At 35.0% G+C, this 144,179-nt stretch overlaps 7 protein-coding genes across 9 annotated transcripts in view; 1 reads left to right on the forward strand and 6 right to left on the reverse strand.

Annotated features, from left to right (window-relative positions):
* Positions 1 to 26,021: 26,021 nt before the first annotated feature.
* LOC137405215 (uncharacterized) lies at positions 26,022 to 33,356 on the reverse strand. The gene is made up of 2 exons (XM_068091443.1): positions 33,135 to 33,356; positions 26,022 to 27,263 (listed from the first exon to the last, which is right to left on the reverse strand). Exons 1-2 carry the CDS (start codon positions 33,354 to 33,356, stop codon positions 26,022 to 26,024), a joined length of 1,464 nt encoding a protein of 487 aa, XP_067947544.1.
* Positions 33,357 to 34,941: 1,585 nt separating this feature from the next.
* Positions 34,942 to 72,671, reverse strand: LOC137405494 (transient receptor potential cation channel subfamily A member 1 homolog). 3 transcript variants are annotated; one of them, XM_068091787.1, is made up of 26 exons: positions 72,597 to 72,671; positions 71,835 to 72,070; positions 70,072 to 70,240; positions 66,810 to 66,970; positions 66,593 to 66,670; positions 64,441 to 64,638; positions 61,077 to 61,295; positions 60,351 to 60,444; positions 59,173 to 59,368; positions 58,461 to 58,644; positions 56,157 to 56,264; positions 52,642 to 52,752; positions 49,872 to 49,996; positions 48,633 to 48,881; positions 48,178 to 48,305; positions 47,098 to 47,259; positions 45,014 to 45,114; positions 43,658 to 43,827; positions 42,710 to 42,899; positions 41,692 to 41,817; positions 40,153 to 40,353; positions 39,362 to 39,538; positions 39,128 to 39,196; positions 37,709 to 37,900; positions 37,048 to 37,158; positions 34,942 to 35,374 (listed from the first exon to the last, which is right to left on the reverse strand). In XM_068091787.1, exons 2-26 carry the CDS (start codon positions 72,027 to 72,029, stop codon positions 35,282 to 35,284), a joined length of 3,807 nt encoding a protein of 1,268 aa, XP_067947888.1. In that variant the 5' UTR covers positions 72,030 to 72,070; positions 72,597 to 72,671; the 3' UTR covers positions 34,942 to 35,281. The 3 variants fall into 3 exon arrangements, with proteins under 3 accessions (XP_067947888.1, XP_067947889.1, XP_067947890.1); XM_068091788.1 differs by lacking the exon at positions 72,597 to 72,671 and having other exon boundaries at positions 71,835 to 72,120; XM_068091789.1 differs by lacking the exons at positions 66,593 to 66,670; positions 66,810 to 66,970; positions 70,072 to 70,240; positions 71,835 to 72,070; positions 72,597 to 72,671 and adding an exon at positions 65,763 to 65,824.
* Positions 72,672 to 72,889: 218 nt separating this feature from the next.
* On the forward strand, positions 72,890 to 89,959 carry LOC137403767 (dehydrodolichyl diphosphate synthase complex subunit DHDDS-like). Its single transcript, XM_068089801.1, has 7 exons — positions 72,890 to 73,008; positions 80,157 to 80,393; positions 81,476 to 81,618; positions 82,814 to 82,930; positions 84,677 to 84,778; positions 86,031 to 86,253; positions 89,525 to 89,959. The coding sequence occupies exons 2-7, from the start codon at positions 80,175 to 80,177 to the stop codon at positions 89,660 to 89,662; spliced, it is 942 nt and encodes a 313-aa protein (XP_067945902.1). The 5' UTR covers positions 72,890 to 73,008; positions 80,157 to 80,174; the 3' UTR covers positions 89,663 to 89,959.
* Positions 89,960 to 90,122: 163 nt separating this feature from the next.
* LOC137403738 (chitinase-3-like protein 2) lies at positions 90,123 to 95,544 on the reverse strand. Its single transcript, XM_068089758.1, has 9 exons — positions 95,410 to 95,544; positions 94,852 to 94,971; positions 94,650 to 94,761; positions 93,520 to 93,779; positions 93,206 to 93,330; positions 92,387 to 92,562; positions 91,513 to 91,631; positions 90,765 to 91,004; positions 90,123 to 90,651 (listed from the first exon to the last, which is right to left on the reverse strand). Exons 1-9 carry the CDS (start codon positions 95,416 to 95,418, stop codon positions 90,322 to 90,324), a joined length of 1,491 nt encoding a protein of 496 aa, XP_067945859.1. The 5' UTR covers positions 95,419 to 95,544; the 3' UTR covers positions 90,123 to 90,321.
* A 12,002-nt stretch (positions 95,545 to 107,546) lies between these two features.
* LOC137404489 (mitochondrial import receptor subunit TOM22 homolog) lies at positions 107,547 to 117,997 on the reverse strand. Its single transcript, XM_068090711.1, has 4 exons — positions 117,772 to 117,997; positions 111,431 to 111,530; positions 110,132 to 110,268; positions 107,547 to 108,050 (listed from the first exon to the last, which is right to left on the reverse strand). Exons 1-4 carry the CDS (start codon positions 117,817 to 117,819, stop codon positions 107,958 to 107,960), a joined length of 378 nt encoding a protein of 125 aa, XP_067946812.1. The 5' UTR covers positions 117,820 to 117,997; the 3' UTR covers positions 107,547 to 107,957.
* An 11,540-nt stretch (positions 117,998 to 129,537) lies between these two features.
* Positions 129,538 to 138,298, reverse strand: LOC137404490 (uncharacterized). Its single transcript, XM_068090712.1, has 6 exons — positions 138,168 to 138,298; positions 137,327 to 137,638; positions 133,991 to 134,083; positions 132,158 to 132,315; positions 131,095 to 131,203; positions 129,538 to 130,181 (listed from the first exon to the last, which is right to left on the reverse strand). Exons 2-6 carry the CDS (start codon positions 137,528 to 137,530, stop codon positions 130,086 to 130,088), a joined length of 660 nt encoding a protein of 219 aa, XP_067946813.1. The 5' UTR covers positions 137,531 to 137,638; positions 138,168 to 138,298; the 3' UTR covers positions 129,538 to 130,085.
* Positions 138,299 to 142,957: 4,659 nt separating this feature from the next.
* Positions 142,958 to 144,179, reverse strand: part of LOC137403915 (protein RER1-like) — a 6,213-nt gene continuing 4,991 nt past the window's right edge. Inside the window, exon 7 of the mRNA XM_068090023.1 lies at positions 142,958 to 143,287. Coding sequence (XP_067946124.1) covers positions 143,213 to 143,287 — 75 coding nt within the window. The 3' untranslated portion in view covers positions 142,958 to 143,212. The remainder of the gene's footprint in view (positions 143,288 to 144,179) is intronic.

The raw sequence follows: 144,179 nt of genomic DNA on the forward strand, positions 1-144,179 counted from the left end.
AATGTTGAAGAAAGAATAATTCTGCTGTGTATAAACGTAGTAGCAGAATTAAAAATATTTATTGATGGAAAGTTTCAAGAGAGGGCAGATATTTCATGGTTAAACTTAGTCATAACAGCATTAAGTAGATCATTTGATTTTAAGCAAGATTTTAACGGATACACTGACTAATAAGAAGTAAGGCTTTAGCTGGTTAAAAGCAGTTTGAAACCAACCAAAATGCCTCAATTTTCTACTGTGCAATCATTGTACTTTTCAGTCAAACATTTGAAGAAAGTGCATATGAGAGAACTTATTCATTACTACTGACAATGGCATGAACCTGACTTCAAGAAAAAGCTAGTAACTAATGAAGTGAAGTTGATGTATACTCACAAGCATTTCCAGTACCAGGGTTGGAGATCCTGAGAGCTGAATTCCGTTGCTTGAGATAGCTGCTACTGAGTCTATGGTTAGCACCTATCCTTATTTTGGCTCCTGTGAAACCCGCACCAAGAGACAATGCGCACGTGGTACCTGCAAAAACAGTAAATAGTTAAAAGCATATCAGACACAAGATATAACTAGTCTAGAAACATATCAGATACAAGATATAACTAGTCGAGAAGCATATCAGATACAAGATAAAACTAGTCTAGAAACATCAGATACAAGATATAACTAGTCTAAAAACATATCAGACACAAGATATAACTGGCCTAGAAACGTATCAGACACAGATATAACTAGTCTAGAAACATATCAGACACAAGATATAACTAGTCGAGAAACATATCAGATACAAGATATAACTAGTCTAGAAACATCAGATACAAGATATAACTAGTCTAAAAACATATCAAACACAAGATATAACTAGCCTAGAAACATATCAGACACAAGATATAACTAATCTAGAAACATATCAGACACAAGATATAACTAGTCGAGAAACATATCAGATACAAGATATAATTAGTCTAGAAATATGTCAGATACAAAATATAACTAGTCTAGAAGCATATCAGACACAAGATATAACTAGTCTAGAAACATATAAGACTCAAAATATAACTAGTCTAGAAACATATCAGATACAAGATATAACTAGTCTAGAAACATATAAGACTCAAAATATAACTAGTCTAGAAACATATCAGATACAAGATATAACTTATCTAGAAACATATCAGACACAAGTTATGACTAGTCTAGAAACATATCAGATACAAGATGTAACTAGTCTAGAAACATATCAGATACAAAATATAACCAGTCTAGAAACATATCAGATACAAGACAAAACTAGTCTATAGAAGCATATCAGATACAAAATAAAACTAGTCGAGAAACATGCCAGACACAAGATACAACCAGTCTAGAAACATATCAGACCTAAGATATAAATATTCTAAAAACATATCAGACCCAAGATATAACTATTCTAGAAACATATCGGATGCAAGATAAAATTTGCCTTCAAACAATGTACCTAAGATATATATTTATTCTAAAAATAGACCAAACACTAATGTTGAACAGCCTTGATAAGTTGAACACAGTTTTCAGCTGTCAAGTTTCTCTTCTACAAATAATTATTGTGTTGTAATTTAAGTACATATCGCAACTTTTATATCTTATTTTCCTTTGTATTTTGAAACTACTACATCAAATAAGTCTTTCTTAGTGGTACTTATGAAGGCAGTCTCAATTTTGTTTAATACGCTGATCTTTCTAGCAAATAATTTCTCAGAAGTGCCCTATTGATCAGTCATCAGTTGGTTACATTCGGAAGTACAACCAATTGTTCTTTGATACTCAATTTTATGTAAACCATTAATATATTTCTCATTGAAAATACAAATAAATGGATGGATTTTGTTGCTTTTATTCAAAAATTTAAATAGTCTTTTCTAGTAATAATCCTGTTCATACAACCAATACTTATAGCAGTAGTTACCTTAGCAACATTAATATGTACATGTAGGCCCTAAGTATTAGGATGTCAACAACTAAATATCAATTTATAGTATGCTAGTAAAATTTTTCCAATGCTCAACGATAAATTCAATCAGTTGATTTGCTTTCTACAATATTACATACCATGTTTCAGCTACTGTATAATATATTGCCTGTACTTACCGATGACTACTGAAGCAAAGAGGACAACGAGGAGTATCTTCATGGCTGTTGCTTTCTATGGTTCTTCAGTTGAGTGACAAGTGAAAAAAGATGCTCGTGTCTGCATTTATATACACAGAAGCAACTCACCGCTGCATATGTCACACACATTATTGGCAGTCAACACCTATAGGTGAGTAACTAGAGATACGTATAACCGGATCATTAGAATGCTTCATTCAAGACTAAATAATTCAATCTTTTTGCTCAAATGTTTAACTTCTGCCAACTTTTTTCACTAATAATTTTTAAAAGTACATGGCCTTTAGCCAAGCAGGATATAAACACAATAAAGATTTTTGAACTAAAAAAATGATGACTGTTATTTTATACACGTGTTGGTCTACTAACTAGGATATGACTTCAATTTTGTTTTCCAGGTATAACTTTCCTTCTATAACCTAAATTGTCTGTATAATCACTTTCTTTGCTTGTGTGTGTTTTTAATGAACTATTAGCAGAGTTTTTATAGTAACAACTACAAAAATAAAATTTTTACCAATATGGTAGGTTCCCAAATGTCATTGCGACAAACCAAATTACCTACGACATATAATAGAAAACAGTGACACAGGAATGACAAGACATGGTAAATGTGAACTCATATAAAATCAGCGACACAAAGAAGTCCGTTTTTAAGCTTCACTCTACTATAAAACTGATGCTATTACACGTTAGTAGAAGTTATACATTAACATGCTTTAACATGCAACTATAGACTGTATAAAGTCATACTTCATACTGAAGACTCTGTCTGTACAGTTATACACTATTTTACTGTATACAATATTAAATACTATCAAGAAGGTATTTACTGTACACTGTAAGCTTATATTATTATCAACTGTTGAAACTAGAACTATCCTTGATGCTTTACTAGTTTACAGTTACCATTGACTCTGTTCACTGCATGTCGTAGTTTACAGATATTAACACTTGTTCACTCCTCTATAATAATCAATTCCTTCGGTGTTCTGCTCAATACCTTTGTTTCTGGTAACAATATTATTAGTAGTTCATTATAAACTCTTAACAGAGTTTTTAGTTTCGTGGTTTATGGCAAGACTTCAAGTAATTCTTTTAGTATTAATTTTATTATTATATTTTTCATAAAGATAAAAACTTGCCAAATGAACATACATGTTGTGAAATTCTATAAAAAGTTAATTACCCATTGTAGATATAATTTTTTGCTATCATTTGGCACTATTGCTCATGTAGCATAACAACAAAAAATTGAAATTACCAATACAACTTGATAAATATATGAATTGCATAAGCTATGATATTTTGCATAAGATCTCAAAGAAAATCAAGTTTAGGTTGCTATAAAATTTTATTGTATTAGAGTCTTTGTTTCTTAAACAATGTTATATAATGCATCATTTTGTGAAAATGAAAATACAATAAAAATTTAGACGCCAACTTATTATATTTGTTTCTATTATCTTTTATTTAATAATGGCTCCTTTCAGCAAATACTAGGAATGATCTCCTGCATGATTGTCAATAAATCAGTTAGTTTTGCCATCTCCAAGGAACATTAATTTTTAAAAGAACAGAGATCAATAAAAGTATTGGCTACGCAACAGCTGATGTGGTGCTTTCTAAAGGGATGTATTTCATCTAGTGTGATGGAGGTTTGCTATGAGTCAAACTAAAAAATCAATCTCTTTCTAACTGTTTTCCATTTTATTGCGACCTGATTTCTACTGTTTTGTGAATAATGAATATGTAAAGATTATATATTGGCACATAAAGATATATGTATTTTACTAATAAAAAGTGGTCCAGTCAGTTTCGAGTTTTGTGACCTAGGTGAGTATGACCAAAGCCTACAGATGTACACGATGTAAACAGTTAAACGTAACTATACTTGGGTGTAGTGTCTTTCTAGAGAATAGGGTAAGTTTTAACGACAGTATCGTTGAGAAGACTGCTTATGACTTACTAAGCTTTACAAGGTTTTATCATAAAATTATCTCACATGTTAAAAATAATTAACAGAAAAGTACACACTCTAGCTGTAGTAAGTCAACATTGTAGTACTTATAGAAAGTAAGAAATTAAAGGATGTTTAGAATGTGCTTTCTGTACTTTTAACTATACATGATGACTTCATAGCTAAGAAGTTAAGAATGTCATCTGTAATATCTTGATGGGTTGATTCAGGGTAAACAACAATGTAATCAGCACGATCTGTAGACAGGGTGTCTCTAGAATATAATATTAGTAATAAAATAGCTAACTAAACAAAAAGACTTTACATAGCAATGTTCAAAACCACATAACAGTGAGCGGATGTCTTGTTCAAGTTTGACGTAGTTCTGTAAAGAGTGTAAGCAATCATTATATGGTATTTGTTGTCTCCACCTCAAATCATTGACCGATTTAATAGCTCCAACTCAATACCAGGATGCTATCTATTGTAAACCTATCTGGCTGAATGGAAGTTAAAGATTAACATCAAGTAAAGAAATGGGGGTGCCTTGAAAATTACTTAAAGCTAGAATCTATGACTGTTTCTCAGGGCTCATGTACCTTTCACAAACACTTACATCCTGTTTGGTATAATATTGACTGTGGACTATGTTTCATCTTACTTTGATTCAAAAAAGTTTGTTCAATAGTTTCTTTGACATGTTATTTCCTTTTAGCAATAATATTGTCTCAAAACTATAATATATTATTGTATTATAACACTATGTTTTGAGAATGGTATTTAGTTTTACTTGTTGATGTACCTGTTACCTTATTCCGTTTAGAAAAGCAATTAAGAAAATATCGCATAATAGTTTTGGGCATAAGAATTACCATAAAGCTTGATGGCTGTCACAATTTACAAATGCTCCTGACAAACAAACAGCAATTATTTTCAAGTAAAAGAAGCGTTATTTAACGGTAAGTACGCAAATATTTTTGTCTCGTTTAAGTTAGTGATGAAACTGGCTTAGTAGCTTGCAACAGTAAGTCAATTACAAAACTGTTTCTGTTTTACTTACTCTAAATTGCTGCCAATAATGGAGCAGCTAACACATTTCTTAATAGTCAACTCTCTCTCTCGTATCATTTCTTGGTAGCACACGCAAACATGCGTACATGTGTGTTCGCATGTACGCGCATTTGTGTGTTTGTGTGTGTGCGCGTGTGTGTACGTAAGTGCGTGTGCGCGTGTGTACATGTGTGAGCGTGGTCAGGTGCATGTGTATGTGCGTGAGCGTGGGCAGGTGCATGTGTATATGTGTGTGCGTGCGTGTGTGTGTGTTCACATGTCTTCATAGACAAGTGGCTACTTCATAGCCACTTGTTTATGAAGTCATTTCCAAATGGCTACTTGATAGCTGCGTGTTGCACCCTTCTCAAAATATCTCTGTAATAACCATCTTTGCAATATTTTGACTATTCTGTTTTACACCAGTCTAGTCTAGTTTTAACTTGTTTGGTCCAGTCTAGTTTAGTTTTAACTGGTTTAGCCCAGTCTGGTCTAGTCAATCCTTCTACTAGCTATTCTCCTACTAATTTACTATAATAAGAGCCATGAAGCCAACTTGTGAATGCTATGTTGCACATAAGGCAATTGTGTCACAACGTAGTCCTTTGCATCGCAAGTAGTGTGGTGAAAGATTGCAGAGACCAGAGACGGATGCCGAGCTAATACTGAAGAAGCAACTGATGCCACGACTGTGATGAACCCTGACTTTGCAAGTGGCATGACCACTAGTAATGATTCCGGTTGGCTAAAGGTTGACTGTTGAGTCGACCATGCCACCGAGGGCAAAGCCAATCAAGAAGCAAAAGTATAAAAGGAATGTCTGAAGGGACGACAACTGGAGCACCTGAAAGTATCATCCTATACCATTCGTTTGTATGCGCACGCGCGACTCTTGAACAATGTTATGTGAAGTCTTTGTGTTTAGCTAGCTATCTTATTACTAGTATCATATTCTAGAGACACCCTGTCTACAGATCATGCTGATTACATTGTTGTTTACACCGAATCGACTCAACAAGACGTTATAGAAGACATTCTCAACTTCTTAGCTATGAGGTCATCATGTATAATTAAAAGTACAGAAAGCTCATTTTAAACTTTCTTTGCCTTCTATAAGTGCTACAATGTTGACTTACCACAAATAGAGTGTGTACTTTTCTGTGAGTTCTCTTTAACATTTGATAATTTTATAATAAAACCCTTGTATTGCTTAGTAAGTCATCAGCCGACCTCTGAATGATGCTGTCGTTAAAACTTAGCCTATTCTCTTGAAATACACTACACCCGAGTCTAGTTACGTTTAACTGTCTACATTGTGTGTCTGTAGGCTTTGGTCATGCTCGACTTTTAGGTCAAAAAACTTGAGGCTGATTGGGCGACTTTTTATTAGTAAATAGAATATACATTCTTTATATATTCGTGATTTACAGTAGAAAATCAGAACGCGATAAATTGGAAAATTGTTAGGAAGAGATTGATTTTTTAAGCTTAACTCATAGCAAACCTCCATCACATTAGCTAAAATATATCCCTTTAAGAAGCACCACATCAGCTGTTGTATAGCCACTACTTTGTATTGATCGCTGTTATTTTGAAAAATAATGTTCCTTGGAGGCAGCAAAACAGACTGATTTATTGACCATCATGCAATGGATCATCCTTAGTACTTACTGATAGAGGCCATTATTAAATAAAATATATTTGAAACAAATATAATAAGTTGGCGTCTAAATTTTTATTGCATTTTCATTTCCGCAAAATGATGCAAACTATATAACATTTTTTAAGAAACAAAAACTCTCATACAATAAAATATTATGATCACCTAAACTTGATTTTCTTTGAGATCTTATGCAAAACATCATAGCTTATGCAATTCATATATTTATCAGGTTGTATTGGTAATTTCAATTTTTTGTTGTTATGCTACATGAGCAATAGTGCCAAATGATAGCAAAAAAGTATATTTACAATGGGTAATTAACTTTTTATAGAATTTCACAACACGCATGTTCATTTGGCAAGTTTTTATCTTTACGAAAAATATAATAACAAAAATTAATACTAAAAGAATTACTTGAAGTCTTGCCATAAACCATGAAACTAAAAACTCTGTTAAGAGTTTATAATAAAGTATTAATATTATTGTTACCAGAAACAGAGGTAGTGAGCAGAACACAGAAGGAACTGATTATTATAGAAGAGTGAACAAGTGTTAGTATCTGTAAACTATGACTTACAGTGAACAAAGTCAATAGTAACTGTAAACTAGTAAAGCACCAAAGATAGTTCTAGTTTCAACAATTGATAATAATATGAAATAACGGTGTACAGTAAATACATTCTTGATTGTATTTAATATTGTATACAGTAAAATAGTGTATATCTGTACAGACAGAGTCTTCAGTATGAAGTATGACTATATATACAGTCTATAGTTCACTTATTTAATGTAACACTTATTTGTGTCGGTGGTTTTATAAGTTCACCTTTACCACGTCCTGTGTCACTGGGCTTTTAATATAGGTCGTAGGTAATTTAGTTTGTTACATCAACGTTTGGGAATGCACCCTAATGGTAAAAAATTCCTGTTGTTAAGTTTTTTTATAGGAAAAATCTGAAAATAAATTCATCAAAAGAAAAACAGAGGAGATATGTATATACAGACAAGTTAGGTATATCAGCTAAGTTATACCTGGTAAGCAAAATGGAATACAGATCATAGTCAGTCAGTCCAAGTGTATAAAATAACATTCACCATATTTTTAGTTTGGAAACCTTTTTTCTGTTCATATCCTTGTTGGCAAAAGACTATGCACTTTTGAAAATTGCTAATGAAAACATTTGGCAGAAGTTAAACATTTGAGCAAAAAGATTGAATTATTGAGTCTTGCATGAAGCATTCTAATGATCTGGTTATGCCTATCTCTAGTTACTCACCTATAATTGTTGACTGCCAATAATGTGTGTGACGTATGCAGTGGTGAGTTGCTTCTGTGTATATAAATGCAGACACGAGCACCTTTCTTCACTTGTCACTCAACAGAAGAACCATAGAAAACAACAGCCATGAAGATACTACTTGTTGTCCTGTTTGCTTCAGTAGTCATCGGTAAGTAAAGACAATATATTATACAATGGTTAAAGCATGGTATGTAATATTTTAGAACGCAAATCAATTGATTAAATTCATCATTGAACATTGCAAAGATTTTACTAGCATTTTATATTTTGATATTTAGTTGTTGACATCCTAATACTTTCAAGTACAAATTCATGTTGCCGAGGTAAATACTGGTATAAGTATTGGGTGTATAGACAGGGCCATTGCTACAATAAATATTTTAAAATTTTGTATAAAAGCAATAAAATCGATTCATTTATTTGTATTTTCAACCAAAATTTAATGATTTACATAAGGTTGAGTATTAAAGAAGACTTGGTTATATTTCCGAATGTAACTAACTGGTGACTGCCCGAGAGGGTTTTTCTGGGAAACTATTTGCTAGAAAGATCGGCGTAATAACAAAATTGACACCGACTTCATAAGTAGCAGTGAAAAAGACTTACCTGATGTAAGAGTTTAATAATAAAAATGAGCAATTAGTTGTTTTATGTACTTAAATTACACAACAATAATTATTTGCAGAAGAGAAACTTGACAGCTGAAAACTGTGTTCACCTTATCAATACTGGTTTAACATTAGTGTTTGGTCTATTTCTAGAATACATATATATCTTAGGTATAATATGTTTCTAGACAAGTTATATCTTAAGTATAATATGTTTCTAGACTAGTTATATCTTGTGTTTGATCTGTTTCTAGACTAGTTATATCTTGTATCTGATATGCTTCTAAACTAGTTATATCTTGTGCCTCATATGTTTCTAGACTAGTTATATCTTGTGTCTGATATATTTCTAGACTAGTTATATCTTGTGCCTCATAAGTTTCTAGACTAGTTATATCTAGTGTCTGATATGTTTCTAGACTAGTTATATCTTGTGTCTGATATGTTTCTAGACTAGTTATATCTTGCGTATGATTTGTTTCTAGACTAGTTATATTTAGGGTCTGATATGTTTCTAGACTAGCTATATTTTGCATCTGATATGTTTTTAGACTAGTTATATCTTGTATCTGATATGTTTCTAAACTAGTTATATCTTGTGTCTGATATGTTTCTAGACTAGTTATATCTTGTGTCTGATATGCTTTTTGACTATTTACTGTTTTTGCAGGTACCACGTGCGCATTGTCTCTTGGAGCGAGTTTCACAGGAGCCAAAATAAGGATAGGTGCAAACCATAGACTCAGTAGCAGCTATCTCAAGCAACGGAATTCAGCTCTCAGGATCTCCAACCCTGGTACTGGAAATGCATGTGAGTATACATCAACTTTACTTCATTAGTTATTAGCTTTTTCTTGAAGTCAAGTTCATGCCATTGTCAGTAGTAACGAATAAGTTCTCTCATATGCACTTTCTTCAAATGATTGACTGAAAAGTATAATGGTTGCACAGTGGGAAAATGAGGCATTTTTTACAGTATAGACAGTAGAAATTCCACTGTTATACAGACCATGACCAAAGTGATAATAAAAAATAAGAAAGGGTACTGTTGATTGTTGAAAAAGTAGTTCTCAGCAGGAATTGACAGCGTATACCTAGGACTGGTAGTGCAAATGAGACTTGCTTGAGATGGTATAAAATAAATGTGAGGGAGCACGACTCTAAAAAGGTGCAACTAATAATTTATTTTGGAGGTAAAGTTGGGTTGAAACCAGGTATATTAGTAATTGATTAATTGTTGATATTACGATATTTGTTATAAGTATACAGTATCTGTTAAAGGTCGCGCAGTCTATTCTCCTCTCTTTTGTGTTGTAAGATTTGGTCATTGATAGCTAATCAATTGATGCACTTCCTAGCGAAGTTGTTAACAAGTAAGTCATTGATGTTTCGAACTTGAGAGAGAGCAACAAACGATATTCCAGCGGTCATTTCGTGGTGGCCTATATCAATGACAGCTTTAGCCGTGGTAAGACCTTGACTCTTGTGTATTGTCAAACCCCATGCTAGATAGAGAGGAATGCCTCGTCATAAAGGGGCATTGCAGTTCGGCCGTAGCTTGTACATAAGTTCTAAAGAATTTCGGCTAACGTTTTCAATAATTCAATGAAACCTTCGGTGATTAGACAAAAAAGCATAGGCTGATAAACTGTGTACCACATTTTCGTACCTGTAAATCGATCTACGCCTCCAACGGTCTACGTTTATTACAGAAACCTTCGAATAAATTCGATTACAAGTAAACAAGGCCATAAACTGTTAAAATTAGCACAGTTTTCTCGTGAATGCGCACTGCTAAATAGTTCTACTATCTGTCACACGGCTTTATTGGCGTATCGCAGGCCGGTCTTAACTTTTATTAAACCGAGCTTTTCAAGCATTTTGTGGCGATTTTCGGCCAAATAAATCTGTCACAGATATGTGTATAATCCGTTCAGATTGGTAAGTTTTAAGAGAATTTCGACAATTTACAAAGACTTGGTAACATATTTAAATAGGCTTAAATGTGTTTTGTATCGTTATTACACTTTAACGACTTTACAAAACGACGGTTAAAATTGTTGATGAGATTTCGGTACAAGGGTTTGCGACGGCCGTTAATGAATAATTTTCGTCAGTTGTGTGCACATGTGCATTTATCATAAATCTCCCAACCAATCGCTCCGCTCGTGTTTGATAGTGGGATAACTAGCCATAACACTTTGTGTTAATATTATAACTAGTCATAACACTTTGTGTTAATTTTATAACTAGACATGACACATTGTATTAATGAGAAGTAGATTGTTCAATTTGTCAAAAAACCTTTCTGCCTTATCAAATAGCGCTAGTCTGACAAGTTAATTTACTAGAACTCTGAAACATATTTTGGTAGTATCTGTAAACATCAAATGACCAATATATGGAAACAAAAATAAAGTTAGGATCAACTAAACTAGGTAGAATTGAATGTTAGTAGAGAGCTCTATCGAGCAGCAAGTTGTACAAAGAACAATACAATAAATTTGAGACAATACAATTGCAGGGAAGTATCGCTTCACTGCATGGACTTCAGGAAGCAGAGTATTCGTGATGATGACAGGTCAAAAAGCCAATAAACAGGTGTTCAAGCCTTCTTTAAACTCAGCTGTGACAATGCAGGTAGGTGCTTGGATATTATATCAGGCGTGTGTCAGTACTAGTAAACATTTCAAGTCTACTCTAAACTTTATGTACTGTTTGCAAATCATTTAATGAAATTAGAGAAAACATTGTTTTAGCATTTGTCAGAAATTGTTTTAAGGTGCCAATAAGATCATAGCCTGTATTATACAGTAACGTATGAGATCATAGCATATGTTATAGTCTATAATGTGCATTATCTAATGAAATAATATTTGTGTTGGGCAGTAACGTATCCAATGAGGGTATAGTCAGTATTTTACATTAACCAATGAGAGCATAGCCTGCTTTGTAGAGTAACCAATGAGAGCTTACTCTGCAATTGGTAAAGACAGTAGTGCACATTTGTTAATGATTCAGGAACACTTTGTGTTTGTGAGAAAAGAATGTGTATTAAAAAGTCATTGCTATTCAGGGTTCCTGTTAAGAATAATATTCATTTTTTGTCATTCTTGGTCAACTTCAACATGAAGACAGTGCAGGACATGTATAATATTGACTAGGAACCTATAGCAATAATAGTTTTTTTAAATAAGATTGCAAATGTCCTATGCGCTAACAAGAACTCTTAACTATTACTGAATGAATGATTCTAAACATGATCCTGAAGTATGTACTTGTATAACATATCAATAATTTCTAGAAGTTGCAATATAACCCAACCTCAGCCCATTGCCCTGTCGCATGCTCTTGTATAACATAATGATAATTTCTAGAATTGGCAATCTAACCCGACCTCAACATATGACTCAAGAGTATTTGAGTGTATCAGTGTTGACCCTTTTGATGCCTGCAACAGAATCACATCTTCATCTCCCAATGCAGTCATACAGCTTGTGAACCCACATGGTAGGTCCTGATTCTTTATTCTGCATATCCGTTGTTGAATAGACAACAACCTTTCAGAGTTATATCTATACAACTGCAGGTCAAGTACACACACTTTTGCCATGTGCAGACCTACACAGTGGGAGCTTTAAAAAAGTAATGGCGACTACAGACTGCCAAAATATCTCCAATAAGCAACACCTAATAATCTCTAATATATTGGCATGCCTCAGTTGTCTGGAAAGTCATTAGAGTTACAGAAGTTGTGTTTTAGTTAATATTCAAGTTACAGTTACTTTACTCAATATTATAGGCATTGGGAAGATGTGCACTCTTTCTGGAAACTCCAAACCCCGCTACAACAACTGCTTCGGAAGTGAGAGTCACTGGTGGGTACACGCATAATTCTACAGCTCCTGTCAAGCTGAAGATTGTGAAAGAAGTAACGATAACGATATAATACGTTTTTGTTGCTTTTAAAGCTTTGTATCATTCAAGAACTGCTTTCTTCAGCAAAGGAATGGAACGGTAAATAACAAAGGGACACGTCTTGCATTATACTCCCTTGATTAAAAGAACATAAATTGGTAACTATTTCTAGATATTTCTCATTTATTATTCACACCCACCGACATCATGCTGATGCTGACTGGCTATTGCTAATAGTCACTGGGTTCTATTTTTCTGTTGCACTCTTCCTTTCAAGTTAAATATATTCTGGTACGCATCTATGAAAGTCACTTTCTAATGACCAGTAAACTGATTCTATACATCTAAGAGAGAAACTTGGTAACTCTATTGCATGAAGAAGACTTTCTGGGAACTCAATAACATCTGCTGTAAGATTAAGGTTTAACGCAAAGATTCTTACAATGTGAATGAATTTTCAATCTATATATTATGTATGAGTGAAACTGTTGATAATTAAATACTATCAAAACTCAATATTCATCAGTCCCACAACTCATGTAAAAGAGAAGCCATTGTGATATCTCAACTAGAGTCAGTGTTAGACACAAATACAGTAGGATTTAGATGATAAGATGAATACAACAGAAATGAATACATCTGCTTTCAATACTTTCCAATAAACCCTTATTATCAGTTGCCGCAGGTAAAATGACCATTTTGTAAAAGTTGAAAGACAAACTGCTATTGAAGAAGGTTACCTCCTCAGCGCATCTTAAACATTTAGGATTCATTTACAATATTTATGGCACTTAGGAATAAGGTGTATACATACAGTGAGTTTAGTATTTAATACTTTATACCACTGTTGGGTAATTGGCCAATTTGGCGGACCAATTAGAATACCAAATACTGGAAAATCTCAGAGCCAAATACCAAATACAATATCAAATACTCACAATTTTGTAAATCAAATACCAAATCAAATAGTACCACTGGGAAAATTGAGAACCAAATACCAAGTGAAATACCAAATACATGTACTGGCAATTGTTCAAACCAAATATCAAATCAAATAGTAATACGTGAAAATCCCAAGACAAAATACCAAATACTGGCAATTCTTGAAACCAAACTCCAAATCAAAATAGTAATACTTGGAAATTTCAAAACGAAATACCAATTAAAATATCAAATACTTGGAAATCTCAGTACCAAATACCAAATCAAATAGGGATAATGGGAAATTTTACATTAAAATACCAAATAAATTACCAAACACTGCAATTTCTCGACATCGAATATCAAATCAAATAGTTATATTGTGAAATTTCCGAATCAAATACCAAATAAAATACCAAATACTGGAAATTTTAGAAACCAAATATCAAATTAAATAACAGTAGGCTACTGGAAAATTTCAGAACCAAATGATGTGCACAGGGTGACAATGATTCAACTTAGCCAGCCAGGCTGCAAAACCATTAGATAAGTATTAGTGGATTCTTTGATGTTTTCTTTGCCTTCATTGTTCATAAGTACTTACTGCTTTTCAGCACTACGGGGTTATAAATCATGAGTAGCCTAACATGCGACTTGGGTGGGTGTTGTTTTACATACTAGCGCAATGCAGACCAAAGACAAAAGGGAGGTTTGATGGTTTCTGTACTGGGTTGCCATTAAATGTGAGCTGTGAAGGAGAAGCTTTCTAAACATCTGTCGAATATCCATATTATTTCTAGCTAGCGGTTTTAAACTTACAATAACCGAAATCAAAATTGATGATCAGAATGCAAAATATTAACGAATATCAAACACCAAATACTAGAAAATATTCATACCCAATAACCAAAATACCAGAAAAAATATTGGCCAATTATAAACCAAATTATGATACCAAAGCAAATGCCAGACACTGGACAATCTCAATTATACCGAACATTACCAAATAAATTAGCAAATATTTATAAATTCAGAACCAAATACCAAATAAAATTCTAAATACTGGGCTATCTCAGAACAAAAATATCAAATAAAATACCAAATACTAAAAATTCTCCAAACCAAATACCAAATCAAATAGTAAATACTAGGAAGTCACAGAACCAAATATCAAATAAAATAGTAATACTGGAAAATCTCAGGACCAAATATCAAATAAAATACCAATTACTAAAAATTCTCGAAACGAAATACCAAATCAAATAGTAATATTAGGAAATTTCGAAATCAAATACAAAATCAATACCAAATGCTGAGAAATCTAAAAACCGAATACCAAATAAAATACCAAATACTAGAAATTCTCAAAACCAAATACCAAATCAAATAAATATAGTAATTGGTACTTGAATTTGCAAATAGATCTATTTGAAATAAAATCAATTACCCAACCCTGCTTTATACTGAACAAAATAAAACGTTAAAATGTAATTTAACTTTTCAGAATTCTGACTGACATAAGCTAAGTTTAAAAATTCTCAAAGTTGTTTGAAGCGCCAGAGCATGAGGGCACACTCAACTAGCAATAGAAAAACCAAATAATTTGGTTGAATTTCAGTAAATATGTTAAAAACAGAAAATATTTAGAATACTCTATGGTGCTAAGGACTATATACTAATTACTTTAGTCTGATCAAACACTAAATAATATATATTTATTATATATTTTACATTAAACACCTTTACAGAACTAAACAACATGAGGAAACAATCTAACCAGCTGTGACAAAGGGCAAAATCTAACCAGCTGTGACAAAGGGCAAGTAAAAGCAGGCTGACGACCATGCTAAGGCCTGACCTAACAAAGTTGTTTGAATATTTGGTGAGATGTAAATAGTGCCTAAATAAACATCAACACGTGCACTTTTGTTTTTATAAACTTATCATGTGTTGCTGTCAAACTTTGGTCAATAAAAACACTGACAATATTATGAGCAAATTTTGCACTTTATTTTAAGTTTTATCAATATCTATAAGAGTACTAGGATGCTGTTCATTCAGCTCAGTCCACAATGCAGTGGTTAGCTAACAACCAATTAGACAGCTCCAAATAAATCGATATAAAAGGAATAAAATTATACATAGTTATTTCTAAACTCATAAATAGATGTTGTTCAGAGAAAGAAAAGAGACCACCTTTCATCTAATATATCACCCATAAGCATATTTCGTGAGCAAATGTAATGGAAAGCAAATTATTTCCATTTTTCTATTAAAACCTTTATTTCTTATCATTTATTGTGCTATTTTTTCCTATCTCGAGGCGACCTCCTGCATACTGCATTGATACAGACTATTATATAAGTGAAATCATGTTAGTTTTTGAACGAGTTGCAGCCTTTTTGTTAGAAAAACTTCTTTAAAAAAGTAATTATGTGAGAATTTATCTGATAGTCATTATTTAGCAATAGTAGTGCGAGTGCCCTTCCAGGTTATCCCCGAATATCAATTGAATCTGCAAGATTTGTTTACTTTGTAAAGTGACTAGTTCATTGATGCGTGCTACACCCTTCTCAAAACTATCTCGGTATAACTATCTTAACAATATTTTGTCCATTCTGGCTTACTCCAGTCTGGTCTAGTTTTAACTGGTCAAGTCCAGTTTAATGTTAGCTGGTCTAGCGTAGTCTGATTTAATCAGATCTAGTCCAGTATCATCCGACCTAGTCCAGTTCAGTTTAATCTAATCTAATATGACTTCATGTAGTTTAGTCGCATCTATTTTGAACTAATCTAGTCTCCTGTTCCCTGTCCTTTTCTCGTCTTGTCAATACCAACTATGACCACTCAGCCTATCTCATTTCGGAACAAGTTTGGTTCAAACTCAACATAAACAAAATTCTTTCATAGAAAAACAGCAAGAACACACTAACAAAAATCTTAGCAAACAAGCTAAATGGAGAGTTACTAAAAACGAATATATTGCTTTGTGGGTAATGCCATTTAATATCTATTAATTAATATTTATTACTATTAATTACTATTTATTACTATTCGTTACTGTTTATTAATTAATTCATATTAGTGGTTGTTGCATGCACACATACACGTGCTCAAACACAAACACATGCACACACGCAAACATGCCCAAACAAACACGCACACACAATGCACACATGTTCTCCCATAAACACATACACAGGCACACGAGTGCACACACGCGTGCACACTCACGCAAAAATACACACGTACACATGCACGCACACACACAAACACACGCATGCACAGATACACCCATGCACACACATACACGCGCGCACGCGCGCGCACACACGCACACGTACACACATACCAACAAACACACACACACACAAATATGCACACACATAGACGCACACGTGTGCACGCATATTAACACGAACACACGCACATATGCACACACGCGCACACAGGCACGTATACACACAGACACACACAAAATTTTCTAATTTTCTTATTTTTTGAGTCAAAGTACAGCTTGCCTGATGGATGTTTTAAGTTTTGTTTTAGTTTAACAAATTGAAGTTATTTATCTATTGTGTAGCTGTAACCAAAATCTGCTGGCAGTAAACAAACCGATGAAAAAAAGCCAAATTTTTGACAAACAAAAGAAGCCAAAAAAACCAAGTTAGAAAACTTTAGAATGAACACGGATGTGAATATTTAACGCACTCCAGATGCAAGCGATTATCTTCTCAGAAAGCTCAAGTAACCAGTTTAATAGCGTAGTCACCTTTACTAAAACTTTACAGAAATTAAGATTTGAGAAACCTAAGATTTGTGTTAGCTAATCTTATATAGGCAGCAATTTGGTGTAAGTGTGACAAAAATTTTTTTATTATTTTGTAATTGTCTTAAAAGACAAGTTAGCTATTCAATTTTGTGGCTTACTTAAACAAGACAAAAATAATTGTGTATTTACTATTAAGTAATGCTTTCTTACTTGAAAATAATTGCTGTTTGATCGTCAGGGGCATTTGTAAATTGTGACAGCCATCAAGTTTTATGGTAATTCTTATGCCCAAAACTATTCTACGATATTTTCTTGATTGCTTTTCTAAACAAAATAAATTAACAGGTACTCCAACAAATAAAACTAAATACCAATCTTAAAACACAGTGTTATAATGCATTAATATATTATAGTTTTGAGACAATATTATTATCAAAAGGAGGTAACATTTGAAAAAAGTCTTGAGCGAGCTTTATTGAGCCAAAGTAAGATGAAACATAGTCAACTGTTGGTGTTATATAAAACAGGATGTAAGTGTTTGTGAAAAGTACATGAGCCATAAGAGACAAACATAGAGTCTATTTACAAGTATTTCTCAAGGCACACCCATTTCTTTACTTGAGTTTAATCTTTAACTTCCATTCAGCCAGATAGGTTTACTATAGATAACATCCTGGTATTGAGTTGAGGCTATTAAATCGGTCATTGATTTGAGGTGGAGACAACAAGTACCATATAATGATTGGCTGCACTCTTTACAGAACTACGTCAAACTTGAACAAAACATCTGCACACTGTTATGTGGTTTTGAACATTGCTATGTAAAGTCTTTGTGTTTAGTTAGCTATTTTATGACTAGTATCATATTCTAGAGACACCCTGTCTACAGATCATGCTGATTACATTGTTATTTACATTGAACCGATTAAACAAGATATTACAGATGACAATCCTAACTTCTTAGCTATGAGGTCATCATGTATAATTAAAAGTACAGAACGCACATTTTAAACTTTCTTTGCCTTCTATAATTACTACAATGTCGCCTTACCACAACTAGAGTGTGTACTTTTCTGTGAGTTCTTTTTAGCATTTGATAATTTTATTATAAAACCTTGTAAAGCTTAGTAAGTCATAAGCAGTCCTCTGAACGATGCTGTCGTTAAAACTTGCCCTATTCTCTAGAAAAGCACTACACCCAACTATAGTTACGTTTAACTGTTTACATTGTGTACATCTGTAGGCTTTGGTCATACTCACCTTCTAGGTCACAAAACTCGAAACTGACTGGACCACTTTTTATTAGTAAAATACATATATCTTTATGTAACAATATATAATCTTTACATATTCGTTATTCACAAAACAGTAGAAATCAGGTCGCAATAAAATAGAAAGTCGTTAGAAAGAGATTGATTTTTTAGTTTGACTCATAGCAAACCTCCATCACACTAGATGAAATACATCCCTTTAGGAAGCATTACATCAGCTGCTGCGTAGCCAACACTTTTATTGATCTCTGCTATTTTCAAAATAAGTGTTACTTGGAGCCGGCAAAACAGACTGGTTTATTGACCATCATGCAGTCAATCATTCCTAGTATTTGCTGATAGAAGCCATTATTAAATAAAATATATTTGAGACAAATATAGTAAGTTAACACTTGAATTATTTTTGCATTTTTTAAGCAAAATGATGCAAATTATATAACCTTTTTAAAAAAAAAGACTCTCATAGGATAAAATATTATGGTAACCTAAAACTTGATGTTCTTTGAGATCTTATGCAAAACATCATAGCTTATGCAATTTAGATCTGTATCAGGTTTTACTGGATGATTTCTATTTTTTACATTTTTTGTTGTTATGCTACATGAAAAATAGTGCCAAATGATAGCAAAAATATATTTACAATGGGCAATTAATTTTTTTATAGAGTTTTATAGCATCTATGTGTACGTTCATTTGGGAAATATTTTATCTTTAAGAAAACAGAACATTGAAAAGAAATATTAAAAGAATGACTTGAAGTCTTGTCATAAACCATGAAAATATAAACTTTGTTCAGAGCTTATCATGAACTACTAATAATATTGTTACCAGAAACAGAGGTAGTGAGCAGAACACAGAAGGAATTTATTATTATAGAAGAGTGAACAAGTGTTAGTATCTGTAAACTACGACATGCAGTGAACAGAGACAATGGTAACTGTAAACTAGTAAAGCACCAAAAATAGTTCTAGTTTCAACAATTGATAATAATATACATTTACACTGTACAGCGAATACATTCTTGATTGTATTTAATATTGTATACAGTAAAATAGTGTATAACTGTACAGACTAAGTTTTCAGTATGAAGTATGACTTTTTACAGTCAATAGCTCACTTATTTAAAGTAACACTTATTTGTGTTGCTGATTTTATATAAATTCACCTTTACCATGTCCTGTGTCACTGGACTTTTAATATATGTTGTCGGTAATTTGGTTTGTCACACCAACGTTTGGGATTGCACCCTATTGGTAAAAATTTCCTTTTAGTAATGTTTTTCATAGGAAAACTCTAAAAATAAATTCATCAAAAGAAAACACAAAGAAGATGTGTTTACAGACAAGTTAGGTTATACCTGGTAAGTTACACCTGGTAAGTTACACCTGGTAAGTTACACCTGGTAAGTTACACCTGTTAAGTTACATCTGGTAAGTTACACCTGGTAAGTTACACCTGGTAAGTTACACCTGGTAAGTTATACCTGGTAAGTTACATCTGGTAAGTTACACCTGGTAAGTTACACCTGGTAAGTTACACCTGGTAAGTTACACCTGGTAAGTTACACCTGGTAAGTTACACCTGGTAAGTTACACCTGGTAAGTTACACCTGGTAAGTTACACCTGGTAAGTTACACCTGGTAAGTTACACCTGGTAAGTTACACCTGGTAAGTTACACCTGGTAAGTTACACCTGGTAAGTTACACCTGGTAAGTTACACCTGGTAAGTTACACCTGGTAAGTTACACCTGGTAAGTTACACCTGGTAAGTTACACCTGGTAAGTTACACCTGGTAAGTTACACCTGGTAAGTTACACCTGGTAAGTTACACCTGGTAAGTTACACCTGGTAAGTTATACCTGGTAAGTTACATCTGGTAAGTTACACCTGGTAAGTTACACCTGGTAAGTTACACCTGGTAAGTTACACCTGGTGAGTTACACCTGGTAAGTTACACCTGGTAAGTTACACCTGGTAAGTTATACCTGGTAAGTTACACCTGGTAAGTTACACCTGGTAAGTTACACCTGGTAAGTTACATCTGGTAAGTTACACCTGGTAAGTTACACCTGGTAAGTTACACCTGGTAAGTTACACCTGCTAAGTTATACCCGGTAAGCAAAATGGAATTCAGATCATAGTCAGTCAGTCCAAGTGTATAAAATAACATTCACCATGTTTTAGTCTGGAAACCTTTTTTGTGTTCATATCTTTCTTGGCAAAATGTCATGTATTTTTAAAAAATGCTGGCGAAAAAAGTTGGCAGAAGTTAAACATTTGAGCAAAAAGATTGAATTATTGAGTCTTGAATGAAGCATTCTAATGATCCTGTTATACATATCTCTAGTTACTCACCTATAATTGATCACTGCCAAGAATGGGCGTGACTATGCAGCAGTGAGTTGCCTCTGTGTATATAAATGCAGACTCGAGCACCTTTCTTCACTTGTCATTCCACTGAAGAACCATAGAAAGCAACAACCATGAAGATACTACTCGTTGTTCTGTTTGCTTCAGTAGTCATCGGTAAGTGCAGACAGTATTATATTATACAGTAGTTGAAACATGGTATGTAATATTTTAGAAAGCAAATCAACTGATTACATTCATCCTTGAACATTGCAAAGATTTTACTAGCATTTAATATGTTGATATTTAGTGGTTGACATCCTGCCGCTTACAAGTACATATTCATGTTGCTAAGGTAAATACTGCTTTAAGTATTGGGTGTATGGACAGGGCCATTACTACAACAAATATTTTAACATTTTGTATAAAAGCAATAAAATCTATTCATTTATTTGTATTTTCAACGAGAAATATTTTTAATGGTTTACCTAAAGTTGAGTGTTAAAGCACAATTGGTTATACTTCCGAATGTAACCAACTGGTGACTGCCCGATAGAGCTTTTCTGAGAAACTATTTGCTAGAAAGATTGGCGTAATAACCAAATTGAGACTGACTTCATAAGTAGCAGTGAGAAAGACTTACCTGTTGTAGCAGTTTTATAATAAAAATGAGCAATTAGTTGTTATATGTACCTAAATTACAAAACAATAATTATTTGCAGAAAAAAATTTGGCAGCTGAAAACTGTGCTCAACTTATCAATACAGTTTAACATTAGTGTTTGGTCTATTTTTAGAATACATGTACATCTTAAGTATAATATGTTTCTAGGCAAGTTGTATTTTGTATCTGATATGTTTCTAGACTACTTATATCTTGTATGTGATATGCTTTTTGACTATTTACTGTTTTTGCAGGTACCACGTGCGCATTGTCTCTTGGAGCGAGTTTCACAGGAGCCAAAATAAGGATAGGTGCTAACCATAAACTCAGCAGCAGCTATCTCAAGCAACGGAATTCAGCTCTCAGGATCTCCAACCCTGGTACTGGAAATGCATGTGAGTATATACATCAACTTTACTTCACTAGTTATTAGCTTTATCTTGAAGTCAGGTTCATGTCATTGTCATTAGTAACGAATAAGTTCTCTCAAATGCACTCTGTTCAAATGTTTGACTGAAAAGTATAATGAGTGAACGGTAGGAAAATGAGGCATTTTGGTTGTTTTCTAACTGCTTTTAACCAGTTAAAGCCTTACTTCTTATTAGTCAGTGTATCTTTTGAAATATTGCTAAAAATCAAATGATCTACTTAATGCTGTTATGACTAAGTTTAACCATGAAATATCTGCCCTCTCTTGAAACTTTCCATCAATAAATATTTGTAATTATGCTACTACGTTTATACACAGCAGAATGATTCTTTCCTCACCGTTATCTAAAAGTAATATAACTAGTCATGACACTTTGTGTTAAAATTATAACTAGATATGACACTTTGTGTTAGTATTATAACTAGATATGACACTTTGTGTTAATACTATAACTAGCCAAGACACTTTGTGTTAATATTATAACGAGCCATAACACTTTGTGTTAATATTACAACTAGACATGACACTTTGTGTTAATGAGATTGTTCAATTTGTCAAAAAACCTCTTTCTGCATTATCAATAGCGCTAGTCTGACAAGTTAATGCACTAGAACTCTGAAACATATTTTTGGTAACATCTGTAAACAACAAATGACCAATATATGGAAACAAAAATAATGTTAATTTAAACTAAACTAGTTAGAACTGAATGTTAGTAGAGAGCTCTATCGATCAGCCAACTGTACAAACAACAATACAATAAAGTTGAGACAATACAATTGCAGGGAAGTATCGCTTCACTGCATGGACATCAGGAAGCAGAGTATTTGTGATGATGACAGGTCAAAAAGCCAATAAACAGGTGTTCAAGCCTTCTTTAAACTCAGCTGTGACAATGCAGGTAGGTGCTTGGATATTATATCAGGCGTGTGCCAGTATTTGTAAGCATTTCAAGTCCACTCTAAACTTTTTGTACTGTTTGCAAATCATTTAATGAAATTAGAGAAAATATTGTTTTAGTATTTGTCAGAAATTGTTTTAAGGTGCCAATAAGATCATAGCCTGTATTATACAGTAACGTATAAGATCATAGCATATGTTAGTCTATAATGCGCATTACCTAATAAAATAATAATTGTGTTGGGCAGTAACAGAACCAATGAGGGCATAGTCAGTACTTTACATTAACCAATCAGAGCATAGCCTGCTTTGTAGAGTAACCCATGATAGCTTACTCTGCAATTGGTAAAGACAGTAGTGCACATTTGTCAATGATTCAGGAACACTTTGTGTTTATGAGAAAAGAAAGTGTATTAAAAAGTCATTGCTATTCAGGGTTCCTGTTAAGAATAATATTCATTTTTTGTCATTCTTGGTCAACTTCAACATGAAGACAGTGCAGGACATGTATAATATTGACTAGGAACCTATAGCAATAATAGTTTTTTTAAATAAGATTGCAAATGTCCTATGCGCTAACAAGAACTCTTAACTATTACTGAATGAATGATTCTAAACATGATCCTGAAGTATGTACTTGTATAACATATCAATAATTTCTAGAAGTTGCAATATAACCCAACCTCAGCCCATTGCCCTGTCGCATGCTCTTGTATAACATAATGATAATTTCTAGAATTGGCAATCTAACCCGACCTCAACATATGACTCAAGAGTATTTGAGTGTATCAGTGTTGACCCTTTTGATGCCTGCAACAGAATTACATCTTCATCTCCTAATGCAGTCATACAACTTGTGAACCCACATGGTAGGTCCTGATTCGTTATTCTGCATATCCGTAGTTAAATGGACAGCAACAAATCAGAGTTGTATTTATACGGCAGCGGGTCAAGTACACACGCTCTTGCTAGGTGCAGACCTACACAGTGGTAGTTTTAAAAATTTAATGGCGAATACAGACTGCCAAAATATCTCCAATAAGCAACACTTAATAATCTCTAATATATTTGCATGCCTCAGTTGTCTGGAAAGTCATTAGAGTTACCGAAGTTGTGTTTTGTTGTTAATATTCAAGTTACCATTACTTTACTCAATATTGTAGGTATTGGGAAGATGTGCACTCTTTCTGGAAACTCTAAACCTCGCTACAATAACTGCTTCGGAAGTGAGAGTCACTGGTGGGTACACGCATAACTCTACAGCTTCGGTCAAGCTGAAGATTGTGAAAGAAGTAACAATAACAATATAATACGTTTTTGTTGCTTTTAAAGCTTTGTATCATCCAAGAACTGCTTTTTTCAGCAAAGGAATAGAACAGCAAATAACAAAGCAAGACGTCTTGCATTATACTCCCTTGGTTAAAAGAACAAAAATTGATAACTATTTCTAGATATTTCTCATTTATTATTCACACCCACCGACATCATGCTGATGCTGACTGACTATAGTTACCAGTCACTGGGTTCTATTTTTCTGTTGCACTCTTTCTTTCATGGTAAATATATTCTGATACGCATCTATGAAAGTCACTTTCTAATGACCAGTAAACTGTTTCTATACATCTAAGAGAGAAACTTGGTAACTCTATTGCATAATGAAGACTTTCTGGGAACTCAATAATATCTGCTGTAAGGTGAAGGTTTCACGCAAAGACTCTTATAATGTGAATGAATTTTCAATCTATATATTATGTATATGAGTGAAACAGCTGATAATTAAATTCTATCAAAACTCAATAATCATCAGTCCCACAACTCATTTAAGGGAAAAGCCATTGTGATATCTCAACTAGAGTCAGTGTTAGACCCAAATACAGTAAGATTTAGATGATAAAATAAATAAAACAGAAACGAATACATCTGCTTTCAATACATTTCAATACTCCCTTATTATCAGTTGCCGCAAGTAAAATCATCATTTTGTAAAAGTTAAAAGGCAAACTACTATTTTAAGAAGGTTACCTGCTCACACGTCTTACACATACATGTAAAAATTAGGGTTCATTTACAACCTTTTGTGGCACTTAGGAATAAGGTGTATACATACAGAGTGTTTAGTATTGAATACTTTAAACTAAACAAAATAAAACGCTAAAATCTAATTTAACTTTTCAGAGTTGTGACTGACATAAGCTAAGTTTAAAAATTATCAAAAATGTTTGAAGCACCAGAGCATGCAGGCACACTCAACTAGCAATAGAAAAACCAAATAGTTTAGTTGAATTTCAGTAAATATGTTAGAAACATGAAACTTTTAGAATACTTTCTGGTGCTGAGGACTATATACTGATTAATTTGGTCTGATCAAACACTAAGGAATATACATTAATTACATGTTTTACATCAAATACCTTTACAGAACTAAACAACATAAAGAACCAATTTAATCAGCTGTGAAAAAGGGCAAGTAAAAGCAAGCTGACAGCCATGCTAAGGCCTGACCTAACAAAGTTGGTTGAATATTTGGTGAGGTGTAAATAGTGCCTAAATAAACATCAAACATGCACTTTTGTTTTTATATACTTATCATGTGTTGCCGTCAAACTTTGGCCAATAAAACACTGACAATATTATGTGCAAGTTTTACACTTTATTTTCAGTTATATCGATATCTATAAAAATATTAGGATGCTGTTCATTCAGCTCAGCCCACAATGCAGTGGTTAGCTAACAAACAAATAGACAATTCCAAGTGAATCAATATAAAAAGAATAAAATCATACATAGTTATTTCCTAAACTCATAAATATATGTTGTTCATGGAAAGAGAAGAGACCGATTTCAAACTTTCATCTAAGTTTACAATCCGTCTACAGCCTTCGACCTGGACACAAGTATTGTATTGTCAGTAGCTGGAGTGACAACGAGAGTTTAGGGAGGTTTTGGACAAGAAAAAATTGTAGCTGCCAGTATCACCTATAAGCATATCTCATGAGCAAATGTCACAGAGAGCAAATTATTTCCATATTTTTATTAAAACCATTTATTACTTCGGTCTCATCTACTTTAAACTAGTCTACATGTAGTCTGCTGTGCCTTGTCCTTGTCTTGTCTTGTCTTGCCTTGCCTTGCCTTGCCTTGCCTTGCCTTGCCTTGCCTTGCCTTGCCTTGCCTTGCCTTGCCTTGCCTTGCCTTGCCTTGCCTTGCCTTGCCTTGCCTTGTCTAGTCTTGTCTTGTCTTGTCTTGTCCTTGTCTTGTCTTGTCTTGTCCTTGTCTTGTCTTGTCTTGTCTTGTCTTGCCTTGCCTTGCCTTGCCTTGCCTTGTCTTGCCTTGTCTTGTCTTGTCTTGTCTTGTGTTGTCTTGTCTTGTCTTGTCTTGTCTTGTCTTGTCTTGTCTTGTCTTGTCTTGTCCTTGTCTTGTCTTGTCTTGTCCTTGTCTTGTATTGTATTGTCTTGTCTTTTATTGCCTTGTCTTGTCTTGTCTTGTCCTTGTCTTGTCCTGTCTTGTCCTTGTCTTGTCTTGTCTTGCCTTGTCTTGTCCTTGTCTTGTCTTGCCTTGCCTTGTCTTGTCTTGTCTTGTCTTGTCTTGTTTTGTCTTGTCTTGTCTTGTCTTGTCTTGTCCTTGTCTTGCCTTGCCTTGCCTTGCCTTGTCTTGTCTTGTCCTTGTCTTGTCTTGTCTTGTCTTGTCTTGTCTTGTCTTGTCTTGTCTTGTCCTTGTCTTGTCTTGTCTTGTCTTGTCCTTGTCTTGTCTTGTCTTGTCTTGTCTTGTCTTGTCCTTGTCTTGTCCTTGTCTTGTCTTGTCTTGCCTTGCCTTGCCTTGCCTTGCCTTGCCTTGCCTTGCCTTGCCTTGCCTTGTCTTGTCTTGTCTTGTCTTGTCCTTGTCTTGTCTTGTCCTTGTCTTGTCTTTTCTTGCCTTGTCTTGTCTTGTCTTGTCTTGTCCTTGTCTTGTCCTGTCTTGTCCTTGTCTTGTCTTGTCTTGCCTTGTCTTGTCCTTGTCTTGCCTTGCCTTGCCTTGTCTTGTCTTGTCTTGTCTTGTCTTGTCTTGTCCTTGTCTTGTCTTGTCTTGTCTTGTCTTGTCTTGCCTTGCCTTGTCTTGTCTTGTCTTGTCTTGTCTTGTCCTTGCCTTGCCTTGCCTTGCCTTGCCTTGCCTTGCCTTGCCTTGCCTTGCCTTGTCTTGTCCTTGTCTTGTCTTGTCTTGTCTTGTCTTGTCTTGTCTTGTCTTGTCTTGTCTTGTCTTGTCTTGTCTTGTCTTGTCTTGTCTTGTCTTGTCTTGTCTTGTCTTGTCTTGTCTTGTCTTGTCTTGTCTTGTCTTGTCTATACTAACCTAGACCGTTCAACCTACCTCATTTCAGTATAAGTTTGGTTCAAATTCAACATAAACAAAATTCTTTCATAGACAAACAAAAAGCACACACTAACAAAAATCTTAGTAAACAAGCTTAGTGGAGGATTACTAAAAGTTAAAATATTGCTTTGTGAGTAATTTACTATCTATTAATTAATATTTATTACTATTAATTACTATTTATTACTATTAGTTACTATCTATTAACTAATTCATATTAGTGGTTGGTGCACGCACACACGCACACACGCACGCACATGCACCAACACACGCAAACACACCCACACATACACAAACACACATGTACACACAAACACACGTACACACGCACACACGAACACACACACAATCGCACACACGCGTGCACACATATGTGAAAGCACACACGTACACATGCACACACATGCACAAACACACTCATGTGCACACACACTCACGCACGCACAAACACACACAAACACACACACACGCAAACACATGCAAACACAGGCAAACACACGCAAACACACGCACACACACGCACACGCACACACACACCCACCCACACACACACAAATGCGCACACTCACATAGACGCATACGTGCACACATATGCACACCTGTGCACACAGCCATGTACACACAGACACACACACGCACACACACATGCATGCATGCTTGCGCACCAACAAAAAAAGGTATTCTTATTTAATTAATCTGAGTTAAAGTACAGCTTGCCTGATGGATGTTTTGAGTTTTGTTATTGTTTAACAAATTTAGTTATTTATTTATCTATTGTGTAACTGTAACCAAATTCTGCTGGCAGTAATCAAACCAATGAAAAAGAGTCAAACTTTAAAATCAAGAAAACTTCTGAATGAACACGGATGGGAATATTTGACGCGCTTAAGATGCAAGCATATATCATTCAGAAAGCTCAAGTAACCAGTTTAATAGTGTAGTCACCTGAACTGAAACTACCCTGAAACAATAGAAGAGAGACTTGCCTATTAAGATTTGTGTTAGCTAGTACAGTATAGGCGGCAATTTGGTGTAAGTGTTACAGAAACAAGTTTATAATTTTGTGATTGACTTAAAATGACAAGTTAGCTATTCAATTTCATCACTTATTTAAACAAGACAAAAATAATTGTGTAGTTACTAATAAGCAGGGTTGGGTAATTGATTTTATTTCAAATAGATCTATTTGCAAATTCAAAAACCAATTACTATATTTATTTGATTTGGTATTTGGTTTTGAGAATTTCCAGTATTTGGTGTTTCATTTGGTATTTGGTTCTTAGATTTCTCAGTATTTGTTATTTGATTTTGTATTTGATTTTTAAATTTCCCAGTATTACTATTTGATTTGGTATTTAGTTTCGAGAATTTTTAGTAATTGGTATTTTATTTGATATTTGGTCCTGAGATGTCCCAGTATTACTATTTTATTTGATATTTGGTTCTGTGACTTCCTAGTATTTACTATTTGATTTAGTATTTGATTTGGAGAATTTTTAGTATTTGGTATTTTATTTGATATTTTTGTTCTGAGATAGCGCAGTATTTAAAATTTTATTTGGTATTTGGTTCTGAATTTATAAATATTTGCTAATTTATTTGGTAATGTTCGGTATAATTGAGATTGTCCAGTATCTGACATTTGCTTTGGTATCATAATTTGGTTTATAATTGGCCAATATTTTTTTTGGTATTTTGGTTAATTATTTGGTATGAATATGCTGATATTTGGTATGAAGATGCTGACAATCCCCCTCCACACAAACAACCACGATTGGAGGGTACTTACACAAAGCTTCTCGGCAGGAGTAAAGCAGCCCGGGCTAAGAAAGATCCTGCGTTGACCATGGTCAAAACATACCTAGAGTCAGCGCCTGAAAGTGAAGCTGTTGACCCTATGGAGTACTGGGATCGATCCAGCTCCAATACTCATCTAGCTACACTCGCCAAAAGTTACTTGTTTGTCCTTGCTAGCTCAGCCCCTGTGAAAAGACTGTTTAGTGCGGCCGGACATTTCCTAAGACCAGAGCGCATGCGTATATGGGAGACGATATGTTTGTAGCACAGCTGCACATCCGCTCAAACTCGTTCTTGCAGTTTTGAAAGAAAGTCTTTGCAGAGTTTCATTTAGTTTTGAAATTTCCAAGTATTACTATTTGATTTGGAATTTGGTTTCAAGTATTGCCAGTATTTGGTATTTTGTCTTGGGATTTTCACGTATTAGTGGTTGATTTGATATTTGGTTCGAACAATTGCCAGTATTTGGTATTTCACTTGGTAGTTGGTTCTCAAATTTCCCAGTGGTACTATTTAATTTGGTATTTGATTTACAAAATTGTGAGTATTTGATATTTTATTTGGTATTTGGCTCTGAGATTTTCAAGTATTTGGTATTTTATTTGGTTATGATATTTTCCAGTATTTGGTATTCTAATTGGTCCGCCAAATTGGCCAATTACCCAACACTGCTAATAAGTAATGATTTCTTACTTGACAATAATTGATGTTTGTTTGTTAGGAGCATTTGTAAATTGTGACAGCCATCAAGTTTTATGGTGATCCTTATGCCCAAAACTATCGTGTGATATTTTCTTAACTGCTTTTCTAAACGGAATAAATTAACAGGTACTCCAACAGATAAAACTAAGTACTAATTTTAAAACACAGTGTTATAATACATTAATATATTATAGTTTTGAGACATATTACTAAAAGGAAGTAACAATTGAAATAAAGTCTTGAGCGAGCTTTATTGAGCCAAAGTAAGATGAAGCATAGTCAACTGTTGGTATTATATAAAACAGGATGTCAGTGTTTGTGAAAAGTACATGAGCCATAAGAAACAGACATAGATTCTATTTACAAGTATTTCTCAAGGCACACCCATTTCTTTACTTGAGTTTAATCTTTAACTTCCATTCAGCCAGATAGGTTTACTATAGATAACATCCTGAGTATTGAGTTAAAGCTATTGAATCGGTCAATGATTTGAGGTGGAGACAACAAATACCATACAATGATTGATTACACTCTTTACAGAACTACGTCAAACTTGAACAAGACTTCTGCACACTGTTATGTGAATTTGATCATTGCTATGTAAAATCTTTGTGTTTAGTTAGCTATTTTATGACTAGTATCATATTTTAGAGACACCCTGTCTACAGATCCTGTTGATTACATTGTTATTTACATTGAATCAACCCAACAAGACGTTATAGATGACATTCTTAACCTCTTAGCTATGAGGTCATCATGTATAATTAAAAGTACAGAAAGCACATTCTAAAATTTTTTTGCCTCCTATAAGTGCTACAATGTCGACTTACCACAACTAGAGTGTGTACTTCTCTGTGAGTTATTTTTAACATATGATAATTTTATAACAAAACCTTGTAAAGCTTAGTAAGTCATAAACGAACCTCTGAACGATACTGTTGTTAAAACTCACCCTATTCTCTAGAAAGACACTACACCCAAGTATAGTTACGTTTAACTGTCTACATTTTGTGCATTTGTAGGCTTTGGTCGTGCTCACCTTCTAGGTCACAAAACTCAAAACTGATTTGACCATTTATTATTAGTAAAAATGTATATCTTTGTGTAACAACATATAATCTTTAGATATTCGTTATTCACAGTAGAAGTCGGGTCGCAAAACAGACTGGTTTATTGACCATCATGCAGTAAATTATTCCTAGTATTTGCTGATAGAAGCCATTATTAAATAAAATATATTTGAGACAAATATCGTAAGTTAACACCTGAATTCTTTTTGCATTTTTTAAGCAAAATGATGTAAATTATATAACCTTTTTAAAAAACAAAGACTCTTATACGATAAAATATTATGGTAACCTAAAACTTGATGTTATTTGAGATCTTATGCAAAACATAATAGCTTATGCAATTCAGATTTGTATCAGGTTTTACTGGATGATTTCCGTGTTTTACATTTTTTGTTGTTATGCTACATTAGCAATGGTGCCAAATGATGGCAAAAAATACATTTACAATGAATAATTAATTTTTTTATAGAATTTTACAGCATCTATGTGTACGTTCATTTGGGAAATATTTTATCTTTAAGAAAACAGAACATTGAAAAGAAATATTAAAAGAATGACTTGAAGTCTGGTCATAAACCATGAAAATATAAACTTTGTTCAGAGCTTATCATGAACTACTAATATTATTGTTACCAGAAACAGAGGTAGTGAGCAGAACACAAAAGGAATTTATTATTATAGAGGAGTGAACAAGTGTAAGTATCTGTAAACTATGACTTACAGTTAACAGAGACAATGGTAACTGTAAAATAGTAAATAGTAAAGTACCAAAAATAGTTCTAGTTTCAACAATTGATAATAATATACATTTACACTGTACAGCGAATACATTCTTGATTGTATTTAATATTGTATACAATAAAATAGTGTATAACTGTACAGACAGAGTCTTCAGTGTGAAGTATGACTTTATACAGTCTATAGCTCACTTATTTAAAGTAACACTGATTTGTGTCGCTGATTTTATATGAGTCCACATTTACCATGTCCTGTGTCACTGTTTTCTGTTATATGCCGTAGGTAATTTGGTTTGTCGCAATGACATGTGGGAACCCACCCTATTGGTAAAATTTTCTTCTTGTAGTTGTTACTATAAAAAAACTCTGCTAATAAGTTCATTAAAAACACACAAAAGCAAAGAAAGTAATTATACAGTTAGGTTATAGAAGGTAAGTTATACCTGGTAAACAAAATGAAAGTCATATCCTAGTCAGTCAGTCAGTACATGTGTATAAAATCACATTTATTATATTTTTAGTTTAGAAACCTTTTTTGCATCCATATCCTTCTTGGCTAAAGGGAATATGCTTTTAAAAATCGCTAGTGAAAAAAGTTGGCAAAAGTTAAACATTTGAGCAAAAAGATTGAATTATTGAGTCATGCATGAAGAATTCTAAAGATCTTTTTGAACAACCTTGCAGCTTTTTTGATAGGACAACTTCTTTAAGAAAGCAGTTTTGTGAAAATTTAATCGTTAGTCCTTATTAGACAATACTAGCGCAGGTGTTCTTTGGCTGTCCCAAATAGCTACTTCATATCTGCATGTTGCACCCTTATATTAATTAATTATATTAGGTATATATTAATATCTGTTTTACATTGAATACTTTTACTGAATTAAACAAGATGAAGAAACAATCTAATCAACTGTGACAAAAAAACATTGAAAGAATGCTGACAGTCATGCTAAGAGCAAAAGGAATAAAGGAAATAAAGGAAAAGAGTAATAACACAAACGAACAGAACAGAAAGCAACAAAAGAATAAAATTATACAAAATTAAACTTAGGCATCCTCTAAACCAGTGGTTCCCAACTACCTTGGAGCCATGGACCCCCTGAGCTCCTTATCTAAAAGCCACGGACCCCTTTATAAACATCATAATATATGGTGTTTATAACAATGCATTGTAAATAGAAATGTTTTATTTTCCATGGATCTTAGTATATCGCTGAAATTGAAGAGGGAGAGAGGGAATTATGTGTTTGCTGGTTAGAGGTTTTGTTTTTTGTACTACTAACCGGAAATCAGGTACTATCCAGCGGTTGACGCACATACGTGATAAAAGTCTTGACTCAAAAAACCTAACAAGACAACGCGACCACCCCGTGGGAATCGCATTAGCCCCAAAACCCAGGCTAGCACAATCCCAACAGAGCTCGATCATTAAACCCCGCCCATATAATAGCCGTGACCTATCCTTTTAGGGTTTTAAATCATTGATCCAATCACTACAAGACAGAAATAGCTGTAAATAACTAGCTTAACAAACCAATACTGGCACCAGCCTGTGGACCCCTTCAAAACTTCGTGTGGACCCATAGGGGTCCATGGACCACCAGTTGGGAACCACTGCTCTAAACTCATAACTAGATGTCAGGCCTGTATTCCGTGGTTGCAAGTTGGGGCGGCTGCAAATGTTAGGCACCTGGGGGTTGGGGTTGGTGTACGCTGCCAACAACATTCGGGGCAGCGCGCCGAAACTCTTGACCATTTAAGCATCAACAACCCTCAAAGTATGCATAAATGCAATCAATTGTAAGCATCAAAATCTACATAAATATGTTGTTTATGGTTCATGGTAGGCAAAACGTTTTCTTTATTCAACGAACAATATAAAACCCATGACACTACAGATTTCTGTAAGAGACATTGACAGAACAAGAGCTATTACATTTTATTGCAATAGCTTTTGTTTTGTTAATCTGTCCGTGGCAGAAATCTTTCACAACTGATTCTGTTTCTATTTCAACATCTTTATATATATGTCATATTAAAAGGTTATTTAGACGAGCCTCCCCGTAGCGCCCCTCATCGATGTTTTGATTCAGTTATGTTATAATAAGAAAAATGCAAGTTCTGGGGTCTTCTTTACACCCCCACTTAAGCATACCCCCACTTAAGCACACCCCCACTTAAGCACACCCCCACTTAAGCAACAAAGTTCAGTTTCCAAGTCTTAACAAAGTCTCACAAGATCACTCAGATCAGTCTCACAAGATATTGGCGAAACCACCACGAAGACAATATAGAACGCTAGTAGCTAGTGAATTATGTAGTTGTTGGAAATTCCAAGTGAATGAGCCTAAACTGCAATTCTTAGTACTTAGCCGCCGAAATCATTAAAAAGTTGGGGTGGCTCAGCCGCCCCAGAGAATACGGGCCTGCTAGATGTTAATCCGGAGAAAAGCAGTTACCACCTCTAAACTTCTACCATATTTTAAAATCTATTCACAGCCTCTGACCTGAACACAAGTACAAGTACTGGTTGTGTGACAATAAATGGCTAGAGATGCTCTGGAAAAGAAAAACTTGTAGCTAGCTGAGTAGTAAATATAATTAGCCTATCTTGTGAACAAATGTCACTATAGAGAAACTCATCTCCATTTATTTATTTATTTATTGTGTTATTGTTATTCCCATCTGGAAACGACCTGCTGCAGACTCCATTGAAACAGATTGTTATCCAAGTAAAATGGCATCAGATTTAAACAACCTTGCAGCTTTTTGATAGAACAACTTCTTTAAGAAAGCAATTGTGGGAAAATTTATTCGCTAGTCATTATTAGACAACAGTAGTGCAGGTGTCCTTTCAAGTTATCCTTGAACATCCATTAAAACAGTAAGATCCATTTGCTTCGCAAAATGACTAGTTCATTGATGTATGCTACACCCGTCTCAAAGCTCTCTCTGTATAACTATCTTGAAAGGATTTTGTCCATTCTGGTTTAGTGTAGTCTAGCCTTGTTTGGTCTAGCGCCATTTAATCTAGTTTTATCTGGTCTAGTTCATTCTTATCTAGCCTAATCTAGTTTTATCCAGTCTAGTACAGTTCAGTTTAATCTGCCTAATTTAGGATGGCATAGTTCAGTCTCATCTATTTTGAACTAGTCTAATCTGCTGTTCCCTGTTCTTGTCTTGTCTATACCAAACCGTTTAGCCTATCTCATTTCAGCACAACTGGTGTTCAGCATAAACAACATTCTTTCATTAACACACGACAAGCCCTCAATGACAAAAATCTTAGTAAACAATCTTAGTAGAGGGTTACTAAAAGTGAAGGTATTGCTTTTTAGGTAATGCCATTTATTATCTATTAATTACTGAAGGTAATAATGAGCAACGCCAGTTCATGTGATTACATCTATGAAGTCTTAAAAAACACGCATCGATTAAGTTTATGTTATCAAATGAACACTAGCTAGAGGTAGTAAAAATAAAGAATATAGTAAAATTATACAAATGAGTATAAATGGTATACATAGTGATATCGTATAAGAAAGAAAACATTTAAATATCTATGGTTAGATAAAAAGGAAATCAAAAATAACAGAAGTTTTTTGATGGATTATTTCGAAAATGTTTAAAGTAAGCTAATACTACAATTAGAAAATGGTTGACGGCAAGGTCATTTGAAGGTCATTTGAACACATTGCCTATGTCGATATCAACTTCTTGTTCTTGGTCAACATCAGTGAAGTCAATATTGTGGTGGTTCAACAGTGCCTGCATCTGTAATAAAAAACAAACGCAAGACATAAATATATGTAATGAGGCTGTCGACTATGGTTTGTTAATCCGTTGCCTTGCAGGTCATAACAGAACATTCGAAGCTGTTTGCTGCAGGCCATTTCAACAATTTTGTGAGCATGACATAAGAGTTTTAGATGATTGTAAAGAAATTTTCATGACTAGCAGGTTGAGATGAAAGTAAACTGTCAATGACCGCCAATGTCTCACCAAACTTAAGAGTGAGCAATGAGCAAAAGCGCTTCAAAAGGTGTCACAACCACAAGACATCAACTATCAAAATAAGCAACATCTAAGGAGCCAGAGCAAAGAGCAGTTCTTCACTTCCATGATGTAAGAGACTGCACATCTTACATAAACTGTACTCATCTACACTTAAGCTAACGAATAACACGTAGATCAGATGAAGTAAGTCCGTGTTTAATTTATTTGCGCTGTTCAACTTTTGAATAGCTTGCTTTCACTTAGCAATGCTATAGATGGCATTCATAAACAACTCGACTTTCCGGGCTCTGATGCCAATGAATATGTTTAGCCCTCAATAAGTATCCTTTCGAATCCACGACAACCTTATTTTGTGGTTCAATTAATCTGAACATGCTTGTTCATAAATTTCTAATTATGTCACTTCAATACTAGGAAAAGTATTGCCTTCATTTTTATCTTCACACCATTTTTTTTTAAATCTATGATTATAAAACTCAAGAAAGATGGTACGAAATGCAGTTTAATATTATTTGGAAACAAACCATGTGAAGGAGAACTTAGTATATATTTACTGACTTACATAATTGCAATGTTTCGATCAACTTCAAATGTTTTATGTTAGCAACTATTTTATGTGTCGACATTAACATTTGTTTAAATATTCAGTCAGTCATACATTGAATCATCTGAAACATACTGATACAGAGTCTTAGACTAAATATAGATATAATGATACAGAGATATCGACTAGATACAGTTTAAAAGTGTTTCAACAATCTGTGACAATCATTGCAGTTGAGCTATACAAATACTAGTTATCCAGAGCTAGTATAGGGTAGCTACTGCGACCAAGGCTATACAAATACTAGTTATCCAGAGCTAGTATAGGGTAGCTACTGCGACCAAGGCTATACAAATACTAGTTATCCAGAGCTAGTATAGGGTAGCTACTGCGACCAAGGCTATACAAATACTAGTTATCCAGAGCTAGTATAGGGTAGCTACTGCGACCAAGGTTATACAAATACTAGTTATCCAGAGCTAGTATAGGGTAGCTACTGCGACCAAGGTTATACAAATACTAGTTATCCAGAGCTAGTATAGGGTAGCTACTGCGACCAAGGCTATACAAATACTAGTTATCCAGAGCTAGTATAGGGTAGCTACTGCGACCAAGGCTATACAAATACTAGTTATCCAGAGCTAGTATAGGGTAGCTACTGCGACCAAGGTTATACAAATACTAGTTATCCAGAGCTAGTATAGGGTAGCTACTGCGACCAAGGTTATACAAATACTAGTTATCCAGAGCTAGTATAGGGTAGCTACTGCGACCAAGGTTACAGCAGTTAATTGATTGTAAATTAAATGTGAACCAACCAGTTGACAATCATCTACAAGTTCTCACTTTTCCTCATCTCACTAGTGTTTATTTTCTTGTTACTTACCATGCTTTCCATCTTTGCATTTTGAGCACGTAGTTCCTTGCTTCGTATGTTCAGCTTGCTAATTTGAGCTTTCATCTTCTCCTGTACTTCCATCACTTTTTCTATATCATCCTACGCAGACAAATAAATAGATTAGCCAACGATTGACAGCGCGTTGTTTAACCAAAACACATCCACCAAAGTACTAGCAGCATCTACAATTTGGAGTCAGCGCAGTGTCCGGGTCAAACGGCGATGGGTTTCCTCCCATTTGTGTATTGAGCATAAAACTGAAAGAGTGGCAGTAATGCCAGTTACGATCACTCAATTTTAGCACATTAGCCTCTGCAGTAATAAACCATCATTATATATATAAATACATATACATATACTATTTTTATAACTATACTGTGATTGCATTATTATTAACAGTATTAGTACTACTGTCATCACAATATTATAAAATATATATAGAACAAATTAAATTTCAGTATTACCATTATTACATTATTGATGTATAATTATTATTCCTCTAAGCGAATCATTCCTTTTACTATAATACTATTCATTTTATACCATTATTATTTACGATTTGCAATTTACGACACAGTGTTTGACCTTTTAAGGGCGAGAGCTTCAATATTTCTTCTGTACACAATGATGATTAAGATAAATCGATTACCAGTTCTGGATTGAGAGCAGCAGCAAGATTTTCTGTGTCCATTCCAGAGAGGACAGCACCTGCCCCACCAGGACAACATGTTTTAATGCAAGCATGCTGAGTCTTGTTTGGTTTAATCTTGAGACACTTCAGAATACGTTTCTTGATGATGAACTCTGGCAGCATGGATTCCACGGTGAGCGCCAACTCCACCTGAGATATGCATGTTATACAATATATAGCTGTTGATATACATGCTATACAATATATAGCTGTTGATATACATGTTATACAATATATAGCTGTTGATATACATGCTATACAATATATAGCTGTTGATATACATGTTATACAATATATAGCTGTTGGTTTGCATGTTATACAATATATAGCTGTTGGTGTGCATGTGATACTATACACAACTGTTGATTTACATGTTATACCATAGATGGCTGTTGATATACAAGTTATACCAAATATAGCTGTTGATATACATAAAGATACTACATGTGGCTGCTGATATACATGTATATTTAGCAACTGTTGTTTCATCAGTTGTGAATGATTATTCATATATAACAAGGTTTTACTAGTAAAATTTTTAACTGAATTTGCATTCTCGCATTCAGAAAACAGAAATTGAATTTAGCTACAAATCCACAAGATGACAAATGCTCTTATTATTATCACAACGTCACCTTTAACATCATATAGTACACACGTTGACAATTTCAGATCATACTACTAACAGTAAAAAAGTTTTCTATTGGCTAATAAAAACACCATTGTTTTATTTTCGTACTTGTTAACCTGACAAAGTTTGAAATTTCCCTATAGAGATATTCGATCAAAGGTTAGCTTCTGATTCTTAGAAGCGCATCTCTGGATAACATAAAGTAGCTCACTACAAAGCTTCACTAGTAAAACGCAAAGCTTTAAGCTATGACTAATGGATAATTATAGTACAAAGGTTTAATAGCAATATCAAGACTCGAGTTGTACTAATACAAGCTAAAGTAACAAGACTGTTTATAGATGCACGATATATACGTAATCTGATTACATGCATATTGGTGAAGAATTTAGGTTTTGCTTTTGGAAATATGCCAGAAAAGAGCTAAGCTTCCAGTTCTGTCAAGACTTTGCTTGAAAAATTATTTGCGAGATATCTTTCATTATCAGTAGACAATGCAAAGTTATAATTTACCTTATTTGACAATCAAAAGAGAGTTCACTTACTCTAAGCATGCTCAATTGTATGCATAAAGAGAAACCTGCTCTATATTAATAACTTTGTCATGGTTGATAGTTCTATAGCTGCACAGCTAGATTATTAAGTAAAAAGATCAGTTGCCAAATCAAACATTCTGCTTGAATTCATTCAAGCAGAGAACGTTCAACTAGAGCTTGAAGGAACAAGTTCATATGTTATAGACTTACCTGCATGGCATATCTTGTGAGGACAGCTTGTTCCTGCACCCCTTTTATGTCATCAACAGCCAAACCAACCTATATACATACCACAGTGAACAGTTAGATGTCTATTTACCAGCAGATATAATTTAATTGCATCAGCTACTATAACTAACGTATATAACAGGATATCACACGCAGATGTGCGATATTGACTCAATAGGAAGTACCACATTGAGTCAATAAGTCTGTGGCACTCACCAGCAAGTTCATGATGAGGATTGACATGACAATTGCAAATATTATAAATATGATGTAGGATGCAACAGGGTAAAATGTCGCGTTGACATCGTCATTGAATATCGTGTCAAATTCAAACTCTCCGATCATCATAATGGCTGTCTTTAGCAGCGAGTTGCCGACAGTGCTGAATGGAGGCTGCAATTAAAAAAGATACTTTTTGTCAACATAATTTAGTAAACTAATTTACAATCGACTGCTACTTGTGTAGTAGTGAAACAGAAATCATTTCCCACACGCTTGACAACAGCCAAGTGGCTATTAGGTGTCACAGGCACTCATGAACCAACATGTCAGCTGACAACCAAAATAAACAGAGTTGTGACATGACCAACTCAGTATTGACATCATTTTAGTATTTGATGTTTTACATTTGGGTTTCTATTAAAAGCTGCTATGATGAAATACACTTGGCAGTAAACAGAAACAATGTATACAGCCTTCACAAGGTTCCTCAACACGAACATAAATCGCGACCATACCATACCAGAAAACAGCCATTCAAAACATAGTAGTTGACAAAGTAAAACCGCGCATGCTGACACGGAGATGGTGAAATCCAACCAATCGGCTGATGAGAATGATTACCACAATGCTAGCCTTTATATACAGTTAATATATATTATACAATACGTTTGTGATATATATATATTGTATATAAATATACATCACAAATCATAATATATATGAATCACAAACATAATATATAATATATATATATAATATATATTATATTTGTGATTCAGTCAAACCTGGTTGGATAGCAGCATGTTGAAGCTGATAGCAAATCCAACAAGGAAGAGGAAGAAGACGATGAAGAACTGCATGAATGTCGAGAGGATGTGGGTAAACATGACCACATAGATGCCAAAGCGCGGAAGTTTCCGAATAATTAGAATGAGTTCCATCCATGCTAGGAAGACGGCCACTGTGCCCGTCTCATACTGCCATTGCTACAATGATAGAACCCCTGGTTATATCAAATCACATTATGAAGATTTAGATAAGAACAACAAGGTCTTAACTTATATGGAACATTTAATCTGCAAATAATATATAACGAAATTCATCGCATTCTCAAATATCCAACTTGATTAAAAAAAGACTAGATCTGTTCTGATGCCCCAAGTACGTTCCATAAAATATATTCCCATTCAGATATATGATAGTATTATTTATTTAACACTTAATAGAACTTATCATTTAAGTTTAATTATGCGCTTTTGGAAACAGTCATTAGTTTAGTACCACAAATATGTTATATATATTATATAATCTATTGACAAAGTTTCTTAAAAATGACAAATACTTAGCTGTGTGTCTAAAACAACAAAAAAGCCTTTTTGGATTAAAATGAAATTAAAGTCTTGGTTGCTTTTAGTATTTGATGTTACAAATATTTTGACACGCAAACTTCTGAATCAAATCTTAATCAAAGATGAACTTGCATTAACTTTCTAGTAAATTTTATAAGAAAGGATCTATATTTTTCTATCATTTGCGATTGTTTTTGATGTTTGAGGTCATCTGATTGCCAGGAAGTTTAAAAACTGAAACGGACAAAACTTGATCATGATAAAAGCACTCAGATCAAGCGAATGTGCGATTATGACATTTATAATTACAAAGAGACCAACAGAAAAGAGACGCGTAACGCTTCAACTTGCCGCAAAAACCGATATCAGCTATCGCAACGACAACAACGAATGATGTCATTTTACACAGATTTTTATTCCGATAGTTTCAATTGCGATAAAATTTTATCAATTTTAATCATGAAACATCTTGGCAATTAGATCACCTCAAACATAAAAAACAATCTCAAATGATAGAAAATACCAATTTTTTGATAAGACCTGCAAAATTTTTGTGTAAGTCCATCTTAGAGGGAATTTTGTAGGTGCCACAATACCACTCAATATCATCTTGCCCTCAACCAGCCTATAACACAATTCCTTAGTCATTGCTGATAATAGCAGAAATTTATTTATGCATTTTAGTTGAATCAGCGCGTCATAAGTAACAGATATAATTACAACTATAAATATTCATAAATTAATATTTTTACAACTACTAATCAGTTTCAATACTTCAAACTAGTGAAATATCATTTCTCCTTTATCACCCAGACTATAGCAAATCTTTAACATATATTGTTCATGAGTGAAACAAGCAGCCACAAATTTATTTAACAATTAAAGTCAAGCTAACTGCACAGAGTTTGAGCTGTACAGTAACGTCATCTAAAAATAACTTTGTAAAAATCTAAGAAGGAAACTAGATTGACTCACCTCCCTGACATGATAACACGAGTCCTTGAAGGGTATAACAAAGAGAAGTGATGTTACGTACAGAATCCATTCTAGAAGATTCTCATAACCAAAATAACTCAGCTTCGCATTGATTAGCTGAAGTACCTATAAACATAAGTGAGTATTATGTAAGCGTGAACTATATTATATTAGCATTACGGAAGTGTGAATTATATTATATGAGTATTATATAAGCGTGAATTATATTATATGAGTATTATGTAAGTGTGAACTATATTATATGAGTATTATGTAAGAGTGAATTATATTATAGGAGTATTATGTAAGTGTGAATTATATTATAGGAGTATTATGTAAGTGTGAATTATATTATATGAGTATTATGTAAGTGTGAATTATATTATATGAGTATTATGTAAGTGTGAATTATATTATATGAGTATTATGTAAGTGTGACTTATATTATATGAGTATTATGTAAGTGTGAATTATATTATATGAGTATTATGTAAGTGTGACTTATATTATATGAGTATTATGTAAGTGTGAATTATATTATATGAGTATTATGTAAGTGTGAATTATATTATATGAGTATTATGTAAGTGTGAATTATATTATATAAGTATTATGTAAGTGTGAATTATATTATATGAGTATTATGTAAGTGTGACTTATATTATATGAGTATTATGTAAGTGTGAATTATATTATATGAGTATTATATAAATGTAAATTATATCATGCTTAAACCAGTTATTTTTAAATAAAAGAGGCACACAAGTAAGGCCTGTAGAGTGATCTTTCCTATTGTTCGTACTTTTAGACAGTTCAGTTAGCCCAAGGCGTCGCAGATGTTTCATCTTGTGAATAATTTTACTGCGCATTAATTTTGTCAGCAAATTCTACTTTTAGTTTTGTTATCTTAGAGGCAGCATACTTCTACGACCTTCCCACGAACAAGAACTCTCTGCCCACAAATATCTGTATAAGTGACATAACATAAAATAGAGGAGTTGTTCACTATAACTCTTACCTCGGAGACGAGCTTCACCGCAATGACAGCGATGCTAACCCAGAATCCAATGTCAACGAAAATGGTACGAGACACTGTTTCAACAGCCGTATGTGTCATAGAATCGTACGCGGCATTTTGAGCAGCGCAGCTGTTGTTCATATTACTTATTTGCTCGACCGATGAATTAGTGGTGTAGCCATTGGTCAGTCTACAATTAATGGGATATATGAAATAACTGCACTGGCCATAAATCCAGCAAATTACACTGATTGACATAACAGCCATAGAGTTATCTTTCTTAGTCTTCCTTACAGATCCAAATCACAATAGAGATAACATGTTAGCTGTATCAACTGAAATGGTCTGATCAAATCCAAAACTTGTCAAAAAAACTGAACTCAAATCATATATAAAACATGGAATTAGATCAATGAAGCAGATCAAAAGGAAGCTGCAAAAATAAAAATAAAAAATCCTGATTTTCTTATTTTTACATTGCTTTGAATTTATGATAAGGGGTTATATTAAAATTAAATTGTGTATTTTACATTGTTATTATTAAATTGTTAATGATGCCTTATTCTTATCCTAAATTGCATTGATGACAAATAACCCTACAGAGAGAAGACAAATCTCCAGATGCTTCGCCGGAAGCTTACATCTTTTTAGGCCAATCAAACTTGAGTCTAATGCTTCTACTACAGGACTAATAATGTACGACACTTATAAATGTAATGTACATATGATATATAGCATTATTCCCTTTAGTAAATTGAAAGCTTTCAGGCTTTTCAATATTAACAAATGGGCATTAGTCCAACAAATACAGATAGACACCAATCAAGGGGGTGGAGGTCAGCTGTATCAACCAGCAATATAAACCAGCTTCTATTAAGCTCGGCAGCATTATTTCTTAATTAGACCTCACACAGACAAAACTTATTCGTTAATAGCCTGAGATCTTACGTATAGATTGGTGCGGGAAGACTGAGAGCAAAGCCGGTAATGAAAATGAGGAAAACGAGGTAGAGGATGAGGTTGAAGTAATAGAAATAGCGGCCGACAGTGTGCCACTTGTGTCTCAGGAGACTCGTGACTAGGGGGTGAGCAAGCAGGTCTTCTCTCGCACTCCGTACCTACAGACAAGGAAATGACACACATACAGAATTCTTCCTCACAGTCCATAGCAAAAGCAATTTATAGCTAACATATAACTAATTGGTAACTAATCAATAAACATGTTAAATGCTAAGTTATATCTAAATGTAATGACTTGTTTTCCAGTTGGGTCGTTATGACTTGATTGTCAGTTGGGTGTTTAGTCTAGTTTGTGAATTAAGTTGTCAGTACTTGTTTGCCATCCGAGTTGTCAGGACTTGCTTGCCATCCGAGTTTTCAGTACTTGTTCGCCATCCGAGCTGTCAGGACTTGTTTGCCATCCGAGCTGTCAGGACTTGTTTGCCATCCGAGTTGTCAGTACTTGTTTGCCATACGAATTTTCAGTACTTGTTTGCCATCCGAGTTGTCAGGACTTGTTTGCCATCCGAGTTGTCAAGACTTGTTTGCCATCCGAGTTGTCAGGACTTGTTTGCCATCTGAGTTGTCAGGACTTGTTTGCCATCCGAGTTGTCAGTACTTGTTTCTCATCCGAGTTGTCAGGACTTGTTTGCCATTCGAGTTGTCAGGATTTGTTTGCCATCCGAGTTGTCAGGACTTGTTTGCCATCCGAGTTGTCAGGACTTGTTTGCCATCCGAGTTGTCAGTACTTGTTTGCCATCCGAGTTGTCAGGACTTGTTTGCCATCCGAGTTGTCAGTACTTGTTTGCCATCCGAGTTGTCAGGACTTGTTTGCCATCCAAGTTGTCAGGACTTGTTTGCCATCCGAGTTGTCAAGACTTGTTTGCCATCCGAGTTGTCAGGACTTGTTTGCCATCCGAGTTGTCAGGACTTGTTTGCCATCCGAGTTGTCAGTACTTGTTTGCCATCCGAGTTGTCAGGACTTGTTTGCCATCCGAGTTGTCAGGACTTGTTTGCCATCCGAGCTGTCAGGACTTGTTTGCCATCCGAGTTGTCAGTACTTGTTTGCCATCCGAGTTGTCAGGACTTGTTTGCCATCTGAGTTGTCAGGACTTGTTTGCCAGTTAGGTTGTTATGACATGTTTGCCAGTTGGGTTCTTATAATTCGCTTGCCAGTTGAGTTGTTATGGCCTGTTTGCCAGTTGGATTGTTACGACTTATTTGACAGTTGGGTTGTAAAAGAAAAAGAGATAAAAGTCTAGTAAATGACTTCATTATACAATTTAAACGAACGAATTTACGAACCATAATAAGCATGGGGTGATTCCTTTTGATCACAGATTTCTTGGTGCTGTATGCCTGGGCTTCCTCCAACACCCGGTCGTCATCGCCATACACCGAACCACCTGAGAGAAAAAATACTTGGCTATAAAAATATTAACTAAATGTATTTATACATTCTGCTAACTTGATTAGAAGAGATTATTCAAGTATCGCCAAGACCTGAGGCAGGCAACTAATCGTATGCATACAGTTACTGACCATACTTAGACAGAACACTCTGGTAAAAGACATTTCTCTCTAATCACCACTGCCATTAAGCCTGGCTAATCTTGGAGTTGTCTATGTTTATTATAAGATTAGAGAATATATTTTCATGAACAGAATGAAAGTGTGTTCACACAATAACATAAACAGCGTGTGGCCTACACAGCATAAAGGCGTAGTAGAAGATTCAATACATTAAAGTCAATCTATCTGTTCTATCTATTCTCATGTCTGGTAACTATTTAGAATACCATCTCTTTCTGATTGATCCTGAAACCATCTATTGCAGTCTCCAAACATTGATATGAAGTTACATTAAAATACCCATTGATAAGTCATGGTATACATGTATATCATACCATAGCTACACACTACTAAGTCCTGATATATAGCATACCATTGCTAAACACTACTAAGTCCTGATATATAGCATACCATTGCTACACACTACAAAGTCCCGATAGATAGCATACCATAGCTACACACTACTAAGTCCTGATATATAGCATACCATAGCTACACACTACTAAGTCCTGATATATAGCATACCATAGCTACACACTACTAAGTCCTGATACATAGCATACCATAGCTACACACTACTAAGTCCTGATATATAGCATACCATTGCTAAACACTAGTAAGTCCTGATATATAGCATACCATAGCTACACACTACTAAGTCCTGATATATAGCATACCATTGCTACACACTACTAAGTCCTGATATATAGCATACCATTGCTAAACACTACAAAGTCCCGATAGATAGCATACCATTGCTACACACTACTAAGTCCTGATATATAGCATACCATTGCTACACACTACTAAGTCCTGATATATAGCATACCATTGCTACACACTACTAAGTCCTGATATATAGCGTACCATAGCTACACACTACAAAGTCCCGATATATAGCGTACCATTGCTACACACTACTAAGTCCTGATATATAGCGTACCATAGCTACACACTACAAAGTCCCGATATATAGCGTACCATTGCTACACACTACTAAGTCCTGATATATAGCATACCATTGCTACACACTACTAAGTCCTGATATATAGCATACCATAGCTAAACACTACTAAGTCCTGATATATAGCATACCATTGCTACACACTACTAAGTCCTGATATATAGCATACCATTGCTACACACTACTAAGTCCTGATATATAGCATACCATTGCTAAACACTACTAAGTCCTGATATATAGCATACCATAGCTACACACTACTAAGTCCTGATATATAGCATACCATTGCTACACACTACTAAGTCCTGATATATAGCATACCATTGCTACACACTACTAAGTCCTGATATATAGCATACCATTGCTACACACTACTAAGTCCTGATATATAGCATACCATTGCTAAACACTACAAAGTCCTGATAGATAGCATACCATTGCTACACACTACAAAGTCCGGATAGATAGCATACCATTGCTACACACTACAAAGTCCCGATATATAGCGTACCATAGCTACACACTACTAAGTCCTGATATATAGCATACCATAGCTACACACTACTAAGTCCTGATATATAGCATACCATTGCTACACACTATTAAGTCCTGATATATAGCATACCATTGCTAAACACTACTAAGTCCTGATATATAGCGTACCATAGCTACACACTACAAAGTCCCGATATATAGCGTGCCATTGCTACACACTACTAAGTCCTGATATATAGCATACCATAGCTACACACTACTAAGTCCCGATAGATAGCGTACCATTGCTACACACTACTAAGTCCCGATATATAGCATACCATAACTACACTCTACTAAGTCCTGATATATAGCATACCATAGATAGAAGATTCACCACTTCGGCTGGAGCCCTCTTCTGACTCCCAGGAGGCATACTGGTCATCGAGCAACTCATAGTTGAAGGTGATGGAATAGCGTGAGTTCTCTGGACTGTGATCACTGGTGGTAGTGCATTTATGGAACACACTCTCTGCCATATCTGTTCAAGCATTATCAAGGTTTATTATCATAACAGTACGAGGCATCCAGATAAGACTTGATCTAAGTAAAAATGTGACCAGACACCAGGGAGGGTGTCCATTGTTGCTTGTTTCTTACAAAAAATATGAGGCACAACAGAATGTGCAACATTAGTGATAATTGTGGAGGAAAACCAAATTAACAGCTTTAAAAAGAATAATATGAAAAACGAAATGCTCGCCGTCCCGGTGACTCTGGCAGCTGTCATTTGAGAGCCTGAAAGTTTATTAAAAATCAGACCTGACTGTGATTGTATGTTAAACAGACAATGTGCAATGCACTACACATTGTCTGTGCATCAGAATGTTGGTGAACCCACTTCGCAGTATTAGTAACTTGCATGCTTCCATCTCATGAATTCTTCAATTTCTTGCATTCAACAATATAAAATTATAATCCGCAAACTACATGTGAGCTAATGGAGTAGCGCTACTACCAGTTTTACACAACATATGAATGAAAACCAAAGACATAAAAAAGGCAGTGAGGTAGTGAGGCAAAAACTGTAATAGTTACAGTTGTTGCCCCGCAATTAATCCGACTGTGAGATTTACTAAATAAACGCATAGGTCCTAACTTCAAAGGTTTTTCTGTAGCATTGCACTACACATGTAGTCAATTATCTCCATCACACTTGCTAATTTATGATAAGGAGTGTTTACAAATTTGTTACACAAATATCAAAAAAAGATCGTTTGTCAAGAAACACTGATTTTCACGAATTTATGAAAAATCAGGTTATATTGGTTACAAAAGTGCCACGTTCTCTAAATGTGTTTCTCAAATAGCACAGATAATTTATATTTGTATCCAAACTATTGTGAAGACATGTACGACTAACACATATAGAAATAATTGAAATTAGACGATGAAATACCTGGCATCTTGCGTATGAGTTTCCTCATGGGTGTCTGCAGCACTCCATCTTCATCATCCATGTCTCTGTAGGCGTGTTTCATCGCCTCAAACCATTTGTCAGAGTTGATGATGGCTTGTACCACATCTCTAAAATTTACATACAAGAAAACTATTGAAATGGTGATCTTATTAAGGTTTGCTCCTGCAATCCTACAAATATTTATTAAAGAAAAACCTACATAGAACCCTGATCAACTTCTCAACAATAAAAACAAATTTATGTTGGTCTGTATATGTATATGTTTTTCTATTAATAGCTTTAGTTTTGGGTTTTCCATCAATGCATCCAACTCAATATTTCCCGATTTCTGTAATTTCATTTTTTTTGTTTTTGACATGTAATGAAAAACATCATTTTGTTGTTGAATACTAAAACCAATAAAAAGTTACGCATACGATAAAATCAGGACATACTTGTTAGCATTATCGATAGCTAGGTCCATGCAGTTGAACCCGTCTGAGTTGGCAATAGTAACATCGGCTCCTTTTTCAATTAACAGACTGACGCACTCGGCATGACCTCTCTTGCACGCAAGGTGTAGCGGGGTTGTCTTCCTTCGATCCGTCGGATCAATGGGTGAGTCATAATCTATTAAACATCTGATCATTTTCATTCTTCCCTGGGCTGCTGCACAATCTATAGGTGTCCAGAGGGTGCAGTTCCTAAACAAGGAGTAGACAACTGACGGATCCATTTGTATCGATTATAACCCAGAAAGCCTCCGTTCAATTTAATCATGATACTCTAACAACCTCTTGCTAAAATATTTTTGTATTCCGATCCCAAGTCTTTGTTGCATTTTGTCAAACTTTCCAAGTTTTTGTAATATCTCAATCCCAAACCTTCGTCATACTACGTACAGAAGAAAGCTTTGAGCTAGAGATACAGTACCAAATGGTTTTGGCAATAGAACCGACAACATTCACGCAGTTACTCTACTCATCAATAAGTGCTATATGCTAGCACCATTTGGATGTCTATGCAAAGTTTAACAGATTCTTATATCAAGGGTTTGTGTCAGCTCAGCGAAGTTTTAATAAGAACTCTCAAGCTGTTAAGCTCTACGGCTATAACACAACGACACTAGACAGACAACAGACAGCTAACAAAAAGCGGTGACAAGCAACTATCTGTACCCTCTCGGTAAATTGAGAAGCTTCTAAGATATGTTATACCACACATAAGAAACTTAGTACGATTTGCCCAATGATCAGTTATATGCTATTAATAAAGAAATTATGATAACCGTCTAGCTGGCCATTCCAGTTTGGAAAAACCTGCCCACATCTGCCATGGCTACGTTACGTAATTAAATTGTTTTAGGTCGATGAGAAGCCATATTTCAAGTGGAGACAAAGCCAAAATATTTTGAATAACATTATGCTGTTACAATCAGTAGAACTATGGTTGCATCATCATATTAAATCTTTTGTGAAGTCAGTTATCTAATTGAACTAAAAAACTATTATCAGATTGTCAAAAACTGCATACGCCATTCACTCTGTATAAATGAATGAGTTGGTTACTTTTAACGAATGAAAAATAGAATTTTATGCAAAGAAACATTTAATCTTTCATTACTCTTTGCTCAAGTACAATGACTACATAGCTTTTCTTTACACATAGATGATTATATCCAAAGAGATAACTACCTTGCAGCGATATCTGCTCCCCGCTCAAGGAGTACTGAAGCTACCTTTGTATGACCTTCAAGAGCAGCGAGGTGGAGGGGAGTGTTTGAGTTTTCATCATAATCATTGATGGTAGTTTTGTCCACCTGCCGAGCATGTCAGTTGTCAAGCATCAGTTATTCAGAGATGGAGCTACAGACCTTACAGATCTATGGTAACTTTGTGTTTGATGAGTGATTGACAGATGCAGTAATACCTTTTTTGTAGCTGCTAATCAGAACCGGCGCCCCGCACCAGTCTAAGAACAGAAACTAATCAACTTATATCTAATGAAGCCACTTTTCATTAACCGTAAACATTCTCCTCTTTTCTGAGGTTCGTTAGATAATTTCAAGGGTCAAGGGCATTTATTAGGCATAATGAAGGGTGTCACAAGCACTTTGCACTTTCACACTTTACAAAACAGGAAAACAGGGAACTGCTACAAGTACAGCCATAACAAAGCTCACAGAAGGATTTCACTAAGGAAAACTATGAGAGAGATTTATAGATTTGATGAAGTTGAATTGTTTTTATTTTTGATTTATTCGCTTCAATTTATAATTTTTAATGAATACTTTTTACCCCGCAAAGTGCGAAAGCTGAAGCAAAAAGTAGCGAGGCACTACTCTAGCTGCATGCAACTGAGATGAGATACGACCGAGATGAGATACGACTGAGATGAGATAAGACTGAGATGAGATACGACTGAGATGAGATACGACTGAGATGAGATGCGACTGAGATGAGATACGACTGAGATGAGATACGACTGAGATGAGATACGACTGAGATGAGATACAACTAAGATGAGATACAACTGAGATACAACTGAGATACAACTGAGATGAGATACAACTGAGATACAACTGAGATACAACTGAGATGAGATACAACTGAGATGAGATACAACTGAGATGAGATGCAATTGAGATGAGATACAACTGGGATGAGATACGAATGAGATGAGATACAACTGAGATGAGATACGACTGAAATGAGATACAACTGAGATGAGATACGACTGAACTGAGATGAGATACGACTGAGATGAGATACGACTGAGATGAGATACGACTGAGATGAGATGCGACTGTGATGAGATACGACTGAGATGAGATGCGACTGAGATGAGATACAACTGAGATGAGATACGACTGAGATGAGATACAACTGAGATGAGATGCAACTGAGATGAGATACAACTGAGATGAGATACGAATGGGATACAACTGAGATGAGATACAACTGAGATGAGATACGACTGAGATGAGATACGACTGAAATGAGATACAACTGAGATGAGATACAACTGAGATGAGATGCAATTGAGATGAGATACAACTGGGATGAGATACGAATGAGATGAGATACAACTGAGATGAGATACGACTGAAATGAGATACAACTGAGATGAGATACGACTGAACTGAGATACGACTGACCTGAGATGAGATACGACTGAACTGAGATGAGATACGACTGAGATGAGATACGACTGAGATGAGATACGACTGAGATGAGATGCGACTGAGATGAGATACGACTGAGATGAGATGCAACTGAGATGAGATACGACTGAGATGAGATGCAATTGAGATGAGATACAACTGAGATGGGATACAACTGAGATGAGATACAACTGAGATGAGATACGACTGAGATGAGATGCGACTGAGATGAGATACAAGTGAGATGAGATACGAATGAGATACAACTGAGATGAAATACAACTGAGATGAGATGCAACTGAGATGAGATGCAACTGAGATGAGATGCAACTGAGATGAGATGCAATTGAGATGAGATACAACTGGGATGAGATACGAATGAGATGAGATACAACTGAGATGAGATACGACTGAAATGAGATACAACTGAGATGAGATACGACTGAACTGAGATGAGATACGACTGAACTGAGATGAGATACGACTGAGATGAGATACGACTGAGATGAGATACGACTGAGATGAGACTGAGATGAGATACGACTGAGATGAGATGCGACTGAGATGAGATACAACTGAGATGAGATACGACTGAGATGAGATGCGACAGAGATGAGATACAACTGAGATGAGATGCAACTGAGATGAGATACAACTGAGATGAGATACAACTGAGATGAGATACGAATGAGATACAACTGAGATGAGATACAACTGAGATGAGATACAACTGAGATGAAATACGAATGAGATACAACTGAGATGAGATACGACTGAGATGAGATACAACTGAGATGAGATGCAACTGAGATGAGATACAACTGAGATGAGATGCGACTGAGATGAGATACAACTGAGATGAGATACAACTGAGATGAGATACGACTGAGATGAGATACGACTGAGATGAGATACAACTGAGATGAGATACAACTGAGATGAGATACGACTGAGATGCAACTGAGATGAGATACAACTGAGATGAGATGCAACTGAGATGAGATACAACTGAGATGAGATGCAACTGAGATGAGATACAACTGAGATGAGATGCAACTGAGATGAGATGCAACTGAGATGCAGGACATTAGATCAGCTACTCTACAAAGTGACACCTAAAAATCATTCTGTCGGCGCTAATCACCAAGTAAAGCCAATTATATTATCAACTTAAGTCATAATGTTGTTGTTTGGGGCCAAAATCTTTCTTTTGCACCAAATATAATTATATTTCAATTGATAGTTTCACTCTTATATACCAGCATACAAAAAATATTAGCATAATACTAGGTAATCCTTACGTGAGTGAGCCACTTGACAATGTGTGTCATTCCACTCTGTGCTGCCAAATGCAAAGGTGTTTGTTCTTCATCATTTTTGTCCTCAATGTCAGCATTGAATTCTAGTAGAAGCTAAAATAAGGAATAATTTATGAATCTCTACAAAGCTGCTAGCATTCTGAGTATTTTCCAAAGATGCATTTCAGTAAATTACTAAACTTGGATTTATGTACCCGATGTAAGGAGGAGAAAACTCTTTAGTACAACACCGTTTTGAATATATGAGGGATATCTGGCAGTTGAATATATAGGTATACTGAAACTTTCGAATTTTAGTTAATATCCAAATTATGTAGCAAAAAGCAACAAATTTTATTCCTACCTAAGTAGCCTTTTTTGCCAAATTTTTTTCATCATTTTCCTTAACAAATGCTACAGATGTAAAATTATTAGTAGTGAAATTATTATACATGTAAATGCTAACTAATGCTTATAAACATCATTTACTGTCAGTTTTACATGAGCACAGGCTAAAGTAGTCTCAAAACTTGGCATGTGAGCTAAAAAATCTAAATCCATTCACTTATGGCTACAATAAAGAGAGCCCAACCACACAATGTAAGGAGCTCCTGTGAAGGCTTTCAGTCTTAATTAGATTGTCTATAAGCCCCAGAGAGAGGGGGCTTATCGTAGTAAGTTCAGTGAATGAACCCAATGCTGCTGCTAATTTACGACCTTTTTAAATATTACAAACTAGCCAACTGCAAAATTCAGAAAAATGTATCTCTGTTATCTACTTTACTATATCTCAACACTCATTGAGTTAGCACAACCTCTATTGTGCTTCCTAGTCACACGACCAAACAAGAGTGAAACGATTGATTGGGAGAATTATGATAAACACACATGTGCACACAACTCCCAAAAAATTATCCGTTAACGGCCGTCACCAAACTCTTGCAACGAAATCTTATCAACAAATTTAACTATTTTTCAGTAAAGTCGTTTAAGTATAATAATGATACAAAACGTATATAAACCTATTTAAATATGTTACCAAGCCTTGGAAAGGTTACCGCAAATTCCTAAAACTAACCCATCTGATCGGATTATACATAAATAGACAGATTTATTAGGACGAAAATCATCACAAAACGCTTGAAAAGCTTCGTTTAATAAAAGTTAAGACCGGAAATTGAAACGCCGAGCGACAGAGAATAGAACGATAAAGTCTTGCCACAAATCGCCACAAAACGCTTGAACAGCTTGGTTTATTAATAGTTTCAACTGACCTACGAAACGCCAATAAAGCCGTGCGACAGATAGTAGAACTGTTTACTGTGTACTGTTTGTGTACTGTTTGAGGTGTAGACCGATTTACAGGTACGAAAATGTGGTACACAGTTTATCAGCCTACGTTTTGTCCAATTACCGAAGGTTTTTCAAATTATCTAGAACATCAGCCAGATTTCTTTACATCTTATCTACAAGGTAGGGCGTTACTACAACGCCCTTTTATGACAAGAATATTTCTTTATTTCACTCCAGTTTGCATAAAACTTCCAGACGCGTAAATGCCAATGCTTGCTCTCTGTTACATATCGTTGTCAAAACTGTTCTGCATTCAACACAACCAACTTTCAAACTGTATATTACAATATATTTTACTTGTAATATTGCATTTCAGAGCTATAATAAACATATTTCATTATTGCTGTTGTTAGTTAAATTACGTACAGTTGTTTAGGTCTACAGCTTGAATTAATATTTATTTTAACCAACAACCAACTTTCAAATTGTGTATTACACGGCAGCTTGCCATTTTACTTTTAATATTGCATTTCAATATAATAAGAGATTTAATAAACATATTTCATTATTGCTGTTGTTAGTTAAATTATGTACAGTAGGTTAGGTCTACAGCTTGAATTAATATTTATTTTATTATTGTAAAACATAAGTTTGAGATAGTTAAATATTCCCACGAACAAACGAGCGGAGCGAAGTGTGGGAGTTTTTATGATAAATGCATGTGCACACAACTTATGAAAATTATTCATCAACAATGAGACGAACCTTCGTCAAGAAATTTCATCAACAAATTTAAGCATCGTTTTGTAAAGTCGTTAAAGTTTAATAACGCTACAAAACACATTTAAACCTATTTAAATATGTTACCAAGCCTTTGAAGGTTTACCACAAATTCCTAAAACTAACCCATCTGATCAGATTATACACAAATAGACAGATTAATTTGGACGAAAATCGCCACAAAACGCTTGAAAAGCTTGGTTTAATAAAAGTTAAGACCGGAAATTGAAACGCCGAGCGACAGATAATAGAACGATAAAGTCTTGCGCATTTCACGAAAAAATAACGTGCACTTTTCACCAGTCTATAGCATTGTCGAATTGCCGAAGGTTTCGGCAATTAACATAGGAGTACAGAAATCGTTTCATTTTTGCCGATTTCAACTTTTTCATTTTCATTTGCCTACACATTTGAATACTTTCGCATTCTAACTGATGTCCAACGCAGTGTAAGTACAGCAAATGACGATGATATTTTTTAACGTTTCTTATGAGATTATTACAATAATTAATTATAAGTTTGGATGACTACAGAACAATGGCTACCTAGTACAGATTTTCTAAAAATCTATATAAATATCACAACTTCATGATATTGTTAGCTATGCCATTTTGAAATTTAAAAAAAAATTGTGCATTGGTTTTATATTATTACTATATAAATAATATTGGTTATTCTACTAATATCAGTGCATTTTACTTCTAATATTGGCCAATATTGCATTTATCTTTTTGCAGGAGGAGAGATATAAACATATAATATTTTCCTTTCATTATTGCTATTTGTTGTATATAAGAACACCCACACCCAGTACATTACAGCTACCATTGCAGTTATCCTATTTGACTGCTAATATTGCATTTCTCAACCATCAGTACCCTTTCTTTTTTCCAATATCACTTTGGTCGTGGGCTGTATGACAGTGGAATTTCTAGTAATATTCTGTATATACTACTAACTATGAAATTACAGCTATGTAAATTTGGTGAGCCATAGATAGATAATGAGGAGCTAGTTTAATAATTATACAATCATATAGCTAGTGTAGAGTCTCTGTCCTGTACTATCATGCTAATTGACCCAGCCTAATGGCTACTTATGACAAGCAATCGATTTGCCATGCAATTTCCTCCTCTATGATCTAACAGTATCCTGACATATCCATGCTGAGTGAAATCCAAATAGAAAGCAGCTCTTAAGCTGGGGTCATTGAAAGGCACTGAGAGCCAGATAATTGTAAATTAATACAAACTATTGATCACCATTCAGCAGGCAGCCCACTCAATGCAGCCACCGCCTCAGTATTACTACTACTTATTGAATGCGTTTACTCTCTTCTCTAAACAGTGAATAGACAATCCTAGCAACAGCCTAGTTAGATTATGAAGGCATTCAACCCTTGCTCATTTCAATAAAGCTACACAGAGTGCGAGCCGCTGCCGTACCTTGACACACTCCATGTATCCTTTCTGGGCAGCGATGTGCAGCGGTGTGTTCCCATACCTATCATTAGCGTCAAGCAACTCAGCGCCGATCTTGTTGTTCAGCAGTGCCTACAGCATAGCAACACAGGGTTGGTCTCTCGTCACAAATAGGAAGGCTCCAGGCCTCTATATTAGGAATGAATAAATGCAAATAGAATATCACAAGCTGCCAGTTTGCTTACCAACTGATGCTACCATATTATGTTCAAAATAAGTTAACAACATCTCGTTTTACGACTATATATGTGAACAACCAAAAATGAAATACGTTCCCTGCAAGTCTTTGGACATTATAGAGTAGGTGGCGGGTGACGTAACACCCTTACTAAAAACAAAAGAATAAGAACTCTCCCTACAAACCAGAGCCAATGGCACACATTACAGCTAGTAATTAACGTCCACTAATTTATTGAATAAAACCTTTTATACTGTGAGCATCAAAATTATATACTCCAACAATGAGAATGTTCTAGAAGGCAACACGTAAGCATTATTACATATTAAGCTGTATCGAACCTCGCGGTGTGTCGCGTAGTTTTTGAGAGAGGCAGCTAGTAATGTAATAAAGACCTGTCAGATTGTGTCTATGAGCCTTATAAAATAACCTTTAAATGATTCTAGTAAAGCTATAAGCCCTTCTGTTACATTGCATTGTGAATACCTCTGCTGACAAACTGAAAAATAGTTCTCTCGGTCTAAACATTAGATTAGACACAAAGTTTATTTACCTCGGTGAATGCCGCTTAAAGGTCAATGCCGCTTAAAGGTCAATGCTGCTTAAAGCAAACTAGATCATGAGAAAAATACATAAATTACTTGGCGAAGTGACTCCGCACAGCGAATATTCTGTCACAGGAATACCAGAATTATATAGTAGAATTATGTGTATGTAGATAGAATGCAAAGGGGTTACTTCAAAGACTGGCCTACCATAAGTTTTATACAGAAATGCCCATGACAATTCGGTTCACTCTAGATAATGTCCAAAATCCATTCAAATAACGTTGCCTTCCATTATGTTGAAAATGTGCATCCAAATAGATGCATATAATAGTATGATGATGTTTTTTTATCAAGACTGATTAGTTCTGGCATTACCCTAGACAGCATCTATAGCAAGGGGTTGGGTAGAAGAATGATGGAACAAGGTGCTCGTTTCGCCTCGTTCACAACGTCTCGTTTTAAGAACAAATAAATAATTTTAGCTTCAATCCGCAACTTTTTATTACAATTCCATAGAAAGCAGGTGCTTCCTTTATAACAGAGCAGCGTGAACAGCATTCTTTGATATATCAAACTATGAGATTGATGTTTTTTGTGATGTCTAGAGGTATATTCACCACACAGACACACTCCTGTACGAATCATACCATACCTTTAATATGTTTTTGTGTAATCGATCAAGATTTAACAGAATGGGAAACTCCAAATAATTCAAATTACAAAAATTCAAGCATTTTGGAATATTTAGAATGTTGAAAACTTATTGCACTGTTCAACTTAATTCGTTGGCACAGGACAATTTGTTCAAAACAACTATCTTTGTTGACAACTCATGACAGCTAAACGTCAGCGCACCAAACGTCGCACATCCCTGTGCGTACAGAGTTCGATCAGCACCGATGTGACCAAGGCCTCAGTGATCTATATATACATTTAGCCTAATGCCGGCGTTGCACGGGTGTTAAAAACAGCTTATAAACAGTGGCAGGTAATGTAGTTGCCTGCCACTTGCCATTAGCCTGGCTCATTGCTGATGACTAATTTAAGTAAGCTACTATCCCCATTGCTAAACTTACTAATGAGAGCCGTGAGAGCAAGATTTAGTGACACGATATAATGTAAAGTAATATGCGTATTTTAATCAAGGTAACTAACGACTCATATTACCAAATGAATCTATTGCACCTCGCGTAGCTTAATTGGTTAGGTTATCACCTGGTGTATGAGAGGTTCCGAGATCAAATCCAGCATGAAGCGGATCTTTCATTTCTAGAATTTAATAGCTAGACAGACCGAACGACAAAAGACTGAGATTTATATATATATATATATATATAGATCCCACTGATCTCTATATACAATACCAGTGATCTCTACATGCAATAACTGACCACATAAACAAGCATTATTTTATGTAGTTGTATATGTTGTAATATACTTTATACTGTTTTATGTGTCTATTTGGTCTTTAGTGTCCTCAAAACAGTAAAAGATTCTGCTCTCGCTAGTATAGAGTTGTTTCCCTCTCCCTTAAGAAGTCACCTTAATAATGGCTGGCTGGTCCTCCTGGGCAGCCCAATGCAGAGCAGTTCTCTCATACTTGTCAGTCACTGTGATGTCAGCATGCAACTTGATAAGCACTTTGAGAGAATTGACATGGCCATTACTGGCAGCGATGAGCAAAGCTGTGAAATTGTCTTTGTCCGCTTTCTCCAGCCGTGCCCCTCTATAAGAGTCCATAGAAGTAGTAAACGATTAAGCAGTAACGGATTATTTAAAGTAAATTGTAATTATAGATTATCTCTGTGTAGGAAACGTCTCAATGTTATCATGCCTTTGCAAACAAACAACAAAGATAACTAGAAACACTCACTCATTTGTAGTAAGCTTGCTTTGTTACAAAAATCTACTGTTTTAAGTGATCCCAACAGCACAACAAGCAGCACCATTAAATGTTTGTTGAACGATCTAGTCACCTATAGCCATCTATTTAACTGATGTGTTGGAAAAAATCAATTGGCATAACTATGAATTATTGTATTTTTGTCACAATGGAAACAGTGATAAAAATACTCTAACCAATTGCAAATCAAAAAGTCACTTACACTACTCTGTGTGGTCAAAGGAAAAATCTATGATTATTCTTAGTAATTCCTAGCTTACTATTGAAATAATTTGGAATAAAATGAATTAAAATAACTCCAATTGTTATGTTTGCTTTAACCAAAGCCTTAAAAACAGCCATGATACTTACTTCTTAACAAGATATTCTATGACTTCATCATTGTCATAGGCGGTAGCTCTATGAAGAGGCGTGGCTTGGTCTCCATCCAGAGCATTAATTCTCGCATTATGCTCGACCAACAACTTTACAATATTAATTTTTCCGGATATGGCAGCCAGATGCAAAGGAGTCACAAAGTTTTGTCTCGGTTTATTCACGTTGGCATCTGAGGACAATTAGGGCATCAGTAAAACTGACAAAAAACACTGGTAGTGACCAGCCTACACAATTGAAAGGAAACTCTTAGAGCATGTCCATTATACCCATAGAGAAACTCTTAGAGCATGTCCATTATACCCATAGAGAAAATTGAAGCTATCACAAAGGCTTAGTTCAGTTTACTTCATGTGTAAACTAAGAGCATTCAACATGATATGCATAGCTTAAGTATAGCATTTATAGTATTAGTATTAGCATAACTAAGTAAAAACTGAATACATGTACTTCCCAGACTGCTGTCTCATGATAACGACACATTTCTGTTGGCAAATAAAATAGCATTTCAAGACGACTGACAAAAAGTCACTGCAACTCCTGAGGAGTAAAAGCATCTACAACGAGTATGCAAGCCTACCCACATCTCTACCTTCATCTCTGCCTACATCTCTACCTACATCTCTACCCACATATCTACCCGCATCTCTTACCCACATATCTCCCCACATCTCTTACCCACATATCTCCCCACATCTCTACCTACATCTCTACCCACATATCTCCCCACATCTCTTACCCACATATCTCCCCACATCTCTAACTACATCTCCACCCACATATCTCCCCACATCTCTTACCCACATATCTCTCCACATCTCTAACTACATCTCCACCCACATATCTACCCCCATCTCTATCCACATATCTACTGACATCTCTGCTGGCTAGTGATACCACACTGTAAGTAGAGGGGAACTTTAGTGATAGACCACCCAGTCATTTACATCAATATTATCATATAGGCGTTGCTTAGGATTATATCTTAACAATACTATCGAGTCATATAAAAAGCTTCCTCAATCGTTACTGGGATAAAATGAATTTTATAAGCCAAGGTTAGAGTCGCCTTCCCAAAAATACCAATAAGGTATAAAGGCCAACTAGGGACAGAAGCCATTGACATATGCGCGCATAAATCTGTGTATACATACTTTTCTCTAAGCATAGTTGCACAACTTCAAGATGACCATTTTCGACAGCAAGATGGAGGGCGGTGTTCGATTCCTGGTCGACATCGGATATCATCTGTTCAAGTAAACATAGAAAAAATTACTTGTGATAATTATCATCGCTGTAATTAGTAATTTCACAGATTAATATTTTAAAATTTACACCAAGATTGGGGAATTTCTAAACACAAGTGTTCCGACTTCCTAAAAACTAAAACCTTTATAGCGGATAAACACTGTGAATTGTAATAAAAAGAAATGATCATAATATATAGACCGGATTAATTTAAACAGAGAATGACTTCCACCCTGAACTAGTGTCAGAATGTTTGTAGGAAGAGTAAAGATAGCAACACGTGAAACCAACTATTCTAACAAAAAATGACACCACCCTTAGCAACTGAAGCCGATGATTTCCAATACGCATTGCTTTATTTATATCCAAGATTTTCAAATCTCAGGCACTTGCAGACTGCTACATCCTGTTGTATAAGATAACAAGCTTGCTCTTAAACGCAACCAAGCGCTAACACATTATAGTTTTTTCTCATTCTCATGCCCAATCGTAATAAAATATTTATTTAGTTCAGTAGCAAGCTTTTTGGGTTATTGATACAGATTCTAAGAGATGATAGGGCTTGATACATTTTTAACATCAAACATTTCGAGTGCTAGCTGCGTAAAGATGAGGAGTTTAACGGTGCTCACATCTTGTATGGCCACCCATCCACCCTTTTCTTCAGCTGCGCTAAAAAGCATCTTAACCACATCTGTGTTGCCTTCGGTGGCGGCCATATGCAATGGGGTTGAATTTTCATCATCCGCTACCCGAAGTTCAGCTTTTTTCAAAATAAGCAACCGACAGCACTCTTTGTTGTCGTGGGTAGCTGCCAGGTGAAGTGCCGTCATGTTCTGCATGTCCCGAGCCTGTCACCAATCAATACCAGCTTGATGAATGCCGGAAACACTAAGTGAGCCAATTATAACAGATAATCATAAAAAGCAAAAGCATGATTGCAATTGTATCTGCTAAAATATTTATCTGTAACTGGAGCAAGGTATGGCCAGTCAACACTACCAACCTCTCAATATTTGCCGATACTTTCCGATACTCAACATACACAGACAGGCCGAGGAAAATAAAAATAGATCTCAGTTCCTACGTTTGCTATATTTTTGCAGATTCAAGAAGCAATAGTTGTGGGTCTTATATAAGGATTAAATTCCACTGAAATTCTTCCTTGAATTGAAAACTAGCAGTGATTTTCTATTACTATAAGATTCTGTTAGTGCAATCAGTACAAACCTGCCGCAATTTGTAATGAGCACACTAATCTCCCTTTCTACACATCTATCGCACGGATTTTTACCGCAAAGGCTTTGAAACGCCACACGAGAATTTCAGTTTGAAGAAGCAATAACCAAAATTAAATTTGCCCCTTAACTTATCAGTTGCGTAATAACACTTTCAAATGCTGCTAAATACACATTGCTACGATTTGCATGATTCTATCAGAAAATTTCATTGTTGTTATATTTTTAGATAAAGATAAAATAATAACAAATTCTACCTTCACTGTTGGTTGGTTCAATAACAGTCTTTACTACCTTCACTGTTGGTTGGTTCAATAACAGTCTTTACTATAAAAAGAGCCATGTCCATCCGTAGCCACGCTAAGAATGTTAGGAAAAAAGATCCCCTCGCGCAGTAACTGAAATCGGATATTCCGTTTCGCAGCCAGGCATACTACTTACTTCACCAAATCGAAGAATAATTATACATATACTTATTACACCTGATAATCTCTCACAGCGCTGCCAGCGTATTAGTCTTTACTATAATAAGAGCCGTTTCCGTGAGTCAGAAGCCACGTTAAAAGCATTTGAAAAAAAATGCCTCGCACAGGAATTGAACTTGAGTGCTCCAATTTACAATATGGCATTCTAACCACTACACCAGTCGGCCAGTTTTGCCGGTTAAACAGTTCCCGAATTAGTGATTACTCATTACAATCTTTCACGATGCGCGAGACTGCCAAACGCACCGGTACTAATAATAATAGATCAGTTATAAGACTTGTTGACCTTTCGACCAACTCAGTATTTTAGCCGTAACTAGGGTGGCAAGACACACCAGCCTGAAACGTATAGCAAAAGGTTTTTTGATCAGTATTAGCAGTTTGCAATAATCATGAGCAGGATTCTGTGAAAACATTAATAAAAGGGGCTAGACTTTTAGTGAGTACGTATGCTGGATGATTAAACTCATTCCATGAGCATATTACTGTATTACTATTACATATTACTGTATTACTATTACATACTATCGTATTACTACTACATATTACTGTATTACTATTACATACTATTGTATTACTACTACATACTATTGTATTACTATTACATATTACTGTATTACTACTACATATTACTGTATTACTATTACATATTACTGTATTACTATTACATATTACTGTATTACTACTACATATTACTGTATTACTATTACATATTACTGTATTACTACTACATATTACTGTATTACTATTACATATTATTGTATTACTATTACATACTATTGTATTACTAGCACATATTACTGTATTACTATTACATATTACTGTATTACTATTACATATTACTGTATTACTATTACATATTACTGTATTACTATTACATATTACTGTATTACTATTACATATTACTGTATTACTATTACATACTACTGTATTACTATTACACACTATTGTATTACTATTACACACTATTGTATTACTATTACATATTACTGTATTACTATTACATATTACCATATTACTATTACATATTACTGTATTACTATTACACACTATTGTATTACTATTACACACTATTGTATTACTATTACACACTATTGTATTACTATTACATATTACTGTATTACTATTACATATTACCATATTACTATTACATACTACTGTATTACTATTACACACTATTGTATTACTATTACACACTATTGTATTACTATTACATATTACTGTATTACTATTACATATTACTGTATTACTATTACATATTACTGTATTACTATTACATACTACTGTATTACTATTACACACTATTGTATTACTATTACACACTATTGTATTACTATTACATATTACTGTATTACTATTACATATTACCGTATTACTATTACATATTACTGTATTACTATTACATATTACTGTATTACTATTACATATTACTGTATTACTATTACATACTACTGTATTACTATTACACACTATTGTATTACTATTACACACTATTGTATTACTATTACATATTACTGTATTACTATTACATATTACCGTATTACTATTACATATTACTGTATTACTATTACATATTACTGTATTACTATTACATATTACTGTATTACTATTACATATTACTGTTCAACTAAATTTTCTGTCATATAATTTCTTGTTTGAAAATGTGTAGACTCCTACTAGTATGCCTTTTTCATGTTTCCTACAGACAAAACTAGTGAACAATATGAAATATCTGACTATCACTGTCTTAAATTTTCTAAACATATCCTTCGAAAATGTAATTGTAGCGAGGTTTCCATAGAAAAGAAAATATGTAGCTAAATACCTGAAATTCTAACAAAGTTTCATGCATCGAGGTAAGTAACAAATGAACTAATGAATGGTAGATTGCTATTCATATGTTTTTTGTAACATACTCATGTTATATAATATTAATAATTTATAATTTTAGAACTTTTTTGAAGGCCTAAGAATTGAGAAGTAATAATTTCAGGGTTTGAAATAAAACTCTTCAAACAAACCAAATGGTAACAGACTGATGTGAATGCCTGCAGTAGTGATTGCAACATTTAGATGAGAGTAACAACTTCATATCGCTTGTAACAGCTAAATCCTTCTCCGTAGGATTTGCCATAAAGACAACGTTCAAAACTATCTCTAAATCGTTGAACTTGAGTGAGTTTTCATACATTGAAGGGTAAGGTCAAGGTAAGGCCGAGGAAAGAAAAGTTCTAAACCCAAATGTTTGAGAGGCGATGAACAAACTTTGGTACCTCAATCTTAACGCCTCTCATGCAAAGTAAGTCCAGCAGGGCGCATTCATTGTCTCTCATGGCAGCGAAATGCAGAGGAGTACTTCCATAATCATCTTGAGCGTTTGGGTCAGCGCCATTCCTCACAAGAAATGCAATGATGCTGTCTTCAGCTACTCGATATGAAGCTAAGTCAACGACATCTTCAGTAGAAGCGGACTACAACAGGTGCATAGACACCTTGTTAGATGAGTACATTTGCACTCAAACTAGGATGGGTGCATCTGTACTCAGTATTGAAGGAAGTAAAAAAATGGTACAGAGAATGCCAACTAGATTAGTAGCAAATTATTAATGTCGTCATGACGACTTCATCTACTGTACTTTTCGAACTATTAGCCGCTAATTTTTTCTGATGACTTGAGCCATGTGGCTTATATAAGAGTGCGGCGATTCTGTGGCTTTTTCTTTCATCGCTAGGGCGCATTAACCAGAACCTCCGGTTAGTGCACCTTTAGCGGTGAAAGAAAAAACGAAACAATGCCTAACGGTACTGTTCCATTAGGCACTAGGTTAAAGAGCGTCGGTGTAGGCACTGTTCCGTTTTAAACAGCAATGTTGCTGTCGTGTTAAAAAGCACCGTCCTGAGTTCTGCGGCCTATACAAAGGTGCGGCCTATGTATTGTTTTATTATTGGTTTTTGGAAAATAAAGCAGATGCGGCTTATACGAGTATAGGGGTGCGGTTTATAGTCCGAAAAGTACAGTAGTTGTATTTCTAAGTTTTTCTTCCAGTTTTTTTGTTCACTGGAAAGATGAAATTTGAAGCCTTTCTTCCAGTGACCAAGCTAAAAAATTGGAAGGTGCTAGCACCTTAGGAATAGTTTTACAACAACTAATGTTTTTAACATTTAAAATACCGAATGGAATATTTGTTTTCAGTTTCAACAGGCAAAATAAATAGAGGCATATCGTGACAAGATGTCTTTCAATCTACAAAAACCAAACCTCACAATAATCTAAATTTTAATGTTAAATGAAATTAAAATATAATAAACAGATTTAACAAATAAATAAACAATAAATAAAGGTTTCACTCGTAAGTCATTGATATACTTTCCAAAATTACTGTATAGTATATTACGTGATAACTCATGTACTCAATATTAAGGAGAGCTATAAAGTAAATGATAACCTTAAAGTAAAAAAGCAGCTTGCATTATGAGCGCCCTAGGAAGATACTGCAGTGCACCAAAGCGATATGAATGCTATTGTTAATAAGAGGCAGCTCAGCCATTGCACATATAGAAGGCATTGTGATCAAAATGCTAGCAAAGCTGGTACCTGCGTCATAGCCTTGGAAGATCTATCTTCGCCGTCACCGGCTTGAGCTGCATCACCACCACCCGTAAGAAAAATTGTCGTGCGACCATTGCTCTGCTATAAAATTTGCAGACGATAGCGTGACAAAAGAATCCCACCACCAAAACAGGAGACTTCCGAAAAGTTTGTAACAGTCGTAGCTGTCTGATACTAATGTTTGAAGCTTATTTCGGGGGTTCAATTTAGAGAATAATTATTTCTATACAAGTTGATAGTTCGGATCATAGCATTGAGGGAAGGGTGCCGCACAGACCCGCGTTATTGTTTTAAAAGGCAAAACACCACATTGAACTTAGCTATTTGTTGCCATCTACCAGTGAACAAATAGCTAATCCTATTCCTAGTAGAACAATGAAATTTCAACTTGATATGCAAAAATAATAGAAATTGTCTAATGGTTTCATAAAAAATACTAGTGCAACTGTCTCACAGAGAATCCAAAAAGTTATTAGGTATGTCCAAAAACTAAAAAGCTGAGTCATCCAGAAACACTCGGCACAACATCAGGGGAATTTGCGCTCAAATCATGCAAAAGATGAGCAACTCAGTTAAAGAAGACCATTTCAAACTAAAGAAATGAATGTTTTAAGAGATTTCCAGATCAATCAACAATTAAGTCTACAAAGCTACTCGGCTTGCGGCCCATAATATATGCTGTGAAAAAGTCAGATGTTTTATGAGAGACAACACCAGCAGCAAGCGCTGCAACCTTTAGATTAAGACAGCTCACGTGCCCACCCCTATCAACATGCTGTGAAAGGAAGCAACCGGCTGGAGACGAGCATATTTACCGTTTCATAAGCTCTTAGCATGGGAGTTTCTGGACCAGGTTCCTCACCCTCAGAGGCCTGGTCAGAACCCTCAGGCTCCTAGATCACAATCGAATCAGTGAGAAGGGGAGGAGATAATTTGCCTCAAATCAATCAATTCTGTAGCCAGCAAATAGGCTTACGACTCAGCTATGAAGCCGAAGATGACAAAATGCGAACCACACGGCAATCTACAAACCTGTATGTTTGGAAGTGGCTCCCTTTCTTCAACAGCATCACCGACAGCATCACCGCCCGCTGAAAGGTCTTGTGTAGGACTTTTTTTCACAATTTTTGGTTTTTTGTATTTGGAGGCAAAATGAAGAACAGTCTGGTGGTCTTCCCCAGACTGGTTCACTCCTGCAATTGCACAAGCATTACTTCCAAATACATGTATAAATTGTTTAATTTAATACTGACAATGATATTGTCCAAGTGCATTTCAATTGAGCGCCGAATATACCCTGAACGCTTCAAGGACGAACTTGCATAAAATTCTAGTAGATCTTATCAGAAAGTAACAGTATTTTTCTATCATTTGCGATTGTCTTCAATATTTGAGGTAATTTGACTGCCAGCATGTTTCTAGATTAAAATCGACAAAACTTGATCACAGTTAAAATTCTCAGATCAAGTGGAAAGGTGCTTATGACGCCTATACACGTAGTTGCAAAGAGACCAGACAGAATAGTGAGGCATATCACGGCAACTTGAACGCAATAGCTGATATCAACTATAGCAAAAATAGCAACTAGTGATATACTTTCCTCTGAGCATTTCAACCGCGATCACGTTTTGTCAATTTTAATCTTGAAACATCCTGGCAGTCAGATTACCACAAACATCAAAAACAATTGCAAATGATATAAAAAAATATATATATTTTATTATTATAGATATATAAATATATATATTATATATTGTATTATATATATATAAATATATATTATATATTGTATTATATATATATAAAAATATCGATACTTTTTAATAAAATCTAGTAAAACTTTATTTTAAGCTCATCTTTAAATCCACCATCCTGTCTTTTCATAAAGCCACAGAGATATTATGGTTCCTAGGACCGTGGGAGTTATGAGTGCCGTGAGATATCGTCAGGTGTAATCTGCAGATTCATTCCGCAGTATAGCAAGGTGGCTGAGTGGTGCGGCGAGCAGTGTGTCTGGATGCTAAGCTAAATATCTGAGTTCGATTCTCATGTGAAGCATTATTGTTTCCTCTAAGTGAGGCTTCATACATACAGACCGACATGAGTCTTATTATAGTAAAAATTTTATTGCTGATCACCTGCACTAAGACGTCTGATATGCGTTCACTCGATTCACAAACACACATTGATGAGAGCTTTATTAAAGACAAAACATCTTTTTCTCAAAAATATTCAAATCCGTGTATTTTGCAGAGTTAGCTCCCGTACTAAATGGCGTTATCATATGCTCAATGATATCTACCGAAAATGTCAGGAAAAATTAAATTGAAGCAATGACCTTGGCCAACACTTCATGGGTGGTGGTGAAAAATATGGTATTATCTTTTACGGTTTTTATTACAAACCTCAGTTGAACTCAGTAGGGTTCATTCAACGTGAATATCTATGAGTATGATAATGGTTAAGATTATCCAGGTATAAGAGATAGCTACAGGCCTTTCTGAAAAGGTCGATGTTAAACATATATGCAGGCGTGGATATACTTAGGCGTATAGATGGCGTTAAAAGCAGGTACCTAGTCTCGGTACCTGCTATTAACGCCATCAGCCAAAGACTGACATATTACCATTAGTTTAAACTTCTTTTTCATAGCTCACATCCGATTGGTCACTTCTGTCGGAGACAAGCGCATATTTTGCATTTTAAAAAATTACTGGATACAGTAGGCCTGCTTGCAATAATTGTTGTCACATCTGCTAGAGTTATCGAAGATGCTAAAGGAAATACATGTATATAGACAGTCAGTGCAGGTCTCCCTTTGAAATATTGATTCAACATAGAACTTTGTAAATAATACATTGGCACCATAGATACTTCTGCATATCCATCTAATGTGATGCTGCTAGCCTCAGTGTGAGCATTGTCTTAACAAAGCATGGGCATGCGTAGCTAGGACACTAGATAATTTATGAAAATTAGGTAAGTTATACAATCGGTCTATCACTGGTATGGCCAAACGATTTTAGCCATGATCCGCTACAGCCAAATCTGACAGATTAAAGATCCACAACGAGCTGAAGATGTGTATTTTTTTTTTTACCAAACAAAAGCATGCAACTATTTGTGTATATTTTAAAACAAGATATCAAATACTCTTTAAAAAAACTTTATTTATGTACATAATTTGACTAAAAATCAGTGAATGAATGTGCTGTAATGAATATGTCTGATATCAGTAAGAAAAATGATGAGTGGACTTTGACATCACAATACTATTAACCGTGTTTTCCTTCTACTTACAGCAACTCTTACCAGTTCATGAAGATGAGTAAATCATATTCTAGGACTGTTTTTCACAAAATTCATTGCTCAAAACAATGATTCACATAAGTAAGTTGAGACAAAGCAAGTAAGTAGTCTTCTACCTAGACTAGTAGTTATTGGGTACTTTTACAAGTTTACATGGGATGACCAGATAAATGACCTGAAAAATTAAAAAAAAAATTAAAATCAAGTTTTAAAACAATTGTTTCAAAAATTTCTTTGACGGCAACTTGAAAGGTTCACAAAAAAGGCTGAAAAGATCTAGATCCACTATTTGGCCATAGCTGGTCTATCAGATGATGGACCCGTTGTAAAGTTCAGAGAGCAGTATGACCACTGAATCATATTCTAAAGTATTGACAAGTTTCTAACAAATGAACGTCTTATGTGACCTGTCTTATCTCTCTGCTGCGCCATATCGTGCTTTATGACTAAGATAGTTTTTCTATGCAAACAACAGGAAATACCAATGAAAAAGAGTTATCCTATTAATGTTGTGATTAAAAGTTGTAGAAATTTTGGTCTCAAGGGCTAAGGTGAATTAGTTTGTCATACCGTATATTCAGTATTGTCACTATAAAGAAAAAACTGGATAACATCTTGGGCACTAAACAGACTGAGATGCTAATTTTTACTATAATAAGAGCCGTGTCTATCGAGTTGTAAAAAAGACAGCATTGTGCAGGATTTGAACTCATGCCATTCAGCTTAATTATCCATCACACTACAACCTTCCCCAATCTTCCACCTTTCAGATTTTAGAATTATTGTGCATATAGTTACATAGCCTCTGCGCTATATTGACATACCTGACGTTCTCTCACAGCATTCGAGATTGCCAGAGTACTAATTCCTAATAAAGATCAACAACTATGCCCATCTCTCGTGTTATCCCTATGGCAAATATAAAAGGTATTCATCAACAAAATGTACTAACAATGAAAACTTATACTATCATTATGGCACTTACGGGCTCCATGCTTCACCAAGATTTCCACAATCGGGAAATGGTTGTACCGAGCTGCATAGTGTAAGGGAGCCATTTTGTTGTCATCCCATTTATCTATGACCCGTTTAGTCCTGTCGCCGAGATGCTGAAGAAGGGCCTTTAAACTTTCCTCATCACCATCTCTAGCACACTACAAAAGTCCCTACACGTAATATGGCTACAGGAAGTGATACGTCTTGATTGCCGAATGAAACTTGAGTGCTATCTTTAAAGAATTGTTAAATAAATAATATGTGCAAGGCAGCAGATGCCAACACAAACCACCAGAAATGACTGTGGAAACAAGAAATGGTCAACGAAGCATTTGACAAAAAATGAGGATAGACATACAGTCTATTTCTCTTCCCAATCATCAACTAATTATTTTTATATTAAGTGATGGAAACCCTATTCTTCCTAAGGGCTAGGCGCCAGACTCTCACGGGTGTCCACCTGTGCATAAGACAACAACACCATACAAAATGGCAACATATCAGTAATCAACTTAAAGCATCTTACTATACATGTCACTATACTATTATATAGATATATTAATACGATTAGGTAATAGATGATATATATTGTATTGTGTGTTACTACACACGCTGTACACGCCTGAGCTGGACTGGACAGAGAACTGAGTGATACTAGTTGCTATGGCAAGTGTAAGGATTTCGGGAGGTTGCATTGCGCAACTCAATTGAAAATGTTACGGAGGTTACAGGAACTGTCCCCCTAACAGGACTATAGGAATTGAGTATGGGGCATAATAAATGGATGGACAATTTATTACTCAGCAGACGGTGAGATTCATAATCACTCAGTGGCAGCTCTAATCATTATTAGTTATTGATCACTAGCAGGTAGCACCATAGGCTGAGCTGGAAGATTGCTTATCACCTTATGCAAATATGTAAACTTATCACAAGCCTAATCCGTGATAGTTAGTGAATTACGTTATGCAAACAGATGGAGACAGTGTTATCCTATACAGCATTCCTTCATCTTATTCACAGAACCCCATGTTGTGCGTAAAAACGCACAGCATTAAGCAGTGTTCAATCAATGGGTTAGAATTGATTGAGAACCAACTATGTGTTCATCTTCAGGCTGATGTTTCTGAAAGGATGGTTAACCCGACTTGCTCATTGCTAACTTGGTGTTGCCAAACAATTGATTAACAGAGAATATTTTAGTATGTTTGTATCTGTCTTAACTACAGTCAAGAGCAAAAGCAAATATGTTGGCATGGATTATAAGGAGAAGTTATCAGCACTATCAAGTCTCTGGTCGAAAAGTACAGACATGCTACGCGTGTTAGCTTTGCTACGTACCAAAGCTTGGTGTCATAAGGGAGAAGGTTGTTGGAATCCAAAATTGAGATAATTGCCAACTAGATGTTTGTCAAGTTTGACATGGCAACAGCAAAAAATATTTAAAAGCAGTTCACAATTTCAAAAGTTGCAAAGTTACAAGTTAATAAAAATAACTGCAGTAATAAAAAACTATCCATACTTAGCCGACTTTTACCTTTTAACTGATTATGATCGCTGACCTTGTAACCACTGCCAATTGAGGGAATAAAAATTAACTTATCCGATCTATTTTAAAATTAACTCGAGACATAAAAAATAGATCATTGTACATTGTTGTACAATTTATACAACAACTTAACACAAAAACAACAAGCGAATTCGCATTAAAAGTGTGTCGATTTTATTTAAAGAATAATATATTGAGCCTACCTGGTGAAGAGTCCGATTTAGAGTCTCACTAGGTTCTTGAGGTCCAAGATTAGACATGGCAATAGAACTCGGAGGTGGTGGATCCTGCATACTCATGTTGTCGCTGCTTTGGTTAGGACTACGAAGTCTGAAGTGTTGTAAGGAAAGTGCAGTCGAATCAGGAGATGCATACACCTTAGTGGACCTACCTAACATTACCTCTTCATTATCGAGTTCTTTCGTGAATGTTGCTGGAACTGCAGAAGAAATGCAACTGGTATCAGGTAATGATTCCTGCTCCACTGGAGTCAGAGTTGACTCTGCTGGAGATGGATACGAGACGACGAGAACTGAGTCTGATTGAACACTAGACGAGCAATACAAATCGTCAGCGTGAGGACAAATATTTTCTGTCTCAACCATGAGAACTTTTGTTTTATATTAATGTGTCTGGCTACGTAAGCCTCAGAAGTAACAATGACGCAAGGGACGAAACTCTTCTTACAATAACTTGTTAGGTTTGTATTTTTCCTGAACAATTGGTGACATCGTTAGTTTTGATTTGAAAAACCATAGCTATTAGATATTACGTTTTTAATTAATTAGTTTTACTCTTTATTCCAATCAGCGGGAAAAAAGGCGACTGCGGGAAACGCTTTTCGCTCACGATTAGTTTGTAAAATAATCACTCGCTTCATTTATGAACTACTGCTACGTACAATCTAATTACTTCATTAATCGGTAACTTTCTAATTCTTCCCAAATAGCATGCTTAATAAATACCTATGTATAAGATGGTATGTCAATAATTATAATCAATGAGTTTCAGACTATGGCCTCTCTAGCAACCGTTGTGCATGTACCCTATAGAAGTAGGGCACGCCCAAACGAAATTTTCGTAGACTAAGCTACAAATTTATTTCGAGAGGCTCGTCGGTTGCTAATATAATGGCGTAAAGCTGATACGGCAATTTTCAGCTGCGTTCACGAATGTATGTATCGCATTTTAGGGGTTACAGAGATTTCGCCATCAAGAGGATTCGGCTACAGGAGGTTGTTGCCTATAAGAAAGTTCGGCAACGGAAGGTGCCACGAGTGGTGGGGAGTTACTTCTATAATTCCTGGAGATTACGTCTACAGTTATATGGAGACTGTGCCTACCGAATGCTCAATGAAGAGATAATGGAATACAAAGGTGAGAAATAATGCAATAGTAGTGTTTCCACTGAACTTTAGCAATTCAATAAACAAATAAATAATTGTTTTGTAGCTTAATTATTCCATTCTTCTGGTCATTTGTGGTATGTTTTATTGTCTTATTTATTGCTAATTTATACCAATGATATACAGCCCCCCATGGGGGGCTGTATATTGTTGGTATAAATTACATTGTAGTAGTATGTAGTAGTAGTACTACTACTATGTATAAACAATTTCATTGTTTATACATAGTAGTAGTAATGATATAACAAAGATATATACTTTTAGTATATACGGTAGGTACATTACAAAGTGGTTTTTTTATTCTTTTGTGTTGATTGATTGAGCAAAAGATTGGGCCATGAGTTCAAACTGTGTTTTGCTGGGGACTGCTAATAGTGATAAAATTGGTAGCACTGCAATAAAAATCATCACGTGAGCAGTAAAATTAGTCTCAAACTGTAAAATGTGAAGAGTCAACACCATTTAGCAGACTGTACACTACAATTTTACATAAATGTAATATCTAAATTGCAAGTCCTAAAATAGTAGCGGCTTTCAGAGTTCATCGCGTAATCAACCAAAATAATTATAACAAACAAGATGACTACATGCCGTTATTAGGCTGGACGTCATTGTATCACATTCGTCATAGTCTCTCCGTAACTTCAACAGCCTTCCCTAAACTGTCTTAGATGATTTCTCAGCCATGGGCCTAATTCAACTTGATCGCATGAGAGTTGTTTTGATAATGATTTGACAACTCCTTAACAAGGATAACAGATGCTGTACTATTCAGTTATTTATATTTTAATAGCATCGTAGTAAGTTTATAGTGTAGAGACATTCAAGCGATTTCCCAGAAAATATGTAAACGATGATCTCAACCAGCTGTGAAAAAGGCTCCATGTTAGAGTGGGACATAATGATATGCAATAGAAGATAGACAAACACCTCCAAAGTTATGCCATGATATATTGACTGAAAATTGAGGATCACTTTTTGGCCGCTCATAGTATATAGAAATGCTCAGCTATTGACATGTGTCTGTATGTATAAGACTAACAACTTCAGAAATCCATGCACCTATTTTCTGCTTTATGCCTCAGTAAAAATATGGTTTGGTTTTAACTTTGAAAAACAGTTTTTGCTCTGTTGTAAATTAGCAGCTGTTAAAATTATTTTGATCTAAATAATCTCTTCAAGGTAAACTTATATATTTTGTTTGATGACCATAAAAAGGAGAACATTGCTCTGCATCCTCATCATTACATGAGCAAGTCATGTAATTTAACACTTTTGGGAATTTTTGATTCGTGTGTTTTATTTATTAATTAAAAGTGTGTGCGCGTGTGCCTGTGTATACATATATACATATACCTATAAAATATATATACTACATATGCTGTATACTATGTATGTATATATATACTTATATACCAGAGATGTGTATGCATGTATACTTTGTAGCTGTATTGTACTTTACTTATTGATGTATTTTTCGTGTTAAAAGGATAATAGGATCTTATCTAACGATATTTCTTTATATGTACAATACATCTACACACAAGCAAAACATACATCCATTATGTCATGCCTTATTTTATACCTCACACCCATATCACAGCGTAATATCAATAGGCGTAATATCCTAGATCGTAGGCATAATCTCTCAGCTTGTGGGCGTAATTCCCGGGAGGCAAAATCACATGTAGACGTAATATCTTGTTAGCAAATATACTTGTAGGCGTAACCTTTTGTAGGCGTAATGTCTTGTAAGCGTAATCACTGGATCCCGTGATGAGCTTTATAAACTACAGGACGGTGGGTGTACGACCCTTCGAAACAGCATTGGTTCGTTGGGGTATCAAAATACTGCATCTGTCAAAAACCTCAACGAAACGAATTCTGAGCTTTTTCAAATCAGTTTCCGGTGTATTGCGCTATTCAGATAGTTTTATAATGCCTAACAACATTTAGAGATTTTACGCATTCAGGGCTAAATATTTGTATCGTAGTGTATAGTATGTTTTGACGAAATTACTATTGAAGTAGTTTTTGTACGTAGCATACAAACAAAAAACGACGATAGGACGGAGAGAACATAACAAAAAATTATAATATAAATTGATGTGACATTACAAACTGGCCGTAGTAAAGGCTTAACACGTGAAAGATAAAATAAAAAAGCAAACGGATTATAGATGAGGCTAGGTACTGCAGGTACATAATAAACAAATTTGTAAAAATCACTGAATTTGTGAAAGTCACCACGTTGAGTTTATGAATGAAAACTACAATAGGTAAAAATTGTTATCTAATCTTAAAATTTTCCCACTACACCCTTCTAGAAAGAAGGAAAGGCGTGGGAACTTTTTTATTACAAAAATTCTTTACTAAAAACCTCTCAGGTCTCGAGTTGCTCTCGGCCAAAAAGAATTCAAAAACGCATTTGTCCGGATTGTTGGCACAAACAGACCTGCTTTCTGTCAAGTGTTGTGGTGCTTGATAGTATTTTTAAAATCCAGGACCGTAAAGTTCCTTTTCACTGCTTTTAAATAAAATGCACACCTAATATCTTTTCGCCGTTTAGCTAAACTCTAGATCCCTGTATTTGCTCTTATTTCTGTAAAACTGACTTGCCCCTTTAGTTTAAAAATGAACCTTAAAGCAGTGTTCTGTATTTTCTCAAATCTTTTGATATCTTTTTTCATAAACGGGTCCCATACCGTGTAACCGTACTCTAAAAGTGGCCTCACCAAAGAAAAATAAGCAATCTGCCGAGTTTTTGTGTCAGCATGCTTTAAAACTCTCCTTAGCATATGTAATGTTCTATTAGCTTTGCTTATTATTTTTACATAATGAATTTCCCATTTCAGGTTATTTTGCAACTCAATGCCAAGATATGGATGTGAATCAACATTGTCTAAACGTTGGTCACATAAAAAATAACTTGCTTTTGAGTTCGACTCTCTAACTGAAAGAACAGCACATTTAGAAACATTATAAGTCAATTGCCACTCATTAGAATACTTTTGGAGTACCCTAAGGTCTTGTTGCAATACCGCTTTGTTGACGCGGGAATTAAATAAAAGAGTATCGTCAGCAAACAGTCGGCATTCTGACACCATAAGGTCTGGCAAGTCATTAACGTACAATAAAAAAGAAGGGGTCCCATAACTGACCCTTGGGGCATTCCTGAGTTAATTGGACAAAATGGAGAGTTGGCATCTTCCATGGAAACAAATTGCCTTCGGTTCGATAAAAAATCCTCTATCCAAAAAATAAGTTTTTCATTTATACCGTAATAGTTGAGTTTGAGTAAAAGTTTACGATGATTCATAGTATCAAATGCCTTAGAAAAATCTAATATGATTACATCTGTAATAATTCTATTATCCAGATTAGAAGCAAGATCGTTAATTGTATAAACAAGCTGGGAATCACAAGATCTTCCACTTCTAAATCCATGCTGACTATCCATGCTGTCTGTTGTTTTTACGAAAGGACCAGCTAAATGCTCGGCGTTACCCAAACACTTCTTTCATTAGACTGACTGTCTGACTGTAACTTTTAAGTTACATGTCATAAAAGTGTTTTGTTGAAATAGATTAAAAGGAAATATAAAACAATCGTAAAGGTGTTTAAATGTAAATGTGAAATGATCAGCAAGTAACGGCTAAATAAAGTCTGTTTTGCTATGATTACAATGAAACATTATTTGATATACAATTATATGGTTTTAATTTGTTTTAGTGTTGGCATCATAAGGCGAAAATATATAGAGTGGTATAGAAACCCATAGTAATTATGTAATGCAAACGCCCGATAAAATCATTAGTTTGATATACGTACTGTAGCTACATATTAAAAATTAATTACAAAACATTATGTAAACATGAATAGCTGCAGCTATTCACAGTAACTTTAGTGCATTTAGTGGTTATGATCTGCAAAAAAATGTAACACTAAACGTACTACATGCAGTGTATACCGTGTGGAGTTCTTACCTTCGAGACAAATGTAGGCCTATAACATAAACGTGAATATAACTTAAATGTATTTAGCTCATTACAAACATATTTAAAGAAAGTTTTAGTATGTATTTTACGAAACTTCAACTGTCATTTAAAATTCTATCACTTATCTGTTTTCGAATTCGTCTTTACTATAACTTATAAAGAATAACGCTGAACTGAGATTGCGAGCAACGGATATCTCTTTCAGGCTTTGTATGAGGCATATTGGCATTTTTGTTATTTCATCGTAATCAGTACACCAACTGCCAAATTTTAATTTCTAGACAAAATTTTGTTGATATTGTATGGCACAAAACAAATTCGTCCTGGCGTGATGAGGACGAAAAAAAAGCAGTGTGTTTCATATAGTAAGGCGAAAGAATCTTATAGTAGGTGCATCGTAACTGGTGGGCACACTGTATTAATTAATAATTTAGCGTGGGCAATCGCGAAAAGGGTATGCAGTATGTATGTTTATGGTAAGAGCGATGGGAATGGTAAGAACAGCGTAGTTTTGTGGTTAGGTGCTCATGTTTGCAAACTTTCGATTGCAATCTTCGTGAGTTCAAATCCAGTACATAGCGCATTGTTCATTCATAGATTTTAATCGCTTATAGCTGGACAAACAGCGAATGACGACAGATGACAAACTTTGAGATTCATTAATATAGATAGCGTATTGAGTACGTTGGGTAAAAAAATTGAGGGTAGTGTTCGAAGTTTTGATGTTTGTATGACTTAGTCGGTGTTAGTTTGTTGTTAGCTGTTTATCAAAGGTTCGCTCGACATTGCAATAACAGAAAAATAAAAATGTTTGACTGTTAAAATAATAATGTTTGGAATCTAAATACCAAGAGAATATAATAACATCAACAGGTGGTAGCATGTAATTCAGGGCTTTTGGTGCGTAACAAGTGATTTTTAGACTTTAAAATTAGGTTTTCGAATTATTGTAGATCGTGCAAGCAAACACTAATCGACAGGTAACAAAAAGGATGCAGTTTGTTGGGGGGGGGTTGTTTGAGTACTTTGGTGTAGTAATGGTTTCCGTTAATTAACTTAAGTTACTAAAAGAAAATGCAAAGTAGCTTTGAGCAATCTCTATTGTAGACATCACAAGTCAGCAGTCATTTATCGAGAAAAGTAGATTCCAGTTGATAGTCAAGCAATGCCTTAGCAGAGCTTTCAGTTTTTATGTAACTATCTACATCAATTAAAAGCTAACAATACAGATTCCATTAACCACAGCTAGCAAAGCCAATATGGGTATAATAGCAGCCAATATGGGTACGCTAGTGTAGCCTGTGTAAGAGTTCATTGGGCAGACTCAGAAAAGAGCATACTAATTCAACGTGTGGAAAATCAATAATATTGTCTTCAGCAGGCGATAAGTATATTGGCTCAGGTTTTTTGATAAGTTCATAAAAATTAGTGGAGGAAAATGTTTGGTTCAATTGTAATATAGCAGAATGACTAATGCTATAACTCAGCCAAACAATTACTTACTGACCCAGGGTACACAGACAACCATTTATATAAGTAAGTGGAAACAAGCAAAGAATTTGATCAGTTAAAACTATATGTAAATTTCTAGGTCAGCAATATAGCAGTCTTCAAAGTGAAAATTATCTCTCAAATACTTAAAACACCAAAGCCGGAACAAAGCAATAACATATTTCAGTGTCGTAAAAGTTGTTAGATTGTTTTTAATATGTAATATTTCATGCCTTTTCAACAGCATGTCATTGACTCGGAATGCCCCTTGCGTTGAAGCTTTATTAGTATAGCTTTTATAGCCTGTGTTTGTTTTTGACTCAAAAATTTAATAGATTAAAGATGCAACTACATTGTCAACTCTGAAAGTGATGCACTTTTTGCTAGTTAACAACAATCAAAATGTTTTTGTTATACTGATACGCACACACACACACCAGGCCTTTCGCTGTCCTTAATAAATTCATGTTTTTTGGTAAAGTAATTGTGATTGATAGTTCAATCAACATGACAAATGGTAGCTCAAAAAATTACTGCACACAGACTTTCTGTTGGAAAGCAAACAGGATGGAGTAGAAACTAAAACAATGCAGCTAGGGTCGCATCTGGTGGGGTGAAGAAAGCTCAGGTCTTAACATTCCGTGGAATTAGTAGTGGTTAGTCCTCGGGCACCACTTCCAGAAGAGCCATATCGACTTCTTAAGACTGCTCAACTCACCCATACACATGATTTTTTAGGCTTTGGCTCAACTTCATTCAGGACTTTTCAGAGTCTGCAACACTTGATAAAGAATTATTTTTTAGCCTGAGTGACAAAAGTTTGTTTTTATAATGGTGCTCAGTTAAGTTTGTTACAGATGTACATGTAACATTTACAAAAATGAGAGCTAGTTGGCATACTCTTTATTGAGCCAGTGCTGGAATTATACACAAGTTTTAGTGAGAATTTATGTTGACAAAGTAGGTTGTTTTGAGCAGGAAGTTTTATTTTGTACATCTTGGTTACTTAGACAAAGCTTAGATTGTGATGTGATGCAGTAAAGTTGCTGCTGCACTATAAATAGGACTAGAGTTATTTTACAATGTGCGATATTGGTGCAAACATCAATGCGACCTAAACTATACATTAATATTGCTAGAATAGAGGCCTGTTTTAGCACCAGCTGGTTTTCAAAATTTTTGTCTATATTTTAATTTTACACTAAATTGTAAAATAGTGAACTGTAATAATTTCAAATGTTATAGTCATTAATAGTAGGGGTATTTTTTGGGCTCAATCAAGGTTTGAGAACAGCTATGCTGGTGTGTATCTTACAAATAGTATATTGGTACTAGCCTCTAGCATTTTATCATTACCATACTTGGCCTCTTCTCTCAATTTGATTTTCTGAAGAAGGTAAAAACTTTGGTCCAAGTTTATCAAATCTAGGCTGTATCACATATTTGATTATTTTTGTGCATATGCATGCGAACATTGCCCTTTTCTTTAACAACGCGTAAATTATGTTACTCGTAGGTGGTTTGGATGCCATAAGAAATTGAACCTTTGAATAGGTTGGTGAAGACTTGGTGTCTCTTTTTGTTTTTTAATTATCCATGAATATGATAGAATTTTTTCTAAACATTACAGGTGAGCATCCAGGGAGACATGGCTCTCACAGACAGTCAAATACGGAAGCAAACCTCAAAGTGGTTTCATGAAAACAGTCGGCCAAATTGGTTCCACCAAAAAATAATTTCTGTACTGAAGTGTGGTGAGATACCAAAACATATTGCAATCATAATGGACGGTAACAGAAGATATGCGAAAAAGGAATGTGTTCAGCGGCAAGTTGGGCATATGAAGGGTTTCGACAAACTGACAGAGGTTGGTTTATAGCCACTGTGATAAAAATTATCAGTTTTGGCTAGTAATCTTGTAATAGCTGAAGCAGATATGGTTCAATGGTGACTTGGTCCAGAGAGTAAGAATATTTAAAACTAATTCTTCACCTGTTCCACCGTCATTTCATTAGTACAACTAACTTTTTTTCTGTAAAACTATCATCTTTTCTTCTAACTAGATGCTATCATGAGGTGAGAAGAGACTGTCTGACTGATTTTTCAGCTATTGAATTAAAAATACTAATAGACATTGAATATTTATTAAATTGTTGCACGATTGTTACTGTTGTTTGCTTTCGATTCGTCGATCACCAAAAGATTGTTGTTTAATTGAAGTTCACATTCCGGCAAATCATATTTTTTTGTTATCAAATTAATTCATAAATATTCTGTTGGTAAATTTCAAAACATTCCTCGACCAACTAGTCGTCCATTAGGCTTGATTTTGCAAAACACTTTCAATTTTTTACGCTAATTGCGCGATTAGCCAGGATACATGCAACTCAATGTAAAATATTTTTGTTCTCTATAACTAGTCATTGTACAATAACAACTGGTATAAAATCAACTATTCAAGCACTAACAACTTGACTTGTGTTAAACAGTGATGTCTAGTTAGGTGTTCCGATATTCAAAGAGTTCTTGTAGATACCTGATCCTTGATAAAAAGCATGTAGGCCCAATTGGGCTTTGAACTCAATAATGTGATGTCTCAGTCAGACTTTATGAAAAGAAGGTTGAGGATAACGGGATGTTAGATGCTCGAATGCAGCTTAAGAATCTCTGATAATGCTAAGAGTTGCAAGGATAAGTTGTAAGGGAATTTTTTGTCAAAAAGTTTAAATTTTAGTTTCACTTCATGAAGTAACAGTTAAGGATAAGCATTACTGTTTCTAGTCAGTCTGAAGATTGTGTTGGTAGTGCTTTAGTTGGACCTGTGAAACAAAACTTTTTTTCTTATAAGAGTCCTACTCATGCAAAATGTTTACCATTAGCAATAGTAATTTGTTGTTCAGTTTGGAGTGAATCCTCGATTTTGACATTGAATATTTGTCACCATTTCAGACCCTCGAGTGGTGTTTGGACCTCGGTATTAATGAAGTCACAGTCTATGCTTTCAGCATAGAAAACTTCAAGAGATCAGCAGATGAGGTCGGTGGATTGATGGACTTGTTGAGGGTTAAACTTCAGGACCTGGTCGATGATAGGTTAGTAACCGAACTAGTAGCGCCATGCTAGTAACCAACGCTTGATTCTTATTCCTCCGCAGATGATCAACTCTGATTATATTTAATCAAGCTGTGTTGTCTTGAATATTGCAATTGGGTGAAATAGACTACCTGCTTACATTTGTAGTAATAGAAATATTTAAACATTTTGAGTGGTTACCGTCCCGTATTGTATCATCAACTTTGTTCTCAGAACTTAGGAATACAACTTTTGTAAACCAATGCTAGCTTGTGTTATATTTTACTCTGTTTATGTATACAGAGAGACAGTTAAACTAGTTTGTTGTCTTAAAATAGTAACACAGTGAACCATCTACTTTGGATCAACATAACAGAGAAGTTTTAACATACGACGTAAAGTCTTAGCACACATTTGGTTTCATATCCGAACCGGTTTTTAACGTACAGTTTTTGAAGATTTTTTTAAGCATTACCGTCTCATAAGTAAAACTGAAAAAGCTGGCAATATTTGAGAGAAAACATAAAAACACAACTATAGCCAATAAATACTATAAACTAAATTAGGTTAAACTTTCACCATTCAAAGTCAATACAAGTTACAACCCTTACCCTAATGCCACCGTTGTCTCTGGACAAGCTCTGCCTTCCTACAATTCACTTGTCTCTAGAGTGAAGTAGCAATAGAAAACAATGTCTAATGATTGTAATTTATTTAGTTTTTTACATATAATTTGTTCTTTTTCATTTAGTTTTTTACTTGGTTTTATAACGCATTTTTTAATGCTATATATAATGTCTTGCAATATTTGTTAAGGATTTATGGTAAGTTTTTGGACTACTGAAAGGATTAAGCAAAGTATGATGTGAAATTATGGTAATATTTACCTCAACATTCTATGGTTTCAACGTACATGTAGATACAGGAGCAAACCATCAATGTACGTATTGGTTTGATTGCATTGTAGTAGCTGGCGCTGCCTTGGTTGCTCTTTTGTTATGGCTCATTCTATACAGTTGTAATAAGTAAAGTCGTAGAGCAGCTTTTTAAGTGACTTGAACCTATTTAGTTTTTAAAAAAGTATTTTCCCCCTTGAACTTTTATTTTGTCAAATATCCAATCATGATTTGACTAAGCTGTAGGCAGTATTCGTGAGTTGCAGTGGAAACATTCTATTTTAAAACTATTAGCTGGCGACCTGTCAATGTATTGCAGGGAGAAACTGGAGGAGCACGGAGTGAAAGTAAGAGTTCTGGGAGACATCAGTCTGATGCCAGCTGACATTCAGAAACTAATTGCCCAGGCAGTTTCTCTCTCCTCTGAATATAATAGGTACTTTTTATTGGTTCTCTTTTAGTTTCACTTTATCCTATTACACTTAGAAGTTAGTAATTAGGTTTGTACTAGTACATTCTTTGTTTTAGTTGTCATTTTTGATTTGACATGTGAAGGTTATATACATAGAAGGTTTGAGTGGGTGTGCACCATTAGAGTTTTTATTTTTAAAATATGTAGTATGAATACATCGCAGTCTGACTTTTAATGTCGTTCATGGCTCTCAGTAACAGAGTGCAGTTATACCTTGACATATGAGCTTAATGCATTCTGGCACTGAGCTTGTATCTCAATTTACTCGCACCTCAAGGGACTATTTCCTCTATAAAATATGTAAGTACAAATTAATCCGTTATTATACCATGAAAAACACGTAAAAAGGATATTTCGATGGAAAGCATATTTTTACTTGCAATTCAGTACTTGCACTAAAAAAGTAACAAATACCTATTTAGTTGTGATGATTTGCAATAAAATGTAACATCGTTATGTACACTATTGAATAGAATTTTTACCTTTGAGACAAGCGTTGTGGATAATTACTGTCTGAGAGAGACTTGAGAGCAAAGAGTCCGGTACACTAAACTTTTGTGACTCTACATAATAGAGACTTTAAATTTAACTGCAATGGATTTAGCTTATTAAACACACGCTTAAAGCTAAGTTCTAATCTTTTACCAGACTTACTTTAATTTTACTGTCATATTCTCTTGGTATCTGTTTCCGGTTAGCTGCGTTCTGCCTCGCCTTCGCTATAAATTTTAGCCAACCTTTTGTTTTTGAAAGTGGCCTCTCGCATACTTGGGCATATAGTGGCCATTGACAACCGGCTCATATGCTTGTATCTCAAAGGTTCCTCGTATGTCAAGGAAGGAACTTGCTCAAAAGTCAGCTCGTATCTCGAGTTTCTCGCATGTTGGAGCACTCGTATGTAGAGGTATAACTGTATATAAGAAGTTGAAGGGAGTGATTCAGGTGTAACGTGTAGAGTGTGGCTCAACCATAGACCTATAAACTATACTATAGTTAATAGGTCTATGGTCTCAACTAAGAAGTTTACTATACAAAAGTATACTCTTTCATGGACAAATAAACTCAGTATTCTGTTATCGTTTATGAATGCTAAAAACATCTAGAAATTGCATACAATTTTAAGTTTGCTACGGCTTTGGAGGTTATTAGGTATAAGACAACGTCATAAGCTTTGTTGAAGTATGCAGCCGAGGTAACCGCTAAAAAGCCGGTAAAAGCTCCGCAACAAGACTGCTTCAGTTATCCTAAAAAGTTTTTGTTAGGAATAACTGTATCTTTGTTTGCTTGGACAACACCATTAGCGAAAACAATATTAACTATTTCTTTGCCGTCATTAACTAGTAAACGGCACAAAAAGTTAATTGTCATCCATGATCCGTGCGCTTACAAACTAAGCAAAAGTCAAACTTTATAAATGAAATGGCAGGACAACAGAATAAGAAATAGCAGAAGCTAGATTACTATCCTGGGTTTGGCTCGGACTCCTTTGGTCGCCCATTACTTCAGTTGTTTCAGCTGCACTTACCTTCTGTTGCTGTGTAGTCATGGCTTTAGGACATAGGTCTCTCTCCCAAATATGCACCTTGACCTTACATGCAAGTAAAATAACATAAAAACTTAATAAAATGTGATTTTCCTTTTTATAAGAATAATTTTTTGTATTGCTTACAAAGTCTGGAACCCTTTAGTCTCCCAAACTGGTTGTTTCAGAGCATTCCTGAATGTGTGTATAGCCTACACCTCTAGAGAGGAGATGACTTCCGCTATTAAACTTGTCGCTGATGGATTGGTAAACGGCAAGCTACAGGAAAGGTAAAACCCTTGGTTTCACTTACTAGAATATGAACATCTGTGTTGTTTACATTGAATATATTATGTAAAAGTTGTGATTACTTTGTCTATTTGTTATACCAACACCATTTGAGCGGATGTTATGGAGAAGCTGCCCCACTTGCACTTCGTTGGTGTCGCATCACATTGTAGCAATATAGCAACCATATAGCAATCATATAGCAATCATGTAACATTATGGAAATCATGTAGCAATATAGCAAGCCTTAAGCATTATAGCAATCATGTAGCAGTATAGAAATCATGAAGCAATCATGTAGCAATATAGCAATCATGTAGCATTATAGAAATCATGTAGCAAGCCCTTTATTTTGTCACTGTGTACTGGGAGTTCTAAGTTTAGGTTTACTTGGATTCACTGCATGTAAGAATAGCTGTTGCTTGGAAAACTATCTGAAAGTCTGTAGTGTTATTAGCTATGATACTTAACAAGACAACTTTAATTGCTTTTAATAAAGTTTCTGGGAATATTTGTATGAATGTTTCAACATAAGAAGCAGGTCCTGGAATGAAATGAACTTGTATGTAGAGGTTTGATTGTAGTATACTAGATTTGATTGGTCCGCTAGAGGCATGTCACGGTAGAGGCTATATAACATATTTGTTGGCTATCGATCTTTGGCCTTGTGGTTGCGCTGTAGATATCTATCTCATCCTATCCCTGATCCTATGATTGATCAAAATCACAGAATCTTAGAGATTTTAGGGAAGAATTACATTTTCATACAGGTCTATCTCTGTAGGAAGCAAAGTGGAACATGCCTTTTTCCAGTGCGCACTCTCAGCCTCTTGAGTTTTTAATTTGGCCTATTTTATTTTCAACTAACAAGTACTTACATCATCTTGTATCGCTTATATGGTTGATTTCATGTCTACGGTATGTTAATACCTTTTAAAGCTCATTCAATATTGTTATATTTCTTTGGTCTCCAATTCCATCCATGATCTGCCTGATAGGTCATACAGTTGAGTTGCTTCATGGAAGCGCTGGTTGCGTGGTCAGCACAGCTTCTGGTGTTCTGTGTAATATTGATTATAATGAGAACAATAGTGGGCTTGTTCAGGTTAGAATGGAGCCATACTGTTCCATAACTGTTCCTACGGATGGTTTATGTCATTGTTGTATTAGCTCTGGGAATGTGTCTATGCTATATGTTTCGCAAGCTCTTGGATTAGCGTAAACATTTATTTTTCATTTCTGGTGCTTTGATAGCGACGTCACTAGCAGTCTGCTACAGTCCTGTCTCTACACATCTTCCTGTCAGCCTGTGGACCTTGTCGTACGCACCTCTGGGGAAGTTAGACTCTCCGACTTCCTTCTTTGGCAGAGTTCCTACAGCCTTTTGTCTTTTGTGCATGTCATGTGGCCTGACTTTAGCAGATGGGATTTGTATGGAGCAGTTCTTCATTACCAGCACCATATCAGCAGACTAAGGGTAAGTTTTATCGTACATTCTTATTATTTAAAAAGGTGAAAATGGGTCTACCTTGTGTTGAAGGCTGTCAGTTAGATCTGAATCAATCTACTGGTAAGTGGTTGGGTGTTATCCGGATTCATCTTTTCTTTAGGGTCTCTGTGGAGACAATTCTCAATTTTTTGTAATAAAATTTTGTGCAAAAGAAGATTTGTGCTCTAAAAGGCACAAATACATTGTTACATTAAATACATCATGCATAAACACAACATTTTATAGTTTCTTTTTGTTTTTTCAACGAAGCGATTCTCTTTCCCAGACTTATTTGTCTCTTCGCATGACTAGGTCTGCGGTACTTTCATGTCAGATATCTCTAAAGTCTAACCAAGTAGATAGCATGTTCTATTAAAATTTAGTCAAGTTACTTATGAACTACTCCGTCTCTGTCATGAATCTCTCCAATACTATTTTGAGCATTGCTTCTATCTATAATATCTGTTTTTGCTGCTTTCCTAAATATTAACAGATGGAAATAGCATTATTCGTAAACAAGGCAAAGAAAAAGGGATTTATAGGGAACACATAGTCTGCGACTACACATAGATAGTAACTGCTAAAATATCACCTGATAAATATAATATTATGTTTGCTGTCACTTCTATAGCAATGAAAGTTCACCATGTACAGCTACTGATACCTTTAGTTTAGTTATATAAAGTCGTAGAGAAGTGTCGTGTTACCAACTACAAGTGTGAGTGTGATGATACAAATAGAGTGTGTTGATACAAATACATTTACTATCAAACTACATAAATTTCAGTAATAATTATGATTTAAATGTAGCACCTATAAGGTCACTACAAGGTCACAATAAGGTATTCTACTGGTTAAACTTTACCATCAGCTCAAGTCGACAAAAGCTATCAGTATCTTCTCTTACAGTCTTGACTTCTGAGTTATAAGTCAATCGGTGGTTATAAAGCAGTGTTCCAAATCCATTAAACCAGCAGAGATGTATCCTACTACTGTTGTTATCAAGCCAGTATTATTAGTATTATTCTCATTAGACAATAAACAATAAGCTGACAGAAGGATAGTGTGTAGGGTCGCACAGTAGGGTCAAGGTTATAAGGTACCTCATGTTTCACTGGAAATGTTATGATATTGCTGACTATAAGAGCTAAACTGCAGTGACTACCCCTTGCTGCTCTGCTTTGAGTTTATAAAGTACACTGGGCAGCAATTAAGTTACGTGTCTATAAGTTGATGAAATAGGAGGTGTTGGAGGTAGGAGAACAAATGCGAGTACAATCAATTCTGGACGTCCGACTAGCTTGATGTAGGAATTGTTTGACAAAAGGCGTATAATGTGCGCAAATGTTTTATTCAACTTCAGAAGCAATTACCAGCATTAGGAATACAATATTGATTTATCAATCACTAGATAGTATGTAGTTCTCCTTCACCGTGTAGTTTGGTTCTATGTACATTGATAGGGCAATACTTCACAGGGCTTCATACCTTCCTTTAATAGTTTTATAATGATGAACTCTGTAGATCTAGTGCTAGTAGCGATAAAAAGTGTAGATTGATATGATAAAACACTCAGTATGTAGCTGGTTGATGTCAGCGATAAAAATAGATTCCTACCAAGAATAGCTCGAGATCGCTTTCTAACTATTGAATAGAATTAGACTGTCTCTCTCCTACTTCATTTTCATAGTAACATCAATAAGCCATTTTCATCATTGCTATCCTGATTCTGATTGGCTCAAGAATTTGCTGTCACCCAGTCATGCTTTCCCATTCAATTCTTGTTAATTTTTTGCAGGCTGCAGTATTGTATGTATATTCTGCTATAATAATATGTATGTACATACATACATACTACTTACATGTAAGTACATGTACTTACATGTACTTGTATGTATAGTAATTACAAACGTTTATAAAGCAGTTTAAGTGTTTTGACTTGTTAAAATTATGGCTCATACAAAAGTGTTTTTTTATGCAGAAATTCCAATTTTGCTGATGGGTCAGGAACGTAACCCCTGCAGAGTTAGGAGAGATTTCTGTACGGCGTAAAATGTGGCCAAATATTTGTTTTGGCGCGCAAATCTCTCAAAATGTTACAGTTTGGTTGGAAAAAGTGTAAAAGTATGAAAATTAAAAATAAGTAAAAATATACAAATTAAGTTAATTTTAGCTATTTTTAGTGTCAGTTAGAATAAGTTACATCGCATTTTATTATCATTTACTATCACAAAGCTCATGCATCGCCAAGCATATACTTTCATTCACTTGTTTTGGAGACAAACTAATTTAGTAAAAACATTTTCGCTGATTATTATTAATTTAGTTTTTAAATATATACTTGTGCTTTGTGTTTGAATATTAAGTTTTTTACATAATTTTATATAATACATTTCCTCTAATACTATATGTGGTTCCCTGAATGAAACAAAAATGGTTCACAAACTCGAACATTCTCATTTGCCTCGAATGACAGATGAATCTATGGTATTCTTTGTTCACACACAGTTTCCTCTAATTTACCACCAGTACTCCATTTGACCTGTGTTTAGTTAGCACCAGGCTTAGCAGTCACGCATCAAGAGAGAAGTTGTATGCAGAAGATGTAGTTATGATAGTGAATTTAAGTCTTTTGATTTGTATAGCGTAATAGTTGAGTATCTGTACCAGAATGTAAAGGCCCATCAATCAGATCTTAAATCCTAGGCTAGGCTCATTGCCAACAGTGAGTTGTCGCTGTAGACGAGTCCTCACTCGAGCAAACCTGATATTTGGCACGCCTTTTTACTTCTTATCGACGATTTGTCAAGCTATTAGCCTTTTGAAGTATTTTTTTGTTTCCATGACTCCAGCGGACCAGCAATGCTTGTTCACCAAAAATCTGTGTTTTTTTTACTTGGTTAACTTAATGGTTATCGTGTTAGTAACTTATGGTAGTGAGTAAAAATGTCGATAGATGAAATGTCGGCAAGCACAATGTCAACACGTAAGGAACTAAATGTTGACTGACAAAATGATGACATTCAGAATCTTTTATACACTTTTCCAAGGTAAATCTCATTAATATAGATTTTGTTTTTTTATAATTTATTTTTCAGGTCACTGTTGCTTTTTTTTAATAATCGTCAAAATTTTGTTTGTCAACATTTTCATATTCGAAAAATAGTCAGTCGACATATAGTCAGTCTGCACATCGGACACGTTATGGCGATGTGGTTCTGTCATAAATAACTGAAGAGAACAATTTCTGTTTTGACAGGCCATTGAAAAGAGTCATAAAATTTTGGTCAGTGATGAGGAAAACATTAACACTCCTGACAGCTCTAGCAGAAAATCAGCTTTCTTGGATGATGTCACAAGACGCAGGACTGAAAAGCTAGAGTCTTTGTTGACATAGCAACTTCAATATTCCTAGCCCATGGTTAAGATCGTCTTAGTCCTTCAGACATATCACTATGTGATCTCATAATTGATATGCTACAATGTCCTTTGCTTTGATTTTAAACAACATTCATTGAATTCTGTCAGAACACTGGCAAAAAGTCACGTATTTATTTTAAATATATAGTTTTAAATATTTCATATTGCAAGAGAAATCTGAAGATAGTTTCTTATTTTGTTCTAGGTGCTTCACCCTATTTGTGAAATACATTTATGTTCTCTTAAACTCTAGCTATTAAGCCTACCTCAAGTACCAGAAGTACTTCAAGTACTACAAGTACCTCAAGTACTTCATGTTCTACAAGTTCTTTAAGTATATGATTTGTTATAGAACTGATGCGTGCAGTCCTCTGCAATCTTGAACTTCTTAGCTTGTCTTATCATAAGCAATTTTGTTGAGTCAATATGAAGAACAGTTTGTGCATTTTTAAAATATGCCAACATTTATTTCTCAATGTATTCTAAACAATTACTTAATGCCAAAAATATGTACAAATGTTATTATACAAACTGTATGATACAAATTTATAAAATTTTACTACATTATGCCTAGCAGTGTGCAAAATTTCACTTTAATAGAGTGTGGTTGGCTTGGATTCCGAGGACGCACAACTTCTATTTACTCACACAGCAGCTACAGCGAGAATTGAAGGTGGTGCGTCTTGGGCACATGAATGAGTACAGCTGGTGTCCGCAGATGTAAAACTTTCTATCGTTACACCTGTCAGCTAGATAGCGGCCGTGTTGACTAACCGTGCATACTGGCTCACAGCCATTCGTCGGCGGGCGAGTTGTTGGCACAACCTTTGTTGTTGGGCTGGCTGTGGTGCGACGAGCTGTTGTGCGGCCTGTAGTAGTCTTGGTTGGGCACCACCATCTTGTGCAACCCGCTATTGTAGTGGTAGTAGGTGGCTGAATGGTTGTTTTAGGTGCGATTCCTAGGCGCTGTAATACCGAAACTTTAATTTAGAAATTTTTATTTAAAATTACAATAAAAGAAAAAGGCAATATTTATTAACAATAGATTCAAGGTAGCTGTTTCGGCAGGAAATACTGACCTTGTTTATTGCCTTGAGAAGAGGATACTTCCCCTTGTTGCAGAAGCTTCCTGTGAAGTCATCAAAATCAAGAGCCCAAACCATTGCTCCTCCAAGCTGCATGCGATTTATATAATCGACCTTGGCCTTCATGCTTCTCTCGTTATCATATGTTACAAGCTGCCCATCTCCGTAGGCAACTGCCTGCTCTGCATCGCTGTTGTATCTCTGATTCCATCCATTCGCCAATTTCTCACAAATCTACAAAAAGCAGTTACATTCTTTGCCAACTCTGTTTTAGTGATTCCTAGTTTCCTTTTCACAATGCTCATTTTTTCAAGATCTGTTAGAGTTGATATGCATCAAGTCATGCCTCGTAAACTAATACTATTAAAATGAAGGTATTTTTTAGAAACTAAGCTGTAAATACACCAGTAGCTCATTCTGCTGAACAGCTTCCCAAATGAATAGCTGGAACGCATGGCAAAAGTTGTTTTGTTCTTTTAAAGTGAATACATGATGCCTCTACTATTTTATCGCCAGCGCCAAGGAAGTTTTGAGATCAAAGAACACATTAGTTTGATCACAAGCAATTGACAGCACTACGCAATTGTTTAAATCAACCTCGATAGAGAGAAATATTGGTTGGCTGGCCATCTGTCACTAGTTGGATAAGGTTAAAAGGTGCTTCTGGGAGGCTTCCCAAGTTTTTACTTTTTAAGTTTAGCGTTACATAACTCAAGCTGATATGTGTGGGCAAAGAGCATACCTCATAATAGCTTAGTATGCCTGCTGACCGAGTAAACTCTCCTTGAGAAGAAGGTGCTGTGGCAGCTGCTGGAACTGAGGTGGAGCTAGTTGTCCACCCTCTTCCATACAGAGGCATACCTGTAGAGAAAAATTATGTCTTAAGATTTGGCCAAGTTTTATGAAAGTTTCCATTATTTTTGTGGAAACAATGAAATATTTTCATGCTCCCGTTAGCATTGACACAAAGACAATTGCCTAGTCAGATCAGGCACATCTAAAATATTCCAAAAATGGAATAAAATCGATAACAAAAAATTCTGTTCATTACAAGCACTGTATTTGATGTTTGTTTGATATCGTAGCTTAATAATAACTCAACATTTATTAATTACACGAAAATCTGCTGATACTCGCATTTCTAGTGAAAAATTGCTTCATGTAGATGACATGCTGGAAAAGCAAGTTAATCACAAGAGGCCGGGATCATTGATCTTTAATACTTGCAGCTTTGCTTCAATTTTATTGCAACGTTTTAAAACATGACATTCAGATCAGAGAGAAGTTTTAATCTCACAATGGCCATTACAACATATGACCTTGGAGTCGGTCATGTCGGCAGATGAGCAGTTAACGACTCGGAGCACACTTGACGTAGCAAATATTACGAAGTAATGATGTCAAGCTAATAAGGTGAACAGGAACTGTGGTGAGATTTGAGGATTATGTGGGATAGAAAGCTGAAGAAGAGACGATTTAAAAATGTATGACACAAGATGAGCGAGAATGAATTATCATAAACACATGAGGGTAAGAGATGAGCCTTAATCAGGTGACATTTCCAATTCTTATCTTAATTTTGCACTTGTCTAATCTTCTCAAGTGTCGAGGCTTACCAAATATGAGCTTGTCTCTTGAACATCCTGCATCAATCCAGTTTTGTGTTGTTGTTTCTAGAACATTCTCTGGTGTTCTTTCTCCTATAGTGTTTCTCATTGGTGCACTGTAACCTGTTTCCAGATCCCATGCTCCATGAATGTCATACTGCATGAGATTGACAAAGTCTAGCTCGCTGCAAAAACATAATAAGGTCAATAAAAGTACAAACACTCGGTTGTCAGTTATGATTGTCTGGACTGTTCTGAAGCCGTAGCTTTTTAAAGTTCAATGTCAGCTGATACCACTTACTTGTGACTGGAAGTTTTGTGCAATTATACAAGGTTTTGAGTCCACTAAAATTCTATTGAAAGAGTAGCTCAGTTCTCAGAAATGCATAGCAAACAATCAAACTAGCGTAGATTTACTTTACAAATCTGACATGATGATCTTAAATTTAGTTAGGATGCAAGCAAGTTTGCAAAACCTGTGCGAAATAATTCTCTATTTACTGATTCAAGCATTAATCCTATGAAGAGTTGTCTCCTCATGCAAAGCAGACCGCATTTTGTTCTTAGAATGTTGAAAAAGGAGCTTTGTTACGCGCAGTTAGCTATGCCGATAAACATCTAGATTGGCATGGGTCTTGTGTTAGCTTTTAAACTTAATAAATTAAAATTTACCGCTTAAACCAGACACAATCTGTTGTCTATAAAGAGAGTTAACAGTTTTATTCACCCTTTTTCTCAAGCTCTTCACCACTCTACCTTGGTTTTTTAGTTTTTGCCTAATCATGTTTATTTTTATTTGTCATAAGAGGGCGGTTTGAAGAAATGTACCTGCAAACCACATTTTTGTCATAGGCAATGTCAGCAGTCTTTGGGGCTGGGCCAACTGCGGCAGAGAGCAAAGGCTTTGGTACTCCATTTTGTCTTCCGTACCTCCTAAAGGCTCTTTGAAATTCCTAAACATAATATTTGAAGTTTTTAATTTATCAAGTTTTAAAAGTTCACTGTAATACGGTAGAAAAAATTCTGCAGTTTTTTTATCTGTTGAAATATTTTCAAGAATAGCAGGCTTGGCATTATTCCAAGAGAGAAAGTGAAACTGATAATTCAGCTTTAATCCTGATGAATGAGGAACAGCCTGATACCTGGATTAGTAAGATAAAGTTAGCTTTGTCAACGGATGGGTCACCCCCTCTCAGCCCAGGATATTCCCAGTCTAGGTCTACACCATCAAACTTGTAAGTCGTAATCAGATCAATGGCAGAATCGATAAATGTCCTTCTGCCGTTTGAAGTCTTTGCCATCTCATGGAAGGGCGCACCACCGTTGTTCCATCCGCCAACTGCCATGAGTACCTTCAAGTCCGGATTTCGTTCCTTAGCAGCAACCACTGAATTGAAATACTCTGCAAGAAGGAAACATCTATGACTAATTTTGATATAACACGCTGGCAGCAGTCAGTAGCTTATCTTCAATGATACGGAAGGGAAAAACTAAATTAGGGCTAGAATAGCCGCACATAACACATGATTTTTGTCTGTAATATGCAAGGACGTTGAAAGTGAGAGGAGCAGTTTGTACACAATATAAAGATAACCGATAAAAAGAAAATGATTTGTGAGGAGATAAATTATTAATGCTTTTCAGTGCGATCTCTAACATTAGCCATTTTGTTTACAAAGGTTTGGCCTGTAATCATAAGTACTTACTTATTTATATATTAGGAACAATTTAGCATTTCCTTCATTTATAATCGGATAGCCAGCAGGTATGTATGTATACTTTTTTATTGGCCTTTTTATTGGTAATAATCAACAAAATGATGTTTTTCATTACGTGGCAAAAAATGAATTTTTTTTTAAATACTCCGGTGTTTTGCAACAGGCGGTGTTTAAGAGCCTGGTTCTCTAAAACTTGTTGGAGTTTTAAAACCAAATATTTTAGCAACCTGGCTGAAGGTGCGGAGCATATGAGTGAGAAGTTTGGATGAAATCGGGCAAGAAATGTGGAAGTAAAAAAGAAGTAAAAATGTGGAAGCGTTTATGTGGACTAACAGACAGACAAAGTGCGATTTATTCATATAGATAATAAATTCCTAGTTATAAATCTCTCTGGCTCTGTGTCTACTTTTCAACTTCATTAGTTTCATGCTGCTTTTTAGTAGCAAAATTGTTTTTTATATTTTCCTCATTACTTGCCTAGTTACCATTTTTTAATTATTTCTTTTAGAGTAGAGCGCTATGAGCAAGATTGTTTTTAATGTAACAACGCTTACCATTCTGAACATCTATCCAGTCGTCATGGATGGTCACTTTGTTGTCTCTGGCAACCAAGAAGGAGTAGAGAATGTGCGTGCAGAGAGTAGGGTCAATATCATTTGGCGTGAACTGCAATCGATATTGAATATGATTATTTGTTTGGATAAACAAAGACAATATTTTCAAATGGTTTACTGCCTTTTAGAGCACAATTGTTACCTTTCCAAGGCCAGGTCGATATGTTGACCAGTTGGTGTAGTAGCAGACAACCTTCTTCTCTACCGCTTCGCTTGATCCAGAAAGTATAGCAACCAAGGCTATGAGGGAGACAATGGTAACCTGCAGAAAAGAAAGAGAACGTACAAAAACTCAGTTACGAGTCCTCACTGCTAATAATTTAGTTTGTATCTGCGAAACAGTGTTGCTAAGTCTACCAATGTGAACTTTGAAAAAAAATTGTAACAGAAGTTTTTTACCCGATAGATGAGAAGACAAGAGCAGCAGTGGTACATACATGTATGTTAGCTAAATCCTAGGATAAATTTATAAATAACACACAATTATCGTATAAAATTATATTCATCAAATCCATGAAAACTTATTTAATTTAAAGATAAATTTTAACTTACATTTTAATGAAATTACTTTATTAAGCAGTTAATATAGCAGCTGAAAGAGTCTATTGAAGTTTCAGTCTATTTTTACCGTAAATGAGAGTTGTATACAAGAGTTATACGCATGTATACTTGTTTTACCAAAGATATAGAAGACACCAACCTTCATCATTTTTCCTTTTGAACTTAGTATCACCTAGATAATTCTCTGTTCTTCTTAGAGGTGGTAGCTCGGGCTATATGACAGCAACAATTCTGTAGGATACAGCTTGTCTACTGTCCAAAGCCTTGACTGAACTGTGAGTGGTGCATAGCATGGAATTCTTGTCCCTTATATACTGCTCAACTTGGCACCCCTGCACGTCTTTGTGGTTACGGATTAACTGTATCAGGGATGTAGCCTTAGTTATCTGATTCTATCAGCCTTTCCCTGTTTCTTCATAACTTATGTCTAACATTGAAGCATTCCAGAGATGAAAGCAGGCTATAAAAAGCTAATCTACCTTAACCAACCATGAGGGTTGCAAATGCGTGTTGAATGCTTTGGATTAGCAAAGTTTTGCTATTGCCTAGTCATATAGCCTTAGTGCCTGAGAATGTCACAGAATTTCGAAAGCTAGCCCAGCTGAATATTTGATAGCATAATTTGAAATGTCTTTGACATGTTTGGTCTAGGGTGATTCCTTGATCATTCACGCAGTCCTGTCTGATTGAGACAATGATAAACTTCCTGACATGGCCTTACACAGCGAGTTCAGTCTGACTAATTGCTGGCAAGAAGGTTGTTTGTTATATAACATACGTCAACAGCGGGTAGGATGTGTCTAAGACAAAGAACATGTATGGCATTTTTATTCATGATATTCAATGAACCAAACTTATGGTTCATCTCAACCAAGGCATGCATGCCAGTGGCTTCTTTCCCCATTCTGAAATCGTGTTTTGTGTTGAAGCTTTCAAGGACTCATAGGTATGGTAGGCCTACTTACTGAGTTGTTACTTTTACAGCAACAAAATTCTACTTTACCCAACTTCGCTCGAGTCTAAGTCCCAAGCCATATTTTCTTTGAGTAATCTACATTTATATATAATTTGTCTACGTTTGTCTTCTAAAGACGCTACCTTCTAATAAAAAAATTTGCCTGAATATTTCATGTGGTTTTTTTAATACTCATCCCGACAAAAAAATTTTTGTCCAAGAGACACTTTTTCTCACTATTCCTAATATTTATGAGGGCCAAAAATGACATTTTTTGAAATGAAAATGATGCTAAATGCTATTTCATATGTTGAAATAGAGATGACAAAAGGTGTTGGCCAATAAAGGGACCCGTAACACTCAGCTTCTCATATCGATACTGTAACCAACTGAGCTGATCAGGCACCTTTTGAAATGTCAGAATAATTGCCACATCTCCCTTAGGTAAATTACCTATTTCAGATTTTTCAAGATACTTGTAGAAGTTTCCTGAAGGGTTTGCAAAGGTAAGGTCTTACATTGCCGGCTTCATTAATAGTTTTTCATTGAACACACAAAATTTATAGAAGTTTCCCAAGCAGCGATGAGTATTTTGCTACTTATAAAACTCTGATCGTTTTGTAATCCTGTTTCATACAGTCACACTGAAAAAATATTCTAAACGGTGATGAACGTGCTTGTTAAAAGGTTGCTATGGACGGGACTCGAACTCATGGCATTCAGCTTACCAACTATACTAATATGACCACCTTCCAAAGTTGCCGAATAATTTGTACTCAAATAAGAGCTGTGTTTTGTAACATTAAAAAATTCTCATGTGAAGGAAGAGTTATAAAAACAGACTGCTAAAGCCATTTAACATATAAAGCAGACCCACTCTAAACAATGACTGGCTTAATTGCCAATCTTACATCTTTCATTTTCTATATAAATGCACCACGATTTATTTGATTGAAAATACATTATGGATTAACATTAAGGATTAACATTAAGGATTAACATTAAGGATTAACAGTTATTTCCAGCAATGAATGTGTTCATGAATTTCTGTCATGGAAGTGGCGTAGCAATTTGTGTTAAAAATTGAAGAAATTCCAAGCAAATCCGGGCCTATTGCTAGGTCTAGAAAAATCATTTAATCATACTCTCAAAAGCACCTGTTCAGTTGAAAAGGCAGCAGAAGAATCTCATCGTAGCGATGACATCTATCACCTACAATATAACCTAGGCTAAGCAGGAGAAATATTCCGGTTTACTTGAGCAGAGCAACCATGGTCGATTTAAAAATAACTGTTTCTGCTGTCTATAAATATGAATATTTCAAAAACAGCTCACTATGTTACAGCTACTATCTACTTTGTGAGCAATTTATTATAACATTGCTTCAAGCTGTCATGAGACTGGCTAGTAGCTCTCTAGTAACTAATGTTTAACTAAAAATTCAGTAGCAGCACTCAGTAAACCCTAAACACAGCTTCGCCAACACTCCTTCAGCATTATCTGGAGACACCCTGAATATACGGTAGAGTTCGAAACAAACTGTACACCATTGTTTGAAAACTAACATTCTCATTTAAAAAATTGGGTTTATACATTGTGAGTGTAGTTAATAGCCATAAATTATATATTAAATTAATCATTATTTTGTCTTGATCGTCAAACAGCTGTATAATTATGTTTTTAATGATTATGTAATCTAAATTCTGAACATTTCATTTTTAGTGGTTGAAGATAACAATCTGCACAGAGATTATCACACTTATGTTTTTATTTGCTTGTTTCAAGTCATATACATGTATATAGCTACTTCTTTATGAATGTGACAATCAATTATAAATGTTCATAAATTTACTAGCTGAAAATTATCAACAGCCCCAAGTGTTTTAGCTGCCATAACATCAACATTTTTATAAAGAATATGTCAACATGAGTTTGCATCTCTATGTTGATGTCGCTGCACGGATGTTTAATAATAGGCACTAGCATGAATAACAGAAGCAGAGAGACCGGTAAATTTATCATAGGTGAAGCTATCTACCGCTAATCTAGAAATAGATTGCAGCGTCAAACCGTAAGGTTTATGAATATTTTGTTCTTCATCCCGTGTTCAAATGTGTACTGTGTTATTGCTTAAAATTGCGTTTTCACAAACAAATAATTCTCTAGTTTCAAATGTCATAACATCATTTACAAAGCAAAGTGGAAACTTTTGGCCAGGGTATAGTATCTGAATAATCACTTGAAATGCGGTGAGATTTTTCTGTTTTTCGCTATCTGATAATTTTATATAGAATTAACTACAAGTGTGTATCTATAAGACAGGACTTTCTATAACACACCCTCAAAGTCACAATGATTCACTATCTGAAAGAAAAAATTATTTAAATTTGTTTGAACATTTTTCAAACACGAGCCTCATAGGTTGATAGATGAGGATAATACGGCATGATTCGGAGTTTGATTCACAATTCTGCCAGGCTGCACCAGTAGAGACAGCCGCCTCTGAGCATAGAGAGACAATTAGCTGTGTTTGTCGCTATCTGATGAGGAGTTAATCCTCAGGTAATTGACATTATTTCCAACTAAGTGGTTTTTGTTGAAGAGATTATAAGAAGTTCTCAGAGTGAAATTATTTGGCAGATTATCTCCCTGGACAGGATGTCGAGGAATATCTCTGGCTTCTAATGACCTGGAAGAATAAGATTTAATCAATATTCATACATTTAGCTCTATTTATTAGAAAAAAAAGTCATTGACATTTAAACATTGTGACGTGTTGCAACATGATTTCAACTGTTGAATCACAGCTTTAAGCCTTTCAGAAGGTTTACCATGTTTTTGAGGATGTGGTCATTACATATACACAAAGACTTTGCTAGCCACGCTGGAATCTCTAAAAGAGCTGTCAAGAAATGTGGTCTAGGGTCTGCATGTTTGAAGGCAAAAGGTTAAATTTTCCAATAGGCGTTCAGAGGTGTAAATAGCTCTCCTCAAAAAGGCAAGACACGCCAATTTATTGACCTACATATGGCAGCAATGCTGCCTCATACGTTACACGTATAACGCAGCATCGACCGGTACTGATACTTATTGCTACAGAACAGAAAAAGAGCTTCAAGTATCCAAACGTTTGCAAGCAAGTTTTCACTGCTTCATAAGAATGTTAAAAGTGTTGCGACACTTTGTGATAAGTTGCTCATGCCAGGTTGTCTGTGGGATGTCTTTTTTATAGAAGATATCAAAGTTTGGCTGAAAGAACCAACCAACCGGCATATGCAGAGACTGAATAGTGGACTGGATAGAATCAAAAACAAGCATTACTACTCTTTTTCAACCAATCTATAGGGAAGGCAATTTTGTAAGAACATTCTAGAATTATAGCTGGCAGTGCTAAACCTTGTTTTATCTCTGTTGAAGGCTTACATATTGAAAATGCCTTGAAGTTATTAGGTTAGTTCTCTTTTATACTTTTAAAGTACTATACTGTATGTAATTGTGTGCATTATATACACATAGACTTATGCCAATAAATACATATTGCAAAATAGCATCTCATATAATTTGAAGTGTTATGTTCATTTTCGCATAAATAACAATATTTGTCATGATTAGCACTACTTTTACATCAACCTTATTATCAAACAGCTATCGAACATTGTATTCCAGCAGGTTGTCTTAAGATTCAATATAGCTACTGTTTTCTATAACCCATGGTTACTACCATAAGAGTCATGTCCACCATGTCCGCCCATCTGTTCAATGACATGGTTGGATTTTGGGAAAACGTCTGCTTCGTACGCGACTGAAATTCCCGACTTTTGGAATGGTAGACCGACACTTCAACACCTGTGCCAATCAACCACCCACTTGTACTGCAGAATAATTGTACACATAGTTATTACACTTGATGATCTCTCACAGCGCACTAGACTGCTAGAGTACTAGTCCTAATAAAGAAATATTAATATGTCACTTTGGCTTATGGCACTTTCCTTGGCGTTGCAGATGTTTTATCGACAATCCAGGCATTTACACGATCAGTATATGAACAAGACTTTAGATCTTGAGATGTGAGTCATGAAGGATTTAGAGCACATACTTCAAGCTACAGTTCAGCATTCTGTTTCGGGGACTAACACCTGGTTTAGCTGCCTTTTATTACAAAAAATCAGTTATGACTCATCATTGTGACTTCAACATGAGTGATTTTTGTGACATGCTTTGTGAAGGTGTTTAGAGAAGCAATACAGCCATCTCATGGAAGATTTTCTTGTTTACTTTTTCATCTAAAATAACTTTTAATAAAATAAAATACTTAATTTAAAAAATTCAAGAAGCTTCAGTTATACCGAATTTCTAGTGATGGCAACTTAGTCTTACGTCAGCATCACTGTGTTTCAACTAAAGTAGATAAATCCGTTATTAGATACTAATGGACTCCATACGTAGAGATCAACCACAAGCCATGAAGTTTATTTTTGCCTAATACTTTTTTAAAAGAGCAATGCATGGTAACAGTTTAATCCAAAGCTAGAGTTCAATGGAAGACTCAAAGTAAAAAACTTCGTAACAGCATTTTTACAAGATCATGAGACTTCTTGGAGCCAAAACTGTAGCTGGGTCTAATTTACTTTTTGAATCAGTGACTACTTCTGATCGCTTGTTTGTCAAACTCAAAAGATAACTAAGTACAATTAATGGTCACAACTATTAGTCTTAATAAAATTAAACTAACACATGACAGCAGTAAAGTAAGTACTATGAAAGTTCAAGATTACATGTTGAATTGTTTGTAAAAAATCATATTTTTTGTTCACTTCAGTGAAAATACCTTGCAGTTTAAATCCCTGTTTAGATTTTGGAACAGTTTGATGATTTCATAATAGAATGAATGTGAGTTTGAACAAAAAGATGTGGTTCACCAAAATAGTGGCATGTTTCATTGCATATGGTATACTGTGTTTTATCGCTTTTGTGGTTGTCCGCTCACAGATCTATTCAGCGTTATGCTGCGCCATGTATCTTGTAGAGTTGAATAAACCCAAGAATATTACATATTACTTAGGATATTTTGCAAAGTTTTCCATATTTCAAATTAGCTGAGATGTGAAAATTTAATGGTTGATTCTAACTGAGTGGCACTCAATTGGAAGGTTACCACACAGCCATGTTGGTATACATACACATACATATAGTATACACCAACTCTATAAAGTATTATGTTTTGCAGTCACGCATTTGTATTATAAGGAATACATGAGCCCTGAAAAATCACAGTCGTGAATCATAACATAAATTTTATAGAAGATACAATGACTACCGGCGTGTGATAGACTCTAGGAAGAACAAATCATTACAGTTGTAAAACAACTCAGTGCAGTCATAAAACGGAAATTTCAAACTTTCCAATGGACATAGGTTGATAAATTTATAAATTTGAACAAAAGTAAAATCAACCACCGCATCTGGTAGAAGGTTGAGCATTACAGACTGAAATACTAACACTTGTACGTGCAAGAAAGATGCATTAAAATATATACTGTAGGTGGATTGATGAGTAATGTAGGGCTCACATGGATGATGAAGTGGCAACAAGTGACAGTTATACCACTAGAATCCTCTGGCATTTAACAAAGGACAGTGACTCATGGAATCATAAGGAGTCAGTGAAATCATACTGAAAGACCAAATGGCCACAAGTAAAGCTATATCATTGATAGACTTGCAGTAAGTAAGAGTTTCTCATGTTGTACACCAGCCTGGTATAAAGCAAAGTCATGGCAGATCAGTTCTTTACTCCATGCAAGTACGACCCAGATACGTTGGCTATTCAACTAACTTCATGATGAAAAAATAGTTATATTTGTGAATTCTTAAAACACATTGTTACTTTTGTTTGTTCGTCTACTTTTAGCGAATTAGCTATATAATTCTGGTATGCAAATAACAACATGCGTAATTTGTTTACATTCTAATGTATATGAAAGTTTTGGTTATTATCATTTAATGGTTGTGTTAATAGTTCAGTTAGTAGTTAAGCTAACAGTTAAATTAACAATTAAGTTAGCAGTTAAGTTAGCGGTTAAGTTAACAGTTAAGTTAACATTTAAGTTACTAGTCATATTAACAGTTAAATTAACAGTAAATTTAGCATTTATGTTAACAGTTAAGTTAATAGTTAACAGTCAAAGTAACAATTAAGTTACTAGTTGATTTAACAGTAAATTTAACAATTAGGTTAACAGTTAGGTTAGCATTTAAGTTAACAGTCAAGTTATCCTCAATAACAGAATGTTTGCAAAATATTTTATGGCCTTAGCTGAAGGCACAGAGAGATTCAAGTGATTAGCTACTGCTCCTGGCTAGTTAGAGAATATGTCAAAAGAAGTTGATTCCATGATATCATCGTTGACTGTTGGACCAAAAATAACATTAAGTAACTCTTTGTATTTAGATAGTCCCTGGTAAGTTTTGCTTGGTTTAAGTCTTTTCCTATATCTTGCAAAAAATCATTAGTACAGCCTTCGTTAGTGCAGGTACCTTATGATGTAACCGCTTACAGACCAAAAATAAACTTTCAGCTTGAAAGAGCATGAACAAAGATGGCAGATCCAGCTACTGTCTCTATCCAGCACTCTTCTTCGCAAACATGTATACAAAACTGTGGACGCTTGGCAATATATTGGTATAATACCAAAGCATACCAATTGTGTTATTAATATTAAAAAGTTACATTAAAAATTTATCACAAACTATCAGTAAGCCCGACATTGCCTGAGATTTGTTCAGTTTCAATCAGACAGCCTGAAGGTAGGTGTTTAAGAGGCTGGTTTTTAGGAACCAAACAGTTTTGCAATCAAAATGTGGGAACACATAGCATTTAATAGACTAACGCACGCAAATGCAAGCACATGTACACATACACTCGGGTTAACAACCTCGCGCACAACCACTTACACACACGCGCAAACACGCACGCGCACACGCGTACCACATACGGGCACCACACCCACGCACCACACACACCACACACGCACCACACACACGCACCACACACACGCAACACACACGGGCACCACACCCACGCACCACACATGCACCACACACGCACCACACACACGCACCACACACACGCACCACACACGGGCACCACACCCACGCACACCCACGCACCACACACGCACACACATGCACCACACACGCACACACACGCACGCACACACAATGATAAAGTGGGATTTATTAATAGAGATAAGAAGAACAAACTGGTAAGGAACGACAACACATTACGCCCCTCATAAAACTCACCCTTAGCTCACATACACCTCTATCCAAATATTCAAACTCTTCATAAACTGGAGGTTGTATAACTCATGGTGAAGCCTTATCCTATTGACAACACCTTATTTAAAAATATATAGTTCATTTTGGCGGGTAATAAATCATTGGATTGGTATGAGGATAGACTGGCATCAGATTACGTCAGATTCAAGCAATTAAACTACGCAAGCAGCGACAAGAGTCTAATGAACTAATCACTATTTGTGTAATGTTAACAGCTCGTTCTGGCTGATTATCTGTTCATAAGCACTCTGTACGATGGCTTCTTGCCCAAAGCTATCCCAAATCATTACGGATATAAAGTGTTCAAGGATTATAAAGGATAAAGAGCATCTCTGTCAATCATATAATGGACTAACCAGTACATGCATTTGCTTGAACTCATTTGATCGAATTCTGTGCACTCACAGAGTTGAGGGTGTTGACTCACTTTATTCCAAATTGTAATAAATTATACTAAGGTAAGTTACATGCACAAATTGGAGCCCATGAGCAACTTGATCTAAAGATGTACACTTGCACTGGTTAATTCTATTTTGTTACGCTTGTAAGAAACATTTACTATAATAAGAGCCGCGTCTGCCTGTTCGAAGCCATCTTTAAAAGTTAGGAAAAAAATTGCTTTCAACTGGATTCAAACCTGTGGCTTTCAGTTAGGTAGACTAACAGTCTACCACTTAAACCGATCAACCACCTTACCATTTGTCAGAATGATTGTGCAGTCGATTGGTTATTACAGGTGACAATCTTTCACGGCACACCGGACTGTCTGGGTACCAAACTATAGAAAGGAACAGTACAATAAAATTTTACCAGTTTTAGGTTAGTTCTGTCAAAGCAAATTGAAAAGCGTAACATAGTTTTACAAATATATGAATCGCTTAACGATACCAAGCGTGAACCTTCTTCAAAAAGTCATTAGAACCATTTAACTTTCATTCTGGAAAACAACGATGGTGATTACTTTTGAAAGGCTTTTTCCGAAATAATAAAATAAATTACTTGTAGACTGCATATTAATACAAGTGACAGTGGTCTTTCTATACCAGTCTGACAGCTTTTACTACAATTGATCAACTGCTGTTTATTGTCGCTGTCAATTCTCTGTCTATACTGTTTCCAGTAAAATTATAGCAAAAAACCCGGCAGATGCCTTTCATTGTTCATGTTTAACTACACTTCCCAAAGCTACTGACTCTTGGACTATATAATAGTTACTAACACAAACAGTGACCTCTTATATAAGCATTCAGATATTGACTCCACGATGTTATACTTCTTGCACAGCAACTTTTGTGTCATCTACAAACTCACATAACTGTACATCGCTGTTTGAGCTTGCCTTGCCAGTGAATGAAAATTTTTAAATCAAACAGTTTCAAAGCCATTGCGTAATTGTGTCACCTAGTCGACATGGAATGTGCTGGTCTTTTAAGAATTTTCCTTCAGGTGCCAAACATATCCAAATTGACTTTGATAATTTTTTTCTAGGCCTGGAATGGTCAATGTTTTTTTTTCAACGTTTATATGGCTATTACATTGTGATAAACCGCTGTAAATTAAAAAACTTGTATAAACTTTTATTAATGAAGTCAGGTAGACAAAAGACTAAAGAACAAGACTCCTGGAGATTTCAAAGCTTCATGCAACTGAAAGAACAGGTTTTGAACGTATAATGTTGAAGAGCCAATCTACAGTGGACTATAGTAGATGAATGCCACGTCATATGTAGTGGTGTCCAGTCGACAGGGAAACCTGCAATAAACTGCCAGAAAAGGAATGAAACTGCTTCCTAAAGCATCTATCATGGATCGGAACAAGACTAGCTGCTTGTGAAAGTATTATTGCAAAAATTATTCTTATGAACTTTTTCATTGCCATTTGCATCAGATGCAAACATAAATCACTCAAATGTGCTGAATATCCTAAATCCTTATGAACTTCCTATAAACAAAATAAAATCTGCATTGCATAAAACTCATTCAACGTCTTAGAGTCACCAACTTGTGAAATATTGCTTATTCAAATGTTGCATGTGATGATCTACTAATTGCTACATAATACTGGATTATCTATAGTATATTGCTCTAATCCTCCAAATAATTAAATGATCCAGAGGATACACAAATTATTCTCACCTAACACAGGATGTTGCTAAAGAGCTACTCAATTACTGAGTTGACTGCTGCGCTAAGAGATGGCTGAGAGGACGGGAAAGCCAAGGCTTCTAGAATACTGTATGATTTTTGCTGTCTCATTATGTTTGGCAACCATATCGGTATAATCTGTACAGTAGGATAGTACAAATTGGCAGAAATGACTAAACATTAAGTGAGGTGGGTTCAGATGAGATTATGCTATACTAGGACTGTATTGTATAGTGTACCATGTAGTCGTTTATATAATCGAAAGGTAAAGGCTGATTCACACTCTATTGTCATATCTCAAAGTTGTCCTCTCGACAATTATTAGTCAACTATATGCACAGTAAGCCAATAGTATCGTCAAGGCACCGCGGATACATCGGAAAAGATGGCAGCTGTCAGACTTTCCCGATAGCCCACCAAGCATCCACAACACGCTGTAGAATGTGCACCACTTCGCTGACGGTGATTGGCTGTCACAAATTGCTCGATCTATATCGTCTTTCATCACAGCTGCTGCGGGGCTAGTATTTTATCATTTTCGTGACCGCGCTCTATAATGAGAATGCTATGCTGCAGACTATTCGCTGATGTAAACTCTGATGGGTTTGTGATAGTGTAAACAGTTTTATCACAGATGATCACCGAAGTATTGTGTGATTAACACTGACATGCAGTGATATAGTGTGTACCAACCTTAGAGAACTGTCAACCAGGTTCAAAGGAATGGTTATACATTGCGTAAGAGGACCAAATGAGGTGTGCTTGTTACATGTGCCCTCCAAGTTTCGCATCAGCGGGTGGGCATGAGCTCAAAGCTGTAGTTGAACCAATAAAATATATGTTCATGTTGTAAATTTTTTTGTTCCCTAGTCAGCCGAGATGGAGGGACACTGGAGATAACCCGTTCAATTAGTCTGGTTTGAACAGCGCCAATATCTTCTCTGACTCTACTCTAATGAACCATGCGAGTTAATGACATGTCACATTATAGGTCTTTGTCATTGATTACCAGCATCACTTGTGCATATTGCATAGCCACATGTACCTGCCTTCGATGGATCGGATTACCCATCTAACAAAATTACAAGAGCTAGCAACTTCTTAGTAAGCACTTCACTAGGTTAAATCTCAGTTGTCGGCCAATCACCGTGTAATAATAGTTGATAGACTTGGATCAGCCAATTTTTTTTCTTGAACTCTTTTTAATATATAGACTACTATGGCACACCTGTGTATATACGTAGAGTGGAGGCTAAGTCAGAGTCGTGCTACCTTCACCTGCACCTTTTAGCTTCAAGGGACGGCCAAGTATCCCAGCCACTGCAATATTTGACCATCCAAACACGCAGCTTTGACAAGCAAGAATTTTGCTTCTCATTGATGGCTAATTTTATCCAGTTCTATAATCAAAGGCAACTGCTGAGACTGGGAAAGTGGTGATTGATTACTAAATCCTGTCTAGTTTTTTCTAATAGTCCTCTGATGCTATATAGGGCAATATATATCTTAGGGTTATATACCTCTAGACAACCTACTGACCACCGTGTAAGCGCCATGGTAGATGACGAATTTAACTGAAATGCTTGTACATGTATCTCTAGTTACACGATTTCTCTCAGCTATGAACTACCTGTAAAGTGCCAAGCCTGCTCAACCGAGGCCGTGTTGTGAAACCCAATGTTTCATTTCCCTAAAACCAGCCTGATCTCTCACAAGCACCTGGAGTTCATATGCATGAGGATATGAACAAGCTAGCATATGTACCAGCCCTAAATACTTGCACGTGATAAGCCGTCACGGTTGACCTTGAACATCGAGTACAATTTGTGGCGCATTTATGTTTTATTAGATAGGAACATTTTATTTTATACTATGCATTACCTAACCTAATAGACACTGTTACAACTATCCAACAAATTATCACCATTCCAACACCGATAAAAGTACGATAGTCTAGTAAACAGGAAGTTATCCTATCTTCATAATCAGAGCTGAATAAAGGAGAATGAATGAAAACGATCGAGATATCACCCACTAAATACTGCACAATGTATTCTAAGCAACCATTAGCATTAACAACACGCTATTTATCACTAGACCCACAAGTATTGACACAAGGCAATATGGAATTGTAACATTAGTAGCATATAAAATCATAGTTGAATGTGTTATGAACATAGCCTTTGATCCACAACATAAGCGACTAAGATAAGATATGTGATTGAGGAGGATGCTAGGATGGGCTTATTTCGGCACTTGCTGACTGGGCAACATAGGCATGGGCACCCCAGCTGTCGTGTTCTGTCCAGTCATGGCTGCATTAGGTCCGAGCAGCAACTAGAAAAGAATCAATGGCTAATTGGATACAAGAACTTCGTAAAATCAGTGTAAAAATTTTGTCTTAAACTATTTTCGATTTAAATCTTTAAAAGTGAAGTCAGATCAATGACCCGAATCAGGATTAAACTTTAACAAGAAATGTACAGGAGTATAATGCTTAGAGAACACATCTTGTAGACAGGAGTATAATGCTTAGAGAACACATCTTGTAGACAGGAGTATAATGCTTAGAGAACACATCTTGTAGACAGGAGTATAATGCTTAGAGAACACATCTTGTAGACAGGAGTATAATGCTTAGAGAACACATCTTGTAGACAGGAGTATAAAGCTTAAAGAACACATCTTGTAGACAGCAGATTCAACCATTTCAAAGATGAACCATGATAATTGCAATGAATAAAACCAAAGTTGGAAACCAAAACCAAAGTTGGAAGTCAAAACTAAAGTTAGATAAGGGTGTTGGTAGCATACTAGGATCTGTCTTGAGACACCATACACTACCCATCACTATGTTTCCATGTCGCGCATGATGCACAAATTTGAGCTAATCCCCAAGTTAACCGTTAACGTCATAAATCCGCAAGCTAAGCAAGTTTTGCGATTCGCAGAACTTTATCGAATCCATCATGCTTGCGAATCATAGAAACAGCACTTGCGAATGATGCGAATTAAAATACTGCGCCAGCTATTCAATTTTAAACAGTTTCAATATTTCCGTCGTCCTTTCTCGATCGAGTTTCATGCCTTCGCATCGTTAATTATTAACTTATAATAGAATCCCTTACCTTTTTTCAACAAAGCACCGGAGTCAATCCGCATCATGCAAATGTACATAGAAACACAAAATGCACATGGTAACACAACTCTAAAACCGCATGGTAGGCTTCATGGAAACATAGTGCATATGCAAGATGTAGGAGTGCTTGATGTTTATGGCTGTCACTTTGTCATGATTGACTAGCTGATCGACAGCAATTATGTTTTAAAATGAAATTTAAAATTAACTGTCAATAGCTTAATTTATAATAAAAATCAATTGACTTGAAAATAAAATAAAGCAATTCAAAATAAGCCATTTTGAATTGCAGTTTTTTTTATAAAATCCAAAAATTTATACCATACATGTATATTAAACTATATAATTTATATTACAAACACCATATAAAACTTAATTTGCATAAATATGAAGGCTAAAAGCTTGCACTCATGTTTGAGTCATCCCATGTCCATTGCAGAGCGTCCGTTGCAAGGATGATATTCGCACTAACACTTCACAATGCCTCTTATTTTGCACTCTGATGCGCTTCAGCCTTTGAAAGACATGTAAGGCTGTCATAATTTCTGTATAGGAATGTATAATCTGTGCCAAGCTAACCCAGGGCATCAAGTAAATTCATCCAAGGCGCCTGGCCTCTGTAAAAACTAGTCCATAAAACAACTATTTTTAGAAGCTTGGTACCAATCTATAAAAAGTCTTTTTGGAGAATATAAAGCAAAAACCGCTTTTAATCTATCTATGAGAGATGATATGAAAGGTTTAAAGAGCAAATAGGAGTCGTTCCCACGACATGTCTATGTGATCATCAGGACTGTTAAAATGACAGTACAGAAGCAAATGCGTCGATATTTGGCATTGATGTGGCGAGCGGCATATGAGCCGATGTACGCAGCGACATTAAAACTGATGTAACCAGAACGTTTTTAAGATAACAACAGAGTATAACCTAGAAGCTAGGTCGATAATCAATTTGTCGATAATCCATTTTAATTTGTACTTCACATTTGGTCAGTTACTATTTAGCACTGGCTATTTTTTGAAATTAACAGAATTCAGGTTGCCTTCTTCAAAATAAACGTATTATTTGCTATTAAAAATGCAAGCTGATTATTTTAAATGCCCTTAACCAACATAAAATAACAGATAGTAGGTTTTACTGTAAATTAGCCATATTAGTTATCGTGAATTAATAAATTTATGGCTGAAACACAGACAACCTTACCAAATGGTAAATCTGGGACTAGGGTCAGTGCAAAGAAATATTAAAAAGCCACAAAGTGTTACCAAATATACATACCGACTTCTCCTGGGCTTTTTGTGCATCGACCATTTCTTGCCTCGTTGACTCTAGGTTGTATGGCAGCAGACCTATTATGGCGGAAGATATAATAAACCAGCCTACGGCTCTCGAGATACCATAGAGTGCAGTTGTACCTGTAAAAATTGGCGTAGGAGGGACTTTAAATACACAAATATAACTTAATTTAAGGAATGTAATCAATAACTAATCAAAAGATATGAATTACTTTATTCTACAGACTTTATAGAACATAATAAATGTATAAAAAATATATGCTATAAGATGAGAATTCCTATCAAAAGTTTTGAAATGACCAAAGATAACATCTCTGTGATCCTATCAGGGTACTTGAGATTTAGTCAAAGTATGTGAGAGAATAATGAATTTTCCCAGACGACCTGGCTAACCGCCTCACAGAAAATAGCAGTATGTACGAACACAACACACTAAACAAAATTTGCTGTGATGTCCGCAGTGCAGTAACCGTATCTTTCTCCAGGCAAATTCTGGCTAGTTGGATGAAAGCTAAATATATGTACTGTACATAAGGCTCCCAACAGGTACTAGACTTGACATTTTCCAAATTACATTTTCGAATTACAAAATCTTATTTTGTAGTAATTTTTTGAAAGAGTGGCTTATTTTTTTTAACTAACTTACACCCGCTGTTGCATATATGGCTTTCAATCCATATATTGGTTTCCTTCAAGAAGGTTACGGTGAAACGATAATTTTGAAACAAGAGCTGTAAGCATCGGGGACCAAAAGAATTCTGCAGTTAAGTACGACCAGTTTACATAACTGGTAACTTAGACAGCCTCACATATACTATAGCAATAACCTGGCTTACAATTTAAAGCTCAGCTTAATATGTTATTTGATGGTCCACATAATAACGCACAAAAATTGAAATGTTAGAACCGATGACATCTCATATCAACAATGTATAGATAAATATTAACTTTATTTACACAGGTCAAGGCCGTTCAGAGCAAATTAGACTATGAGACAAAAAACAAAAAGATAGCCACTGAGGTAAGTGCAAACCTTCTCACCATATGGGTAGTAAGACAGAATATTACAGTGGCATTGCGAAGCAAGTTCCCACCCACGAAAACGTCCCAGCAATGTCTTAAAACAGAAGCGAATGCGTCAGACACCATTAGGTATGAACAACAAACCATTATCTAACAAAGAATGAGAGAAGCAACAACAAGAATTGTTCTACTCGGGGCACCAACTAATCTGACAGCTCATCAATAGTTTGCTAATCCTTGAGGTGAATCCTAATCTTACCGGATTTACTCATTGAAAATACTGAGCACGCTCCCTGCCTAACTTTCTCGGGAAACATCTCAGACAGGCCGACCAATCGCTCGTAGTACGTCTCATCCAGCTGTAATCATAGTTGTTCACTTGACGCAACACCAGTTCGTATGTCAAAATCTAAACAGTTTGCTTTATGAATCAGGTCTCTTTGAAATATTCTCTAGTAACACACATGAGAATGAATTTGACTAGCTAACTGGATGATAACTAAATTACATGTATTTGCAAAACTAAAATGCAGACTTGTTTTAGCTACAAAATATTTCGTTGTATGTAACATCTTTAGCCATGTCTGCTATAGCATGCGATTGAAACCGAGTCAAGCCTAGTGAGCAATGCAAAAATAAACCGCTAATTTAATTAAAAACAATAACCTATTACAGTCATACTGCGATATATGAATGTCCCAACATACGAATGTCCCAACATACAAATGTCCAAACACACGAATGTCTCAACATACGAGTGTTCCAACATACAAGTGTCCCACCATACGAATGTCCTAACATATGAGAAATTTGAGATACAAGGAAAACTCTGAGCAAATTTTGGCCTTCAGATATGAGACAAATTGGAGATATGGGCATACAAGACGGTTCTTGATGCCTGGGTAAGCAAGAGGTCACTTAAAAAAGGCTGACTAAAAGTTAAAGCGAAAGTGAGTATAAGTCGAGATGATAAAAAATTAACGCAGAGACCAATTTTGAATTTAGTTTATTGTTAAGTTTAAAATTAAGTTTAGAACTCATTTTAAGTGTCTGTACATGGTAAGCCGAATTAATTTAAGTGAAATTTAAAGTATGTTATGTTACATAGCGTCACAAACATGTAGCGTGTCAAACGTGTTGCCATCAAGTCTCGAAGGTAAAAACTCCATACAGTACTGTACATAATAACGCTACATTTTATTGCATATAATATATATATAATATATATATATTGCATAACCACTAGATAGGTATTTGTTATTTTGTGAACATAGGTTGTGAATTCAAACAATTAAAAACACATTTCCATTGCAATATCCGGCTTTAGGTGGTTTTTCAGATGGTAAGAGCCGATCAATTTGCATTTACTTACTTTATATAGGAAAATTTGATATATGAGAGAATTGACATACCAACTCAGTCCCGGAACGAATTAAGCTCATATGTCGACGTATAACTGTATATCGAAAACAGTGAGCATTTAGAATACCAAGAAGAATCTGGAGAGCCTGTAGCTGTTATGTACTGTGGACAATACATCAAAGTATGTTTACTGTGTGCGTCATCGAATTTTGTAAAAATAATGGGATGAACGCCTGGCTTACTTAGTGTCTTCCTGGTTTCAACTAGAATTAGTTTTTCATCTTAATTCTTTCAATGCAACAATAGAATGCTTAAGAAGAATAACTCCCAAGTGTAGGCTTAAAGAGAAAACAACTCCAAATATTACTAGGTGTACAGTTGTTGATCATAGCAGCATTCCTTTTATTAAACTTTATAAAAATTGCAGCTAATTCACAAAACCAAAATTTGTGAAGCTCTAAAAATTTTTATAATTTTTTATAAATGGCCATATCTCAAAAACTGCTTCATCAATCAAAGCACGACGATTGTTTTTGTGGTTACTAAGTACCCATCTTACAAACAGTGTACCAAATGTCGACTCTACATTTTTTGTGCATAGCGCTCCTCTAAAGCCACTACTTTAAATAGCGGCATTTGATTTACCAAAGATTTTCGCAACTATTTATAGCGTACCGGCCAGCTAAGATAGTTTAATATAACAATAAGACCTCGAAGCAATGACTTCTGTCAATCATAAACTGTGATTAAACAGATTCTTAGCTAAAATCGGTACATGTATCTCTTAGGAAGGCAAGAGCTTACAATAGTCATTTTATACTAATGTTAGCTCTAAGGGAATTATATCCCGCTCTGCTACAGCTTATTGTAGAGTGATGAGCAGAAATGAAAGCTTCTTGACAAATCTTTCAACAAAGCTAGCTTTTGATATGAACATTAAAATACGAACTTTACTTGTGGCTACTTTTTAAATTTTTGTTATAAATCATTTAAAATATTATTTATTGAGAGTTATCTTCTCTTGAATGCACACTACGCAAAAGGGGATGAAGAGAATGTTAAATGAATAGTGTAAAGTAAGACATATTATTTTAAAATATTATTTTTTTAAATGTTATTTTCATATGTTTAATAACTGAATGCATAAAATTTTGCAAACCCTAAGCATTCTGTGACAGCAAGTGAAATACATATAAAACATTTGTTTGTAATTTGTGAATTTCACGCATTATGTGTAATCTATATTAATAAATCCCACTTTCTCATTCTGTATGTGTATTAGACAGCGTAAACGCTATGCATTTCCACATTTATTCGCTAATTTCGTCTAAGCTTCACACGCATATGCTCATATGCTCTTCCGCCATATCACAAAAAATCATCGGTTAGAAAACTCCATCTGGTTCCTGAGCACCAGCTGCTTAAACACCGACTTGATTAATCTGATTAGAACTCAAGAATGCGCCTTCGCATGCATAAAGGACAATTGCCCTCAATGGATGTGTTTAGGGATTGTTGTCCCGAAAGCAATACATGTAGCAATTTGCGTTGAAAATCTACACACGTGTTGCGGGCTATCTGTTTGAAAACGAAAAAAATTTCTGGCAACACCCGAATTAATGCTAGTCACATCTAAATAAATATTTTCAATGGTGTAAATACAATATGAATAGTATCATGTAAAATTGAGAGGTTATCTTCAATGATAGCAGTACTGTTGTGCATACAACTACACTACTTGCGATATACTATGCTACTTTAGCCGTAGTCATTCAGAAGAATTGCTAGACCGGCAAAAATTCTTCATTTTAGAAGCAAACAACCCCAAGGTGCACTGCTTTGATCGATACTCGGTAAGCCTGCTATCATAAGATATAGTTCGGGAAATAATGTTAGATGGAAAATGTTTGTTTCATGTGATACACACTTTGTTTACTGATGTGCCCAATATACCTATTTGTGCAATGTATTGATGGTGTGTTATTTGGAGTAAACAGCACAATTATATGTTCAAAAAAGTGACCCTACAATATTTTTTATGAGCCTAGCATATTTATTCAGGTTTATAATTTGTACATCCACATTCCTCCTAAATTGGAATGAATACTGTCAAATGTTCCAAGCTACAAATAGATATGAATACAGTGCAACCTCAGGATACGATTACCCTGATATACGATTTATTCACCTTACGGAGTGGAACATGATGATTTTTTCATCTTACCATACGAATCATTTTTCACAATACGAATTCAACAAAATTTTCGCCCGAGTTCAAATGTGGCAGTCGGTGTGGTGTGCTTATTATGTATGTCAAAATAACAGACGCCAAAATGCTGTTCACCGAAAATATTTTCACAACGTCTGAAAAAGACACAATGACCAAGTTCTCTAAGTTCAGCATTCTCGTGTGTAAAACGGTAATATTTCCCTTTAAAACCAGTAACAAAGTAGGAGTTGCGATCTCGTAGAACAGAAAATGAGTGGTCAGACAACTTCTCTTAGCCTGCTAACAAAATCCACTTCATTACGAAATTAGCATCGCACTGGCTTTCTTGCCAAATTAGGTTGAAAAATGTTTTAAACAGGTCCGCTAAAATTAATAGTGAAAGCGAAGAAAGAAACTGATGAGTGAAAAATTTTTAGTGAAAAAAAGTGAAATTCAGTAAAATAGTTAAAAATACATACTAAAGCTCAGCTTTAACTGTGGGTGTTTAGTAAGCTAAGCTTACTTGAGGTGAATTCAAAGTTTATGCTATACATATATCTGTTTTGAAAGTAAGAACTCCCTATGGTACATTATAATGTTACATTTTACTGCAGATCATAATCACTAAATACAATAAAGTTACTGTAGGTAACTATAGTTACTATGGTTAACATACTATTTTGTTACTAGTTTTAATATGTACAGCATGCACAAAGTTTTGATTATAATTACCAGGGGAAGTTAGCATTATATAATTACTATGGTTTCTATATCCCCACAGACGATTTTTTTCACTATACGATGCCAACCCTGGAACGAATTAAAATCGTATTCTGAGGGTGCACTGTATAACAGAATATCTGCCAAGCAATTCCTTCCATCTTTTTGGTTCATACTAATCATTAGCATATGACCCTGATCAGACATATTTTGAGTAGACTCACTATAAACACCTTTCAGTGTGTAATCTATGTACGGATACGGCTAGCTGGAATAATGCATGCAGTCCAAGCATAATGTCGTCTTTCAATTAATATCTATCATGTAGGTGTGGGTCCGTGAGAATATGAAGATGTTCAAGCAACACTAAATTGGACTAACTGTAAGGCGATTGCATAGGGCACTTTTCAGCGAGACCTTGTTAATAATAATGTTCACTAGACTAAACCTGGATATACTGCTAAATCCTGTTAGTGGTGAGATCTGAGCCACCCTATGCAATCTCCACATTACTACAGACAACTAAATATCGTGGACTGTTGTTGTGTTCAACCTTCATCCAGCAAATATCAAGCCAAATTTAATTTATTTGTATGCTAATGCCCATTGCTTGCTGAACATTATTGGCAAACAGATTTCACTAAATTTATATAAAATTTACAAGTTCATTAGTGACTTAAAAACTGTAGACATGAGCTTCATGGTGTATAACATATCATTTTATGCTGTAATATGTTTACTGTTTATCAGAACTTTTATTCTATTGTAAACAAGTTAACAACATTCCCAAAATAATCTGAGAAGCAAGATTCTAAATCTTCAGAGCTTAATAACTAAAACTCGTTTCATCTACAGTACTGTATTTTTGTTATGACTGTGAGGCAGAGTTTCTGCATCATGCTGACAAATGTCAGCTCTTGCTTTTAGCCTCAAATATATTCTATGAGATAGGGGAATGGGGAACGTTTCAACGCGAGGAGCGTTGAAACACACCTAAATTTCTTGCTTGTTCCCATCATTTTGAATTGTTATCTTACTAACTACAGAGCTTTCTAGGTCATCTTATGCAATATTTTGATTGCATGAAATGAAAAGAACAGCAATTTAAGTGAGCAATGATTTTGTAAGATTTATTGGTAAATTTTTGCTCTTTTATTTTTATATCAAAATTTAGAGAACTGCATATCTCCTTTGTACATTATCCCATGTTAACAACAGTCAGTAGAGACAACTATAGACATGTTCTCTTGACAATGCACCCACCAACTTCATGATGTTACATCATACTGAGTTGAGATGAACATTTAGATTACTCGATTCATTTGGGTACGTTGAAACACAAAGGGTATGGGGCAAGTTGCAACATGCTTTAATGATAAAAATAGAAGGGCAAGTTGCAACATGTCTCAAACTTGCCCCTCTATTCTTATGGAGGAAAACAGCTCAAGTAGCGTTGAAGCTTTGAACCCCTAAATTTCTGGACAATATTGAAATCCCGACTGCAAAAGCTAACATATAGAAAGAAAAGTTTGATCTTTAGATCAACATGTACATATGTTTTGTTGTACTGTGAAAGTTCGTTTGTCGCGATTGTTGTACACAGGGTTCTAAAGTTCATAACCAACTTTTTTCAAGTTTTTCTTGCTCAGATAATTAGTGGAAATTTGAATTGTTGGGCTGAAAACAAAATCCAAGAAAACACGATTCCAAAACTAAAATTTACTATGAAAGTCAAGGACATTTCAACGTACCCCATAGGATGTTTCAACGTAACCAGACCTGCCAACCCAAGAGTGGGGCAATGCGTGAGATTTGGTTTTTGGGCAATTGATGTATCAATGATAGTATATATAAAATTGTGGAAATTGGGACAAAAATCTCACGCATTTTCATTTTTTCTTTGGGGTGATTGCGTGAGTCTCACGCCCAATGCGTGAGAGTTGGCAGGAATGAACGTACCCCCTACCGGGGCACGTTGACACACCAATTATGCATTTAGTACTTTTGTGAAATTTTCCAAAGTTGGCAACCAGCAGAATTGGCATACGTATATAAAACATATTTCTGCATCCTATGTAATTATCTAAATTATATTCCAATATTTTAGTAAAACTTAATAGCCAAAAATGCATTTTTTGTTGCAACGTGCCCACCATCCCTAGTCTATTTCAACAACAAAGCTAAAATATGGCAATACCAACAAGTTTAACAAAACATAACTCATATCAGTTATGTAAATAGTAATAACAAAATACTAAATAACAGGTGACAAATCAGCCCTTCGATTCCTGTTAAACGGTGAAACCTACCTCATCATCGCATTCTATCGACTTTTGGTGTCCTGGTACTTGTGACATGTTATTTTTTATTCAAAATAAAAAGTCGCAACGGTATTAAACATAAACTAGTTAATTTATTCAATTACGTAAATATTATTGGATGCAAATTATACTTTGAATAATATGCTTTTGCTTTGTTGCGTTTTGCGAATGGCTGAAGCAATATTTCTCCTACAAGATAGCATGGAATTGTTCGCGTACAAAGAAGTCCAGTTGGAGTCGCTGCCTTCCCGGTAGTCTTCAAGCGTTACCTTCGTATATGGGTGTGTTTTCGTAAAAAATTGTTAGGTTTCGATCCACATAATGACGAAACCTATGGTATTTATAGTTTCGAAGACAGTATTAGTAATAAAGAAGACAACTCGAAATAGAATAACACCCAGGGATAAACGTGAATCCAGATCAGCTTTTGAGGGGCACAATGTCGACCACATACCTGCCAACTCTCACACATTGGGCGTGAGACTCACGCAATCACCCCAAAGAAAAAATGAAAATGCGTGACAAATGCGTGAGATTTTTGCCCCAATTTTCACAAGTTTATATATACTATCATTAATACATCAATTGTCCCAAAACCAAATCTCACACATTGCCCCACTTTTGGGTTGGCAGGTCTGGTCGACCATTCCACCAAACCTAACGACTTATTAATGTAGATCATGAAATATATAACTGTTATGCTAAAAAATGGATTTTATTGTTAGCATCTCAAAATCTCCCTATATCTTAGTAAATCCACCATCGAATTTCCAGTGATGTAGTGCTAACCTTTTTTTTAACTATAACTGTAAAGTTGAGATAAGTGGATGTAGGCGACCAAAAGTCGCAACGCGACTCCACTGCCACGTAGTGGCTGTTGGAACAGCTGGTGGCTTGGGAGGTGCTGTAAGCCCCCAGTGGGGTCCGGGGCGAGGCCTCGGCTGCCAAAGCCTTACAGGGCTTTAAAATCATGTATATGATATGAGAAATGAGCACATCTGTAGTAATAAATAAGTTGAGAAAATAATAAAAATCAATGCCATTAACCATTGTCCTTTAGTACAAATGCTGACAGCCATTGGTATGCTGTAAACTGATCTTAGCCTTTGTTGTAGACAACCAATTAGGATCACAATCTTGTCATGTTACATGAACATTACAACACTGTATCGTACTGTATGCTGCTTTTATATTGAATGGCTATTGAATGTCGACTATAATGACATTAGTGTACTTGAATCAATGAAATAGAGCTATAATATACCTTGAGAATTGGCAAAGTCTAAAATTTTTTAACCCTAACTATTGTTATACATGTACTTAAAAACACACAAATTTTCTAACCATAACTTGGTTAGGGAGAGTTAGGGTAGCACTACATTACTGCGAATTTCCCTCTGACAATTTTTATATTCAACAGTACCCTAAAAAGACAATCTACTTCTAAATTACTTGGCCTTATCATCAATGACTCTTTATCATGGCTGGACTACATCTCATTCATTTCAAATAAAATATCATCTAACCTACGTTTATTTTACAACATTCATCATCTTATGAACTTTGATACTGCCAGACTATATTACTATAATTTTATCTATTCCTTTTATTTTGTAAACTGCTTTTTAGTTAGTTTACTTGCTGTGGTAACTTTTGGAAAACATGTTGTAAAATATGAGTATTGATTACCACAATAAAGATTGCTCATATATATTTTGTTGCCATGATAAAAAATTATTTTACTGTTTTTAAGCTATGTGAGTTCCATTGAATTGAAAGTAAAATAGATGGATATACCCTTATCTATATAAGTATGATAAGATACATATATGATTACAACATTTGCTAAACTGCTCTGCGAGTAATGTAAGTTCTTTATAAATCTTTAGTTTTTTGCTGACTCTTTGTTGAGTTTAATAGATTTCAATGTATTTAGCGACAAAATCTGTTTGAATTAAATTTTTTGAAACACCATAGTTTGTTTTATGTAGGTTTGGCCCAACTTCGAATTCATATGCTACTTCAATCGTTTCTTTCACCTACATGTATATAAAAACTTGTTAAAATCCATTGACATAATATTATGCTATGTAATATGTATAGAGAAAAACCTGTGTAAAGAGGAAAAAAAGAACTGCACACTCAAATCTCAAAGAGTAGCTCAATGAGCAGGTATAGTTGATACACTCTTACACTGATCATTGAGCAACCGCAATTCATGGCTGCTGAAGATTTTACCTTCTTCCCAATTTCTGATACTACAGGCATATGCTTGATTAACTTATCATTCTTGTCAAAGTTATATTATAAACATAAAACAGGGTGATAACTGTAAAATAATTTTACATTCATGAGGGTTAACATCACATATGAAGGAGTTATTATAGCAATACCAGTGATGCACTATAATGTATAACTGTAGCGATTTTGTTAATTAAAAATTCAGCCAAGTCGAGTTTTTTTCTAGATGACCCATTCAGCTGAAAAAAGTCAAAAAGTTTGATCCGCTTGCTTATAATTGTTTGCCAATGTAACGCATGACTTTGGTGTCTACATGTTAAAAAATGTTGTAATATACAAAATAAAAATTAGTTATTAGTAGAACGGAATAAAAAAGAAAAATACAAAACTATGTAATATATAATGTCACATACTATTATATACAGCTTTAAAAAGAATAAATTAAGACCTATTTTCTGTGAGCAGGAGAGCAATAAAGAAGTTGTCCTCACCATGAGAAGGCAAAATGGAACTACATATAATGCTTTCAATTTATGCTGGCATGAGAAGCTAATTGCTAAGCCTACTACTAACTTTTACAAGATTATTTCGAAGTTGAACTTTACTTCCAGTAAATTCCAGATTTTTCGGGAATATGGTAAAAAATTTCATGACTTATAATCAAGTTGTTATTACATGCCTTAAACTACTATTTAAAAGGGCTGAAGTTCACAAATTGGTGAAGAATACTTTATGAATATATTCTAAACTGAATTTAAAGTTTGATTTGAATGCCATGTTCATGCTAATCAATCAAATAGCTAGGCAGATACCATAACCGAGACCGCTCTTTCCCACCTCCGGCTAAACAGAAAAAGCCTTTACTTATCAGTAGCAACTAGAAGAGGGGTTTAATTAGAGGGGGTAGAGTTTAATTCGGAATAGAAATACATGTAAATGATGAGTAGCACACAAGCATCAGAGGTATAAAACAACAATTTACTGTGCAAATAAATTAAAACACTTGTTTTTCATTCTAATTTATATTTTAAAATAATTTTATAATTTTACTAAAGATTATTTGAAAAATAAGAAAATAGACTCATTTTGGCTGACAGAATGCTGCCCAGTCTAAATAATGTTAGAATACTTATTTACCGATGATTGACTTTTTATACCCTATTTAAGGCCTTGATTCCAAGGCTAGTTTACCATAATAACTCCCTCCACTCTAAGTTAATTGCGTGGTGGTCACAACAGGAAGGACATACACAAGCTGGTGACAGCATTATTACAAACAAGCAATCATAATTTTTCCAAAGAATTTTCTATTACTTTATACACACTTGAAGGAACTCCTGGAGGCTAAAGTTATGCGGGGCATATCACTTTTTTATGTTTTATTACTGCGATGCAAATTATTTTGGTCGTCAGAGAGTCTAGATAAGCTAAAACTGGAGCTAATCCTAAATGGTTTTTAGCATACTTTTATACCCATTAATCATGATCAATGTGTATTCTTCAATCTAATTCGATAAAAATAACAAACAACCTGATCATATCTTCATCATCATTATCCCTGTTGCAGCTCATCAGCGCATAAATGCAACAGCTGCCTTATTTTGGTTTTATTGAGCTCATCTGTTTTAGCCTGTGTTCTCCAAAGTGTTTTATTCAAATATCTTTGGACAAATGATAAGTAGATCACATAAATAGCAGCAAAAAATTCGACTGGAAGTAATAAGGATGAAGTTGTATTAAACTGTCCGTGAGACAAACTTGAACTCAGATGCCCAATGAGAGTGACTGTTAGAGACACTGAAGCTGTAACTGCCATCCGTTTTAACCACCATTTTATAGCTGTCATGACCTCTGTAAAGAATTTCCTGACAAGTAATTTGGTGAAAAGAAATCAGGTATTTAACTTTACTTTTGTTTATCCGTTAGTCTAAACAAACTCATTTTGAATAAATTGTAAAAAATGGAAGTAATAATAAAGTAATAAGAATTTTGGGTGTAACCCTAAAGTTTATATTGACATCATATTCGATGTGCTATAACAAGTGGAAAGGTCATATAAAGGTCATATTGTGAACTGATAAAAAGATAGTTATCTTATTGAGGCTCTCCCATTTCTGTGAAAAAAGTCAAATATAATTTATGAGCTATTCTTTGAGGAAACAGATATTTGAAATTGTGAATAATTGGCTGATTATTCATAGAGGATTCTGGCGGATATGAAAATATTCCTATAAGAAAAATGAAAAACAATGCGTATCCTAGTATAAAACGTGATTAAGCATTCCATGTTTGTGCATTTGATCAACTGAAAAAAGTTTATTTCATTCATCAAATAACAAGCAGAAATGTAGAAAACTGCAAGTCAATTCTTATAATTCATTGAGACTAGTAATAAAACGGAGATCATTCATCTATCGTAACACGCAAAAAGCCCTGATGCTGAACGCAGCTAATCTGCAGCATTAGGCATCAGAAGCAAACTTGTTTTCATTTTTAAAATTCACATATTTACAAATCAATAAAATTTAATTGAGGAAAGTTTTTTCAAAACTGAATGCCTTGAACATATTAAATTTGTAAACCGAGTAATTTTATTGGAAAAGTTTTACCAATTGCTGAAACAAGTAAGCATATACCAGGAACAAGTAACAAAGGCTAAGAAAGCCTATGGTCAACCGCCTCAGGATAGGCATTATAATTTTGTTCTGCTGACAAAATGCCTTTCCCATCATAAAACCTTCGAGTTGTCGTGGGCTGGTTTTAGCATCATGAAATAATTTATTAAGGCAATAACACTTAATTCAAAGTAATTAAATATTTTATCCGTACTTTTATGACCCTTAATAATTTCGTATAGTTTATATCCAGTTTTATCACAACAAACTCCCAACATAATCTAAATTCACACGATAGATTGTCGCCGGTTTAAAAAAAAACTTTATGTGTAGACTGTTTGTTGATTGTCTGACTTCTATTTCAACTGCTCAACCCTTACAGTAGCTTCTGGATGTATATTTACCATTTATGTTCAATATTAAGTAAAGATATTTTCTCTCTCTCTGCCGTATTACCTACTTTCTCCATTCTTTCCCCTCTTGCCCATTATGGCTCTTACCCCCTCTCCCACCTCTTTTTTTCCCTTTTCTGTCTGCCCGCCCGCTAAGCTGCCAAATTCTGTTTTCTAGAATTAGACTGATCCACTCAAGTACACTTTCGCAACTGTGCAAACGGGAATACAGACCACCTATAAGGAACTAAGGCAACTTTGAAGAGAATAAGAAATGATCTTATACTAGACAGAACTAGCATATAAATTATTGGCTAATTGGGAAGAGCAGCGATTTGGGTACCAAAGCAGCTTACTCGATTTTGCAACCATTCACAAAGGTTTACGGTGAGACAGCGCTGCTCCTTGTTCATCTTTAAAGGGAAGATCACTATACGAGACCCTATTCCTATGAATGATTGTTTAAAGCACTCTATTTCTGAACTGATGAAATATAGGTAACCGTTTCCTCTTTAAGCTTTCCCATGAAGATCCGGGAAGAGTTGAGAAATTGTTGGCGATTTTGTACCTGCCACCATTGACATAATTCTGAACTGTCTGTGACTGTTTCTTTTGTTGTGAAATCTGCTATTCACTGCAGCGATAAATAGAGACAATTGGGTTTACAAAAAAATGTGATTCTATAGAAAAGTAGATTAAGTGAAGGAATAGATTGATCTTTCATTATACGAGTGTTTGGAATTGCTTTTAAATGATTGACACCTTCATTCACGAGCTTGCTTACATTGAGCTCAAGTATAGACCTACGTCAGTGTTCTTTACATAAACTCATAGTTACAAAGGTTTTACTTAAGCTATGAAACCGCTAGTTGATCTCCTTCTGCTAATAACCTTTTTCTTGCGATCCACTAACTACGATGTGTTTAGACCAGTGGTTCTTAACCTGAGTTCTATCAAACCCTCGGAGTTTAGTGAGTCAGTTTCGTGGATTTGATGGAGGTCTCTCAAAAACAACAGCAGAATAAACACTGATTTGCAAAGCCATGTCTTCATGAGAAGATATGTAATTTGTTGTGAGTTTATGCATTGTATTGATTTTGTTCTTTGAGCTCAGTGATGTTATTGTACGGTTCTTTTTGAGCACCAGTGAAACATCCATCTATGTCTTGAATGCGAAAAAAGTTATAATTTATTTTTTAATAAAAAATGGTTTAGTGAAAGCACATATAAAACTGGTAGTCTTCAGTAAAACCAACAGGGTTAAGAAGCACTGGTCTACAAGTCTTTCATTGTCTGATAAGTTCTAGGATGTAATGTCAGTAGATGTTGAAACTTTCTTTGGAATTCTAAGCTCCAGTCATAATCCACTCATTTGCTATAGCCTTCATGTTATTTTCAGTAAGAGGGAAGATAAAAGGGGTCTTTGCAAGATGTTTCCTTCTTTTATCGGTTTTTATTACATGCACTTTTTGTTAATAAAACGTAGTAAGGCGTGAGGTTTATTGACAGGCCGTGAGAGCTCATTGACAATCTTCCGTGGGAGTCGTGCTCTGTTGCGTGAAGACTAAGCCTTAAGTTGACTAACGAACAGAAGACACTTGATGTGAAGTTAAACCGGAACTGAGAGTTGATGGCGAGTGATGGCTGAAAAAGATGACAAGTTAGACACTGAGCTGATTGGTTCACAACAACTAATTTTTTTATTTTTGTCCTATCACACGGGTCTCTGAAGTTATCCTTGAAAACACTATAAGTCTGTTCGTAAAATACACAAAAAGTGAAAATTCATCGCAACGCTTTGCACAGTTCATATCAGAATAGAAATACTGTCTGTTGATTATGAAGCCTATGAACATTATGATTATGAAGCCATACTCACATTCAGGTTATATAATAAAATATAAAGCTGTCTCACAGGCTAAAGGAAATATTCATGCCAGTTGAATGAAAGCAATGCTTAATTATTACTCTTTTTAGATCAGCTTCTCAAATGAGCAATTTGCAACAACATTGCTGAGAAATATGTAGAAAACGAGTAAGTTCACATCAATTAAAAGGAGTACACAATGTCCACTTACGCATCACACTGTGTTTCACATTGTATGTAACAAAAGCCTAACATCTTGCGGTTTGAACTCATCGAATGAATTTGGCCTTTATGATCGAAATAGTCGGACATCCGTGTTTTACAACATGAAAAAAGTGATGTCATTCCCTAAGTATTGCTCATAGATTATTGATGTGAGTCATATGTGGTTGTGCAAAAATAAAGAACAATAACAGTTTTTTGTCAATAGCCAAGGTTATCTGTTAGCATTGGACACACTGAAGTGTTGTTCTCTGTGTAACGGAAGCCCTTAGTCTTTTGTGAAATTCAAAGTTTGTTTACAATAAGTTATTTTAAAATACCTACCGTAAATCTTTACTATTTTGATAAAAACCAACAGGAATAAAGCCTGCCTCTCTGTTTGTCTAATAGACAAAAATTTGTTCAGCAGTTACTAAAATATAAAAGAATTTGATTATAAATTTAGTATTTATAATATATACATTTTATATTAATGCATTTTATCTTTGCTCATTGAGAGGAATACTAATAATTGCGTAACAGTGTTTATCTTACCTTGAATAATCGTTAGTCAAATATTCTGAAATAATATAAAGTTACACATACAAACAATTTCTATTGAAGCCCATAAACAAACATTTGAGGAAAGCTTCTAATAAACCATTGACTTCGTTAGAGTTCTATAATCACAGCATCACAATCAGAGTAAAAACTTTAAAACAAAAAAATCTCATAACAAACATTGATCTCTATGTAAAACAGCAACAGTAACTTGAGCATTACTAAATTGAGGACATAGTGTATTATTATACACATATTATTCGCAGCTGGCTGTTATATCTGTTTATTTGGATATTAATGCATATGATTTTAAAACTGTGTCATGTCTTCTTTAAATCTATGAATATAGATTAACATATATAACGTATGTTATATAACATATATACCTTACATAAATAACATATATAAAAAACATATAAACAGCAATCCGACGCTTTATTGCTGCCTCTAAGGCTATGTAAGGTATAATCATCGGGCTATGTAAAGCATATGCACAACAGCCTTGCACTGCTATGTTACCTCTATGGATTTGCGTGGTACATGAACAGCAGTGCCAAACTATCATAATATCTCTAAGTCTAGGTAAAGCCAATCAATAATAGTTCCAGCATTTTATGTGATTTGGAATGCTATGCAAGCACCTCTCTTACAGCCGGTCGTTTAACAATGGCTGTCTTATGGTTTATACTTTATCACTGACTTCCATGCAACTCTGTTTTCTACCTTCTCTTGCCTTCTGTTTGTGTCTAGTTCCCCCAACTTCATGTTACGATCAGCTGCATCTTTGTATTTCAGCCCTCATATCATACCCTGATTCCTTGTTCCTTTGTAGAGTTGTGAATATAGCAGCTGTCTTGGCAATCACTCATGACCCATCCTGTGCCCTTGTCCTAACTACATGTATTTTAGGGCTTTTTTTATCAGAATGTCCAGCAAAGATGTGAGGTTACTCTGTCTTTGGATTTTGGTGTTTTTGACCTCATCTTTCCAGGTGAAGTTCGTTACGCTGCGTAGTTGTCTCATCATGACTGCGTGCAGTCTCTTTACTTTTGTTTAGTACCCTGTCTGGGTCTCAGCATCATATAACAGTGCTGCTAGGATTACGGCTCTGTATACCATACTGTTAGCTTGAATGGTTACACGCTTGTTCCATGCTATGCACGCATAAGCCTTGGTTATATAAGCCAACCAGTACAAAATAGCACATCAGCTCCATAATATCCGTGTATTAGCAACTAGGAAGCCTTTGAACGTTGATGTCATATGCGCACCCGGTATTAAAATAAAAACAATATACAGTATTATTTTATATAGTCTGTATTTAATTTTAATTTTATATATGTAGTTTATTATTGACAATTTATTCATATAGTTCATTTAGGAAGCTGTTGCTAGACCGTGCATTTAGGAAGCTGTTGCTAGACCGTGCATTTATGAGAAAGTTTCTTTTTTCCTCTGTTTAAAACCCTAAATCTTTCTGCGCTTTTTCACACAAAAAACCACCGCTTATGTAAGTAGGCCTACTTTGTTTGCATAGCATTAGTTTTTACAACCTCAAAGTTGTTAACGTAGTTTAACCTGGTTAATCCTACAAATATATGCCAGCAAGTAGCAATTAGTGAGAAGCTTAGTGAAACCGTAGGTGCAAGCATTATTAAAATGGGTGCTTACAGATACAAACGATTAAAGTTCGCGCTCTTGCGGTTATATAATATAGCCTCAGCAACTATTTCGAGAGTCACTTTTGAAAGTTCATCATAAATTATAGCAGTACCTGCTCAAAGCATTGACTCTGGCTAAAAACTTGGCTAATAATATATTGTGAGCTTTAGAGTCATCATACAAACAATTCAACAGATGCAAAACTATAAATACATTTATTTAAATTTTACTATAGGCCTAAAATTGATAAGTAAAACATGATAAATAACAAAATAGCTTATGCAAGGCCTATCAAAGCAATGACTCAAAAAGTTATTTAAATATTCCCATGATCCAGGAAAATTCCGTTTGCATGGTTTTTATGTCATAACTCAAAATGTAACCTATAATATTGTAGCCTCAACTTTGAACAATTTGCAGCAATAAATATTTTAGAGTTGTGAAGTTAGTATTTAAAAAAAATACCCTCAGATACTGAAGCACTGACAGACTGTTTCAAACAAGTTAGGAGTAGTCATACAAAATAATATATTAGCCTGTCACCTGTTCTTTGTTGTCACCTGTCTTTTGTTGTCCAAGATGATTCACCTTTTGCCCTACTTTATCCTTTTTAACCATAATTGGCAAAGGTACCAGTTCTTGAGTACACCTAATGCTATGAAGTTTTATCTCTTTGCCAAACCAAATAATGATAGCGGAGAGAAATTAGGAAACTTTAACTACCTCTGCTGCCACACAAACGCTTGAAATCAAACAATTTATTGATTTCATAATAGTATGATGACATTTTGAAAGCGTCATTATGTTAGGTTATGAAACACTAGCCAAAGTGTCATGACTGCTAGAAACTTGATGTGGCAAATCTGTAAGGCCCTCTTTAGCCAAGAAAACTAGCACCACACTCCAACAAGGAAGTTATTGCTCATTAGCTAAACACAGAAATTCGTGTCAAATACAAGTTCACATATGTCAAGCTCAATCAAACTTTATTCCTGTTGCAATCTTTACTATAATAAGAGCTATATCTGTACATTTGCTTGAAGCCATGCTTAGAGGTTAGGAAAAAAGATGACTTCCAAAAAGATGTTAACTCCATGGCATTCAACCTGGTAGACTAGCACTCTAACCCCTGCTCCTTGCTGTATCATCTTGTCGTATTTAATATAACTGTGCTGTTAGGTATTACATCTGACGATCTCTCACGGTTCATAGGACTGCCAGGATGCTAGCTTTTCATAGAAGTGTAAATTTTCCATCACACTTTTTAACCGCGTATGATAATGGTGTTTGCCATTTTATCCCGCATTTGCCTTTTTGCCTCAGAATATGTACTTCTGCTTTTATGTGTTATATATATATGGTCAGGCTTTTAGTATTTATTACGATTTAAATATCAATCAGTTAATAACTATGAACAAACCTATTTATGTTAAATTTCAACAAATATTACATTATTGATAAATGTTTCAACTCATTTTACTACAGACTCCAAAAGGAAGCTGGCTCTTTGGTGATTGTCTTACATATTATTTATGTTTAAATATATGTTCATTGCAGTTACTATTAGAAGGCATGCTCTGCTATACCTTTTTCCTACTCAAATGGCTGTTCATTTACTTACTGTAGTAAATTCATAACCCAAAGAACTCAATAATCTCAACGCCTGCTTAGTATAATCCAGTATGACACACTTTGGAAAGTCTTGTGGAAGATACCACTTCCTTCTATGCAAATAAATGGGTGTGTTGTGAACAGAACAGTTGCTTTAAATACTGTGGTCAAAAAGTCGAATTAGTGAAGTGAATATTGCTGGTGATGTCATCTTCTGTCTCAGACTGGTCTACTAATTATCTGTCGGAAACGTTAATCAATGATTTCAATAGCATCAGTTCCGCTTGCGTCTGTCTGTGACAGCGATGCGTAGGTCAAGAAAATAGAAGAAAGTTGAACTGAAAAGCCATCAATTAGCGTTAAATAAAGTTATCTTGTTTCATTAACAGACGATTAAACTTTCTCATGGACTTCTCAAAGTCGGCAAGCAAAAATATTGTTGTAAGAAACGCTGACAAACTAATTTTGGATGATTTTTGAGACTTGGCGGGTTCTGCTGGGATATCTCGGAGTAATATAATATTCCACTAACAGATCAAATGGTGCTATTTCTCAACCTTGAAAATATTTCAACAAATGGAACTGTGAAAAACTGTAATTAACATTTAATTATATTTACGATAGAAAATAAACTATAATTTAGTTAATAAAACACAACAAAACTGTTAATAAATATAAAACTTATGACAATATAAGAACTTCACTAACTATACAATAGAGAGATTGTTGAAACATGAGAGGTAATTGCACTCAGGTTGGAGTGGGATGAAAATACATTAAATTCATAGCTGCGGAGTTATGCACTCTTGAGGAAACGTAAGCGAATTGACAAATGACTTAGATAGCTCAAAAGCTTTTATACCTATGTCTATTGTCAGTGTAGACATACATCATGCTGGCAATCATATTGATGAGTGAAGACTTTTGCTCGATTAATTAATTGTTTTGACCTTTTCAGGACTCTCTGTACGTTAGAACATAACATGCAGCTGCCAGTTGTCAGTTGTTCTGAAGGTATATAGAAATGTTAAAGAATACGCTGATTGAAGGCTAGTGATATCCTGCTTTACTTTGGCCTTGATCTTCACCTTTTTACATCATCGCTGCCCTGCCCCGCCTTTGCTGCCTATTGTACTTGCCGACAGCAGCGGATCAGTTGTCTAACTGGAAGGGCTGAATGAGTAGCGTATAGCCAGGCCTCATGACAATCATTCTTCGGCTGGGTATGCAGATGTCCTCATGTATAATCTGCATACAAAGAATTTAGCTATAGCTAGCAAACTGGGAACGTCCAAAACAAATGTTTGAAAGCTGAGGATCTCAGTAAATTGATATGAAGCTTCAGGAAGATAATACAGTGGATGAATCATAAATGAGTATTGGGTGTCAGGGAGGCTTTGCTTTTGTTTGTCACGCCTGTTTTTCTCACACAGTTAATAAAAATTGAGACAAATTTCTAACTAAATTTTTTTAAACTAACAACTTGTTTTGCGATTATATACAACATATTTAAAGCTAAAAAAAGTTTTTCTTCCATCTACTTTTATTGAGAACATTTGTAATGCTAATGTATGACACTTCATTTATTTTCAAAAATTGCACAAATTATACCGCTGTGCTCTTGAGAAAAGCTGTGGGAGTTGAAGAAGACTAAAACATTTGAAGATTAATCTATTTTAGCATCTGTCAATGAAGTCATACGAAGGCTCTTTCGACAGATTATTTGGTAATATTCAAAGATTTGAACAGCCAAAAATAAACAAGACCAGATTTTGTACTCACACAATTGTACCAGTTTAATATACTAATGCTTAATATAATGCGATTTTGGCTAATTCAAAACTGAACGCGCAAAGAGCTGATAATCACACCCTTTAGCGGTAGTCAACCTAGTTGGTTAATGCTATCAACTGTGAATAATTATTTAGCCTAAGACCTGGCAGCGCTTTCATTTTGAAGATAAAAATTGAGCTAGTTAAAATCTTCCCTCATTGCAAACCTAAACAAAGCAATATTATTTGTAGTAATATTATTATCCATATTGTTGTTTTTGTCAGTGATTAGTATTAATATTTCAAAGTGTTTACATCATATGTATGGTGGATGTCATACTATTCATGCAGACCTGCAAGATAAATGTGTTGAACGAGTGTTTCCATACCTGCTGATTCGCATCTCTCACTAAGATGGTCCACCTTCCTGCCTGTCCTCCGATATCTTCTAGGATTGCACAGGCTTTAGAGCCGTTATCATAGATCATCAGAGATGGGCTAAAATAGGAAATAATATACAAGATATAAAAGCAAGTTTGACTTGAAGTGCAACAATCAGGTTGAAGAAGGTAGCCATGTAAAAGGCCTCGGCGCTGCCAAATAAAGTATCAAATCTCATATACTATACCACCTCAATGCCTGAGATTAATAGCAAGAATGAGAATCTTCTAAGAAAAAACACAGAACTTTAGTACTAAAGGAGCAAAGGTTCGACAAGAAGTTAGGCTTTGTTCCAATTTTTTGCGTTTATAAATGCTTTCACACTGCTAGAAGATTTCAGAAAATTAAGCTTTCTAATACTGCTTAAAAGACTAAACAATGACCAGGCAGCAGTTTTTGCTTTTTCATGCGTGTGAGAACTGTTTGGTTAAAGCTCACAGAGTCGCACGATTAGAAATGCTATTAATAAAATCAACCAAAACTAATCCTTCATTTAAGTATTAACAGGTGTCAACAGGTGTCAAGCATCACAAATAGTCTGAAGTTGACTACATTTTGTTTTCATCACATGGATAGCTTTAACTCTTTACCACTCACTCCTTTGAAAGTTGTAAATTGTTGAAACTTTGACGCCATAAGTGCTAAAACTGAACATGTGTAATGACTTAACGACGTCACTCATAAAAAGGCAAATGTTCACGCAACATCAGCAGTAAAATGGCTTTGGTTTGCATCACAGAAGACCTACTTAGTGTTATCTGTTGTAGCAGCTTCGTGCTGGTTTACAATTCACCTGACAGACAAGCATCTTTTTCCAAAAAGAAGTTACAGGTTGTCTGCTCACAATATTCACAAAAAATCATCAATACCCTATATTTCTTACAGATTATGTTTTTTTTTACCAGAATTACTAAAACAAGAACAATATTGCGCATGACAAACAGATTGCTTCCAAGTTTACAAACACGTTCAATAAATACTAACAAAGAGATAAAGTGAAAAATTTCTTACCCAAATGGATTGACTCTTTGCCTTCCATGTCTATATCTGTATAAAGTTTCAGCTGCCAAAATTGTGTCATAAGTGGACATATCCGGCTCCATGGCCACCGATATATTTTCAGTTTTAGCCCCATCTTGAACTGTCACTTTGATTGTTGGAGCGTAGAACTGTAAGAGAACACAGGAAAAATAGTTTGTTATGCAATAGTTGAATTGCTGCCATCGGCTATACGCTGTCTATTTCGGCATTGAGTAACTTTGACCTTGTATAGGTCTTTATAATGACATCAAAATAAAAAAACAAGAGAGGTTTGTATAATCTATCACAAAACATCATCACAAATGTAGAATCGTCACAAAAGTGAAAGCGGACACAGAATTCAAGTCTGTAAGCTTGCTTTTGATGAATTTGGCTCTATGGTTCCGAAACCGTTTAAATCCATGAGTTTCGGCAAATTAGAATGTATTACTTAAAAGTTTGCTCAAATTTTTTTGTTTTTGGTGAAGTGAGATGAATTGATCTAAAACAGCTAAACATGAAGTGTTCAGATTTTTATGTAGTAATATTTGAAACATATGAGACAAAAAGCTTAAAAACAACGAAAACTGTCGCCCAGAAGTCTAGCATTGAATGACAAAAGCTCAAGTGGCAGACGACAGACATGGCAACTCTTTCTACTATTTAATGCGGCAATCATTTGACAAAAAAAGGCAATGAAACTGTCACTGTAGTTGTCTGCTATACTATTTGCTAGGGCGGGTATGTGGAACTTCATTGTCAAGTATACTTTCCTATGACGTTTAGTAAGCCAGGTGTCAGAATCTCAATTGTGAGGTGTCAGCCCACATCCCTATTTATTAGGATTATTCTTAGCTGTTTAAAAGTCTAAATATGTCTAATTTTGGTTTCATACTTTAAAAAAAACATTTAGTTGAAACAAGTTTTCCACCACCTATGGCAATTCGTTTTCACCGCAGCTATCCGCATAGCTGTAGATACATAATGTTTCTACATATGAAAAAGACACCTGCAGCCACCTGCTCTGTTTCAGATTTAATGACAAATAAACACAAATATTTCTGTTGGTATGCTAAACATGCAATGAAATGCTCATGATATTTTATGAAGTGTTTGTTGTGTGCTAGATTTTATGCCATCCGTTTCCGATCAGATGTTTAATCCAAGATTTAGATGCCTCTAGCAAAAGGCTGATTGCTTTCTTGTGAATATATAAGCTCTTCTAATCTCTTCACTAAGGGAGGGTGGTAAGTACAGCCTTCCGGAGCAAAGACCGGACTTAGCAGGCACTATAGCCTTTAACATTTTCCCTGCCGTGACATTCTTTGGCTGTCTTTCATGTTTGGGATTAACTGATTTTAGATTATGCGTATATCGCTGGCAAGCTGGCTACAAATCTTGGCTCGAGTTCATCGACTAACTAATGAATGATTTTATCCTAGAATTCTCATCAAAATTTCTTTCCGCTGGTTGACAGGAAGGAACAAATAAAAATATGACAACTTTTATGCGGTAGTAGCTCGTGGCATAGCTTAAGTTTGTTGCTGTTAGAAGGGGTTGTTAGGTTTTTCTTAGCTGATATTGTACACAAAGAAAGTGACAACGCGCTGCAGGTAGCATTTCAGAACACCTATAGCCAAGTTGATAGGAAGCACATTTTCAGGATCATTAGTTACAAACAAAAGGCCTTTGGTTACAATTACCAGCCAAATATTTATATCCTTGCAAACTTTCAAATATTGAATAGTTCAATTCAAAAGTTATCTTTAATTATGACTGTAGACAAATTATAGATGATTTTAAGCATTGCCAAAATATACTCACATTTACCAGCTTCTGGTTTCCTTCTGGGTCTAAAGGGAAGTTTCTTGCAGATCTTTCAACTGGCTCTGTCTCTTTTTTCTTATTCGCAGTTTGCTAAATATAAGATAAGACTTTAGCACACAGTATAAAATATACTTCCTTCAATAAGATAACAATTATGTTGAACCACTTTAAAAAAAAGGTGTTTTTATTGAAATATTTCAACCCGGGTTTCCATTTTAAATTGGTAGGCTGTCTCAGTAAAACAATTGCTTTGCTGAATATATTTTTAACCGTATCCCTTACTGTTGTTGACCAAATTAAAAAACAATTTATTGCAACCGTGAATGAAAATAATAGCCGACAACATTGCCAAGATAAAATATTTTAAAATGATCATTCAGAATGTAGTTCAAAGAGGCTCCGTGTGGCAGAATATCCATTATCGAGTTGTTAGTCATTTGGCTGACAGCGACTTATTGACCATGTTAAAAACATCCCAACAAATTGATTGGCCAGCTCAATGAAAATGACAAGCATGGCATATTCAAATTTATATCATACATTCTTCTGCACCACAAGCTTTGACAGCTAATAAACTATTGATGATAATAATATGTTTTCTATATTAAGAGATGGAAACTAATCTTTGAATGTGTCACTGTTTTGTCTGCTGCATAGTTTGTGTCATTCATTTATGTTATTTATCAGCAATCATACTGAGATATATCATAATGCCATAGCTGGGCAGTACCGATGTCTCAAAAGATCAAAAGTCTTTGATGCAGAGTCTATTGCAGTGTTGTTTTATGGTAAACCAGAGCTTGCTTGTAAGCGAAGGAAACCATAGGTTAATAAAATACCTCATGGCTAATTGATTAATTGTAAAAGCATTTAAAAACTAAAATAAAAGCTGTTAAGAAATAATTAAATTAGGTCTTACTAAAATGGGAATAAATTGGGTAACATTTGTATTTACTGAAAATGGCATATCTCAGGTAATTTGGCATTATAGACAAACCTACAAGAAATTTTTGTTGATTTTTTTCCAAATTGTTGGTATTTTTCGATTGTTTGCAGTTGTTTTTGATATTTAAGGTGGTCTGACTGCCAGAATGTTTAATAATTAAAATTGACAAAAACTTGATCATGGTAAGAACACTGAAATCAAATGAAAGCTTGATTATGTCATCTATAGATGTAAAAAGACTGACAGAACAGAGACGTGGAATGCTGCAACTTGAATACAATAACTGATATCAACTATAGCAACTATAACAACTAGTGATGTCATTTTACATGTACTTTTCTTGTGAGCATTTTAACCGTGATCAAGTTTTATTGATTTTAATCTTGAAACATCCTGACAGCCAGATCATCTCAAACATCAAAAACAATCACAAATGACAAAAAAATACCGATACTTTTGAATAAAATCCACTAAAATTTTGCATAAGTTCGTGTTTAAGCTATGAATCTAAAATATTGCATATAGATTCAATAGTCAATATTCAGAAGTCAATATTCAGATGTTCGCTGCTTGACTGTTGTTTTATCAGTCAGCGAACTTCAAAGAACTAGAGTCTTTGTTTGCTTGCCTGTTTATTCTTTGAGTTTAAATTCTAAATCCGTCAGGCAGAATACTCAACAGGATTTAGCCTACAGTTTAAGGGAGTAAAACTTTGGTTAACAGGATCAGGTATTTGCTGCCAGCAGCACATCCTATTGAAAGATGCGTAAGTTCTGTCAAGTCCAGGTATGTAATTATAAAACGAGGACCAGCTTGTGAGCCACTGAGGGTAATATCAATAAAGACTTGAATAATCTTGCGTCAGTGTAATGAAAAGAAATGCAAAAATACTAACAGCTTCGCAATGAGCAATAGACAAAATAAGTCCATCACATGCTTGTATTGATCAAGAACTACTACGGTGGATGTCTAAAATAGGTGATGCTTAGGGCATGGTACTGCATGTCACTAGACAAAGTTATTGTTTTACCGATTAAGTGGGTGTTAAGAAAAAGAAACACATGTCTATTCTATGGCTACAGGTCATATTCTGTTACCATTTTCCTAAACATATATTCTTAGACACAGTATTCAAAATATTTCAAGTTACATTTTTTCCAGAATATCCTGATTCTTCTTTCTGTAACTTTTTACTTGGATGACTAATGCGTGTAGAAATAGGAGCTTATAAGATTAATTTGTTAAAACTATACCAAAGATAATTACTACTGGTAATCCGTAAAACTAATTAGCGTTTCACTAGTGTTTATCTAGCGCATCTCTTTAATTTTGCAAGAATCTACGTAAAACTCAGACAAAAATATACAGCCCCGTGAGACACTCGCCCTCATGTAAACAGGTATCACTGTATCACTCATATATTTTATGAATGAAAATTAAAAGCTCCATCGTACAAATGAAATTAGTTTCCTTACAAAATATTGACACATATCTCAAAATAATTCATAATGTTATCTTTACTAATCAGTTTTGTCTATAAATGTAGCATTTATTGACGGAACTAATTGAATAGACCGTAGATTTAACAAGTCGTTAGTTGATGTATTACTGGCGCCATCTAAACATGTCACAGATAAGATAATTAATCGGTCTTTTGCCTTCCGACTCGCAGTAATCTCATTTAAATCTTGTAAGCGGCGTAATAATGACAAAGCTATGATATTTTTATAAGGATACGCTCATTAAGACCTATTGGATTAGAATGACGCAGTTTTGACATACATCCATGCATGGCTCATCAAGCTCTTAAAGAACCAGTGCCAAAATACATTTGTGTTGTTGCCAACCATATAATCACTCTCGTGATGAGATGATCCATGGCGGTTAGCTATGCCAAAAAGCATACACGTTTTTTTGCAACGAAATTTGCTTCTTAAAATTAAAATTGTAAGCAGTTAATTTTACAATGAGTATTTCTTGCTGGTTTCGCTAAATAGTAAAAGTTTTTGCAGAACAGATAGTGCATGATAACCATTTTTTTAGCTTCTATGGGTATGAAAAAAAGATCAAGCTGAAAGCGCTTCCACATTAAAAATTATTTTGCTAATTTTAAAATATAAAAGGATAGTTTTCAAGATGATGATCACCCAACATAAACAATAAAATCACCAAGATTGTCAATAATTTCGATGAATTGATTGGTAGAGGTAACGTTATGGTATCTGAAACCAGTCGTTGTAAAAAGGCTATAGAGGCATTAAAAAAGTGAGCAATTATCAGCCTGCTCCATATTTTCTTTTTGAGCTAATAGCAACCAACAAAGAGTTATTTACCGACGAATTACGCTGAGGGTTCGTATGTATTTCAAAGCATGATGCAATACCAACCTGGTGTGAATGGTAGAGACCTTGAGTGAGCACAAGTGCTGCATATTTATTGAATATTCCTTGCGCGGCTGTTCTCTTTGACCGCTCATCTAGGTTCAGACTCTTGCGTTCATTTGAAGTTGTGTCTTTCTGGAGAGGCAGCGCTGCCGATTGCATGGCAATACATAAAGCACTGGATATCAGCAGTTCAAAGAAGTTCATCATGAAGTGTAATGTTTTTCGATAGTTAAAAATTAGTGTTGCGAGCTAAACGAGCTCTTCTCACAGACGTTGGCGCTCTTGTAGATTTAAGGAAATATCTGGAAGATGATCCTACAATGGTATATATTTGATTGTTTTCTATCGCTGAATAAATGGCCGATATTATGAATGAATGACATGATTAATAGCTCATGACTGTCTGCCTATCAAGAGATTTATTGGTCTACCAATAAATCTCCAATAGATTTATTCCAAAGTCACCAAATAGACCAATAGATTTATTGGTCTATTGATATGCATTTTTCATATTTAAATTATTTTCAATCTCTGCATTTTAGCATACAAGATGTTGCAATAGTAAGATAAAGCCATCCAACAATAAATAATATAAAAGACATCTCTTGGCCGGAAGACATGACAATAATGACGCAATTGACGCCAAAGATGTTGTAACAATTGTATTACTAATATGAAACACTTTTTACATAATAAATTTATGGTTTCATTATGAATTGATCGATTATGTATAATATTAGCATTTTTTGCTGTCTCACTTAAGTGGTAGCATTGATAAATTGACATCTATATGCCAAGAGAGCTATAAGCTGCTGATGAATAGTATAATCCTCAAAATACGCACCTTAAATCAATGGCAGTAGGCGTTGGTTTGTCACTCAGGCCTTCACTGACAAGTGTAGCAGGTGCCGTTTTTCTGTCAAAGATTGTTATAGTGATTACGGTTACGTTAACCAATATAGAACAGTAGACTGGTCAGAATGAGATTATTTCTAAATATCACGATCCTAGGCGTTGTTTACCCTTATATAAGATAGACTGCCTGGATAGACTATAAAAAGTCCCTTCAAGTTTTTAGGCAAATCAATTTTTACTTTATATGAACAAGGAAATAGGATTTAAATAATGCAAATTTATGTGAGCCGACTCCATGCTGTTTCTAAAGCTTAGCTACTATTAAGTTAACACAAAAAATTAGCCAATTAAAAATGTTTATCTATTAAGACTTCCAAGGTTAAAGGCGTGCGTGTCAGTCTAAAGGCGTCAGAAACAATTTAACTACATCACACTATGCTGCTAATACAAGTCTAAGAGCTGGGCAATTTAGATTAACAGACAGCAACCCCTCTGCACTATAAACCTGTCACAGACTGAAGATCAAGTCTTTTTGCATGTAAATCTTTTTAAAATCATTGAATGAAAACTAAAATGTCTAAAAATAAGAAAGAAATACATACAATTACGTATATGCTCAATGAGGAGACCCAGAAAAAACTTGACTTGCCTTGATGCTAGCTGTTTATACAACTGTAGTTCATGAGATCAAGGTGATAGCAGTAATCCACAGACCTAAGCTAGTTCATGATGATCACCAATGCATACATGTAAGGTTGCATCATATCATAGTAGGAATGCCAAAAGAAAGTGTTTATAAACCAGGAAGTCGAAGTCCACTACTGCGCAACATATCGTAAACAAAGTAACATCAAGTTTATACTTTTGTAAAGAAGCGAAAGGAAGTTTACTTGGAGGTTGCCGGGTGTCACTGAGCTTAGTTTTTTTTAAAGTGTTTTAACTTTGATAATTATCACTCTTTGCTGTATAATAATTGAAGGACAATTGTAAAGATATAGTATGAATAGTATTCATAGTATAAGATAGTTTTTAGTAAAAATAAAAATTAAACCATCTAAGACCACAAATGACATTTCTTCTTTTCCTAATAAGGCCATATCACATTTGATATAACCGTCATGCCTGGAAAGTCTAGCAAAACCTTTAGATTTAAGTGTTCACAGATCAACTTCAGGATTGTTCAAAATTTCATTGTTTTAAAAAATAATCCCAATGATTTTAGTTTGGGTGGAAAACATTGAGATTAGCTGTTGATAAATTACGGTGTTAAATTTGACTATTTTTGACAACATTTATCAAGTTCATTCAAATTAAAAAAAATTTGGCTCATAGTTTCAAATGTAATAGTACTGAGATAATCTATGTTATACATGTACATTGTACTTATGTCATACTGTCACCGCTAATAAACACAAGCTCTTGTTGACATCATTGTCTCCAATGAGAATCGATGATATCTCATCGCAAAACTGTTCTCAGGCCGTTTGCGGCTCTAGTAAAAAATCCATGAATGAATGTCATTTTTAAACTCTAGTCGCCCTTGATAAGTCGCCCTTGATAAGTCGCCCTTGATAAGTCGCCCTTGATAAGTCGCCCTTGATAAGTCGCCCTTGATAAGTTTCAAGCTGATAATTCAACATGCCAAAATAATGATGCTCGCTGTTGTAATGCAGTTTTTGTACATGAGATTAACAAGTTCATCTTCATTGTAATCTTCTAATCTTAGCTAATCTTATATAAACTAAATCAATTATTTTCCCTACTAGTGATGGTCTAGGAAAAAGGAAGGGTGTACTTGTTACTCAATCAGACAGCAGGATTTAGTAGGACAGCACAGGATTGTGTTACTATAAACATTTAATTAGTGCGGACGTGATGATCCTCATGCATTGCTTAAAATCCCGCTATGTCTGGCTACTTCAATGCTATGATCACATCTTCCAGCCTTCTTTCATGTAAAGCCATTATTTTTCATATAGTCTTGCGCTAGCCGCATTCTGGCTAATGAAGCTAGTTTCCAATAATTATTTCACGTTTATTAAACACAAAAAGTAATCAAACAAACACGAGTGATGTGAAGTGAAGATGTGAAGTGATGTGTTCAAACAAACACCAACAATGAACAATGTTGCTGAAATAAGAGGCATTGTGAAATGCTAGTACTACCTTCAGCCTTGACCCTGGATGTTCTGTGAATCCCGGTGTAAATCTATGCTGGTTGACCTTTAAAAAAATCAATTTTTTAATATAAACTGTTAAGTGATTCTAGTATTCGTTTATTATAATTTTATTTGAACACCAATTTCATTTACAATGGCTTTATATTATTTTAGTATGACTGAGTTTTTATAATAGGTCGAACTACTTTCTTTCAATACGTTTCGAGTTATCAAATATATTATTCAATGATCAGCTAGTCAATCATAACAAAGTAGCAGACAAAAATATCCAACACTCTTTAAATGCGAGTTCACTAGCATTCGCCGACAGCATCAAGGGCGACGAATTTGCTCAATATTTTTCCTGCATGCTTCAGTCTTACTACGACAGTGTCTGTAATAGTGCAGAACATGAATTCTCCCAGATGCTAGTCGAGGAACAGCCAGACGAACATTTTACAAACCTTATTCATTTCTTCCGACGGAACTTTAAAATATGTAAAGTTTATTCTCAGCCAAAGAACAAGCCGTGTTGCAATTTTGTTGTCAATTTATTTTGAACTACTGCATGCGCTAGTGGCTAGACCATCCCTTGCAAATGATACAGCAGTTGGTCACAAGTGTCAGAACAATGAAATCAGCATAGACACCCTATTGACACACATTAGTAATTGATAAATAATAGTGAGTGTGTGCCAACCCACTCTTGCAATAACCCTCCGCCTCAACTATCGCTACACTAAAGTTAAAACTACCTTGGTTTAAAAGGCTCAATTGCTTTAGAGGGCTGACTAGTTCAACAGCATAATTTTTAGATCACAGTCCAAGTGATGTACTTGCATGTCTTTACTATAATAAGAGCCATGTCTATTTGTCCGAAGCTGCGGTTGGCGATTGAGAAAACTTTTCGATTCGAACTTTCGACTTTCAGTGTGGCATACCAAGGCACTAACAACTGCAGCACTCAGATGCTTGCTCGCATATCCGAACAATTGTACGTATGGTTGTTACACCGGAAATCTCTCATGGCACACTGGACTGCCGGGTACTAGTGAACGTAAAATTAGAAGGCAGTGATGTTTGTCCTTTCGTTCTTGAAGTTAGACCACTGATAAATGGCCTGAGCCGACATCTGACTATTTAAAGCTTAGGCTAAGCAAAGGAACTGTGTAAGCCAACCATTTTTATCAGGCAATAATTTATCTGTTTAGCACTCATTCCTACCAACTGTATAATTTGCATTTTAACACAGGTCCAGTATACTCCAACGGTTGATACGCGTGTATTAATAAATAAGAATATTCAAATGGTACTATTGAATTAGAAACATGTAGAAATGTGTGCACATGTATTTAGCTAACATCAGACTCAACACTAAATAGAACCCATGCCAGTGTGTTCTTATTGTCTTTTTAATCATGACAACAGCTGGTTTACATGCATCTGTGTCTGAGCACCTGTTGACTAGTGTTCATCTGGCAGAAAGCAGTCGCTCGTGCTAATAATTGATTTTTCAAACAAGGAACATTGTCCTTGCTTTTTGTTTGATTGTTCACAATTCTGGTCTTAAAACTTGACAGCAGTACAACAGTGAGTTAAAAAAGGTGTAGTGATATTATAATTATAACAAAAATGCAACCTTCAAACTACTCTAATATATTAAACTTGAAAAAATCAAACTATATGTTTACTCATATAAAAGTTGTTGAGCTGCAAAATGCTAATCGTTTTCCAACAAAAAGCTCTGAGAAAATATTTTTTCCAAACTGCAAAAATATGTATAAGCTATGCAACTAGTATTGACAAATCAATAAATACCTTTTGTCATATTGGTTATTGACCGACGAAGAAAATCGATACTAAATCTTTGTAAGTAGACAGAAGTGACATTACAGCTAAGCAAATTAGCATTTATGGAGAGTAAACACCCCCTGCAGCTAAAACGCCCCATGCTAAGGGAATTTGTGTGGTGATAATCAAACAGTACCTCCAAATCTATTAAAACGCTTATTAGGAATGAAATGTCAGGAATTTGATAAACATCAGATTAGTCTAGTCAACCTGTGAGAAATAAATTGAATAAGTGCTGAAAATAAATATTGACTAACGGATCATAATAACTAGGAACTAAATCCATAATCGTGGAGAGGTAATTCCAGTGTTAAATTGAAAGGATAACTCCAAAAGGTTAAAAATGTTTTAGACTTTTAATTGTAATTGCTAATAATTGAATGACTTGATATTAATTTGTATGGAAATAGATTGTGGGCTTTTTATGTTCACCTAAAGAAACTTTTTGGTCACATTCAACAACATATGAGTGAACATAATTATGAGTAAAAACATACGGCTAAAAGCCTGTGACACTTCTTATGAGAATGTATGTATTTGGTAGTCAGCCGCGGATGAGATGCTTTAACTGGCATACCCTGTCTTAATAAATGTGGCCTGACTATAATGTAGTACAAAATTGATGCAATTTTAGACACACTTCTGGGGATTTTGAACCGAGGCAATGAAACATGGCTGCGAGTAGTTGCTGTATTTCCCATGACAGCCTGTTGCGCACCCAGTTTATAAGCCTGGGCACTACGAGAGCAGCAAACTCCTCAAAACCCAACGCAAGATGAAAGAATAGCCCACTGATATATATGTATTACTCTATTTCTTTGTTTAAACTTCAATATCACAATATTAATCATGAATATGATCGACTACATGCCTGTAAAATACTAGAGGAAACATGGTCACCAAAGTAAAGCGATTGCAATATTCAAACACAAATCTTGCAAGTCTCACGATAAATACTCAAAGTTTATTACGAATGCCTGCGTTTATGAATTAAGACTTATTGTTCAATTAAAATATCACTGCATTAATTAGCATCAGGTTTTCCTGAATACACTGTCTTTCCTCTTGTCATCGGTACATAGTTATACTTCAACATGTGCTGTAAAAGAAAAAGGAAACCACAATGAACGGGCCATACAAGATTAGACAAAGAATAAATATACAGATTACGAATTCCTAGCACACATCATACAATAATAACAGTGACAGCTGTGATCATTAGCTTAATCTTGTTGAATTCACCACAGTCCAAAGTAGACACAATATCATATATTCCATGGATAATGGTACAATGCCATGTATTCCTCAAGCTATTGTAATGCAAAATGAAAACCAACAGATGACTGATACAGTTGTAATTACCAATAAATTTCTTATGGAAGCACGCTAAAGAAAGATTTCAAAAGATGCATTAAGTTTAAAAGCTTTATTGACATGCAATGGCGCAACACATTTATTAAATCTATTATGCCAAATTGCAATTTAGTAATGAAATATGAATAAAAATATCCCTTTGCAAACCTTTAATAGCAAAACATTATTTTCAGAATCTATGAAAGTTTTTATATAACATCATTCTTTTAATAAAAATGTCTCCAGCTAGGAGTATCCTCCAGAAAATAAAAAAGAACAACTATCAGAATGGTACATGATCTCGAAGATAAGCTGATTGGCTTAGTAAGTATAGACAATTAGTTACGAGACTGAATCTAATCCACAACGATAATCCTAAATATAATGACCGCAGGTAAACAGACAACCACTTATGGCATGTCTGATATTTGTAAATGACCTACTTTTTGACTTTTTACAACCTGAAGCTGAGTTTATATTAGAAATAAAAATTATTCCGTGTCATAAATTACTGTAAATGGTAAATACAGTGAAATCCGATTAACGTAATAAGAATTTGACTGACGACTACACATCTATGAACTGATATCCACTAGACATTTATGAATTGATATCCACTAGACATCTATGAATTGATA

This window comes from Watersipora subatra, chromosome 9, assembly GCF_963576615.1.
Source record: "Watersipora subatra chromosome 9, tzWatSuba1.1, whole genome shotgun sequence".
Classification (NCBI taxonomy): domain Eukaryota; kingdom Metazoa; phylum Bryozoa; class Gymnolaemata; order Cheilostomatida; family Watersiporidae; genus Watersipora; species Watersipora subatra.

Coding starts and splice junctions, on each gene's coding strand:
- LOC137405215 (XM_068091443.1), bottom strand. CDS start 33,356: ATGGTCAAGAGTTTCGGCGCGCTGCCCCGAATGTTGTTGGCAGCGTAC. Junction 27,264..33,134: donor ACAGGCTGGTGCCAGTATTG/GTTTGTTAAGCT, acceptor AGGTTAGTATAG/ACAAGACAAGACAAGACAAG.
- LOC137405494 (XM_068091787.1), bottom strand. CDS start 72,029: ATGTTAGGTAGGTCCACTAAGGTGTATGCATCTCCTGATTCGACTGCA. Junction 41,818..42,709: donor CGGTGAAGCTCGTCTCCGAG/GTAAGAGTTATA, acceptor TTATGTTTATAG/GTACTTCAGCTAATCAATGC. Junction 40,354..41,691: donor CGTGTTATCATGTCAGGGAG/GTGAGTCAATCT, acceptor CTATCATTGTAG/CAATGGCAGTATGAGACGGG.
- LOC137403767 (XM_068089801.1), top strand. CDS start 80,175: ATGGCTCTCACAGACAGTCAAATACGGAAGCAAACCTCAAAGTGGTTT. Junction 81,619..82,813: donor CAGGACCTGGTCGATGATAG/GTTAGTAACCGA, acceptor AATGTATTGCAG/GGAGAAACTGGAGGAGCACG. Junction 86,254..89,524: donor ACCATATCAGCAGACTAAGG/GTAAGTTTTATC, acceptor CTGTTTTGACAG/GCCATTGAAAAGAGTCATAA.
- LOC137403738 (XM_068089758.1), bottom strand. Junction 94,762..94,851: donor ATCGACCTGGCCTTGGAAAG/GTAACAATTGTG, acceptor TATCGATTGCAG/TTCACGCCAAATGATATTGA. Junction 93,780..94,649: donor CTGGATAGATGTTCAGAATG/GTAAGCGTTGTT, acceptor TCCTTCTTGCAG/AGTATTTCAATTCAGTGGTT.
- LOC137404489 (XM_068090711.1), bottom strand. CDS start 117,819: ATGTCACAAGTACCAGGACACCAAAAGTCGATAGAATGCGATGATGAG. Junction 111,531..117,771: donor CGATAGAATGCGATGATGAG/GTAGGTTTCACC, acceptor CTATGATTACAG/CTGGATGAGACGTACTACGA. Junction 110,269..111,430: donor ATTTTCAATGAGTAAATCCG/GTAAGATTAGGA, acceptor CAATTTTTACAG/GTACAACTGCACTCTATGGT.
- LOC137404490 (XM_068090712.1), bottom strand. CDS start 137,530: ATGATGAACTTCTTTGAACTGCTGATATCCAGTGCTTTATGTATTGCC. Junction 132,316..133,990: donor GAAACCAGAAGCTGGTAAAT/GTGAGTATATTT, acceptor GTTCTCTTACAG/TTCTACGCTCCAACAATCAA. Junction 131,204..132,157: donor CAAAGAGTCAATCCATTTGG/GTAAGAAATTTT, acceptor TTCCTATTTTAG/CCCATCTCTGATGATCTATG.